The following is a 124114-nucleotide window of genomic DNA, read 5'->3' on the forward strand; positions in this document are numbered from 1 at the left end:
AGCTGCACTAAGCATGTTAACCCATGAACTGTATCTGTCACTTGACTGTGTCAACAATGTGACAGACTTTTCCACTGCTGGCTTCTGTTCTGATTGTCAAATGATGCTGGATTATGTCGAACACACACTTCCAAGGCTCACCTCAATGTTTTGTCATTCATTTGAGCACCGGCTTTTCAGTAAACATTAACATTTTGGACTTTTTTGGTATAATAGTTTTTTATTCTGATTATAGCTCCCTTATCTCCGCTTTATTATGGCAACACTTAAGGCCTCTAAAGGATTATTTGTAATACAGTTTGTGGTCAACTTTGCAGACCACAATAGATGAGACACCCCCAACTACACCAGGAAATAAATGCCCTCCATTTGACTTAAAGCAGTGAAAGAAAATAATAGATCGCTATCTCGCTTACACTGAAGCCGGTGCATTGACGAAGAACAATCAGGGAAATGCCTTCCATGCGATCCACTCGAGATATCCAGCGCTCTGCTGCGGTGCTGAGCTCTCTTGTCACCGAGCAGTTCCTTCTTTGGTGTGATCAGCTGTACAACTGCAGCTGTGATTGCTCTGCGTTTATTCCCACCTTGCTTTTTACTTTGATTTAATGAGAAGAATAACAAGAGAATCATTTTCATATCTTTCTACATAGCTCTCATGATGATTTTTGCCCATAATGTTGCAATCATTTTTTATTGATGCATATAACTTTTCTCCTTTTAAAGAAGTTATTGTCAATATTTTTATGTTAATACATTTATTAATTGACAAAATAAAAACAATGTGAAGGGGAGAATCATCATTGAATCTGCAGCTCACTTTATTGAGCTTTATAGCGAGTTTCAGCTCATAGTTCAGCTGTCAAACCCCAAAACTGTGTATATTTCCTTCTGAAGACCAGAAAAAACAATAAAGATGGTGAATATTAGACTTATATTCTCTCAGGTCAGAAACACAACTCTAAATGAATGCTAATGTTGCTCTGTATCTGCTGAATGTGTAAAAAAGCAGCTGTTTGCCAACAAGTTCATCATATACTGTAAATTCGAAAGGTAATAGGTCAATGTTTGCAACTTCTTTACATTGCTCCATATAAATCTGATCAGATCAACATGCAAATATATAACTCTGAACGCCGAGGTTTACAAATTCTGCCAGGACATTACTTCATCACATCAGTTTTAAAATCCCGAAGTTGTAAGGCTAACTGAATACATGGTTGACGGCTTCAAGTATGTATCTAGCATCTGTCCAATGAAGTCCTTTATGGCTTTTCTAATACATTTTGTCAAATGCTTTACTGCTTAGAGTTAGATGAGGCGATCGACGGACACCAATCTGTCCATTCAGTATGAAGCTACAGCTGAGAAACAGCCATCATGGCTCTGTCCATAGCTAACAAAATCCAACCACCATTACATCTAAATCTCACAACATGTTTGTTTCTTCAAAGCTTCAGTTTTTGTACGGATTAAACAAACAAGATTTAACGTGTTAATCTGTGAATTTAGAGGTGCCGGTAGGTGGATTTGTTCCTTCAGGATAGAGCAAGGCCAGCTGTTTCCGGTGTTTTTGCCAAACTAAGCTAACATAATGACATTTTGTTTGCACTTTAGATATAGCATCATATTTGGGTTAGTAAATATATTGGAACAGACACACTGAACATTTCACAGACTTCGTCATATCATTAAACATGAGTTTTTATGTCTACAGTATAGAAAGCTGTGGGCATCTGTACTTATTTGTAGCCAATAAATGTCACTAAGACAAACGGTCCAGAGAGAGAATCTAATAGACGTTTAATCAACTTGTGTTGTAGCATGCTTTTCTTTGCCAACACATACACAAGGTCTCCTTCCCGTTTGCCCCATCTAGGTTTAAATATATATATATATTTTGTCAAGGACACTTTGTCACTCATCTGGCAGGAAGTTGTGGAATTGCGAGTGCATTCACAAAAGGGAAAAGCGGGCAAAAGCAAAACACTGGCGCCTTTTCAAACTTGATGACCAAGAGGCCCAATCTTTGCTGTCGATGAAGGTCAGCGCTGTGGAGCTGACAGCTTGATAGATGCTCATGTGTCTTTGCGTGAGAAGATTCCATTGGACCTGGACCTGGTCCTAGTCAAGCACGGCAACTGGCATTAGAAGAGTTGTTGATAGAGGACTCAGCTGTGACATCTTTCTCACCATCACAGACAGACTTGTGATGGCAAGATTATTGTACGGTGCATGCAGTGATTAAATAACAATGCCTTTGCAAGAATAACTAACCATTTTTAGTTGTGATTTTCCTTACATATGATGTAATTTACCAATCAGTCCAAATGCGTAATGTCTGATCTGTTTTATCAGATTAACATAGTTATTCTTACTGTAACGGACTCAGGCTGTCTGATGGACAGGGGCACTGGAAATATAAATAGTCTCCAGCGTGTAGAAAGTCTTCTAGCATGTACGGTAGCCTGTATGGCACTGCATCATGTTTTCTCCATTTTAAGGCCACCCTAGAGTGCTATGCATCATATTTTATTGTGTTGTATCTACTGGAAGGGAACCCTAGAATACATTTTATTATGTTTTATCTACTGGAAGGGAACCCTAGAATACATTTTATTATGTTTTATCTACTGGAAGGGAACCCTAGAGTACATTTTATTATGTTTTATCTCCTGGAAGGAAACCCTAGAGTACATTTTATTATGTTTTATCTCCTGGAAGGAAACCCTAGAGTACATTTTATTATGTTTTATCTCCTGGAAGGAAACCCTAGAGTACATTTTATTATGTTTTATCTCCTGGAAGGAAACCCTAGAGTACATTTTATTATGTTTTCCTACTGTAAGGGAACCCTAGAGTACATTTTATTATGTTTTCCTACTGTAAGGGAACCCTAGAGTACATTTTATTATGTTTTATCTACTAGAAGGGCACCCTAGAGTACATTTTATTATGTTTTTTCTACAGAAAGGGAACCCTAGAGGATATTTTATCACATTTTATCTACTGGAAGGGCACCATAGAAAACATTTTATCATCTTTTAGTTTTAAAATATATTGTTATATTTGTTTGCGAAAGCATACTTCCGTGGAAAAAACAACAAATATACAGTGTCTGGTTTGCTCACTTCATGATGGTAAGATGTGAATCCTCAAGCAGTCATTAGTCTTTAGAAAGCCTGCTTATTACACACTAACTCCCTACATATACTGCACCCTGAATGTTCCCCTCCTCTCCATGGAAACCTCGAAGGCGATATTCTCCAATCAGCAGGTATTCAAAATACTTCTGGTATTTCTCTGTCAAGACTATAACAGCATATAGGGAAGGCCTGATCTGTGGCAGCCATCTGGTCTTTACAAGCTTACATTTCAATTCACAACGCAATCCATCTGTTCAGTGCCAACACTCCCATGCTCGGAAAGGTCCATGCAGTCACTCTCCCACTCATTGCCAGGGGAGAAATGAAGAGGGTGTAAATCTTGCCGACATCAGTATGCTCATATTCAGCAGCACAAATAGTAGGCCATTTGTTGAAATGAAGATGTTGATTTTTCAATTGAGTGGCTCCTCAAGATGTTTGTTTGGATCTGCCGAGGTGCCGATTATTGCTTTTTCGGGAAGAGAGACGTTTAATGTCTTCATCCTGTCAAACAAAAGTAGAACAGGAGCCAGCGGTGCGAGTGTGAACATGCAATACGAAAGGGGTCAAGCTATTCTATTCAAAAAGGGCTCAACTTTTTATCTGAATGCACAATCAGTTTTATGTTCATGATCCTACATGTTTAAGGACTGTCATCGGTATCCAGATTAAATCTTTATTATTTATAATAATAATTTTAGTTTTTACACCACACCTTCCCCACAGTTTGGATTGTAGTCACTTTTCTGTACATCATATGTTTGTTTGTTTGGAAACTTAAAAAAATCTTTTGCACAAGAAAGTGTACATTAGAGAAGCTGTGAGAAGGACAGAGTGGTTGCAAATGCAGAACACAACCCCGAACAACAATGATGGCTCTACTTCATCTTGTAGGAAATGTGTACTATAATAATATGCATAACGTGTATTTGTCAAGAATCTGAGGATAAGGAATCCCGGAAATTAGATCTGACCAGAGAACATTTCCTCCTTGTGTATGCATCCTGTGAGAGTCAAAGCCCAAGAGCTCCGGCCAGCAGATATATGAGATCATGTGTTGAGGTGAGAGGAGAGCGGTTTAGAGGCCGAGTTGTTCAGTCTTCCGCAACTATCATGTCGTGGGTAAATCACACTCATTATGCCCTGAGAAGAACCACATGCTGAGATTTAATGATCTAATGAGTCTCTTTTGGGGGCTGTATACAGGGAATACTAAGGAACCGGCATCCCTCCATCAAGACCAATGTTAGGCTATTTTTGGGACCATCTTAAGTATTTAATTCTGAAAACCACACTGAATGCATACAGATGCTTCCAGCCTCAAGCTCACGTTTGTACAAGGGATGAACATTTTTAGATTCCTTAACAGTAGTGACAGCGACTTTTGCATAATCTGCATCTCAAAACACAATGTCTCCTGCTTCTCTTAACATTGTGATTACTTATAATAGCACATTTTGCATCCACATCATTTGCATGGTTCATCAAAATGTATTATATTTTACACCTTCAGTGATGCAATGCTCAGTTGATCACCAAGGTAAAGTTTGACATTTTGGAAAATAAGAAGATTGTTACTCTAAAATATGAGTGACCGATTCATCTTCTCATCTAGCAAAGCTTATACACCCAGATGTTTAATCGCAGTATTCCTTTAATAACTATTATCTTTGTTTTTATAATCTTAAACCCAAACATGTTTAATAGATCATGTTTAATAATCAGGAGTTCTGATCGGCCGATGAAGCAGCTGAGCAATCCGACCAGTATCGACAGTATTTAGGCCACAGCAATCACAAATGGAAGCTGTGAATATTAAAGCCAGTAAAATAACTGTGACATAGATTATGACAAGCAGACAAATTAATAAATGAAATAGTAAAATATTATTTAAAATAATTTTAATATTAGTTTTATAATGCATCATTTAATTTAGCTGTAATTCATTATTTTATTGAGTTTTTTTACTAAGTGATAAAAACTAAACTTTTAAACTGTGAAATTTGATGCATGTACGCATCAAAAAATATGAATGAATAATGAAGCACAACAATAAAATACACAATAATGTTTGAATAACCAGGCAAACATAAGGAAAAAGAGGAATAAACTTAAAAACAATGGAAGATGACGCTGCACTTTACTCTCAACGGCAAGAATAAAGTACTTTATAACTCAACAGTTAAGAATAAAATTAAACCTAAAAATGAAATGAAGTTATAAAATAACCTTTTGATGAAGATAAGTCTTTAAAGTGATTTAAAAGAAAATATGGATTTAGCAGGCCGAGTAGCCTGAGCAGCAAACACTCGGTCCCTTCTCGTCTCTAGGCGTGACCTGGGAACAGTCAGCATGTGTATCTGGCGCAGGTTGGTATCTTGATGCCCTTGGAGATTTTACATAAGTTAAGTTACACGTACCGTCTTCGCTTGTACTCGTAAATGACACAACCTAAAGATCAGTAGTTACTTTAGTGTAAAACAGGACACATGCCAGGCAGCAGGACATTCAATTGAAATATGTTGTTCGGCTAGTTTTGTGAGCAAAGCTCTGTGACGACAAATTGTGATGATATCCATGCTGGCGTAAACACTGTAATAAAAGTAAAAGTGCCCTGCTTTGTCCTGTTGCTTGCACATCAAGCAACAGGTCAGTAGATCTGAGATGCAGATTATGTTCATTGGTCAGTAGGAGCAGGTCGTAAATCTGCGAGACTGTTGGCGATTGCCATTACAACATGCTGTTAAAAATCCATACAGCCACAAGGTCTGCCATTATAGCTTAAAAAGCAAACAATAAATTAGAGTCAGCGGTTGACACTGGCTTTATATCTTAATAAAAGAAGTGCTTTGCTCCTGGTCATCCTCTGCATCAGTGACAGAGGGAGGAAGGCGGGAGTGCAGGGTGCTGGCGCCAGAGGCAGACCGCAGACAGAGAGAGAAGGGCTCTGGTTCAGCTCTCTTCTGGTCCTGTGGGGATCAATGACTACTGCTCGTGTCAGCAGCATGTTGGCCCTCTGCAGCCAGTGGGAGTTTGGTTGACATTACTCACCATAATTGTTCATTACAACCTGTGATCTCACTGAATTATTGATGGCGATCCAGGTGAGATCCACCAGTGTGAAATCCTCTCTCAGGTAAACATGCCAGATAAATAATAGCTGCATGCGAAGTCTTGATGATCAGTCCGCAAAAAGAATGCGATGCAAAACAGCGGACTGTTAATTGAGCGTATAAGTAAAATAGGGGCACAAGAAGAGCGCAGAGCAAATATGGGTAATATCGTGTGTACTCTTACAGCCCAATATACATGTTAAAATACATTTCCTATCTCATCAAACATTTGCAACGCTTTTTTAAAAACCAGCAGTGTTTTCATAATTGTAAACCTCTTCGTCTCTGTAATTGTCACATTGCTCTCTTTTGCCACACTTTGCATTTCCTCATAGATACAATTCAGGGATTGGTCTTAAACGTCACTGGGCCATATTCCTTTCTTGTATTTCATTCCTTTTTCATTGCTACCGACGCAGTAGGCGCCCCCCAGCGTCAGCATGAGAAGCAGCCGGGCTTTCTATAGTCACTGCCATGGTGACGCTAAGGGTCCTGACAAAGCGTCAGTATGTGGTGTGTTGGGATTTGAACGTGTTGTTTATTCCAAACAGTCCCCTGTCAACAAACATCCATCCGTTATCAATACGTCGAACTACTGTCCCTGCTAATCCCCTTATTTCTCCCATATTGATAACATTGATATTATGTAACAGACGACAGGGATTAATATACAGCTTCAAGAACAATGTCAAGCACCACAGCACGCTCAAGAAATGTCCCTTTGACTTAAGAACACCACTTTTTGTTTTGTAGCTTGGTACATTGATAGTTGTTGAGTGCAGAGCAATTGTTTGTGGAACTGAAACCGGTTTGATGAGTTCGACATTCTGAACATCATGTTCAAGATGGTAAGATAGGGTAGTTCTAGGAATCATCCCTATCCTCCAAACTATCGCAAACTGAAGAGACAAGAGATTTCATGTTGTGGCACAATGTGGAATTGACTACAGTTAAGTTGCTCTTTTACTGTTGATTCACACATTTGTATTTAGGAGTGTTTAAATTGTTCCAACCAAATGCTTTTGTGTCCATCCACAGCGGCCATTTTTCACAGCAAACTCTCACCGTCCTGCTCTAGTACTCTAAACTCTAAACATGAGTGAAAAATTTGACACTGGGCAGACATTACCTGGAGTGCCATGCTGGCATGCTCTACTACACAGTATGTCTAAGACACACATATTCCAGAATGTCAAAGTCCAGCACAGTGAGTGACCAGTTTAGGCCTTGCTTAATAAGCAAGGTGTACCACCCCTCTTCTCTGGCTGCATGAAGTCCACCGTATAATAATTAAGACACAAGAAGCCCGTCAATCAGTCTCAAGATGTGTAATTTTTGTAATAAGGATATAAACAGTCCATATTTTGGCTCACAGAACCTGTTTTGACTGGCCTGGATCCTCAGTAACCAAATGTTTCCACAGACTACATGTACGTTTACAAGCACAGTGCTTCTAGCCACCGTGTTTCAAGGCAGGGCATTGTATCTTGCTTTGCACCACACCACCCACATTAAGTGGGCCTCATTATATAGACCAAGTCATTTATTGTATTTTAAGGGTCAGAAGGAAATATCTCTGAATATTTCTTGGAAAATGTTTTTTTCATGCAGCTGTGGTGTATATAACCAAGACCTTTTTACAATTAATCTGAGATTTACCTGATAAAACAGATAAAACAAGCATACACCCACATATTCTGCACTCACTAGCACTAGTACTCACACATCCTTTATTTGACTTTACTTTTATTCATCCTTTGATATCTAACCTTAAGCTGAACTCTCATATCTACACTAAGTTAACCTTAATACTTAAGCTAACCTAGTCCCCTACGACATTCCTCCAATTGCATTCATCCCACAAACACCCACACATAAGCACTTGCATACATTTACAGAAAAGCTCTCTCTCATGGTGGAAAACCTGCTGGGAATGATGAAAAAGAACCTCCATGGAAAGTAGCATATAATCTGAGGTGTGCGTATGGAGAGTGGAAAGTGAACGATCTTAAGGCAAAGATGAACCTTTACACATTACATACATTTAAATTGAAACCCCACAACAGTTTTAAAACATTCCATTGAGTTGAATTCAAATGTCTTTTAACTGAACAATACAAATTAAAAAAATAAGACAAATCTTATTTTTCAGTTGTTGATTTAATTAGATTAATATTCATTTTAATACCATTTAGTACATTTTATTTTAAAAATGAGGTAAATTTACTGTAAGAAACATATTTATTTTGTTAAAAGACACTGTAGCGTTTGAATGTGAGCAAACCTGTGAGTAAGAAACACACACAGCCCTTCTATTCAGAGTTTCACACGACAGTTAGGAGCTAATGCATCAATGGAAACAAACCAACATTAATGTGGCCTGCAACTTATCACATCACATTTCTGATGAGTTGCAGGTGACCGTGTACTGGGGAGTAATGAACAAGACTGTGCGAACAATCTACAATTTGTTGTCAGCTTTGGTCAGACAACATTAGAGAAAGGCAAGCAATAACAAAGAACCTACTGCTATGAGTAAAGGTACAGAAGGCGATGATGCACCGAATTTGGGTTTCATTTTAAAGTATTGAAGGATCTTACGGTGGTTTGGTTACATTCAGGTATATATACTGTAACTACTGCCATAATGTGAAACACTGTGTTGTACACTTTAAAAAGACACTTAAGACTTCAATAACAGACATATTTTAACATACTATTGTTTGTTTATCATATTCTGTTATAATTATTTAATAAGAAGCAATAACTAGAAAATGCATTTCCTGCTGAAAATGCGTTGGAATGCTGAAAGCTGAAATGAATCTCAAAAACATTGCTGAAAATAGATATCCAATTTTAAAAAAATTGCAAAAAGCTTAATAATTCAAAAAGTTGAAAGATTACAAATATGAAGTTATATCACCCCTCTCCTGAAAGAGCTGAACATTTTGATATTCGAACGGTTTCTGTAACTTAAAAGAATTCCAGCGGTAGTGATATTTGTTGTAGTAGTAGTAGAAGTTGTAGTTGTAGTAGAAGTATTATTAGCAGTATAAGTATTAGTAGCATTTGAATAAGTACTAGTTGTAGCAGTGGTGATATTTGTAGTAGCAGTAGTAGTAGAAGTTGTAGTCGAAGTATGAGTAATTAGAAGAAGTAGTAGAAGTAGTAGTATCAGTTGTCGTAGTAATAGCTGTAGTAGTGGTCGTAGTATTTTATATAACAGTAGTAGTAGTATAATTAGTAGTAGTAGTAGTAGTAATGGTAAAGTCAGTTTTTGAAGTAGCAATAGTAGTAGTACTAGTAGCAGTCGTACTAATAGCTGTAGTAGTATTAGTACTGGTAGTGGCAGGAATAGCAGTATTAGCAGTTGTGGTATAGGTAATAATAGTAGCAGTAGTGGTAGTAATAATATTTATGGTAGCAGTAATAGCAGTAGCAGTAGTAGTAATAGTAGCAACAGCAAAAGTTGAATTAGTAACAGTAGTAGCAGTAGTAGTAATACTAGAAATATTAGCAGTAGTAGTAGTTGTCGCAGTATTAGTAAGAGCATTCATTATTTCAACAAAAAAGCCTAATTCTGAGCTAAACGTTTAAATAAAGTTAATCCATGAGGCTTTTATTTTGAAAGGGTGGGACTAGGTGGGGGAGGGAGGGGGAGAGGAGACATAATCATCATAAGACCTGAATGACTGTATGAGAGAGAGACACAGACAGGGAGAGAGAGAGAGAGAGAGAGAGGAAAGAATTAGTGAGAGAGAGAAGAAAGAATTAGTGAGAGAGAGAAAGAGAAGAAAGAATTAGTGAGTGAGTGAGTGAGTGAGAGACTCTGACATCTCTGACAAACTTTCTCATTTGGAGATTGTACTGTTTTATCTTTTACAGCTTACATGACTGTTGTCCTCGTCTCTCCCTCTTGTGTCGCGGTGTGTGTAAATGTCACTCGAATCAGGAAACGTATCAGAATACTCATATCTGATTGGCCGAGCTGCAACACGTAACAGCTGCAACAAATCATGTGTGTGCGGCTTTTATTTTAAAATGGGGTGGGTGGGTGAGTGTGTGGGGGGATCCTCTAAAAGTCTCCAAGACCTGAATGACTGTATGAGAGACACACAGAGAGGGACAGGGACAGGGACAGGCACAGAGAGAGAGAGCGAGAGAGAGAGAGAGAGAGAGAGAGAGAGAGAGAGAAAGAGAGAGAGAGAGAGAAGTGCATGTGTGTCTGTGAGACTGGATGTTTACCAACAATCGCAAACACCTGTGTGCCTGAAGCCATTTCATGGAGATAAAACAGGGAAACACCTCTCAAACAAATCATCAAAACTCCCATAACCGTACCTCCTATTGCTCCGATATTAATAATTGAGAGGAAGGATAACTTCCTTTTAATTTTAATAGTTCAGTATTGTATGACAGATAACAGGTATCTTTATGCATGGCAGTGGTACTAATAGGCCATCACTCATTTTTCGTTTCCACGTTTAAAATGAAAACATCAATTTGAATAGCTTGTGTGCATGATTATCATGCAATTGACAGACAATGTTGATTGGCATTGGTATCAGTTGACAAGGTATGTTTATAATTGGCAGCGGCATGGCCTCCCTACTCACTGTACCTGTTTAAAATGAAAACATGAATATATGAACCTGTGTATTATTTGAATAGCTTAGTACTGAATGCACAATAAAACAAATCATCGGTATGTTTATACACTAGGCCCATTTAATATAAAACACAATTTTATACAATCAGGGGTCCCTGCTCCATCGCTCTATCAGTTTGGGGGTCCTTGGCCTGAAAAACGTTGAAGACCCCTGCTCTAGATGTACCCTTTTGGCATATGATGGCATTATATGGCACTTTGCTCGACTTAACAGCAATGTCTGTTTTCAGAAATCATGATCCGGTTAATCAAGATGATCCACAGAACTTGTGGTGAGCAGTTTTGTGTAGGAACTAATGGAAATATGGCCGATTTCACCTCACATGAAAACAATGTAGATAAATAGCACACAGGTAAGTGGAGAAATATGTATTGTTGATTTTGGGATGAACTGTCCCTTTAACAGTGAACTGTATAGCAACAAGTAACATATTACAACAAGTAAAATACAGGAAAATGCTCCAAAACCCAAAGAATATGAAAAAACTTCAGTTATTACATCAGTTAAATACATTTAAGATAAAGATAGATACGATAGACTTGATTGTCCCGAAGGAAATTTGTCTTGGAAACATACATACAGTGTACAGTGTCTGCTGTTAAAAAACAATACAATACAAATAACATATTGCATACATACATTACATACACAGACACACAGTACCTACAGTACTTACAAAAGACTGCCACCGGCCAACAAATACATTTCACACTGCCCATTGTATAACACACCAGTAGTGTATAGTTAAGATATTAAAATAATAAAAAAAATCGGTGTTCCAGGGTTAAGCTCTTGCTAGCTTGCCATTTAGGGCTTTGATGGACAAGGGGACAAAAGAGTTCTTAAAGCGGTTGAGCTGCACTGGGGGACTCTGAAGCTGGTATTCAGGGTGGAGAATATGAGTGGGGTCTGAAATGATCTTCTGGGCCTGTCTGATGATAGTTTCATCAAAGACGGCCTTCAGCTTCAGACAGCTTCATGTAAAACATTATAACAGTGAAAAGATGTGAAAGGATCTTTACAGTAACTTTACATGTAGTGTTAGTTCCCTCTCCTTTAGATCATGGATGATTTATCGCTCACATTTTTAATCTTTAACATGTGCAGCAGGGGAGTTAGTCTGGCAAGAGATGTTTCTTGAAGACTTCTTAGTCTTGTTTTGCTTTGTAAGTGATTCACTATCAAGGCTTGAATACGTTAAATGCTAAGAGAAACATCACCACCAGGTGTAAAACTTGAGTCTTTGATGCTTCGATAGCTCCACGATCATTTTATACTCTTCACCTCCAGGATGTGGTCCAGTTTTTACGTTTTTGTCCGTGAGTTGTTCCCAGTAATTACTCCAGTTTCCATCACTGTCTGCTCCAAAACCAAACACATGGACCTGGACAAACAAAGGCAAACAATTTTAGGAACAGACAATGTGGTAAAAGCGTTAATAATAAAGCATCCATCATCTTTGTGGACCGAACAATGGATCTTACAGGAGCTGTTGGACATCATGGCGACAACCTGGTGGAGAAGATTCTGACTATTTTAGTTGCTGTACTAAAATTGCTAATTTCCTTAATCTGTTTGTTTCCAAATGTTCGCGCTTTTTTATTCATCGTCATGAGCATCAACTTGTCAATCATTGGTGCGTCGCGACATTCACTCAATTAAAAAATAAACCTACCTCGTCACAAATATGCAGGGCAAGAACCACAGTCATGAAGCCAGTGGATGGATAATAGCCCTTCTTCTGCAGCCACACTACATGAACGTACCTCATGAACGCTGGGTTCAGGATCATCACCTGTTATGAAATCAGACTTAGTATTTAAATATATTATATGACCCATTACCTTTGGAGCCAATAAAGTTTATTGACAAATACATTCAAAAATAATACTCACCAAATCCTTGTTGAACTTAGATTTTCTTGGCACATGTTGAAAAAAAGCATGAAATGTTAAACTCAACACCAAATGATTACTTTTTTTGTCAGTAAAATGATATACCAGGCCTTCACGCAATGGAACTGCTTGTTTGCCTTGCATGAAGGAAACACCACCACTGGTCAGTGTTTGAATTTTATGGAAATGATGCTGCAAGAATTTTCTTGGATGAATGTGAAGAGGCGCAAGTTGTTTTAGCAACTGACGGTCAGTTGTCACAGACACTTCACTCTTATTACCACAAAAGTGGTGGTGGGAATGCAGAGGAATATGCTAGGTTAGTAGCATTCATTATAATGATTCTGCTGCCATGTTTGGACCTGACTTCACCAGGATTGAACGGCAGTTTCAGAGGACGGACCGTAGCAACTCGACCTGAACGGAAATAAAAAACAAGACTCACCTTCCAGAAGGTCCCGTGCTGACGGCATTCGCAAACCAGTCAAAATCCGTTAACTTAAATGGAAACAGCACAGGAATAGTGGTGTTGTCTATATCCACAGCACTCTCTGGATACATGACACGATGAGTTGTTTTGGTCCCAACGTCTGCTTCATAGCCTTTGATTTGACCTCTGTTAATTCTAAATAGTACAAATATATTTCATATGTCACTGTAGTTGTCAGGAAAATTAAGGTGTGAATTTTGACGTTCATGTTTGTCTAGACTCTTTTACCTTATGACAAAGTCCTGGAAATCTATTAGAGGTCCGTAGCGTGATTTCATCAAATTACCAGAATTCCCCACCACAGAACAAGTCCTGCAGCGGTCAGGGCTGGATGCTTCAACATGAGCAGTGGCTGGGACCAACTTAAAAAGCCTTTCCACTGTTTCTCTGTAGGCAGTCAAGGTTTGCCCTTGACCCTGTAGGCTCTGTCAGGAACACCAAACATTACTTACAGTTAGACCACATGAATTGTACCAAATAAAAAAATTGTCAGTCGCTGTCACCACAATGATTGTCAAGTCAAACAGGATTTTTCTTTTATGTGAACAGAAGCAATATAAACGACTTAAAAATATTTTAAGATAATTGTCAATAAAATAATAGGTAAAGCAATTCGTAAAATAATCAACATACACAATCTGAGTATTCTGAAAAGAGACAGGGCGGAACCACTCTGCCTGGAACACTAGACATGCGGTGACACAGTGTCGCAGTAAACAAGGTCCGTAATCTGACGAGCGCCGCACTGACAGAGATCGCATGGTATCGGGATCCGCTATAAGACTCTGCAGGACTGATGAGTCTACAAGTCCTGAGAGGAGCCAGTTTTTCACCTGAAAAGATTAAGATGCTTCAAAGGCTTAAATGGCTTCGTGACTGAATGAACTAATATGCTGAACCTCAAAATAAAAAGGAGGAAAAGGAAAAGTTGTTGAGTAATTGAGTAAAATCCTTCGGGGTAGACTGATCGATGCTTCTCAAGTAGGGAAACTGCACATGTTTGGTAAAATAACTTGACAGTGATTGAAAGCCAAAAGATATTTTTCATATTGTAAAATGCATGAATGTTGTATTTTCTAATTCATTATTTTCATGACGTATAAATCATCCCCCCCTCTGTCCCCTCTGGTGAGCTGCATGGGCACAGAGCCCTCCACATCAAAGGGCTCTTCCACCACTGACACCATGACCCCCCGGTGGTCAGTAGTACTGGAGATCCACAAGGCTGCCTGCTGACTCCTCATTGCTGCTACTAAGCCAGTAGGGACTACAAGGTATAACACAGGTGTGTGCATCCCCAAAACGTACTTTTGTATTAATAACTTGTAGTTATTTAAAAAGGGACAGTACACCCCAACATCTGAAATGCATATTTTTCCTCTTACCTGTAATGCGGTCTATCAATCTACCGTAGATTGTTGTGGTGTGAGTCGCCTTGTTCTGGCCTTCATACATCGCTGTATGTTTTCGAGTTTTTATAGCTCATTGGTGGCTAGGGCCCTGGATCACCTCGTGGAATGGCCGTGACATACTAAATAGAATAATAATTTGATCAAAAAAACCTATGTTTATCGTGCTACGATATGTCAAAATGGCTGCTGTGAAAAGGGCCGATACAGTAGTGGTTGTTGCAGACACAGCTGGCAAAGATCTGCACTCCACTGGATGCATCTTACTGGTTGATAGTTAATTGGATATTATAAAATTGCTCACTGCACATGTGTAGAATGTGCAACCTAGAAAACAATTGAAGTTTTATCAAACGGTAACACGACGAGTATTGTAATTGCTCAGTGGAATCTGCTGGAGGATTGATCGGAATCAAAATAAGATTAATTTATTTGATTTAAGTACATGTAAACAAGGGATTTGACTCTGATGAAGGGAACCCAGGAAGAGTCCTGTTGATAGTCTGTAACATAGTTTACCACTGGATAAAGAAGTCGGCGTATGGATACGAGTCAGACACCTTTCTACTGCTCACATTGAGAGAAGTGGTCTAACTAAGACCAGACTGAGAACTGAAGTTCAGCCACCACAGTAATGGCGACTGTTGAAAGTGATTGTATTTCACTTTCTGATCCTGATTTGAACTGCAGGTTGAGAGGCTGTTATTTTGCAAGGTCACGACTTACCTTCCACCAGTTGAAATTGTCCTCTGAGAGATTGTAGTTTACGGACAAAAATGGTTCATCAAATAACGAATCACCTTCAGATAAACATCGTCCACAAGCACAGGGTCTTTTAGCCAGAAGTGTGAAGTATGGTGAGATGGCTCCCCAAAACAGTCCGATGCTCGTCACAGCCAGCAGGAAACTGAGAACTCTCACGTTTAACTTCATCTTGGATGTGTGACGCTGAATGGGAACTGCTCCAATCTGTAAACAAAGCATGTGGGTGAAATACACAAGAGAAAGTAGTCAGTGGTGGAATGTAACTAAGTAGGATTGATCAATTTGTGATACTTAGTACTTCCATATTATGCTACTTTATACTTCTACTCCACTGAAATATTGTACTTTCTACTTCAGCAACTTTTTCTGAGCGTTCGGCTGTAGTAAATTGAGAAGAAGCTTATTTTCCCTGTCTTTGTCTCTTACTACCGTACGCTTTGTGTCGCCTTGCTCTAACGTTACGTCCGTCAAAGCGATGACAAGCTCATCTATATGCAGCATGAAGCAGACATCCTCTGTTTGATGCTCATGGTGAAAAAAAACTGTAAAACAAATAGACAGCTCAAATCAGCCTCGCTTCGACCAACTACAAAAGTAAATTGCAAATCAAGCATGAATGCATCAGTAATAATAACACATTAATGCAATATATATTAGTAAAACAACTAAATGGCAGCATTATGGGTACTTTTACTTTTTAAACTTTATGTACCTTTTGCTGATAATAGTGCAGCGGATAAACAAACTTATTTTAAATTGTGCATTTTGTGAAAGAAGCATAACATTTCTACCAGCGCATCTTCAGACCATAAAGAATATTTTCAAATGTGGAGGCATTTTGAATTTGACCTTTAATAACATGTAAATTATTGAAATAATAGAAAATGAAATATTGCATGTGTGGAAGAATTTGATTCCTGAAATGTATATGCATGATATCTCTCCTTGTGCTCTGTGTCGTTGTTCTAACCATTTCTTGTAAGTGATTTTTTTAAATACCTGAAGCGTGCAGCAGTTATATGCTCCTCTCACAATGTGTTTGTTTGTGGGCATGCCCCTCCTTGAACACACCTGTGTCCTATCCCTATTGAAGTCATGCGGCGCTGTTTGTGTCCCTCTTTACCCTGAAGAAGATGGTTAATTATTAAATATATATTTTGCATCGTGTCTACGTGTGAGCTATTAAAGTCCAGGGGTCTATAAAGTCGTTAAAATGAACCATTGTCCCACCTGCACATTTAAAGAGGTTAGAGACACAAAGGAGGAGGGAGGAGTAAACCATGCACACGTGTTGACCTATATTTGGTGTAATGAATTGTCATTCTTCAGAAGAATATATATTTGAAAGCACGAAGAATTTCTGAGAGCCTTGTCGCATTATGTTCCATTATAGGCTGCTAGCGACCTGGAGTTATTGTTTTCATTCATATAAATACTTTAATTAATACTGAGAAAGTAACATTTAATGCGCAAGTGTCATCTTTATATGACATATTTGGTATTTCAAAAATAAACAAACGTTGTCAAAAAGACCTAAAGTCTATTAAAAGTTTTGAATTCAGAAAGGCCTATTTGATAAAGAAAATGCGCGCTGTAAGGATAGCACAGGCTATAAAAGGTCCTGCTCCTCAGATATGAGGATATTACGTCACTGTCCTGCCCAAAACATGAGCATCTCATGAGCACACTGACGTTTTCTCGACTTTTTCTAAATAATGTTGGGGTCTACATGTTTAATTTATTTTATTTAACAAGTAGAAGTTACTCAACCAAAAGAAAATAGCATGTAATCATTGTTGGAATGCTGTTAAGCATTCCAACTATTGTTATCCTGTTTCTTTATTGTTGGAATGCTGTTAAGCATTCCAACTATTGTTATCCTGTTTCTTTATTCAACTTCTTCTATTTCTTCGTCGCACCGCTTCTCCTCCTTCATTTTTTAAGCTACAGAAACCGTTCAACTATTAAAATGTTCAGCTCTTTCACCAGAGGTCTGCTATGACTTTTTATATTTCTAACCTTTAAACTTTTTGAATTATTAAGCTTTTTATTTTCAATGGGATCTCTATGGAGAATATTTTCAAATGGCTTCAGGCACACAGGTGTTCGCGATTGAGCCAATTAGTGATGTTATAAACTCACAGACACACGCGCACATACACTACTCTCTCTCTGTGTCTCTCATACAGTCATTCAGGTCTTAGGAATCTTCAGAGGTCTTTCCCCCCTCCTCCACACACACACACACACACACACACACACACACACACACACACACACACACACACACACACACCCCATTTTATGTGCCATTTAATCACACACGTGATTTGTTGCAGCTGTTACGTGTTGCATCTCGGCCAATCAGACATGAGTATTCTGATAAGTTTCCTGATTCGAGTGACATTTACACACACCGCGACACAAGAGGGAGAGACGAGGAAAGACATGGCAGAGCAGGACAACAGTTATGTAAGCTGTAAAAGATAAAACATTGGACAATCTCCAAATGAGAAAGTTTGCCAGAGATATCAGAGTCTCTCTCTCTCACACATTCTTTCTTCTCTCTCTCTCACAAATTCTTTCTTCTCTCTCTCACAAATTCTTTCTTGTCTCTCTCTCTCTCACAAATTCTTTCTTCTCTCTCTCTCACACAAATTCTTTCTTCTCTCTCTCACAAATTCTTTCTTCTCTCTCTCTCACAAATTCTTTCTTCTCTCTCTCTCTCTCTCACAAATTCTTTCTTCTCTCGATCTCACAAATTCTTTCTCTCTCACAAATTCTTTCTTCTCTCTCTCACAAATTCTTTCTTCTCTCTCTCTCCTCACAAATTCTTTCTTCTCTCTCTTGCCTCACAAATTCTTTCTTCTCTCTCTCACAAATTCTTTCTTCTCTCTCTTGCCTCACACATTCTTTCTTCTCTCTCTCTCACAAATTATTTCTTCTCTCTCTCTCTCACAAATTATTTCTTCTCTCTCTCTCTCACAAATTCTTTCTTCTCTCTCTCTCTCTCCTCACAAATTCTTTCTTCTCTCTCTTGCCTCACAAATTCTTTCTTCTCTCTCTCACACAAATTCTTTCTTCTCTCTCTCTCACAAATTCTTTCTTCTCTCTCTCTCACTAATTCTTTCTTCTCTCTCTCACTAATTCTTTCTTCTCTCTCCCTGTCTATGTCTCTCTCTCATACAGTCATTCAGGTCTTAGAGACTTTTAGAGGACCCCCCCCCCCCACACACACACACACACACACCCCATTTCAAAATAAAAGCCCCAAAGAGTGAATTCTAATTGAAATGCTTGTGATGAAGCCAGGCATTTAATAACCTCTGTTTATGTGTGTCAGACATTATGATTATGTCTCCTCTCCCCCACCCAGCACCACCCTTTCAAAATAAAAGCCCCATGGATTAACTGTATTTAAACAAGCTCAAAATTAGGCTTTTTTGTTAAAAAAATGAATGCTCTTACTAATACTGCGACAACTACTACTGCTGCTGCTAATATAGTATTACTACTTCGACTATAACTTTTGCTGTTGCTACTATTACTGCTACTACTGCTACCATCAATATTATTACTACCACTACTGCTATTACTACCACTACTACTATTACTTATACGACAACTGCTACTACTACTGCTATTCATGCTACTAAAAGTAATACTACTACAGCTATTAGTACGACTGCTACTAGTACTAGTACTACTGCTACATCTTCTACTGCCATTACTATTACTACTACTACTACTACTGTGATATTAAATACTACGACCAATACTACAGCTGTTACTATGACTACTGATACTACGTCTTCTACTACTTCTTCTAATTACTAATAATTCTACTTCTAATAATACTTCTACTACAACTTCTACTATGACTACAAATATCACTACTACTAGTACTTATTCAAATGCTACTAATACTTCTACGAATAATACTTATACTAAAACTTATACTACTACAAATATCAGCACTGATGAATTTTTTTAAGCCACAGAAACTGTTCAAATATCAAAATGTTCAGCTCTTTCAGGAGAGGTGTGATATGACTTTTCATATTTGTAATCTTTAAACTCTTTGAATTATTAAGGTTTTTTCCATTTGTTTTTGAATTGGATATCTATTTTCAGCAATGTTTTTGCGATTAATTTCAGTTTTCAGCATTCCAATGCATTTTCTAGTTTAGTTTATCCACACAAAAAAAAACATCTGGCAATAGGGAGCTCAGAGACAGACCACGTGACATCCAGAATCACAAGGATGATGAGTTCAATGTTACCAATCACTGTCACTTTGGTATTTACCATATTAGATTTATTTAATTTGTTGTTATTATGATGTAATAATAAATAAATAAATCCCTCATTAGTCCCGCAGTGGGGAAATGTATTCTCTGCATTTAACCCATCCCTATCCCGGGAGTAGTGCCCGGTGGGACACGTGGCAGCCAAGGATCGAACCGTGGACGAGCCTCTCCTCATGCGCCACGGTCGGTATAACACAGTACTCACCAATTATTTAAATACTTAAATACCATCGTAACCAGTGCGCATTCAGATGAGGTAATGGCCACGTGAATAAAAAACATATGTTAGGAAAGACATGTTAAAAAATATACACTTTATTTGTATAGTTTGTTTATTTGAGGAATAATTATAGCGTCTGGTGATGAGAGAATGTGATCGATTAGCCTAATGGGTGAGCCTCAAGGGTGGAGGAGTCACGTCTCAGTTGGGTTACAGAGAAGCTGATTCGCATTGAAGCACAGCTGTTGTTTTTCAGTATATTGACTCTATTTTTTCCCCAATTGTTAGAGTTTGTTTGCACAAATCTGCACTTTGGGAGCCCGACCCAGTACATTTCCTCCATGTAATGATGAGCGGATGAAGCCGTGTGCATCGTTGAGGCTTTCTCTCTATTTGTGCTGAAAATGGTTTCAAGCTTCATTCTCAGCAGGAACAGTGACATCTGGTGGCTCACAGACATAAAAGCGTCCATTCAAGAGTTGCACCAAAGCACTCGCACAAACAACACCTCCATGTTTCAATCACACGTCTGCAACAAAGGTCTGTAAAAGGCAGCGTGTTCATTTCAATCCAATCATTTACTTGTTCATTTAAAGTAGTGCTGCAGTGAATATATGCATTACTGTTGTATCAATATGTCACAATACAAGGGGGAGTGGTGGGAGCAGTGTTTCTAGACCTAAAGAAAGCCTTCGATACAGTAAATCATTCCATATTAATTACAAAATTGGCCAAATTTAATTTTTCTCCTGACACCCTATGCTGGTTCAAATCCTACCTGGACAATAGAACGCAGTGTGTACAGATCAACGGTGTTTCATCCCCCATCCTCAATTACAGTGTCGGTGTTCCACAGGGCTCTGTGCTAGGTCCTCTTCTTTTCAGCATGTACATTAATGATCTGCCATCAGTATGTGCACGGGTGGATATACAGATGTACGCTGACGACACAGTCATTTTTGTACATGCACCCAACATCAAACAGGCAGCAGACAAACTCACTGAAGAAATGGTCCATGTCACTAAGTGGCTGTCAGACTCTTGCTTACATCTCAATGTGAAAAAAACAGTCTGCATGTTTTTCTCAAAGAGGGTGAATAATATTACAACAGAGCATCCTGTGTACATATCTGGTGAACAGCTTCAGGTGGTCCCTAACTACAAATATCTGGGGATCATTCTTGACTCCACACTCACATACAAAAAACAAGTGAAGCATGTAATGGCAAAGGTCAAGTTTAGTCTACATAATTTCAGATACATACGCAACAACCTCACAACTGAAGCTGCTAAACTGTACTTTCATGCAATGATCCTCCCTCATATCACTTACTGTCTAACCACCTGGTCACACACTCACAACACAACCCTGAAGCCCCTACAGTCCGTCTATAAGCAGGCTATCAAGGTACTTGACATCAAGCCCAGACACTACCACATTTGCAACATCTTGCCCAAATACCATCTTCTGTGTTGGGATAGTCTTGTCAAATTCCATAACAGCTGCTTAACCTTTAAAATTCTTAATGGCCTTGCACCTCCCCCGTTGAGCACTTTCATAACACAAAAGACTAATAGCAGACTAACCAGAGCAACAGCTCGCGGGGACCTAGTAGTCCCAGGCAGGAGAAGCAAGTTTAGCCAGCTATCATACTCTGTCACAGCTTCCGTCACCTGGAACACTCTCCCATCACACATAAGACAGAGCACCACATACAGGTTCTTCACACACAACCTCAAAGCCTGGCTCATTAACAACCAGGTGTGTCAGCACTAACAGTCTCATGCCTGCCATGTCCGTATGTAGCCTGCCTGTCTGTCTGTCTGCCTGTCTGCCTGTCTGTCTGTCTGCCTGCCTGCCTGCTTGTCTGTCATGTTTGATCCTGTGTCTGCAGGATTGTATTGCACAGCTCTGTTTGCTTGTTTTTGTGTTGTTGTCTTTTTAAACAGTTTTTAAATGTTTAAATGTTTTTAGCGGCTTCTAACACCGTGCCCAGGGACAACGGTTGAAAATTAGCTTTTTTAGCTAACACTGTCACATTTACAGTCATGTTTTTATTAATGTGTGCTGTCGATTAATGTGAACTGTCCCTGTACAAATAAAATCTTAGAAAAAAAAAAATAATAATAAATAATACATGTGTTGTTTACTCAGCCTATATATCCCCCTATTGACCTTTGGTGGTGGAGGTAGCCTATAGGCTTTATGTACACTACAGACGCGTGCTGATATGAACGTCAAATATGTCATATTTGTTTCTGTATAAATGTAATATAACAGGCTGAACACACGTGAGCCGTCCTCTTTGTTTACCTTTTATTTTACGTCTCCATGCGTCCACTGGTTACCCCGTATTTAACGTCACATTGCAATGATTTGTGGGTAATTCCCTTAGGCAAAGTCAGCATCCTATGCTAACTAACAGAAAGGGTTCATAAAGGGATCAAAATGTCTCCCAGAGAGCCTCAAACACTCGATGATTTAACAGTGGGACAACCCTAAACCCTCACAGACTTCGCGGCAGTGCGCCTCAAAGTCCGTGAGGTCGTAAGGGTGGAGATTGGGATTGGGCCATTGAGCCAGAGAGCGACAAATTCTGGCGCTGAATGTATGTAACCTGAAGTAAATTGGCACAATAGCTATTGTCATTGTCATTTCAGATACCTGCTGTTCCCCTTCAGCGTTCCTCTTTCATCACATGAATGATTGATCGCTTTCAACTGCTCTGCCTCTGTGTCCTGGGCAGTGGTGTATAAAGTACCCAAAAGCCATACTTGAGTGAAAGTAAAGATACAGCTGGTTCCAACTAATGTTTTAGGACCAAAAGATTGTGCAGGAAAACAACACCTCAGAAAACAAAGACATTTCAAACATTACATTTTCATGATTGAATACCTTTGAAAACTTGCCTTGCCTCGAACGGCGCTGTGTGCATCACAAGAGAGACTGTTGCTGTGGAAAGTGACCAATCAAAGGAGCGGAGACATCAGCCACTGTTTATTCCATCCCGCCGCCAAAGTCTCAAAAGTCAAAGGCAGAGCAGGAAGACTGGAAAACCGGGAACTGGAGGAGCCAAACGGGCAGGTAGAAATGTGAGTGAGTGACTGAGAGGCAGGGCTTTATAAAGTGGCTTCAACAGGTAAAGGGAGTTATGCTGATGAGGAGGGAGTGACCAACAATTATACGAGCACTAGGAGAATTCAGCATACAGAACTGCAGAACAGAATATCTAATGGCCTCTGCTAGTTGCTTACAAATAAAGGAATATTATATTTTTGAGAATAGAGCCTAACAGTAAGGTGGATGCAGTTGTATCAGCCTAATGCACACACTACAGGTGTTTAAAGTCCAGATTGTCATAATTTACAGGCCACAATGTTAAATCCAAGATGTTGCCTGGCATTGCAATTATGTTTAACTGGTCTTTGTATCATTGATACAATGCTACGATTATTTTCATTTTCTAAAGATCTCTGCGGGATCTCTCTCTCTCTCTAGCTCTCGCTCACAAATTCTTTCTTCTCTCTCTCTCACAAATTCTTTCTTCTCTCTCTTGCCTCACACATTCTTTCTTCTCTCTCTCTCACAAATTCTTTCTTCTCTCTCTCTCTCACAAATTCTTTCTTCTCTCTCTCTCTCTCCTCACAAATTCTTTCTTCTCTCTCTTGCCTCACACATTATTTCTTCTCTCTCTCACAAATTCTTTCTTCTCTCTCTCTCTCTCCTCACAAATTCTTTCTTCTCTCTCTTGCCTCACAAATTCTTTCTTCTCTCTCTTGCCTCACACATTCTTTCTTCTCTCTCTCACACAAATTCATTCTTCTCTCTCCTCACAAATTCTTTCTTCTCTCTCTTGCCTCACAAATTCTTTCTTCTCTCTCTCTCACAAATTCTTTCTTCTCTCTCTCTCTCACAAATTCTTTCTTCTCTCTCTCACTAATTCTTTCTTCTCTCTCCCTGTCTATGTCTCTCTCTCATACAGTCATTCAGGTCTTAGAGACTTTTAGAGGACCCCCCCCCCCCCCCCACACACACACACACACCCCATTTCAAAATAAAAGCCCCAAAGAGTGAATTCTAATTGAAATGCTTGTGATGAAGCCAGGCATTTAATAACCTCTGTTTGTGTGTCAAACATGATGATTATGTCTCCTCTCCCCCACCCAGCACCACCCTTTCAAAATAAAAGCCCCATGGATTAACTGTATTTAAACAAGCTCAAAATTAGGCTTTTTTGTTAAAAAAATGAATGATCTTACTAATACTGTGACAACTACTACTGCTGCTACTAATATAGTATTACTACTTCGACTATAACTTTTGCTGTTGCTACTATTACTGCTACTACTGCTACCATCAATATTATTACTACCACTACTGCTATTACTACCACTACTACTATTACTTATACGACCACTGCTACTCCTACTACTGCTATTCATGCTACTAAAAGTAGTAATACTACTACAGCTATTCGTACGACTGCTACTAGTACTACTACTACTGCTACATCTTCGACTGCCATTACTATTACTACCACTACTACTACTGTGATATTAAATACTACGACCAATACTACAGCTGTTACTATGACTACTGATACTACGTCTTCTACTACTTCTTCTAATTACTAATACTTCTACTTCTAATAATACTTCTACTACAACTTCTACTACGACTACAAATAGCACTACTACTCGTACTTATTCAAATGCTACTCATACTTATACTGCGAATAATACTTCTACTACTACTACAACAAATATCACTACTGCTGGAATTCTTTTAAGCTACAGAAACCGTTCGAATATCAAAATGTTCAGCTCTTTCAGGAGAGGGGTGACATAACTTCATATTTGTAATCTTTCAACTTTTTGAATTATTCAGCTTTTTGCAATTTTTAAAAAATTGGATATCTATTTTCAGCAATGTTTTTGAGATTAATTTCAGCTTTCAGCATTCCAACGCATTTTCAGCAGGAAATGCTTTTTCTAGTTTTATGTGAAATGGCTGGTACTGACTTTAGCATCTTTCAGCAAATTGTTAAGGTTTTCTGGCAAGTAGCTTAACTGTTTTGGTTTAGTCTCAATTATCTTGTCAACATTATTGTCAGATGCAGCATTCAAATGATATCATGGAGGGGGAAAGCACTAAAAAGCCAGTGTGTGCTAACAACACGGTTCAAAATGAGCATCTGTTGTGCAAAATGTAACATGAACTCTACCTGTGCTTAATGGGATGAAATGCATGTGCAACAACTTTTTGATGAAGCTGATTTCCATTGGTGCCCAGAGTGACTGCACCTTTAAGACTTTGTTACAGGGCTCAGCCCCTGGCGCCAAGTAAAGCATATTGTAATAAGGCTTAACATGCTGATTGAAGATAAAGCTGAGAAAAAGGAAATGTAGAGGAAGGGGAACTGGGTTATGTAATCTACAGCTGAATGACCCCCCTCATTGAGAAGAACAACATGCTGTAGTATTGTGACTTTATTTTTTTGGATTATGCTTCCTAAAATATAATTATGGTCTGTGTTGTTAATTTGGGATAGTTTCATCATGACTGTATCACTAATTGTTGATCCCAAGCGGCGTTAAAGATAGAAAGACAAGATGCTAGTGGGGGGAAGGCGGCATCTGCCTTCCTTTGTTCCTAAATTCCTGTGCTGCACGCAAGTCCCTTGACATGCTCACCTCCTCAATGCCAGCCAGACTAAGATTAGAAGGACACACCTCAACATTGCTTTAGCCTGTATGTCGACAATAATCTTGAACAGCCAGTTTATGTTTGAATGGCACTGGGGAGATGGAGCAAGCAGAAGGATAGATGTGAATGTCAGAATGTGTGGGTGGAGCAGATAGGTAGGACAGATTTTAGTCTTGAGATTGAGACACAACGGGGGACACAAATGGCATGAAAACACGGGAATGCGGCGTGCGATAGCATCTCTTCAGCCAGCTTCCTTTTGCTTTGGAACATGCTCGCTTTGCTAATGATATATGTAGGCAGTTGACGAGCTTAGACTCGTTCCTCTGACTTTTAAAATAGAACAGTCGGCCCCTGTGTTTGGTTCTTCCTCTGCGCTAAGGCCAGTTGAGTACCAGCTTAAAAATGCAAACAGGACATCTCATTGCTTAGGGGAAACCAATCCACATTATGTGGGAGGAAAAAACAACACGGCTGGAGAAACATGCCTTGTTATCCCAAAGTCATTAGAGATACTGCGTTGCCACAGAGCCAGAATGCATGCTGCCTTTTTCTTTTGTTGAGAAATTGGCATAAAATTCTAAACCTTTGCTTTGTGCACTACATAGAAAGGTATCCAGCACATGAGACACCACACTAAAGCCAGATGATAGCACAGTGTCAGTCACATTTTATATTTTATCTATGTGGATATCCACCTTCTTCTTTTAAAATTTTTATTTGCTGAATAGATTTACAAGGCAGAGTTTGTGCAGCTCATGTCGTTACCTTATTTCCAGTTAGTAAAGCTTGTTTGATGTGTCAACAAGGTCCGCCTAAAGATAGAGAACTGGGGACATGGAACCACTATAACAAAGTGTTTATTACAGTTTAGGACAGAACAGATAACGAATGGAATTGCATGTCATTACGACTTTGATTAGTCCTGTAATTACCATCTTATCAGCAACAGGCTAATGACAGCGTGATCAGGTGGGCAGGACGCTGTGTGCCTGTTGAGAAACACTCAGATATTATGTAGTATACTGGGTAAAACAGAGATAGAAATCCGATCTTTCAAAAATGTTCTTAGGAAATGGTAACTCGTAGCTATTTGATAAATGTGCCCAGAGCTCTGGACTTGAGACTTGAATGAGACTTCAGTCACACAAATGAGGACTTTATTTTAGTCTTTAATTGGACTTGACTGCACTTAGACTTGACGTTTTCCCCTTAAAAAATAAGTTTAAAGATGTAGAGCCCATAAGGGTGTTTATGTAGGTTTGTTCACCATGTGCAACCCTTTTCACAGGCACATAGCAATTTGATCCACTGTTTACATTTAAAAACTCCTTGAAAGACTGCATGACTCATAATATGCTTTAAAAAAGTATTTTTCTTCACACTTTATTTGTCCCAAAAGACTTAAATAGGACATTAATGCTTGTTAATGTAGGGAGCTGTTGGAATTTGACCTTTCTGGCCCATGTTATAGTATGCAGTAAGCAGTGGTGGGCCATCAGGGCCTGCAAGGCCTTCTCTGTTGGCCTAAACAGAAGCACAAAGCTGTCTGTTTTATAATTTTATATTTTTTCTTAAATACACTATATGTATTATAATTTAGAAAAATATTTTTCCCATTATCTTATTTTCTCATTGCACAGCTACTGTCTTCCTCAGTTGCTCTGCTTCCAGTGCAGCTTGTTTTAAGTAGAGCTTTTATACAATCAGATTTCACCTCTGTGTCTCTAGGTAAGAAGAGAGGCCCGAGGCCTGCAGACTCACAAGTGCATCCATGTGCAGCTTAAGTGAATGGGGACGATATTGTTGATTGTCATAGTCTTCAACCAATCAGATATTTAGTTTGACATGTTGGGCGTATTCTTTGACGTGTCAGAGCCTGCTAGCCGGCCTATAGCTACGTCAGCATTACGTGCAGCTCAGTGTCCATGTGCAGCTCTGCCGCGAGGTGCAGAGATTGGTCAGTGGGCGAGCACGTGACTATCGTGAAACGAAACTTAACAGCAGAGGCTTAGTTGGGTAGTGAATCACATCATGTGATGCAGCTCAGCCAATAAAATATGGGCATTCTGACCTGAGTGAGATGTACCACACACCATGACACAGGGGGGGCTGAGACGAGGAAAGACATTGCAGAGCAGTACGTTCAATGTTGGGTTGTGAAAGTAAAATCCTAAGACGATCTCTGTGGGTCGCGGCTTGTCATTAAGGAATGATGGTGGGTCCCACAGCCAGACCAGCTGAGAACCACTGTCCTCCATGAGCACAGAAAACATTATGGTGTCCTGAATTTAAGCTTCTACATTTTCCAAATGCGCCAGCATTATTCAAACGTATTGTAAGCGTCGTTTAATACGAAGACGTACATAGTTACAGCCTTAAAAACGAATAATAGCTGTTGTGCCATCATGTGGTTATAAGGTGGTATTTCAGCTGCAGGACAGCAGTGAAGGCCCAGGTATAAAATGCACGGCCCGCCACTTGCAGTAAGACATTAGTAGTTAATGCACAAGAGCAGTTTGTTTGTGAGTTTCCACCCAACCAACAACTTTCAATCCTTTATGAATGTGTTTCGCTGTCCCTCACTCAGTCAGCTGCAGACATGTCCAGTTCCCATTGCTGTTGCAGCCTGATGTTGGCAGATTAGACCTGGAGTTAGCAGAAGAATTGTCCCCTTATAAACTTATTTTAATGGCACTAAATAGCAGCGCCAGGCCAAATGGGCATTTAATAGCCAAGGGGAAGTTGTTTGCTGAGATATGGAAGCAATTGCCTTCTCTTCTTGTGACTCCTTTTATGCATCTTATGCTTATCAGCCCTGTCAATGGTATCATATTTAAATTATCCATTTCTCTTGTGCTACACATATTGGACTCAAGTAAGACAAAAGAAAGTGTATTCCATGTTTACGCCTCCAGCAGTTTCTCCATTCTGGTGATTTGAGCCTTGTCCTGTTTTTCTCGACTGGCTGTTGTTTTTGTTGCATGCCATGGGAAAAATGTTTTGGTTGTAGAATGGCCTCTAAGGACAGCCCCAAGTTCAATTACCTTAATTAGTGTCACTAAAGAAATGTGAAAAGTGTTTGAATAATACCTAGCGTTGAGATGAATCGCTACTTGGGTCTCGAGAAATTGAATTCATTGCTTTCCTACAGCTGTGTCACTTTAGTTTGGAATAATAGTAATTAAATAATAGTATTAAGACAATTAGCATTTTACTATAGATCTCAGAATAGATTCCTTGGTGTGCAGGTTTATCTTTCACTAGCAGCCTCTGGTTAAATATGAAGCTGAGCGGCAGACAGTGATCACATGCACAGATGTTTTTGCCCATTATTTATTTTGCACTATGCACATGTGTGTTTGCACTAATCTTTGCACGCCTTAGTTTGTTTACGTATCTGATGCGTGAAAAGCCAATTGCACGAACCATTTTGTAATGATGGTTTTCCCCCAGTGTGAGACCTGTCTGTAGGGGCTCCAAAATTAAGGATGCAAGCAGCTAAAATGAAAGGTTTGTTCGTAACCCCTTTTCCAGTTAATGCTCAGTAACTCATCTTGAAATTGTGTGATTTTGCAAAGAAGACCTTTCCACCAAAGGACAGAGGTACATATACTGCCAAGAGTCTGAAGTTTAAATCAAATAAAGTCATCTGATTATCCTGTCTATTGTCATGACCCACTTAGCCTTAATAGAGGGGGTGATAAAGCCTGTTTTTGTGAAAGAGCACCGAGAGAGATGAGTTTGGCTGGAGTTAAGAACCAATAAAAAGTTATTTAAATATGCTTCAGTGATTTCTCATGAATTCCTCATACATTTTTGGAACACCCACTCTTCTTCTTGCATGGAGAGAGTTAATGCAGGCATCTACAGTGAGCCATGGGAACTCAAGAGAGCTTTTCTTTCTCTTTCAGAGTCTCTCAATTGGATTGTATTTGAGTTACCTCAGTCTATATTGGTCTATAAGTCTGCAAGTTAATGCAGGCATGTATTGCAGTAAAGTCAAAGGATTGGTATGGACATTTTTTTAAATTGTATTTCTAAGGTAGATTTCACACAGCAATTAAGCATTTTTATTCCAGCCCTCTCTTGTCTCGATCTGCTGTTTGCGTTCTCTCTCGTTTCAGATCTCTCAAAGAGTGTCAACTTTATCTGAGAGGGAAATCATGCTTGATGCTCCCTTCTTGAGTTAGAGCTTCCTGGGTTGCTGCCTGTTTGGTTGTCTCCAGCATTCCCCTATTCCTCCCCCACTATGATGAATCCCTCATGGAGGGCAGGTCCAGCATTAGGCCAGTTTGATGCTTTAGAGGTAAGCTAAAGTGAGTTGAAACAGGCGGCCGAATGAGTACAACAGGGGCCAACTGTTTGGTGTTTTTGTTTTGTTGGTAACATGTAGTTTTAATTGACACACCTTCTATTGTCTGACTGCATAAGATTGTGACGTCACCTTGAACAGAAGAGGCGACACGCACCCTGATGGCATTTTTCATATTCTTCAACAGGGACACATTTGATCTCACTGTAGATTGCACACTGTCTCCATCCCCGTCTCATCCCCACTGAGCTTTTTTTAACCCTGTATGCGATAAAGACAATTTCCAGTGCCACATGTAGCCGTGTCGAATGAACGGGCTTGGCGTGTGTGTGCTGTGTAAACTTGACCTCCATCTGTGGTTCAGATAGAGCCCAGATGGCAAGATTGCAACTGACCACACTTTGACCCCAAAGCCTTCCAACCAACAGCTTCTCAACTGCAACTGAAAAAAAACATTTCATTGTGCATGAACGCCACATTAAAGGAAAGAGGTTGACTTGTTTTGCATTGCTTATGCATCACTTTTCTCAGCCATCCCGATAAGAGAGTAGATGAGTGATGAGGCTGGCAATCTGTTTCGGCCAGTGAATCCAAGTTCCAGGCAACTCTGAACACTTTGACAGGACATCATAACATATATGTACATGATGAGGATTGATTTAACAAATGTGACTCAATGCCTTGTATACATTGTGCAAACCTTATGATGTCATCTTATCTAGCAACATTTGATTGTTAACTTTAGCTACAGTAGAAGGAGACATTCCATCCTCCATGTCTGAGTGAGCAGAAATAGCAAGTATTTGATCAGGCGACAGATCATACGCTGTGAAACAAAAACAAAAAATGGAAACAGCTGGAGTTGTTAGTGTGTGGTCTGAGTACAAGCATCTCTGTCACTTCAAGCACAGCATAGTGTTTGCCTTCCCTGCATCATCTCCAGGGCTTTAGGGAGTGACCTGGGTCTGTGGGATGGTATGCCGCTTTAGTCAGGCGCCGTTTGTAATTCCAGACACATTACATCAGATGATCCAATTTCTTCAGGCTTTCATTCTAGTTCAGATAAACCTGCATTTCACCTTTCACCCTCTGGCCTTAACCTCCAATCCACCTGCAGCATGTTTGTTTTTGGATTCGAAGGAACAAAATGAGTCCGCACTCGTGAAACTGTGAGCTGATTGGAGATCATGACATACCAGAGCACTGCGTCCTTATCAGGACATGAATTATGCAGCTTAAAAAAATATGATGAAACTCTGATGTTTGTGATTAAGCAGTACAAGGAGTAGCTTGGGCACAGTAGGGGAACAGGTCTGTTTTTAGACTTGTGTAAAACGCTTCACTCTGATAGTGGCTGAAAAGTACAGAGGCTTTTCTGGTGAATTTAGTCTATAATGGCTGAACAAACAGTGTTGCATTTGTGAGGATAGCATTATCAGCAATCCAGGAGATGACACAAGCCTGTTTTTACTGGAGGAGACAACGGGAAATGAGGACTTGGGGTGGTGATGGTGGGAGTGGAGGGGGGGGGGGGGTACATGAGACTATTGTGAACTTGGACATGTCTGGGTTTCTCTACGCCAGCATGATTAACCTCACACACACACTCTCTCACTGAGAGCCATGGCCAATGGGAATTTGTGGGAACTTTGCTCAGACCAATGGAAATCCCCAGTACAATTACATTCTTCAAAGCTAGTTCCCTTGAGACAGAAGGTATAGGTTCTAAATAGGAAAACAAGAGACAGTTGCATAAATCTATATATTTATTCTATATATTTATTTATGATGCCTCTAGGATTTATTTGAGGCCCAGAAATGCAGTTGCTTGTGAATTGGTAAATTTACATTCCAGTCTTGTTCTCATGCCCTCACACTGGGCTCCACATGGCAATTCCCTTTGTCAGTCCCTGCCACAATGTGGCCACAGTTGAATCCAGTTGAAGTTTTCTACACCAGCAGTCGCCGTAAACACGGGACTAATGTTGGGAATTCAAACAAAAACACTTGCTTAGGTTTAGGCACAAATAAGTATGAAAACTAAGTAAAACGTTTACAACGTAACAGAATACACATCACAAACATCAATAACACAACTTCAAAGTAATTATTGAGAAGAATGGGGGAAAACTATTTCTTTCAAATGAATTATTCTTTTAATCACTTTCATGAAGTGGCATATCAGAGAAACACTTTGGACCGGTTACCAATCCTCATATGAATTATTCTTCAGTTGTTTCTAGCTAAACAATATCCACCTAATTTGCATATTTCAGATTTGAAGAAAATAAAACTTACAAATATGAAAAGAACAGGGTTGACATTCACACCCAGATCCTTCTTGCTGTGAGTTAGTAGCAATAAACAACTGTGACAGTTGTTAAAGAACACATTTTGTTTAATCGGCTGTATCAATGACGAGAGATGAGACGTCATGCTCAGGAAACATTGCTGATGCGTATGACAACCCCCTTAATGCCTGCTTCAATTCACACCATCCATCTCATTTTACAGTGACTGATCATTTGTCTTGTGTTTGTCAACCTTTTCCCTCAGCCAAGCATGAAGTAGGCTTTGACTGAGTCTCCTCTCGAAGTAAGTCTGATCTGCACGTACGCAATGAGGGGTTCAGCGTTGGACTTGCATGACCTTTACAGCTCTTAGTACTCCTGCTGGTGCAGGTGAAATGTAATTGCATCATTTAGATTAGCTTGACGGCATCATATTTTGATACGATGCTCTTATAACAGAGCTCGACCCGTGGTGGATTTTTAAAGTTGATATAGTAACGATAGTTTGGAGCAAGAAAAAGCCAATTAATCGACTGATACCTATCGAGAGCTGATAATGTTGCGTAATATTATCGCGAGATAACTTCTGTTGGCAGAATTAATTAAACTGAAAACAGGGCAGATATGACTTGTCAGCTTGCTGTGAAATACACTGTTCCCGAGACCGCAGAGGTTTTCACCACATTTTCTAACCCGATCGCCAGAATAATGCAGTGAAGGTTTTTTCATGAAGGGGAGAATTACTTTATAAAAAAATATATCAAAAGGATCTAAATAATAGATATCTAAAAGGTCGTTAAAGCCAATGTCAGACAGTGCAGTAATTTATAAAACTTTTTCAATTAAATTCAATTTATTTCTTATTTTCAGGAACAAATAGTGTGATTACAATTTGAAATTCAATACCTGCATTACAGTTACTAATACAAGTAAGTATATTTTGGGGTGTTGAGTAGAGATAAATTGAAAACTACAAAGCTGAAGAAGAAAAAGATCATTTGATAGGTTTGGATATCAAAAGATAAATCTCACATAGGAGATTTTTTGAATATTTAATACAACAAAAAAGACTGACTTGATTTTTCAAACCAGCCGTGTACCACATGTACATGTACCTCATATCTATTTTGCTGTTGTAATGGCCTCCAGGGAGCTCGAGGTCAGGACTCCACTGACTACTCATCAGCATGGTACTAAAGCTCACCAGGGGAATGCAGTTTATTGTGCCAAGGGGTACTGTAGGATGAAAGTGGTCCGGATATCTGTTCCCGTCGATGTGGGAAACAAGCTGCTTTATTTTCAGTGGTGGTGTCTAAATACAATGTGAACTTTCCACTTAAGACTTACCACATCTGAGCTTTTAGCATCTGGTATAATCAGCACAGCTGAATATCCAGTGTGTGTGTGTGTGTGTGTGTGTGTGTGTGTGTGTGTGTGTGTGTGTGTGTGTGTGTGTGTGTGTGTGTGTGTGTGTGTTTTCCAATGTATGAAAATATGTATGAAAAATATTTTCTGCTCTGGCATTACTGGAATTAATGTGAACTGATGGTTAGCACCCACATCATTTTATGAGAAAAGTAGGAAAATCAGGAAATTAAAACCAAACAATGTTACATATTTCATCCCCAGGTTCAAACAGCACACATGCATACATCTGTAACTAATGACTGTGAATAATTAAGCCATATATTCGGTTGAATTGTTGTGTTGAATTCTTTATTCATGCAGATATTTAAACATGTATTGATATATGAGAAAGCTGGTAGAGATTGAAATGGCCTTTGCTTTGACAGGTCCCCCACCGGGATGGTGATCTCAGGGTCACCTCTTTAGACGGACAGCAGTTTCTCGCTGTGTTTGCTCAGTAATCCCCTCTGATCAGACCTCGGAAAGCAAAACAAACAGACCATTCAACTCTGGAATATCCTTGATGAAGTTGTATTTTGAGTATTGAAATAGTTAAAACTAGTCACAGATGCAGACATGATGTAGATTGGTTTCCTTAAATTGGTTTCTCTGTGTTGAACTTTTTAAATCAATCTGTGATTCGTGGTTTTAGCTGCAGCAAAGAAATAATACCGATCTAAAGTGTATCGCTTTAGGTTATATTAGGCAGCATGATCATGGTTATTCTAGTTTGCTATGATCAATTTGAGTAGATAATCCTCCTTCACATGACATGGCAGCCAATTTGAAGCTCTTTTACAACAATTTAAATGTACTCTTGCTTCACTCAAGGCTTTGACATCACTTGGTAATTTCCTCATTCCTGAAAACAACCGTCTCTGTTTACTGACACAGGGAAGTATTCTTGCTTAGTGCACCGTGACTACGAATGATTAAAAAAAAAAAAAAACAGGCTAAAATGCTCCCCTCTTCTGTCTGTAAGACACACTCCATCCTTTGCTGGAGAAAAGAGGCACATTCCACAGGAAGTTTATGCATCGCCTCTTCCCTTCATCCCTCACTCTTCCTGCCTGGACTGATCTTCACTGATTACTGATGGCTGGGTGGGCTGATACGAGATGCTAATGAGGAGAGGAGACCCTTATACTTTGGTTTTTCCAAGACAGATAAGTTATGAAACAAATGCTAAAAACACAGCGTTTTGTATAATCAGTGTTAAGATCATGCATAGAAGGGTTCTTTTGACACTCAAAAGTCAGTGAACACAGCATACACTGGGATGAAAGCCCAGATAGGTCACCAGCCAATCCCGAGGCAAACACACTCACATTCATACTGATTTACACATCCAGACTTCATCTCAGGGTCCACAAAATATACTGTTGTAGCAGCTGCCACAAGTTCCATCAGATAGCGTGATTGTTCCAGGCAGGTCGGCTGTTTGTCACCCCGGGCCGTCAACACCATCCACTCCTGGTCAGCACACCCGCTGCCACTGGGCCCAGAAGACGAATCTAAAAGCTGCTACTGCATTGTCTGTGGCTGACAGAATAGCTGCCAGTCACCACAGGCCTGTGAGGAGAAGCACGTCCCAGTGCAAACTCTCTACAATACTTAGAGCAGGTGTCTTTAAACTGTCAGGAGGGACACTTCACTCTCTGCTCTGGTAAACATTACTACACTGTATCTTTACATTTCAAATAGTGAAGATAAATTCAGCACCTTTAATTAAGGATAGCCCAGCCGTTATCATGGTAGCTCAGCTGTGAGTGCTGTCTGCCTCACAACATGATGTCTGCATGGCTGTCTCCCTCCATGCGTGTCAGGTGGATTGATGAGTAAATGATCTGTGTTGATTTTAACACAGTGCTTTCCTGCCTGCTGACCCCTTTATGTCAGCCAGGGCTGAAGCTAGGATTTTAGAAATACTAATGCCACGTTCACAGTAAAACGCAAGATTCCCACGTTAACGCCATCAAGATGGTTGTATGATTACAGAGTTTGATTACAATAAAGCGGACTGACAATGTAACACCATACCCATTGAATTGAGGTTTTAAACAACAGTTATGTTTAACAGTATTTAGCTGATTTTCCTTCTCTGTATATTTTTAATACTACAGCAATTCATTCAGTTTCTGGCACAAAAAATAACTCTGATCTTCACACAAGCACTCAAACTGGTTTGTTTTCTACCCATCACGAGAGCAGCCCTGTCTCACCACTCTATATACTCTGAAGGGAGCACTATGACCTCCATTCATTTTCAGTACACTCTCAATGTCCTGAACCTTGATTATAGCTATGAGACCTGGGCTGAGGCCAAAACTCTCCAGAGTCTTCCAGAGGTGAAGGTGCTCAACACCGTCAAAAGCCTTTTCTTGGTCTCGAAAAATGAGACCCGTTTTAATGCCCAAAGAAATATCGAAAATATCCCGAATCAAGAACACATTGCATGTCCTCCTGTCCTCCCCCACTCACCTGACTTACCTGCTGGACCCCACCTGTGTCCTCCTGTCCTTCCTGACTGTCCTGGCAGGAATTCTGCTTTCAATTTTCTGCATTGTACTACTCCCTTTTTCACTTTTCTACAATGAATTCGGTGCAACATGGGTGGAAAATAGAAAGAGAATAAGCTGGGAAAATGTTGTTAAGTATTCACACTTATGCAGATATGGGGCCCCATGATGCTGGATTGAATATACCGAAATGGACCCTCCCATGAATATATGATATGAACTACAGATGTTGATATCGGTCTGATACTAACTCAAATAGCTGAATCAGGTGACAATTATTTTAATAAATAACAATTCAGCACATTTATATCTATGTTTTAATTTGTTTCAATTAATATTACAGCCTGATGTTGCCTTCCAACTTCTCCAACTTCTCTAATGACATAACTGCAGCTGTACTCGGTTTACACAGGCACCATTAGACTCTGTTACTTGCTGGTATGCATACATAATGCTTTTTTTTTGCCCTGCCTTTTTAATCCAAACACCAAATTGTAATGATGTTTTGGTTCTCAGGGGACCACACAAAATGAGAACAAAGTATGTTTACCTTTAGCTTTTGGGTCAGCAGAGATCTAGCGTATTGTAGATGAACACAGAGGAAAGAATGCATCAGAGCATTAACATTTATCACTAGAGCACGAACAACTCTGCAGCTGAAATAGATTAATGGTTCATTTTTTAAAGTGTGGCTACATTGACTCCAAGGCATTAGCTGTTCGAGAATTAATGTCCTGTACTCTGAAAACAAATAATCAAACATAAATACGTTGTCAAAGAGGGATATGAGATCATATTATTAATCAACAGCCATGTTGCTTAAGCAGCTCCATGATACATTGAGTATGTAAACCACTTACTGTAGGAATGTAAAACACATGCATTTGGTCTTTGATTAATCATCTGAGCTGCAAACACTGGTGGTCAGTAATTTTGGAATGAATAAGAAAAGTGGCTCCTGTGGAATTAGTAAAAAGATTCATAAAGGAACAGGAAAAGTCTTCAATTGAAGCTTGTACAAATCATCATATGACTTCCCAAAAACACAGACAAAGACAAATGCAACCTTTCCTATTCGGATAAGGAATGAATTATGGTAGTATTGTTGTTGAATTAAGCTTTGGAAAGTTGAAAGGTGGACAGTAAACAAAAAAACAGGGTCTAAATCATAATATTTAGTGATGAAACAGTGACCCCTGCAGGAGAAGTTCTCACACTGTCATATGGATGCAGCTAACCACGGCGTCTCATCAGGAAACTCACTCAGAAATTGTGTAAATTTGGTCATTTAAACTATGAATGTAACAACAAATTCAAGACAGAGGTTGAGTTTTTATTCTAACTCAAAGTACTCAACCTTTGAGTTGGAACCAGGCTTGCAGGACTTCTGAAAATAAGTTATATTCTGATTTGATTTGCTATATTTTTATGAAAAGATACTGGAACACCAACAGAGTCGGTGGTGAAACAGACCTGCAAATGACTGGAAAAACTAGATACAGTATATGGAGAGAAGTGTATGCACTACAGATGAGTTTTTGAATGTTGCTGGCCAGATTGTCATCTTTGACACTTCGATGTCTATAGTTGGTTTGAATATTCTTCATATCTCTGTTTACTTGAAGTACTATAAATATTCAAGGGCGGCCGATATGGTTGACACAGCCTGTGTTGAGTTATTGTGTAATGAAAATCAAAGCCAAATAGGATTCCTTTGACTAAAAACTCATGGCTCATTCAAATGGGGTTGCAAATAAACATTCCTAACAGACCGACTGCTGCAAGATTGCAAATAATGATATCAGGTTTGACTTAATATAGGCAAGAAGGAAAGGATTTGTTTAACCGTTTTCCTACAGTCTATGAGAAGAAAATAAAAATGGAAAGAAACAGTAAGACAAGACAAAACAAAGCACCTCACAATGCAGTGCTAACATGTGCTTATTATTCCTGCGGCTCTCATGGCAGCTTTGAGATAATAGCTGATCCGAGCAGCACTGAGCCTGTGGAGTTGTTACTTTTAAAGAAGGAGGGCCCTTTTGTTTGCTTTATATTGGGGACCAGAGCCAAAGGACTAGAGACTAGTGTCGACTGACAGGAAGTCGATGTCCATCTGACCAATCACATCAAGAGAGGTCCAGCAGCACGGATTCCGCAGAGAGGACTCTCCCTATTAGCATACACTCTGTTTGTAGCGTTAGCTCATTAAGGTAGTATACCAGCCTTCATACAGCCTGCCGGAGATCTGTCACTTCTACAACAATACAGACGAGTAAAGCAGCATGTGAACAAAGTAACATTTCGGTTGAATGATATCGGTGGAGATGTGTAATAAGCTGCATTGGACACTAAGGAGCTACCTGGCTGCCAGCCTATCAACTGACAGCTGTCAACGCATCTAGCTGCTTAGCTAGCTAGCTAGGTGAGCTCACGGCTAACCAGTGTTTCTTCGGGCTCATTGCCTGGCTACATTAGCCAGCGCTGCTGTCGGTTCAGAGTGGATAGCGGCGACTTCCGCATGAACGTTACATCTTATTATTTTCTCAACAATATTGGACTCTTCCTGCTGTTCAAACCATGAGTTAGCAAGGAGCGTCAGACCGCAGTGGGTGGAATAGTTTGAGGTCCAGCTCGTTAGCTAGCAGTTAGCTTGACGCTAGCTGACTGCATTCATTCAATTATTTAAAAAGCTGCTAAAGCCTTAACACCAGCACCTCAACGACCGAACGGGACCTGGTTGCATCCACTCTCGAGTGTTATTACTTATACATTTTGGACTTGACCGTGCTTTGGATAACACCGGGGAGGGGAGATGAAGAAATTCTTTGATTCTCGTCGTGAGTTGGTGAGTTCTGGGCCTGGACCCGGAGCCGGCGGAGGAGGCGCTGGTTCCGGTGGCGGTGGCACCTTCATCGGACGGGTCTTCACCATCGGACGATATCAAGTGACCATCGAGGAAACTGTCGCTGAAGGTGAACTATGTGGCTTAATGTTGTGTGGATTACACACGTAACACAAATACGTCTCAGATCCACAATCTGACCTGTACATTGTAGTGAGGATGGACAGTCTAGTAACATTAGTTAAATACATAAGTGGCCCTGTTTTTATTGGGTTATGGCCTAGCGAGAGCGCCAACGTAGTGCCCCCTTAATGCTGATGCTTATGCTACAAGGCTTTAACAGTTACTGTATCAATTGTCACCACCCAAGGCAGCTCTTTTGATGTTCATTTACTTGCCAAGCAGCTTTGCTCCAATCACCTTTATTTTCTTATGTGGCCTGAGCTTGTTTTCTAATGTGTAAGATTTTAAAGCTGAAAGTTAAAACGTGTGTGAGAGAGTGTGTATACAATTGTCGGTTGTTCATATTGTCTTTTCTTTGCATGACTGCACTCTTTACCTGGATGCTGGGAGGAACATTTCATAACTGGATTTTCTCCTGTGTTGTAAAGGACTGATGCCATGCTGAGTCATCAGTCTCGATATTTACAGAGGGAGTGACGGATCACAAATATAGACGTCAAAGGTTTAGAAGGAGAGAAAGATTATCAGGATGTGCAGCCACATAAAACATGACCTACTGACTAGGTGTTACTTTCATAACACATTTCCTTGGGCCTGCACGTATCTATGTTCACACAATCTTGCAGGTTGCTCAGCTGTAGGTGAATCTAAATCAGTGAGTTAAAGGGTGAGACATGTTTTGTTAGAAACTGGTCTTAACCTGAACACCGTTAAACAGGCTTCTTGATGGGGCTAACAGGTTTCCCATGGTCATTTGTCTTTGCAATAACAGTCTGCCGCCATGCTCTGTTAGCTAAGAGTGCCTATTCAATAATAGATGAAAGTAGACTGATTAATTCATCAGTACTATAGATGGGCCCCATCTGTTTGACCACATCGTGGCTTTGTGAAGGGGTTAGACGGCTAACTGCAGTCCTGCCCTGCACTGAGGTGTCGGTGGAAACCTTTCTTGGAATTTGTTTATCCTGCGAGTTAGTTTTCTTATCAGCTCTGTAAAAAGCTTTGGCCTTGTTGCAAACATTTATTTGAGAGAGAGGCACCGTTCAGACTATTGTTACGACTCCTAAACAGTAAATTGGGTAGTCGGTCAAAGTTAATATATTCCCCAGAATTATGACTCTTTCACAAAATGTTAGTTGGGCTGCTTTTCCACGTATCATATTTTTCTTGCTCTGGCCCCCCCCCCCCCCCCCCCAGTGTCACTAGGCCTGTTTATTCAGATGGCTGGTTGTAGTCTGTTCTATTAGATGGCTGCTCCATTTGGAAAATGTGTTTTTATTTTCTCTCTCTATCTACTCCCATTGTTGTCATTGTGGAACTTTGTTGCCTTTAGCTGAAACACTTTTCACAATATACAGACAAAAGCAGTCGGAGGGACACACTGGCTATTGTAGCTTCAGACCGAAAGGTTCGTTTGGGATCGTGTCATTGTTGCGGTTGATATTTTCGACATTTGGGCTTCGGGCAGAATCTGATTTGTTCTCAACTAGTCATCTGAGGATTTTCAAAGACACAGCTTTCTGTCTTTACTATCAACAAGATGTGTTTTCTTGTGTCTATATAGACTTATTGCTTCTAACATTGGCCCTGTTCTGGAGATGTAACATAATGCATTGTATCAAGACAATGTGTCCCAGTTCCTGCTATTGGACTACACAACAGCTTCAGTGAGCCATTCCCTCATTCGTAAACCAAAAGCATCCAGTTTTCTGCTAATTTTGTCTCAAGCAGATGAGACTGCTGCTACTATTTCTTGCTGTCATTGCAGTTTCACGTAACCTTGCAGCGAGCATGTTTGTAAATCATGGTCGTGAGGACATGTGTAGTGGTCTTAAATCTAGACGGTATGTAAATTCCACTACAAACTGATGACGAATTGCGACTGAACATTAGTTTGCTGTGTTTTTCCCCCTGCAGTGCCTAAAGGTGTATTTTTGGTATAATCCTGACGGTCCGTTATGTCAAGAGACGGTGGCCTATTTGTAGCTGTACATCATTCGCTCACACTGCCTTCTTAGATTGTAGGCCGCTGCTAAACATGTTGCTAAAGAAGGCTGCTAATCCTTCTAACTTCTTACAGTCAGCCATCACAGATTAGACTGCGCAGGACAGCAAGGTTCAACTATCAGAACTCTGACACACACACACACACACACACACACACACACACACACACACACACACACACACACACACACACACACTTAAAGCCTGTGTTTCATGTCCTCATGAAGTGTGCTTCCTTCAGGATAGGTACTCGTTTGATATTGTCCTCCTCACCGTAACCCATTTCTCAAGCGCATTGCTACTCTGTGTCTTAATGACACTAATTACTCAGCCTAGTGCTCTCTGACACTAACACTTCTGTTGGTGCAGCTCTGTGTCGCACAGTTTTGCATTTCATTGTGAAATTTCCTGATGATATCAGTAAAAGTCTGTTATTATCATCCATGGTGACCCAGCTCCGCCCTGTCACGGTAGGGAGGGTTATTGTGTTTATTGTACCGTTTGTACTTAATTCATTTCTTTAAAGATACGTCTCACAGTGACGTTGCCTCAAGCACGCCCGCTCAAACGTCGCCCAGACCAGTCACATGGAGTTGCCCTTAGCTTAGTGATGCGAGCTGAATGAGTCAGCCCAGTGCATGCCATTAACAGAAGAGCTGCAGTAACGGCAGCCTTTACAGTGAAAGCTGCTACATGCTGTGTCAACACAACATTTAGAGAGAGGCTGAAAGCAAGCTGAAGCCAGTTCATAGAAGTCTGTGCACATTCCAATGCAGTGCATGTCTACTTAGAAAAAAACATGAGGTATAAGCTTCATGTGTAAATGCTATCACACTTTGACTTGACTCAGGTATGTTTATCCGTATCTGTTGAAATAAATATGTTTTATTCATCGGTGTGGTTGCTGCTGGTTTGAGTTGCTGTAGATGGATACAGCAATCTCGTGCTTTTCCCCATATCTCACTATCACTGCAACCACCGGTGGGGTGACACACATTCTCTCACTTCCTGTATTCTCAGAAAAGATACTTGCTGACAGAGTCACTGACATACAATACTTGTACAGGAGTATTTCTTGGGTACACTGGTGGAGAACTACAGAATATCTGCAGCTGACTGTGACTGTAGTGAAAAGTGAAACTAACCAGTTTTTAACATCACTCGATATCTTTTATGTTGTTAAACCCACCGTGTCAGGCATTGCTGCCCCTACATTTAAAAAGCAATAGAACAGGATATCTTTTACGAATTCTGGATTACTGTTTGTTAAGATGGTATGGTACTGAAATGAAATATGTGTGTGTTTATTCCATTTCTCCTTCTCTGTCTCTCCCATCATTTGCAGGAGGCTTTGCCATAGTTTTTTTGGTACGGACTCATCAAGGCGTACGTTGTGCACTAAAAAGGATGTTTGTCAACAATGAACATGATTTACAAGTCTGCCAACTTGAGATACAGATAATGGTAAGTTAAACAGTCCAGTAACTGACTGCTGAAGGTAGCAAGCACATTACACACTACATTTTAACTACTTTTTGACACTTGCAGGAGACGGTCATGTAAGAGCGGCTTGTGTTATTGGTTGTTAAACGTTACACACAAAGAAATACAGAGTTGACATTCAAATACTTTTGACCCTCATGGTCTGAATGTGAAGAACCCTGAATATTTCAAATTCTTTATCCTTAAAGGAAACACACTAAATGTTTCTGAGAATACTTTTTGACCCCAGAATAGTGACAGTAACAGAGCGGCGCTCATGGGTTGGATTGTAAGCGATGCAATCTAAGCTGCTTTAGTCCTTACTGTAAGTGAAACTCAGCAGTTCCTGCAGCCACACCCTGGTGGCATGACTGCTGCTGGATGCTTATCACCATTACATCCAGACCTTTGGCAGAGAATCAACATTTCTCTACTGTTAGAAACAGACTGAATCATTTTGGCTGTATCTTGTCATTTACTAACCCAAATGTTTTAGGGCTGTTAAATCTATGAACAATGTGTCGCCGTTGTTTATCATTGTTTCTTTCACTGCATTTGTTTACACAGAGGGACCTAGTGGGCAACAAAAACATAGTTGGTTTCCTGGACTCCAGCATAACTGCAGTTGGAGCTGGAGATGTGTGGGAAGTCCTGATCTTAATGGACTTCTGTCGAGGTAAACGGGCCCACCTGCCATGTCTGTCTTTGTTGAGTTCAAAGCTCTTGTTTCCCAGCATCCTGTTCCGTTCAAAGGCAAATATTCATTTGACGGTTGTCGTGGTCAATATAACTTCTGTTTCAGTCAATACATCGCTGAGTGGTCGCGCTATTTGTAGGAAGTTCAAATATTCATCACTGTGTAGTTGTTGAAGCCATCCTATGCGTGTAGTATGCTTTAAGATGGATAAGATTCAATTACATGTTTTATGCAAGCACCAATGGCAATGCAGTGTGTGCACATGTTTTTTTCTTGTTTTTAAATGATCAAGTTTGTTGCACTGTTGAAATCAAAGCAGATGATGCAGTTGCACATTGTCGTCCACTGGCTGTTTCACAGCTTCCTGTAACAAGGAGTTAACGTTGTTGTTTATTAAAGTTGTACGGTATACCATTACCTTGTATACCGTTACCTTGAGTTGGGATCTAAAGGAGCGTGTTTGGGTTATCAGCATTTAAGAAACTGAATTCTTGACATCAATAGAATTATTGATGTATGTAACAATTATTAATGATTATTAATAAAAACGGGGCACCACCCTGCGAACAGGGACCAATAACCAAACGATAAAACTAAGTCTCATAATTAGTAGTCACTCATAATGTCAATAGTCTGCGTATGACTATACATTCAGTGACAGTGAAGGGTTTTAAGTTCGAGCACAGGCCACTACATACAGTCTTATCAAATACATATGCACAAGTAATCACAGACGACTGCTCCTTAAAGTATAACAGAGTTTATTAAATCAAAATAATAAATGATCAGATCAATTAATATTGCAACCAACAAACGTTATCATACAATTTTATATGCCTAAACTAAAGAATGAATAAAATGGATGAGAGTGTATGTCTGTGTGTGTGTGTGTGTGTGTGGGTCTGTGGGTGAAAAGGAGGGAGTCTTACAGCTACGCTAAAGACTACAAAGATGGCGGCATCGAGTGACGCTGGCCAAAGGGGAGGGGCCTTAAGAACTACAGCTAAAAACTACAAAGATGGCGGAGTCGAGGGACCCGGACAAAATGGCAGTTAGGCTGCTGTATGTACTCACGTATGCCTGGGCAGCACGTGATGTGAGGCGCTCGTTTGAACGAGGTTCCCCAGGAGTAGAACTAGGAGCTATGTGTATGTGCGTGTTTCGTGAAAGGAGGAACGAGAAAAAAGGTGGGGGCTCATGGATCAGACTTCTGCGTGCTGTCCGCGTTGTAGTGATAATGGGGGTGTCTGGCGTATCGTACATAACGTGCCGTTGTCGGTAGAACTGCCAGCAGTTATGTACAATAGCCGAGATTCCACACTTCACTCACAGAGCTGATTTAATGAGCAGAGAATACTACACGAAGTGTAGTAAAACCAATGAAAAGAAATCAAATAAATCCAAGCAAACAGTCACAGTTAATACACGAATACAGCGGAGCTTCTCTCGTCCGCGAGGAGTTGCGTAATATCTCGATATCACGCGACAGTAATTTAAACACACAAAACACGGGAATATCAACATATAAATGAATGGCCTGAATTAAACTTAAGTTAATTTAAGCTAAGCTATGCCCAAATGCCAAGAATCTTACTTGTAGATGCTTCGTTGCAACGTTGAAGGGTTCGTGAGCAAAGTTGTCCTTTTTCTTCGAGAGGAAGGGGGGGGGTGCTTCTCAGCGCGGCGTTGAGCTGGCGCTGTTTCGGTCTGTCGTGGCGTGGCTCGGCTGGAGCAAACGCAGACGTGATCTGTCCTCGCGGCAGGGAGGGTGATCTAATTTCGGCTGACGGCGTGGTCCGTGCGTCTTACCGGGAATCGTCGGTGAAGGAGGGAGGCGTTGTCGTCTTTCCTTCGCCGGAATGTGTGCACCAAAAGAAAAAGAAACAAAAAGCGCTGAACTGATCGCTGAAGCAGATTCGTTATCGCGGGCTGTTTCATCCAGCGAAACGGCTTGTCAGGGTTTGAGTAGGGTTGAAGGGCCGTTGCTTCCTCGTGGCCTCGTCGTGCTGGAGGGGGGGGGAGGAGAGGCCGATGTGTCTTCATGCGTCCAGGACGAAGGTCCGGGCGAAGAGAGCGGTTGTGTGCCTCCTAACTCAACCGAGGTCGAAGGGGGAAGGCCTAGAAGTGTGAACTAAAAACAGTTTTATAGAACAGTGACTGAACCACAGGGGTCCTGGGGTCTCTTGGCTCTCGGCCAATGAGATTGCCGCGGTTACCATGGTTATTTGGGGGGGGGGAATTCACACCTGAGTGTGAAATTTCACCCAGAGGAGGCTTGTTCTCATCAAACTACAAGTCAGGATGAGACCTGTGCTTGAAAAAGTGAAGGCCTGATTCCCTTTGTCCACAGCACATGTTTAAGCAATATGGTCAGAGTCAGACCCCAACATCCCCCCTTTGTTCTGAAGAGCGAGGTGTTGGCTTCGGTCTTTAGAGCAAACCAAGGGCTGGCATGTGCATCCATGTGGTGGGGAAACCTGAAGAGGTGAGACAGTCCAAGTGTTCCTGAGACCAAAAGCAGTGGTTAAAACAGGCAGTGTTCATTGTTCATAGAGTTCAAGGTTCATAGTGGTCAAGTTCATGGTGTTCAAGTTCAGAGTTCATTGTTCAGAGTTCATTGGCATCTGGGCAGATGACTAAGGTGGCATCTGGGCAGATGACTTTAACTACTTCTACCTACATCTACTATCATACACAATTCAAATCATAGGTGAGCAAAACATTATTCCAAAATAATTCAATCGCTATTATGATGTTGTGATAATCTAGCATTGTGGCACAGTGTCAAAGAAAGTAACAACCCAAATAAACAAAACAACAAAGAGAGAGAAGGAAAGAATAGAAAGACAAGAAGCAGGTGAGGGGCAAACAGTGGTTACTGGTTCAACTCCTAGACAGGACTGGAGTCCGTCGGCGGAGCAGTCGTAGGTTGGCTACGTGGTGTTACGAATAGGAGGGAATCCAGTTTAGTCTGTCGCTTCTGGATCTATTAGTACATGATATGTGCGTCTATCTCTCTCTGATCGGTAGATTTAGAGCGAGTCCTGTGTCTAAGTTTTAGAATCTATCGATATTGGAGTTGCGTTGCCAAGACTATAGGCCAGAGGTACCTGTGAGGGTTGCATAACAGTAGTGGTAGCAGATTTACAGATTTCGTTAGCACGGCTAGTGTGACTAGCTAGGCTGGTCTCTCGCTGCTCCAGCTGTTGACAGCTGAGCCTTCTCGGATGAGGTCCTGGGTTAAATCTGACTGCTACGGCAGAGGTTATGTCTTCTTTGGTTACTTCTGGTAGAGTCTATAAAGCATGCAAAGGGTTCTCTATGAGAGTGGAGCATCAGTTTACAGTCGCAATGAACGTTTTTCAGGTCATGCAACTGTTCTGGTTGAAGTTGGATGTGTTAGCGGTTAGTGCATGTCTACAGGGTGAGTTGGAGCATGCAGTTAAACGTTAGTAGTCAATAGTAAGCTGCCATTCTGCCGGTTGGTTTCGGCACTGGCGAGATTAGAGTGTACTTCCTGTGAAGTGCATCTCTCTAAGTTTCTGTTGTCAGAGATCCACCCCCCTCGCGCTGTTCAAGTGGCGAGGGCCGATATCCCACGTTACCGCCAGCACTCAGGGAAACGTCGCGAACAGTTTCACTCTGGAGTGTGTCATGGCGGGCTGGTGATATCTCCCTCCCCCCACCCTCCTAATTAGAGATGGAGACAGGTCCGGCGCACAGGTCAAGTTCAGTTACCTACGGCACTGGCGACTTGACAGGCCGGGGAGATGACTCGGCTGAAAGAAGGCGGTGGCTTCGTTGAACAAGCTGGAGGTGGCTCATGCTGACAGAGCAGGAGAAGAAGGCTTAGTTGACGAAAGATCTTACGAGCTAGGGTGCTCGAAAGGCCTCTAAGGTTGTGGCACCCTAGAGGTGTATGCGAAAAGGTGGGGGAACACATGAGGCTCGTTTCTGACCCGGAGTCGGGTAGAGCAAGAGTGTTATGACCCCCCAGTAGGACTGAAGAATATGTATAGATATATACATAACGGGCATTGCCTTTGCGAACAAGGTCGCCCAAGAAGGTTGAAGAACGAGGTGCGAAAATGGGAGTGGTTGTTTCCGGAAGTGTGCTGAGTTCTCTTCCCCCCCCTTACCACGTCGACTTGGCAGCAGGGGGAAAGGTCACTTGGCTGAGTCAGGTGGGCTGCGAGTCAGCGTTACCTGATGGGTTGCCCTTGAGGGCGTCTTTCACCCCCCTGGTTCCGTTGGTCTTTCGACCGCCAGGGTCGTTTGTTCCTCGGGGGTGACCAGGGCTCGCTAGGCCAAGTCCTCTCGTCGTCTTCCGACGCTAGGTCGGAGTCGCTCGACTGTTGGATGCCTAAGACTATGGCGGTGTCTTCGTACCGATTTGTCGGCCGGCCGCGTGTCTCCCATGCAAGTTGCGCGTATTTCCTAATCTCTGGCATGGTGAGGTTACTCGTTCTGCAGTGCATAGTAACATCGTATCTCACGTTGTCGTGGAGATTGTGCAAGAAAAGCGACTTGAAGGCATGGTCTTCTTCTAGACCTGGGGCGTTACGTCCTTGGAAGTACGCAGATCTCAAGCGCCTGAAGTAGTCTCTCGGAGACTCTAGCCTTTCCTGGGAAATGGCAAAGGCGCAGAGGGTGGCAGAAGCTGGGTCGGTGTACAGGGAGTACTCCTCCCTAAGGGCGTGACAAAGGGATGAATAGCGGTCGCGGATGCTCGGTTGGAGCGTTTCCATGAAAGCGTGGACGCTTCGCGCAGTGGTTTTCCACACTAGCTTTAGCTTTTCGCGCGATGAGGGGCGCGATAGGTCGAGGAGGCAGCGATCGATCTCCCTTAGGTAGTCATCGATGCGCGAGTCGTGATTATTGGGATTGAAGCGCTCTACGTCTTTCGCCAGAGGCTCAATCTGTCGAGTACACAGGCCTCCAAGGTTGATGGGGCCTGAGCCATCCGAGTCGTCTAAGTCTCCATACTCGCGATGGTGGTAACGACTATCATCCTCCCTCCCTGAGGGGGATGGGGTCAGTTCTTGTCGCGCGCGTGAACTGCGTGGAGGATTGCGTTCGCCTGAGGTGGTTTTGAAGCCACCTGGGCCGACTAGGACCTGGTGTTTGTCCTCTCTCCTCCTGGTCGGGGATGTCGCTTTCAAGAAATGCAAGGTGGTTCGGGTCTCGGGGAATGAGGGAGCCGAGACCAAGAAATGACTGGGCTGAAAGGCTCGGTAGGGGGTAGCAGTACCTACCGGGGTTGCTGGAACACCTTGAAGCGCTTTCAGTTTGTCATCACTCTCTGATGCTTTAGAGAGTTCTAGGTTGACCTCTCTGAGGTCACTGCGCAGGCTACTATTTTCTGACTGTAGGGCTCTACAGTCACGTGACAACTCCTGAACCTCTGTTCGGAGTGTCCAGATCTCGCGTTGCTGCTCGTCGCTCTGTGCCCGGGTTCGGGCAGCTTGCAGCTGCATTTTCTGATGGTAGATGAGCAGTATTTCGCCGATTACGTCCTGAATCAGGCGCTCTCTGTTACCTGCTGGGTTATTTACATAAGCCACCAGCTGCTCTAATTGCTCGTCGCATAGGACAGCAGTGTATTTTGCAAAGTACTCTCTTTCCTTTGCTGTGAGTCCGAGGACATCAGCCACCGCATCTCGTAATGCGGTGTCTTCTGGAGCTACAGCTCCAGGAATGGGGGATTTCTCGTTGCTCATTCTCTCTAATGAGCACGACTCCCAGTAGTTGTTAATTCCCTAGTGTTAGAACGGAAACTGTTAGTGTTTACAGTTCTCAGTGAAATGTCTAGTTCTGTAACTTAGGATTTCTACTGTTAGGTGTTAATTACTGTTAGTGTTACGGTTCATGCAGGCGCACAGTGAAATGTCTAGCTCTGTGACTTACGTTTCTACTGTTGCTGCTCTGAGGTATCACTACTGCTTTGCAGCCAGAGGTGCGAAAATGCTAATGTGGTTTAGCACTTTGGGCCTGTGACAGCTGTGTGTAACTTATTTGGAGGGATTTAAGAAAACAAGCAAGGTATTACAAATAAACGATCAAATCTACTACACAGCTGGCTGTTAGTTTAAGAAATGAAACGAATAATTAAACCTGGAAACGAAATAAAATTTCGAGAAGGGAATTAAAGATTAAGATTAAAAATCTGGATTTAAAATCAAAAATTTAATTACAATAAGACAAGATTTTGAAGATCAAAGCCTACCTATTTTGGGAAATAAGTTTCAGGAATTTGGATCATTCAAAAGAGGGAAAAAAAATAATTTTTCGAAAAAAAATATTTTTTGGAAAATTAATTATTCAAAAATAATTATGGATTAATGTGCATATATACTGTAACAAAACTGGAATAACGTAGCCCCTCACACGGGGCACCATTAAGTTGGGATCTAAAGGAGCGTGTTTGGGTTATCAGCATTTAAGAAACTGAATTCTTGACATCAATAGAATTATTGATGTATGTAACAATTATTAATGATTATTAATAAAAACGGGGCACCACCCTGCGAACAGGGACCAATAACCAAACGATAAAACTAAGTCTCATAATTAGTAGTCACTCATAATGTCAATAGTCTGCGTATGACTATACATTCAGTGACAGTGAAGGGTTTTAAGTTCGAGCACAGGCCACTACATACAGTCTTATCAAATACATATGCACAAGTAATCACAGACGACTGCTCCTTAAAGTATAACAGAGTTTATTAAATCAAAATAATAAATGATCAGATCAATTAATATTGCAACCAACAAACGTTATCATACAATTTTATATGCCTAAACTAAAGAATGAATAAAATGGATGAGAGTGTATGTCTGTGTGTGTGTGTGTGTGTGTGGGTCTGTGGGTGAAAAGGAGGGAGTCTTACAGCTACGCTAAAGACTACAAAGATGGCGGCATCGAGTGACGCTGGCCAAAGGGGAGGGGCCTTAAGAACTACAGCTAAAAACTACAAAGATGGCGGAGTCGAGGGACCCGGACAAAATGGCAGTTAGGCTGCTGTATGTACTCACGTATGCCTGGGCAGCACGTGATGTGAGGCGCTCGTTTGAACGAGGTTCCCCAGGAGTAGAACTAGGAGCTATGTGTATGTGCGTGTTTCGTGAAAGGAGGAACGAGAAAAAAGGTGGGGGCTCATGGATCAGACTTCTGCGTGCTGTCCGCGTTGTAGTGATAATGGGGGTGTCTGGCGTATCGTACATAACGTGCCGTTGTCGGTAGAACTGCCAGCAGTTATGTACAATAGCCGAGATTCCACACTTCACTCACAGAGCTGATTTAATGAGCAGAGAATACTACACGAAGTGTAGTAAAACCAATGAAAAGAAATCAAATAAATCCAAGCAAACAGTCACAGTTAATACACGAATACAGCGGAGCTTCTCTCGTCCGCGAGGAGTTGCGTAATATCTCGATATCACGCGACAGTAATTTAAACACACAAAACACGGGAATATCAACATATAAATGAATGGCCTGAATTAAACTTAAGTTAATTTAAGCTAAGCTATGCCCAAATGCCAAGAATCTTACTTGTAGATGCTTCGTTGCAACGTTGAAGGGTTCGTGAGCAAAGTTGTCCTTTTTCTTCGAGAGGAAGGGGGGGGGTGCTTCTCAGCGCGGCGTTGAGCTGGCGCTGTTTCGGTCTGTCGTGGCGTGGCTCGGCTGGAGCAAACGCAGACGTGATCTGTCCTCGCGGCAGGGAGGGTGATCTAATTTCGGCTGACGGCGTGGTCCGTGCGTCTTACCGGGAATCGTCGGTGAAGGAGGGAGGCGTTGTCGTCTTTCCTTCGCCGGAATGTGTGCACCAAAAGAAAAAGAAACAAAAAGCGCTGAACTGATCGCTGAAGCAGATTCGTTATCGCGGGCTGTTTCATCCAGCGAAACGGCTTGTCAGGGTTTGAGTAGGGTTGAAGGGCCGTTGCTTCCTCGTGGCCTCGTCGTGCTGGAGGGGGGGGGAGGAGAGGCCGATGTGTCTTCATGCGTCCAGGACGAAGGTCCGGGCGAAGAGAGCGGTTGTGTGCCTCCTAACTCAACCGAGGTCGAAGGGGGAAGGCCTAGAAGTGTGAACTAAAAACAGTTTTATAGAACAGTGACTGAACCACAGGGGTCCTGGGGTCTCTTGGCTCTCGGCCAATGAGATTGCCGCGGTTACCATGGTTATTTGGGGGGGGGGAATTCACACCTGAGTGTGAAATTTCACCCAGAGGAGGCTTGTTCTCATCAAACTACAAGTCAGGATGAGACCTGTGCTTGAAAAAGTGAAGGCCTGATTCCCTTTGTCCACAGCACATGTTTAAGCAATATGGTCAGAGTCAGACCCCAACACTTGCAATCAGCTGAAATTTATAGAGTCTTAGTTGACTTATTTGCTTCATGCAGGAGGGCAGGTGGTTAACTTAATGAACCAGCGGTTGCAGACCGGCTTCACTGAAGCCGAGGTGTTGCAGATCTTTTGTGACACGTGCGAGGCAGTCGCTCGTCTCCACCAGGGCAAGGCTCCAATCGTCCATCGAGATCTCAAGGCAAGTCTAATTATTTCCCAGTATACTGCTGACTGCATAAGGCTAGCTAATTGATGGCCACTCTAATTATTTGGAAGTGATTTATTGTGACATGGTGTTTATGTACTATGCGTTCTGACAGGTCTGATCTCGTTTTTCCTCATGTAGGTGGAAAATATTCTTCTACACGACCGGGGACACTACGTGCTCTGTGATTTTGGAAGTGCCACCGAACGCTTCCAAAACCCTCAGACAGAGGGGGTTGCAGATGTGGAAGAGGAAATCAAAAAGTCAGTTTTCTGGGCCCTTTACACATTCGACCCATTCTCTTATTAAAATTCAGGAGCTCATTGTTCTGTTCTTAAAACCAGGTACACTACTCTGTCGTACCGCGCTCCAGAGATGGTCAACCTCTATGGTGGAACGATTATAACAACAAAGGCAGACATCTGGGTGAGAACGACCGTACCTTTACGCCACACTAGGATGACTGTGTGATCACATCATTCACCAGGATTGTGAAGCGCTAACCTGCTAGAGACAGACGCACATTTACATGAAAAGTGTTTCTCTTGTCTCAACAGGCCATGGGTTGTCTACTCTATAAGCTGTGCTACTTCACGCTTCCTTTTGGGGAGAGCCAAGTGGCAATCTGTGACGGAAGCTTCACTATCCCCGACAACTCCCGCTACTCCCCGGACATGCACTGTCTCATCAGTGAGTAACTGTGTTCCTCAGAATATACACACTGCCCTACTTACAGCATGTGCTTTACACATATGTGCAATTACTGTGAGTTTGAATGTGCATTCTCATATGTTTGAGTCAGAATAAACATCTTTTGTTCGTTGATTTCTTAGGGTACATGCTGGAACCTGACCCAGATAAGAGACCGGACATCTACCAAATATCCCACGTTGCCTTTAAACTGGCGCGACGAGAGTGTCCAGTCCCAAATGAACATGTAAGTCTCCATGACACGAGGAAGGGCAGGGATTTGAGATGAGACGATGCTGTAGTATCATCTCCAATTCCCAATTTCCCAAATAATGTTTGTGTTTTAGGTGTCTCACGTACAGTGGTTTCAGTGGTTTTCTAAGGACAGTAATCGAGGAGATAATGATATTGGAGGGAAGCTAACTGTATAGCTTTTGCCAGTTGGCTGCCCTCTATTCATCATTCCGCTTTCTTATGAATTTACAAAGTAGCTCAGCAATTGGTCTTCTGATTCAGCCAAATTCCTTACCTCACCCGTTTAAGTATTATTAAAGTGCATTCATGGAAGCTGTAAATCAATACTAGAGTGTAGCTGTGAGGCTCAAAATGTTTTATTAATACCTCCCTGATGTGAGAGATTGAAGCTCTTTGGTTTGATTATCCTCGATCAAATATAAAAGTGCAAATCCTCTTACTGTTGTAGAATTCACCGATTCCTGCAAAACTTCCAGAGCCCATCAGAGCCAGTGAAGCAGTGGCCAAAAAGAGTCAAACCAAAGCCAGGTCAGTGAAACGCCAAACATTTGACTTTTCATCGTTATAAGAAACTCCTACATTACTAGTCAACTCTCTCCTTTCCTTCCATCAGGCTCACAGACCCCGCTCCTGCCATGGAAACCTCAATTGCACCTCGCCAACGACCCAAGGCTGGCCAGGCTCACCCCCAGCCGATATCAGGCATTCTTCCCATCCAGCCGGCTCTCACCCCACGCAAGAGACCCAATGTGGCTGCTGGAGCACCACAGGCAATAGGTATGAGTAGCTCTATGAGGCCTCTGTATGTCTGGGTTAAGAACCGTCTATCTAAGTAATAGGGGCCTGCGTTTATGGAGACTGTTACCCTATACACAAAGCGACATCTTGTATTGAACTCAGCTTAATGAACTGCTCAAGAGTTTGACTCTAATGCCCACCAAGGGCTTGTATTCCCAGTGGTTCAAGCAGCCCACTCTTAAAAGGCTTTTAATTGTCTTTTTATGAGGCTTTTGACATTCACACTTTGACGAGGCTTTCCATCTGTGGCCCACTTCCAGAATAGATGGTGGCGCGATGTCACATTAATTACAGTAGCACACTGTCATGTTTTTTTAATATGCACCTCTAACTCACTCACCGGATGGGTCTAAAAGGAGGTCGTGTTTGTGGTTTCAAATATATTATGTGTTGTAATGGAAACAAAAACACGAGAAAATACCAATTACTGTATTTATTGAGCTATGCTAAATGCTTCATGCTAAATAAATGCTTTAATTGATACTTTAGAATAGAGTACTCCCTTATTGTTGTCTTGAGATGAAAGTGGAGATTAGGCCCAAAATATCAGCTTGATTAAATATTATTAAATCCTACTGAAACATCCAGTTTTCTAATTGTTGGGTCCCTTTGATGTTTAAAAAGGCCTAAAATCACAAATACTTGCACACAGTTACACAAACCCAAATCACCTTTCATTTTTACAACATGTCAGCAGTTTGTGCAATTGACCATTTAATCGATCAATTGATTTATAAAACCTATTTAGGAACAGCCTATGTTGACCAAAATACTGCACAGACTGAAGAAACACAAACACCAATGCACACAGCTCATAGGCACAAATAGACAGATAAGCACAAGTAAAAAAAAAAACAGCCACATCAGGAAGAGTTAAATGCAAGAGGTAAAAAGTGTGCTTTGAGTCTGGACTTAAAAGATTCAAAGGAGGGAGCAGATCTGATGGGGGAGGGAGATGCTGTTCCTCAGTCTAGGGGTTGCAACAGCAAATGTCTGCTGACCTGAGGGACCTGGAGGAATGATAAGGGGTTAGGAGGTCTGTGATGAAGGAGTGGAGTAGCCCATTTCGGGCTTTAATTGGATGAAAACAAGAATCTTTGCACAGATTCTACAGGTCACCAGAAATGTGGGAAGGTGTGCATTTTAAAACGATACTCTTGATGTGATAAATGATAGGTCTATTCTTCGTATGTTTCTCCTTTCCAGGTGTTGGCATCAATGTCCCAGCTGCAGCTGCTGTCCAAGCCGCTCAACAGGCTCCTGCTGCACAGGCTGAACCGCAACCAGCCCAGACAGCCAACATGCAGCCACAGGCTACACCGCAGCATCAGCAGCTCCTCATGAAGCAGCAGCAGGCCTCAGCCTTCTTAAGCCCACAGAGCAACCAGCAGGTAGGCATCCTGGCAGAGCGGGAATGGAAATACTTCTTTGTGTTTGAATCTCACACAGCGATACTGAGGGAAAGTGTGTGACAATGACAAAGAAATTAAAATTTTCAAACCAAAAGAAGATAAGATAAGAGGTTTTTGAGATGCACATTATTTACAGGTAGCGTACATGAGTCCTTCCTGGCCTGTGTGTTGACGTGTGTGTACGGGACCATTTGCAAAACAGAGGGTACTTGCCTCGGCTGTGATTGACCACAATAGAGACACAGTTTGGACAGTTTGTTCTGCTCCTCATGCTTCAGTTCACTATCAATGCAATAACACACAATGCGGTACCAGGCACAAAGTGTTGAGCTAGTAATGAACCATCATCGTAAACACAGTTCTGAGGGCCTGCATGTTTGCACGACCATGGTATCTGTAATATTCAGCTCCTATAATTTATTTTTAATGTGTTCATTTAAGTATCCATGAATGGACAGTGTGTGACACCGTTGCTGACTTTTGCCTGAGCCGTCCTGCAACTTGTTTAATATGTTTTCTATTAAAAGTTGTCAGTATCGTTAAAATATTACATGCATAAAGATCTATGCTTTTAGGGACACAAATATGATTTGATGAACTAAAGTTAGAAACCTAAATATCTCTCTGTCTGTCTAATGTGGCATCTTCGTTGTGTACTGTCTGAAAAGTAGATAACAAATCCTTAAAAGTATGTTTTTAAAAGGCTGCTGCACTCTTCAACGAGCAGTAAGTCATGACAAACCGGGCCTTCCTCATTCTTGGCTGTGTGGTATTCTTATGTAGCATCAACTGGTACAGAGCCTCCTCCAGCAGCAGCAACAACGACATAAAGCGTCTCAGGCGTGTACCGCGCTGCAGTCCAAACATAAACCTGTTCCTCCAGTTATTGCCCTGCAACACCAGCAGCATGTAGCCCCCGTCCACGAGACGGCAGCTTCTCATCTGACCCCTATCCCCGAGTCTGCAGTCGGCCCTGCAGCTGACCCAGAGGTTGTGGTAACATCCTACTCCCGTTTCCGTCTGCTGCTCTTTTGAGGTCTGGCAGTTGATTACCAACTCGTTTCCAATCAATCGCATCCAAATTGTATATAGAAATGCTTCCTTTAATGCCGTCTTAGACAGACGTCATTGCTGCAGTTAAATACAGTATAAGTCACGTGAAAACCAAATCATTTCGTGTTGCTTTCCGAACTGCTTCTTTCAACTTTCATAATTCTCTTTTTCATATGTTGATGACCCGACTCAATGTCCTACTGTTAACTCTATTCATCCGGTGTTTCTGTTTCTGTACAATCTCTTACTTGGAATACTTTCCCTTTTTCCGTAACAGATTTTCTCTTTGTTGTGGTTTTCGAGGAATTTTATAATCTCTTTTTTTTCCAGATTTTCATTTCTAGTGGCTCTTGCTTGCTTGGTGTATGTTCGGGGATCTGTTTGTGTTCGGGGATCTGTTTGTGGAGCTGAGATTTTCTCTGTTGGCATCAAGCACATTTTCATCTCATATTTCCTCTTCTGTATCTTTTTCTTTTCCTCGTAGACGGCTGGTCGAGTGATTAACCGAGTCGGCTCATTGACACCCCCCTCGTCGCCAAAGATGGCCCCTAAAAGCGGTCACCGACGCATACTGAGCGATGTCACTCACAGTGCCGTGTTCGGGGTCCCAGTCAGCAAGTCCACCCAGCTTCTCCAGGCAGCCGCAGCTGAGGCGAGCCTCAACAAGTCCAAGTGAGCAGAATTAACTCCCTTCAGTGAGGATGAGCTGTCCTCTCGTGGCACTGAGTGAGCTGAGAAGGGCAATAGACGGTCCATTCATATGACAGAACCCCGAAGGAGGATAAACGAGCCTTTTACATCCCAGAGGATCCAGCTTAAGAAGAATCGCTCGATTCAGTCTTTAAATAACTCGACTCACTCCGTCTCATTTGCATACATCAGTAGGCCAGTGTCCACAGACCTACCACCCATGATCACATTTCACTGAGCACTCCTAACCGTGTTTATGTTTACACAGATCAGCCAGCACGACTCCATCTGGCTCCCCCTGCTCGTCCCAGCAGACTGTGTATCATCCAGGTGATGTTGACGCCCTTTCAGCTCTTGCTGCACCCAACACTCCAAACACTCAGCCAAGCTGGAACCCCTTTGGCGACGATAACTTCTCCAAACTGACCGCAGAGGAGCTCCTGAACAAAGACTTTGCAAAGCTAGCTGAGAGTAAGTGCAACTTCATCGCTTCATACTCGACACCTGCAGCATTGGTAGATAGTTGAGTGATCTAAAATCAACAACTTTTGTTTGCTTGTGCACAGCTGCTGCACCGGGAGAGAAGGTCACGGGTTCCACTGAAAATCTCATTCCAGGGCTCATTGCTTTTCCAGGTAAGTCTTTGCCGAGTTCTTATCACGATGCTGTCACATGGCTTCGCATACTACATCTCCCGGGAGTCATGCAACATTGTTCTATTGGTAGAGGTGGAATTCAACCATTTTACTGGATTGTGACCTCTTTATGTGTCGCTGTCTTGGTCCAGAGTTGTCATGTCTTGTCTATCCTCTAGTCCAACCCCCTCTCTTCTCTGCTGTACATGCTCTCAAATTCCCTTCATTTGTTCTTCTCCATCTTTATTCACTGTGTATAACGTTAAGCTGAAAGATCTGCAGACACCATCAGTGCAGGTCCAGCGTTGTTGACTGTCCCGGACTCTCTTAATACCCTCTCCCTCTCTGACACCACAGGTAACTTTGACACAGAACGAGCCGAGCCTTTTGAATTGCTCAGGCCTTTAGACTCTTCAACAAATATATTCTCAGAGTTTATGAGTCACCGTTTTATTTACGGAAGTAGTTTCCAGGATATCGCACTTCCCCCGAGGTTAGTTAACGAGCGCTGGTTGTGTGGTCTGGATTTGTACGCGGTCCTATCGTGTTGACCTAGCAGGCAGCCTCACAGTGGCTCCTTGTCAGCCTCCATGAATAGAGACCAGAGCTACAGCTCCATCGCATTTGTGCAAATCTGTGCTTTCGACGTTGCCTGGTAACGCGAAGGACAAATTCTCCTTTGTTAATTGGATTGCCTTACTGATGGAGGAGCCAGCTTACCATTGCCACTAAGGACTAGAGAAAGTTACGCTTGCGGTCTTGTTAAAATGATGACCCAGCCCTTTATGTTCCCCTCGGTTTAGCCTTTAACCGTTGTAGAAGTGGTGCCTACTCCTGAGCTGTGTAACCTCCTTTTGTATCGCTGCTGTTTAGCGCCAGAACTGAGAGGATAAAGATGTTGAGGCTATTACATAACCAGGGTGGGGTTAATCTTCTCTAACCAGCCTGAGCCGTATGCATACAAGCAAACACAGTCTGACTTTTGCTGATGGAACAGAGAGTCGTCTCTGAGCAGCATTTCTAACATTACATAATGTTTACCATCGACTTCACTAACTTTAACTGGAATATGTTCAGGTTTGTAAAACGCCTTTCATCAGTTTTGGCCTCTTTCCAATAGTGAAGGGGGCAAACGGTCACATCTGCTGTGGCATTTTCTGAGCCAACACATTCCTTGACCCCCCCCCCCCCCCCCATTTTGCCCCATAGCAGCTTCCTGTAAGTACGAGCTGCAGTGAAACGTCAGTAATTTGTGATTTCATGCATGGACTGCATTTCAGCTTAATTGAGTCAGTGATTGTTTGTATTAATACTATAAATATATGAATGAGTTGGCAGGGTTGGCATGTGGACAGTGACATTTTGGCAGCATAATTCTAACTGTGACGGTAGTTTTGTCCTTTGCATGGGATTTCACTCAACTTGCTGTTCTTTGAGTTAATGACTGTGGTGGGCAGAACTAAATAAACTAACAAATCATACGATAGTTGTATTATTGGTCTTTGGTTTCATGCAAGCAACCTGATCATGTCAATGTAAAATGACCTTAAAGTGTTAACATGACGGTCTTCATGCGGTCATCGTCCCGATCCCTTTATATTTTTCTTGCCTCGTGAACATATTTTGTCCCTAACAATGTACGCCATGTAACCAATTATTATTTGTAAACTGTAATCATCTTCATTGATGCTTGTTAATATAATATTCTCCCTCAGTTTCACATCTCTTAGGTTTATTTGCTCTTTTTTTGTTTGTGTCCTCCCTTGTTGCCATTTTCTCTCGCTTGCCACCTGTCCAATACTTCTCTTTGTCTTTTCTCTCCGGCTCACAGAGAAGCTGATTGAGGGACTGAAGTCCCCTGAACCTTCTCTGCTGCTCCCCGACCTCTTGACCCCGGCCAACCCTTTCAGTAGTGCTGCAGAGAGCTCCGTCAATGGTACGAGCTCCGTTATTGTCCCCTGCATTGCTCTACAATCCCCGGTCTACTCTGCATGCGTCTTCCTTGCCTTCCCTACGAAGGCAATCGTGTTTTCTTTTACAATACTTGCAGTGTCTTTAAACTACTGTCTTTTCCACTTGCTGTCTCCATGTAGTGAAGGCAGAGATGTGTGTGGATTCACTGATTCCTGGTCTGGAAGCCCCCCAGGCCCAGCGACTCTTAAGCCAGCCAGAGCTCATCCCTCCCAGCATGCCAGGTTAGCGTCCTGGACCACAGAATATCTTCACATCGTTCTCTGCAGCATGTACACCAAGGATTCATTGTTCCAGTCGTGGTCATGATCCCTTTGTTACTTGTTGACATCATCTCAACCGCAAACTAATTTATCATTGAGGAGCACCATTGTGGCAGATCACACTGTCCTGGCAACAACACATCAGTTTGGCCTGTCTCTCTTTGAAGATGGCAGCTCACTTCAGTGACTGGAACAGTTGCTTCATTGAGTTTTTTTAGGGTGTTAAGCAATCTCTTCAATGAGAAAATGTAACAGATTTTTCTTTATCAAAGCTAATCTTACTCCTAAAACCTATTCACAGTCTTCTGCAATGATTGATATCAGCTGTGGCAAGCATGTCTGTTTTGGGTTCGTAGCTGCTGAGTGCTGTTAGTGTTGCTCCTGCTCAAGACTTTGCATCTTATTTTTTATGGGATTATTATGATTATATGTTTTCAGAGATTATACGCTGCCTTACTAACAAAAAGCATTTTCCTCTGCATCAACAATCTTGTTTTTACCCTAACCCTTTGCTCCTTTTGGCTTTGCTCCATCCTGTCTCAGACTCTCTCACTGGGGAGGACTCTCTGCTGGGTTGCGATCTTCTATCTCATACTTGTCCTCATGGAAACCAGTCTGTTTCTGCTCTCGCTCCTTCCTCCTCCTCCACCTCCTCCTCCTCCTCCTCCGCTGCTCATCCTGGCTCCGGCTCTGGATCCTGTCTGGAGGAGCTGCTGCCTGGTCAGACAGCTTCTGGTAAGACCTCTTTGCAGCACCCCTCAGCTAGCCTTAATGTCTGCTGAGCTCTCTGGCCCGTGAAACCAATCACAGACTTCAGATCCTTCCAACAACAGGAGGGCCTGTTCAAGTGTGATATGGAAATTGAATTAGGCACACTAAATGACAGCTTCACAGACCCCTTGACTCATTTGTAGACGAGCCAAAAGCCACTTGAAATGCACGGCTTTTAAATACGGTGACTGCCCTGGCTCCATCTATTTTTAATCTACTTGCATCCTACTTTCTTTTTGCTCTTTTCTTTGGCTGAGTTAACTTCTTCCCCCCCCCCCCTCCTCAATCATTCCTTCACTTCCTCTACCTTCACCGCAGACTCTGCTTTCCTCATGTCGTGCGGGGAGAAGGGCAATGAAGACGAGTTTGACCCTATTCCTGTGCTCATCTCCAAAAACTCAAATCAAGGTAAGGTTAACAGAATCCCGAGATGAGCACTCACAACTGCGGAAGCCCAGGCTGTGAGCCAAAAAAGATGAATGCCTTAGACCCTAGTTCAGTTCCATAGCTCCTTCCTGTGACTGCTGATGCGAAGTCTTGTATGGGCGTGCTTGTCACATTAAGGCTTTTTAATCCCATCAAGCTCTCACATTAGTCGTCTTCCTCTCTTTTGTTCCTAATGTTATACTGCCAGTGATTCTCTGCCTTGCAGGTGTTTGGCTCTTTGTAGTTTATCTTGAAAGCCTCCTCATGTTAGACTGGCATTCCCTTACTCTCCCCCTTTAATGATGCAGCTGTATGAAGATTACCCCCAGCTCACTCTCTGCCTGTTTCTCTTTCTGCCCCCGTTCATGCATCTCTCTGCTCTGCCATAATTTTCCCTTCATCAACTCCTCGCTCATGATTTCTCCATACAATCTCTGTTAATATTACTTATTCTTTTGCTTGTTTTTCACAATCTCCTTGGGCTCTCCTTCCATGTCCATCTCTCTCTCTCTCTCTCTCTCTCTCTCTCTCTCTCTCTCTCTCTCTCTCTCTCTCTCTCTCTCTCTTTCTGGCACCTTTCAGGTGGTCACTCGCGCCGCAACAGTGGCAGTTCAGAGTCCAGCATCCCCAACTTGGCCCGATCCCGTCTGCTGGTGGATCAGCTCATCGACCTCTAGAGGGGGTGGGGATGAAGGGGCAGTGTGCAATCCTAACAAAGGGATGAGGGGAGGGCGGGGGATAGAGTTTGGGAAGCCGAGGCACTTAATGTAGCACCTTATGAGTAAAAAACGGGAGTCAGCATAGATTGGTTCAGTGGAACATCTCTTTTTATGTGCCTCCTTGGCCTCAACTCCATCTCTAGTTGCCTGATAAGCTGGCTTCACTTATCTCTGCTGGCCGTTGACATTCCCACACTGGTAAAAACAACTTTTCATTAATGCCCGATCATATCGACCCGCTTCTGTCTTCCTCATGCTTTCCTCACACTCTCATTAATATCCCTCATTGAGCGCACTGTGCCGCGGTGATCGACTTTCATCACGTGCACGCGCTAAACCGCTTGATCATCGTGTTCACTTTGTGTACTTGTTTGGGGTTGAAGCTTTATTTAAACAAAGCCACCTTCAGCCATGCTCATCTGTGTCAGGGGTCTGACTGAAGAGGGAGGAGTCAGAAATGCTGTAGACCTCCAGGATCATGTGATGCATTGAACTAAATTTATCGGCCAATCAAAGACGCGCCCAGAGTGAACTACTGAGAGCTATTTGCATTGATTGAACCAGTTTGTAAACTATGAAGACGCAAAAGTCTTCTCTGGTGGTTTGCTGTCTGCACCATCTCAGCAAATCTGTGCTAAAATTCCAATATCGATCAGTAATCACTATGTATCTAACTATGTATCTAAGCTAACAATGTATTCACAACTGCAGCATCAGTATAACTGTAAATTGCCACTTCTTTCTGGCTTTTTTCTTCTTTTTTTTTGTTGGCAACACGACAACACTTCTTAAAACCAGTTTGTGCATTTTACAATTATTTTCACGAGTAGGGTCATGATAAGGCCGTTATATCTTTGACCCATTGTCAAGATAAGCACAGCAGAAACAAAAGGGAATCCAATGATTTGACCTGCAGCCATGCCAAAGCTCAAGGAAAGATTTTATTATTTTGTGTCGTGTTCATGCGTCGGTCTGCTCTCGGGGTCGGTGAGGATGAGCAGGTGTTTTAGCAGCATAGACGGCGAAGTGCAATGTAGATTCTATTTCATCCTTACTGACCGCCAGAGGCAGTGCTTAACACTGAATGTATTCCGTCTCGCGCATGCGCAGGTCGAATATTTATATCAACAAAGTCACGTGTGACCTCGGATGACCACCGTCATCTATAAGTTCCGGTGTCATCCTGAGCTCAGTCCTTTTTTCTTCTCGCGTCGCAGGTTAGCTACCATGGTAGCTTAAACAAGGATGTGTCTACGATCAAGACATATTAGAGCTCGTCGCTGTAGCCTTGTGACTACCGGTCGGAGTTGCGGTTCTCTCGCCCTCCAAAGGCTGCGACGAGCTGTCCCTCTTCGGAGGGAACGGTGTGTTCGCCGTTCGGACATCGAGCCCCGGACTGGTGGACGCCCCTATCATCGGTCGTCACCAGTCTGATAAGGGTCAGCTAAGTCGTGATGACAGCAATCGGTAAGATCGATTAACGTTGTTTTCTATAACAGTTGTTTGTTCCACGGTTGGCAGAGCGCTTCCGCTCTAGTAATCGAGTGGCGCGCTAACGAGAGCGTAGAATTACGCTGTCGGCCCGCCCTTCACAGTGTTACGGCTATCACAGTTAGCAGAGTGTTCCGGCTCAGGCAAACTTTGTGAGACACTAGTCCGCATTGGCGTTGTGTACATGGAGATTTAATCTTTACATCTGACGTAATTCGCAGTTAGCAGTGTCTTCACTCAGGCTAACTTGGATGCTAGCTGGGACTGCGTCCATCAACTTTGTAAACCTTACGGCTGTCACAGTTAACAGAGCGTCCTCGCTCAGGTTAACTCAGTGGGAAACTAGCTAAACAAAAGCTGATACTGGGACTGCGTCCATCAACTTTGTATCCTTACGGCTGTCACAGTTAACAGAGCTGTCACAGTTAACAGAGCGTCCTCGCTCAGGTTAACTCAGTGGGAGACTAGCTAAACAAAGCTGATACTGGGACTGCGTCCATCAACTTTGTATCCTTACGGCTGTCACAGTTAACAGAGCGTCCTCGCTCAGGTTAACTCAGTGGAAAACTAGCTAAACAAAGCTGATACTGGGGCTGTAGCCATCAACTTTGTATCCTTACAGCTGTCACAGTTAACAGAGCGTCCTCGCTCAGGTTAACTCAGTGGAAAACTAGCTAAACAAAAGCTGATACTGGGACTGCGTCCATCAACTTTGTATCCTTACGGCTGTCACAGTTAACAGAGCGTCCTCGCTCAGGTTAACTCAGTGGAAAACTAGCTAAACAAAGCTGATACTGGGGCTGTAGCCATCAACTTTGTATCCTTACAGCTGTCACAGTTAACAGAGCGTCCTCGCTCAGGTTAACTCAGTGGAAAACTAGCTAAACAAAGCTGATACTGGGGCTGTAGCCATCAACTTTGTATCCTTACGGCTGTCACAGTTAACAGAGCGTCCCCGCTCAGGTGAACTCAGTGGAAAACTAGCTAAACAAAGCTGATACTGGGGCTGTAGCCATCAACTTTGTATCCTTACAGCTGTCACAGTTAACAGAGCGTCCTCGCTCAGGTTAACTCAGTGGGAAACTAGCTAAACAAAAGCTGATACTGGGACTGCGTCCATCAACTTTGTATCCTTACGGCTGTCACAGTTAACAGAGCTGTCACAGTTAACAGAGCGTCCTCGCTCAGGTTAACTCAGTGGGAAACTAGCTAAACAAAGCTGGTACTGGGGCTGTGGCCATCAACTTTGTAGCATTACAACGATCACAGTTAGCGGAATGTGCTCGCTCAGGCTAACTCGGTGAATGCTAGTTATACTGAATCAACATTGAGGTTGTGCCCATTGATGGTTTTTACGCATTACGGCTGTCGAGTTCGCTCCGGCTAACTAGACTAAGCTAATACTCGGTGTGTCCATTGATTGTTGTAAACATTATGGACATATCGGTAGCGGATATCAGTTAGCAGAGTGCCCTCGCTCAGGCTAACTGGTAGCACACCAAGAGTTACAGCACCTGTCCAAGTGGAGAGTGTCCTCGCACTGTAAGGACTGTGGTTTTTTTTTGTCCGTTTTCACAGTAGCAGAGTGCTCTCGCTCAAGCTAACTGGTGGGGCACCAATATCTGCAGCAACTATCCGAGTGAAGAGTGTCCTCGCTCCCCTCTCACTATGAGGACTGTTTTCCTGACCTGTTCCACAGTGGCAGAGTGCTCTCGCTCAAGCTAACTGGTGGGACACCAATATCTGCAGCAGCTGTCTTAGGGAAGAGTGTCCTCGCTCCCCTCTCACTGTAAGGACTGTGTTCTTTTTGTCAGTTTTTCACAGTAGCAGAGTGCTCTCGCTCAAGCTAACTGGTGGGACACCAATATCTGCAGCAACTAGCTTAGTGAAGAGTGTCCTCGCTCCCCTCTCACTATAAGGACTTGCCTGGCCTGTTTCCACAGTGGCAGAGTGCTCTCGCTCAAGCTAACTGGTGGGACACCAATATCTGCAGCAATTAGTTTAGTGAAGAGTGTCCTCGCCCCTCTCACTATAAGGACTTTGCCTGACCTGTTTCCACAGTGGCAGAGTGCTCTCGCTCAAGCTAACTGGTGGGACACCAATATCGGCAGCAACTATCTTAGTGAAGAGTGGCCTCGCTCCCCTCTCACTGTACGGACTGTGTTCTGTTTTGTCCGTTTTTACGGTAACAGAGTGCTCTCGCTCAAGCTAACTGGGGGGACACTAATATCTGCAGCAACTATCTTAGTGAAGAGAGTGGGCTTAGAGAGTGCCCTCGCCCCTCTCACTATAAGGACTTTGCCTGACCTGTTTCCACAGTTGCAGAGTGCTCTCGCTCAGGCTAACTGGTGGGTCACCAATATCCGCAGCGGCTGGCTAAGGGACGAGTGTCCGAAGGATCACTCGCCACTGACTGCCCCCTGCCTGTTCTCTTAACATTCAGCAGAGCGCTCCCGCTCGGACTGATTTGGAATTCCGCATAAACTAGTGGGACAAGGGTTCCACCAGAATCGCGGCCATGTTAAACTCTCCCGGCTGTAGGACCTGTATAGCTCCTCTTCAGCCGGAGGACGGCCCTGACCTCTTGCCCTAGCAGGGAGAACCCAGGCAGGACCTGCGGCATCACGCCTTGAGCAGTAAGGTCTGCTAGGCTGGCCGAAGTGGAACACCTGATGCGGGAGGGCTACCTCTCCCTGTCAGGGCAGCTGAATCCAGACCAACCTACCCTGGTCATTTGTATGGCGCTTGCACGCCGGGCATACACAGCAGCTGGAACATCCACCTGTGAGTGCCTTCTTCAGGCACCTTCCCGCCCTCACCACCTTTTCTGTTCCTCCCTCCGAGGAATATCTGAGGGAGTTGCGTGCATGGTGGAGACACCAGGGCTCTCTCCCGCCTTACATCAGACCATGCAGGAGGTGGCAAATCTGGCCTTGCACGTATGCCAGCCAGTTAGACGACTATGGCGTCCATCAGTTTCCCCTGAGGAGACTCTGAGGCCCGATGCCAGGTGCCCTCGACCCAATGTCGGGTCAAAGATGACCTGCTATCCAGGGCTTAGGACACAGCAGCGCTGTGCACCGTATCGACAACTCCCTCTCCCACCTCATGCTTTCCCTCGCAGATTCTCTGCAGCGGGCTACTTCGACGCTTCTGCTCAGTGATGCTTCATTGCAGGCGTTTGCGCTCATATCGAGGGAACGTGGATGTATGATGTCCACCCTGGTTCAGACTCGCCGCCAGGTTTGGCTGGCGCAGTCACCCCTATCTGAGACATGTAGGAGGACCCTCCATACTGTCCCAGTGGAGCCTGGTGAGCTGTTCGAGTCAGCTGCTGTACAGGCGCTTCAGCGGACTGTTAGAGCTAGCCAGACCTGGCAGCAGTTCTCTGGTCTTTGCAGGGACATGCCTGCACCCCCAGACCTAGGGGTCCCACTTTTGGCCCACAAGGCCGTTTCTCAGCCTCCAGCTTACCCTAGTAGCGCAACAGGCCTCGGCGTCCTGCTGAGAGGCCGGACCGCTACCTATACAACCCTACTTACGTCCCCGTCCCCCCCGGCAGGGGTGCCAGGAGATGTCTCCAGGCCGGCTGTCAGGGTTCTTTCTCCCATCAGCGGATTTCCAAGGGAGAGTGGTTCACGTCTATCGACGCCTGTTCCCATGGTGCATCACCACAACTTTCAGTCCTGGGTGCTTCCATTCGGACTCTCCCATCTCCCCATGGGTGTCCACAGTGTGTTACTGCTGTCCTTTCCCCCTGCAATCGCAGGGCGTGAACATACTGCCGTACTTAGACTGGCTGACCTAGGCGCCGTCCCGGCTTCAGGCGCCACAGGACACTGCTCGCCTTCTCTCACGTGGCCCGGTAGGCCTCAAGGTGAACATGGAGAGGAGCTACCTGAGCCCTTCTCAGAGCATAACCTTCATTAGGGTGGCCCTATGAGGGCCTGTCTGTCGCCCCAGTGCGGATGGCTGAACAGCCTTCACTTGGATGCCAAGTGGCACAGATACAGGGCAATAATATTATCGAAACAGTGTCTATTCATCTATTCACTATCCCCATGGAGGGAGTGCATATCTGGCGAACAGTGTCCCAGGAACCGAGCCCCAGGGGCTCGGTTCCATTCCACCAGGAGATTGTCACAACAGTTACCTGCCTCTCAAGGCGGGTGCAGGGTGACAGAACGGGACAGCCTGGGGGCAGTTGTCTGCTGAAAGACCGCAGGTCCAGGTTCTAGAGCTAGCGCTCGAGCACTTTCTTCCATGTTGAAGGGAAAGCATGTGCTTGTCCGGTGGACAGCACCTCTGCTGTGATTTCCCATGAACTATCGATGGGGCACCAGATCTGCAGAAGTTGCTACGGGGATCACCGTGGCCTTCTGACTTGGGAGGCCCCTCGCCTGACCAGCCTGTGGGCAATGTACCCACCAGGAGAATGGAACAAGGTTGTGGTTTTCCTGTTCCGTTACAAGCCTCCACCGGGAGAGTGGCGGCTGCATCCAGACGTGTCGACCCACTGCCCCCACTGGGTCTCCCTGACGGAGAGGACCAGCCCTCTGGGTCAAGATGCCCTGGCTCACACGTGGCCAGAGGATCTTCTTTATGCCTTTCCACCAGTCCCTCTGCTTTTGCTATAAGCTTGTCAGAGTTCTTCCCCGACAGGAGGGATCTCCTGTCACAACTAGAGGGTCGGATTTGGCGTTCCAATCCCTGCCGCCTTCAATTAGGGGTCACGGGAGGGCCCGACCGGATGCTGAGTGGCTGCATAGAACCAGTCTGACGGACTATTCTGAATGCCAGTGCGCGGTCTACCTGCCTGCAGTACAAGAAACAGGTGGAAGCTGTTCTCCGACTAGTGTGCGGCTCAGAACAAGGTCCCAGTACAGCGCCCCGTGCCTGCTGTACTGAGTTTCTACAGTCTCTCCTGGATAAGGGCCGGTCTCCCCTGCATGGGACCTACCCTTGGTACTGGACAGCTTATGCTTGTCCTTTTGAACCCCTGCCACAGGCGGAGCCTAGATGGCTATCAGCAAGACGGTTTTCTCCTTGCTGTCAATTCAGCTCAATGTGGGGGCGAGCTGCATGCCCTATCAGTGGAAGAATCATGTCTGAGGTGGAACTCAGATGGCTTGGGTGTCACTTTCTGGCCTAAGGCAGTGTTTCTCCCAAGGGGGTGGATACGTTCACATATAAACCGGCCTATCCAGCTGGCAAAGTTGACCCCCCCCTCCCCCATCGGGAGAGGAGAGGTCAAGGCTGCTGTGCCCAGTGTGGGCCCTCAGAGCTTATATGGAAGCCACCGCCTGCATAGTCAGTTATGGTGAGCCTAAGAAGGGCTGTGCTCCTTTTTAAAAAAAAAAAAAAGGAAAAACGGCACCTGTCCCACTGGATAGTGGAGGCCATTGCCGATACATACAAGGCGAGCGGCTGCGCTCGGCCATCCGGGGTGAAGGGTCACTACCAAGAGTGTCTCCACACCGAGGGCAAGCCTGAGTGGTGTACCTGTGGGGGATACATGTGCGGCGGCCTCATGGGCATCACCGAGCACATTCACCAAACACTACAGAGTTAACGTTGCCGACCCTCACCCACTGGGGAGGGTTCTTGGCCAATTTTCTCTGCCGGAGCTATAAGGGGTAGTTACTGTGCTTCCTCGTGACTCTTTTGGTATAAGTCATCCAGTGTTAAGCACTGCCTCTGGCGGTCAGTAAGGATGAAATAGAACGAAAGTTACGAACGTAACTACGGTTCTATGAATCCTGGATGACCGCCAGAGTTCTTGGTCACTCGGAATCCCGTGAACTCGCGAGAAGATTCCATAGGACTGAGCTCAGGATGACACCGGAACTTATAGATGACGGTGGTCATCCGAGGTCACACGTGACTTTGTTGATATAAATATTCGACCTGCGCATGCGCGAGACGGAATACATTCAGTGTTAAGCACTGCCTCTGGCGGTCATCCAGGATTCATAGAACCGTAGTTACGTTCGTAACTTTCGTTTCATTGAGTTATTTGCGTCGGTACTGTGCTAACAAATAAGCTTCATATGAAGATCTCCCTCTATCTCGTCTATCCACTCTATTCCCGCCACATACGTTGAGTTCATTTGGCCAATGTGTCATTCATTTCAGCCAGAGGAGAAATTCAGAAACAAAATCCTTTATATGTACATAAAATCACTGTTCATCTTTGCTCTTGTCAGCACTGGTAAAAGTAGAATTTCTTCTTTTAGAGTGTAATATTTCAAGGCATTTCATCTATCATGGTATGAATAAATGTGGCTGTTATTTATGGCGCTTTAGAATGAATGTATGATCAGAGTACCATTATGAAATATGTACAATTTACAAGGATATATATATAGATCAAAAAAAATATTTGTATATGAAGCTGTATTTAAGAGTGCAAAGATGTTGACCCTCTGTTTTCTCTCCATTCATGTCAAGCAGTCGGCTCGTGCTTTTGTTTTAGAAGTCATCGATACAAATGTACTCTTTACACCGCTCCACAGCAGACCTGTACATAATACTGGTACTCGTAAGTTACTGTATATTACTGGGAGAGACTTTATCTCACTGACAGCAACACAGAGCTAATGACGGCGCTAACGTCCCGATATCTCTGTAGCGCCTCTGATGACCGGTCTGTTATTTGGCTGATGAGCTTAAGAAAGACGTGTGTGTGACTTGGCAAACAGATGTACAAGTTGTTTGACATCTGATCACAATCACTACAACTGACTTTGCAAGTAATATCTTTCATTTTAGCTTTTCTCCAGCCAAGGAAGGTCCATTGCGTAGTCTTAAGTCTCTTTGTAGAGCCCATATCACCTTTAGATAGGTATAGTTCTCCCGGTATGTGTGTGTGTGTGTGTGCGCGTGCGTACATACATATGTGTGTGTACACACACACGCACGCGCACACACACACACACTTGAGGTTTGGGTCCTAAATAGTTTTCTCCTGCCCCAGTATTACATATTGTAAAGTTTAGTCGTAGACGTCAACAATACTGTTAGAATTGGCATGGGTAAATAAATACAACTATGATTTTTGTCTTTCCATCGAATGTTTTCCAGTTAAGTCGTTTGCATTTTTGTGGCTAATCTATGCAATCCTACAATACCGCTTCATGTTCTTATCAGACACCACAGTGCTGTACCCTGTAGAGTTCTCTCCTCCGCCGTAGAGTTTGACTTGTGTTGCTGTGTGGAAACCGATGTGCTGGTTGGGTTGATTATGGTGTCGGGTAAAGAAATTACTTTGATTATATCAAAAATGTTTGACATGATTTGGCAGATGTCCATATGTCAAAGCAGGACCGTTGCGGAGTGTGGACTTCTATTTTTATGAATTAAGGTTCAGAATGAGAAACGATGAATAAAACCCATTATTGTGAATGTAAAGTAAGTGTCATATTATTTTTACTCTGAATAGCAAAGTAGCACGCTGGTGTTATTGACAGTCTGAGGATTGATTGTAGTTTTAATTAGCAGAAACATTTTTTTTTTCCTTCTGGGAAGCAAATGAGATTGTAGATACTCTGCTCTAACTTGATGGTACCCACTCAGGCCTTTTCAGATTTCAGCATTTAACCGTTGTTTGCACCTCTTAGTAAACGCATCATCAGATTTAAAGGACTATTCCAGTGTTTTGTAGGCTTTGTGTCCTCTTGCTCTTCCATGGCACCCCGTCAAATCTTAGTTGTTCTACGCCTGCATTTTAAAATCACATCTCCGTTCACTGCTGTTGTGAATCCAGGCCAGACACTCTGATAAATGGCTTTATGGTTCCTGGTACGTGTTCCTCTTTGTTAGACGTTACCATAGATGGACTGCAGGGCCTTGATGGCTGTTATTCCACGATGTTATTCAATGATTAGCAGTCTCACTGTTAGTTGTTGTTTGAGTCGTCAGCTGTGACCAGTGATCTGTAGATAACTTTTCAATTTGATTTACTCCGGTTCAAATCATGTAGACAAAGTGTTCAACATGTGAAATGGGCCATGGACAGTTTTAAAAAAACAACAACAAGACGAGTGATGAAGGAAATTACCCAAGACCTGAAACAAATCAAAAACTCTCTTTTAATGGCTGCAACTAACATCTGCCCAAGAGCTGCCAGTTAACAGCTGCTGTCGACACTGCTGAGGTAAGACTGTCTGCTCATCTGTGCAAACCTGTCTGTGCCTGATTCCCTCTTCTGATGCTGTGAACACTATCCTTGTTTCCACAGACCTATTGGCTCCCTCTGAGCTCCCTCTACCTCAACACAATCAATTCTAACTAAAAGCCAAACCGCTGCTTCCCCTAACACGAGGCACTGTTTTTGAAGGTTGAGGCTATACTGCAGCTGTGCTGGAACTAATTTGTGGAAACAAGGTTATTTGATGTTGTCATGGTAGAGCTGGCCAGTGTTGTCTGTCGGATGTGACCTGTTCAGAGTAGACTGTCTGTATTTGTCGTAGTCCTGTGCTGGTTTCTCACTGTCGTCGTTATTATTGATTCTTCAGAGGTTACAGGTGACCCATCCGTCGTATAGTATGTTGTTTGATAGTGTGGTAGATTAATGAGCAGCTGGAACTGGACCAGGTGGTAAAGTTTGTTGCTACTGACAATATTTATACTTTCTAATGTTTTTTTTTTTTTTTGTTCACCTCTGATATGTTTTTCTCTATCTCTGCTCTCTAATTCAGATGTTCAAGGGCAGAGTAATGGCTACTCTGTGCTTGGAGAGGGACAGGAGACCGAACCTCCAGAGGGAGATTCTCAAGCAAACGAGGGATGTGTGCACTCCAGCGACGAAGAAGAGGAGGAAGAAGAAGCCCATAGAGAAGAGCAGCAGGATGAGGGAGCCATTGAGAGTCATGCAGCAGCACATGACTGCAGCGGCTCCAGACCTCTGCTGCTGGACTCTGAGGATGAAGAAGAGCAAGGAGCGGACTCAGCCCTCCACTCATCACCGCACTCCAGCGCAGGACCAACACAACCATCGACTACCGTCCACCAACCTACTCCAGGCACCTTTGCTCACAATCACTCCCAGCATGTACACGAGCCAGCCAAAGGGGCGGATGTCGCCGCAGATGTTTTCTCAAAAGCCCCCTTTCGGAGTGCGCAAGAAGAAGCAGCCGATGTCTTTGCCAACGCTCCGTTCCCACGCGCCCCCCTTGCAGCGCCGCAGCCGTTTGATGTTTTCTCTCAGGCTCCCTTCGGGAAAAGAAAGGAGGCTCTCGGAGCTCAGCACTCGTATCCTCATGCCGCTGGAGTTCATGCTGCAACCCCTGATCAAGGTGTGTTGGGAGAAGTCGCCCAACAACCTTTCCGCCCACAGGCTCTGGCCAAATATTCCCGACACTTTGAGGGACCTGTGGCCGAGCAGCCCGTAGCAGCTCATCGAGTAGTGTCTAACGTGAGCAAGCAAGCTGCTGTGGCATCCGTCCCTGTGGGACCTCTTCACTCGTGGACCTCAGACGTGAGCGCCGTAGACCCCTTCGTCTCTGCACCCTTTCACCTCAAGGCACCACAAGAAAAGCCCTGAACGCACACGCTCGGCGGTCAGGGCAGTGGGTATCGGGCACTCATCACTGAATTATGCAAACTACAGCAGGCACACTGCATGCTGTCACCAGCGCTGCAGCTGGACTGCAGGCCTGCATGGATCTCATTCATGGCTCCAGTTAGTGATAGTGCGAGGTCATCTTTACACTTGAATGCTAAAATGCTCTGAGTACAAAACAAACAAACTGACATCATTCCCTGACTCCTAGTTTATTTTTCCTGCCGCATCCTTTTATCTTTTGCATTGTCCTTATCCTTTTGGTACGTACATCTACACAAAGACAACACGGTGGTCAAGCATTTGATTGTTTTATTGCCTACCTCAGTTACTTTTCGTGTCGGCTCTAAAACACCAAACATTGAGGGAGTTTGATTTCCTGTATATTTGAGCGTTACTGTGAAACGATGAGCTGATGACGCCTCATTCCTCCATTGTGTTAGTTCTCAGCTTCAATCACAAGATCATAACTTCACAGACGCTTTTGAGGAGGAAAAGACTCTGTAAAGATGTTTCAGAGGAATTTATTTGTAATCACATCAAGCCAGACATTCGCAAACAACCTTACAATCATGCCTTTCAAAGTCAATCGTTTTGGGCTCTCGGTCTCTAAGCGTGACAGATGCTGAATACTGATGCATAGACATTTTTTAGGGTAATATTTGTTGATATAACATGTTTTCATTGTGTTTGTGGTCCATGTCCTGTCTGAAAATGGAATATCAGTGTTCATTCAATGTAACGTACGAACTGTGTTTAAATGTTAGGCATGGAAAATGCATTATAGTAGCTCTTGTGTTAGATAAATGTGGAACACTTTCTTTGTCTCTACTTTACAAGATGATATCTCTGAAGCCTTACACTTTTACAGTTCGTCCCTCTGACCACATCAGAATAATTCACCTTTGCCTTTTGTGCCCTCCTTTCAAAACTGCTGCATTTACTTCATTTGATTGCACACACACACATTCAGCACCAAATACTTGTGTACAACTTCTTTTTGCTGTCTGCTGTATGCTAAAGCACCAAGACTTTCAGTCAACCCTAACGCATCTCTATAATAAGTCTCTGTAAACTCCAAGTGTGTACTAACTGTGTCTAACGTTTAGGAACAAACCGATGCTTTCCTGCAGTCACACAAATATCTACAGCACGTATGCATCGCAGTTCCAGTCAGGGATTGTAATAGTATCTTGTAAGCGAGATCTTGAATGGTGACTGATTGATGACATTCCTTTTTGACAATTCCATCACCATTTGGGAATATGTTGTCTTTGTGCTCGGTCTCTTTGGTTCCCATCATGGCACTTTTTAAGAGGGGGGATCCAACCGGTTTCAGCCCAAAGTTTAATTCATGTATTTCTTCTGTTCTGTTGCAATTTAAAATCCTCTGCTTTCTTTTCAAAATGTACAATCTTTTTTATAAATGGTCACTTTTCTCACCCAACTTGTATACATTAAGGTTGCACATAGTCGCTGACACAGTCGGGGTTCCCTAAGAATGTGTTTTGATTGTAACGGCTGTATAATGTATTTCAATCAGTGTGTCGGAAATCTTTGGACGATTCAACAACTGATGATACTGTTGGACAAAAAAAGCACTCAAAATACTTGTTATGCTGCACAGCCTGCCTTTGAAAACTATGTTGTAAGTCATAAAAAAAAACTATTAAATGAATGTAAATCAAATCTTTGCAGTTTTTTGGGTTATTTATCATCTTAAAAACATGTATGTCGGCAAAAATAAGTACAAATACTTAAGTACTGTGCTTTAGTACAGTTTGAGGCACTTTTAATTTGAGTATTTCTATTATTCCACATTTCAATGTTTAACGTTGTACTTTTATCCCATTTATCGTCCTCTGGAGATCTCAATTTGTACATACAAAGCATCTACTTGACCAACAATAAGATTATAATGTTTACATATTGATGCAATCAACAATAATAATCCAATATTATTTTGTAACACGCACTGACCCGGAACCATATCATACTTTTTAAGTACATTTGGCTGGTAATACTATTGTGCTTTTAGTTTGAAATATAGGTATTCTGCCACTTATAAACGCGCTGTGAAGGTTACTCTCCAATAGTGTCGATTCATGACATAATTAACGAGATATGAGTATTATTACTTACATGTATTACAAAGAAAATTAACTTTTTTTTAGCGTTTAGCGGTGTGAAATCGGTGTTATTTCACTAGAGGGCGGTAACACACAGACACACCGGATGTCTACCTCCATTAAATGTCGAGAAGAAGAGCGAAAGCAGTACTTTGGGTCTCATTTTCACAAAAACGACATTGTTTTTCAAAGTATGCGGTAAGAATAAGTGATTGTCATCACGGAACGTGTAATAAAAATGTTTGCAGTTGCGCAGATATGAAAACTGCCTAAGGTAAACGTTTATCTCGTTTCTGTTACGAAAGCACGCGCCTTTTCTAGCTAGCTAGCTAGCTTCTCGCATGTTTTTATTACTAACCTCAGTATCCGAATGGACTTCTACGTGTCTGCGTGACGTGAACAGGTAACCTGCGGTGCCCCGTTCCTGAGCACGATGGCTGCTCAGAGAGTGCTCCCTCAAAGCAAAGAGTCGCTGCTGCAGAACTACAACAAGAGACTGAAAGATGACATCAGGTCCATTCTGGACAACTTGACGGAGATTATCAAAACAGCAAAGGTACAAAGATGCAGAGCCCCTTCTGTTTTAAGTTTATCACTTCTGAAATATCACAACGTCGCTGCAGCATCACTCACTATTTCCTGTCCTTTGCCCTCCAAACATTTGTGACATTCTCTCCAGATAGAGGACGAGACGCAGGTTTCCCGAGCAACCCAAGCAGAGCAGGACCATTATGAGATGCACGTGAGAGCAGCCAACATTGTGAGTATTGCACATGCAACTGCTCAGTTGTTTTTATTTTTATTTACTTGTTAGTATTTTGTTTAGTAGGGAGAGGAAAGATGAAAGACTGCACAGGAAAAGTCAGTTCATTCTGCTTAACTTTTAGTCCAAAATGTAACATTATCGTGTTACTTAAAATACATCGCATTAAATAGTATTGTATAAAATGTACAATTGGCATATATAAGCATTATGCTTCTGCCTGGGCCTTTTCAGTCATACTGTTTATGCGTATTTTGTGTGATGACTGAATATAAATACTTATTGATTGTGTTGTTGTATCAGGTACGAGCTGGCGAGTCCCTGATGAAGCTGGTCTCCGATCTCAAGCAGTTCCTGATTCTGAACGACTTTCCCTCGGTGAACGACGCCATCAGCCTCCAGAACCAGCAGCTCCGCTCGCTGCAGGAGGAGTGCGACAAGAAGCTCACCTCGCTCCGTGACGAGATCGCCATCGACCTGTATGAGCTAGAGGAAGAATATTACTCCTCCAGGTACAAGTAGGCTCATACTTGTCCCCATCCCACCGCCCCTCTCTTGTCCCATGCCCCGCACCATGTACTGTCTCACATCCACCATTCACTGCTGAACCCGAGGAAGGGTTCAGTTCTTCCCGCATCTAAACCCGACACTTGTTGGCTTGAATTTATCTCATCGTCATACCCAGACAGTACCATTCATCAACACCGATCATTGCTGTGGAGAACATCTCACTCAGTGACTTTATTGATTAGTAAGTGCCTTGAGTTCTTTCTGCTCTGTGACGTTCGTCATGATTGGACAAAGTTGAGAGGACTTTAGCATTAAAGGGGAATACAACTGAATATTAGTCATGTAAATGTATCCAGCTGCTGAACAATCACAGTTCAACATGTACGTTTGAGAATTTAATGCAGTTTACTTATGCAGTTTGAAAGCCAGAGGGCTTGAATGGTGACGGGATGAATTTCATCATTTAGAAAAGAAAGTTTGGGCATTAATTTACTGCTGGGTTTATTTCTAAACTGATCAGACTTTCTGTTGTTCTGCAGCGTCCAAGACGCTTTAGTGATGTTTTAAATAATAGTGTTTGTCAGGCACATCGCATGGTTTAGTGGAATGTACGAAACGAGGCCTTTTCTCATAGTTCATTCACTACTAAAATCATTTTAATTGAAGTTACAACCAGAGTTAAAGAAATTAAAGCACTGGGTGTTTTATTCATGGATGAATTGTTGGATGTTTGTTAAAAGGAGTTTTGCAAAACAATGCTTCGTAGGGAATCTACTTCAGACGAATTACACATTGAAAGAACTAAAACTTTATCTATATATATGTAATATTCAAATCATAAATGTAAAGGTGATGTACGGTACTGTGGCTGAATGCTTGGTTTAGACTATAAAATTCGACACGACTCTTGCAGTTATTTATTCGAAGTCAAATCTGAAAGTTTCTCAAGTAGACTTTTTTTTTTTTTTTTTTGTAAAAGCAGTTGGGTAATCATGTTTTTAATGATTCCGTCCTTCAGACCACAAGTGACTCGAGCTGTAACACTGCAGGCGACATTGGTTAACACACGTGTGGTTGCACCTGTACACCAGTTTGTCCCAGAACCAGAATGATTTAAGAAATAAAGTAGACAAAACACTGTAGTAGTGCGTCCTGTTTTCTGTGACAAAGTGCTCACAAGTGTCTCTCAGTCCTGTTTGGAGCATGCTGGGTGTGGGCCTTCCTTCCTCACTGCACTCACTCTGCTTTCTCCTCCATCAGCAACTAATCACATTGTTTTGCTGAACATAAAATCAACAGTTGATAAGGAACCCCTCTAACTACAGTATCTGATTTAATATACCGCTGTTTTAGGTGTTGTTCCAGTTTCCAGTGCTTCTTGCATAACCTCCATGCTTCTATCGTACGTGTGCTCGTCTTATGTGGATGAATGTGCTTATTCTGACCTGCCGCTCTCGTCTGCTCCTCTCTTTCTGTGCTGCGCTGATTCTTTGCCTCCTTCTGGTTTCCGCTCTGCAAAGCTACAGTCAGTGGGACAGCACTGACCTGCCACTGTACGAGGCCTACCGCCGACGAGACAGTTGGGCCTCGCCCGGCAGCAGCTGCAGCTCTACCCAGGGTGACCGGGAGGACGTGGAGGGACCTCCTTCACAGGAGACGAACCCCCAACACCACCTCAACGGACACGGGACGTCCTCTTTCGAGAAGCCGTGAGGAGAAACGAGGACTCTGATAAAGCGCCTGTTCTCACTTTGTACTTCAGTGGTTTGGCTGATTTAGTTTCTGTTACACATTGTGAGTTAGTATCTGATCAGGTCTGCCACTGTAATGTCAGACTTAAAGTAGACTTTGGCGTTGAAGATTTCTTTTGCATAAACGGGTAGTATAGCAAGAGTGAAATACAGGAACTACTAAACAAATACCTGGAAAAAGTCAGAATCCAAATGATTGCCTGTGAAACGCATCAGATGTAACATTCCCCTCATTTTACATGACTTTCAGAATGAACTTATGAATCTGCATTCATAGATTTACTGTATATTTAAGCCAAAAATGCTTAAACTTATTTTTTTTAATTAGTGTACCTCTGCAGCAGTGGATTGCCAGTATACATTCGTTTCTATTTTTAAGTTGGAGTATGTTCTGACATTTAGTTTGTAATGTTTTATACGTTTTGTTTTTTACTTTTCAAACACTAGTCACATTAAAGGACAACTTAAATATTGTCGTTTTACATGTTTTTATTATTTTGAAAGCCCTTCAAACACAAGTATACAACTAAAAGGAATAGGAAGAAAACTGTTTACAATTCATAGCAGGAATACCACTGAATTTACCACTTAGTTTTCCTTGGCTATCAGACAATCCTGAGCCATTTAGGCCATGTGATTTCCTTTGTGGAGTTCTCCTTAAACATGACACATCACAAAGCAAATGTACTGTTTACAGTTAACCACAAGAAGTTGTTTACAATATTTACAAAGCACTACACTGGCTTGGGTTTGGTTTGAAAAAAACAGTTCATCAAATTATCTTCATGGCTCATCTGGGGTCTTCAATCTTAATAAAGATGGATCTCAAGTTGAGTAAATTATTCTTGGAAAACAAACGACCATCCAGCTCCTCAATATCGGCGATTCATCTTCTTGAACTTCTCGTAATGGTAGTCATCTGTGGCCTTTTCGTTGTTTGGACGTTTGCGGAAGTTGGCTGGTGACAAAACTGGAGTAACAGAAGAGGGTATAAATCAGATTATACGTTTCAGAAGAGCAGTGAGCAAATGTCGTACTATTTGTATAACCAATGATCCAAATGAAGTCGCTAATGCCTGAGAGTTTATCAAAATAAGTACAATTATATATGCTCCTGTTTTAGTGTGCTTACACCGACTATAGCAGTCTACTGTTACTGAGCTGGTATACAAGAAGGACCAGTGCACAGCTGTGAACAGTCTCTTACCCTCTGGACCCGGTTTCTCAGTGTCTCCCACACGCAGCGGCCTTGCTTTGGGCTCTTCTCGGGGTCTGTGGTGCCTCTGTGGTGCGTTCACATCCTCACGATAGACTGAAAAAAATCGATTTACATAGTTAACCAACATTTCACCTCATTACCCTTCTGGTGTGCTCTCACTATTTGAAACCCAATGTTTATATATTGACAGGACTCACAGCGGTTGTGTTGGACGTAGTTGACGGCGATGTTGGTGGGTACAAATGATGTGCCTTGGTCTTTTTTCTTGTTCCTTTGTTCCGCCAGAAGCTTGGCCTTTGCGTCCTCCGTCTGGATAATGTTCTTTATCTTTGCACTGGGAGAGAAACCACAGAAGCAGGCTGTCAGTAACAGAGTTGTAAGCTAGTCACTGCCGTGTGACCAAATATTAATAATCCACAGGATCACTTTGAGAATCTCCGATACGTACTCGATGCCGAGATCGACTTCAGGGATCCCACTCAGCATCTGATTGGACAACATCTCCTCAGTCTTCTTGGCGGAGTTGACTCGGATGCTCTCAGGCAGCTCATACAGGTGGTCCTCTGCATTTTTCACCTTAACTTTCTGTTCCTCGGCTTCCACCACCCCCTTCTTCTTTCTCAGCTCTGTCTCAATATATTTCATCCTGTGAGGGTAGATTCATGAAAGAAATTAGATTTTAAAATATTTCCATGAAGCCCTTTGTTCACAACTGTGAGTGAGTATCCATAACTGTGTCCTAAATGCTGTGGATGTCAATCTTTTGTAATTTTAGAAATCTAAAATGTAGATATGCTCATGCAAACAAATGAAGAAATAGGTGGTGATTGGGATGAACCTTTCACCTAACTGAATGGCAAAGAGAGTGAGGCGGTGTCTGTATGTCACAAATGAAGAAAAATAAAAAGACGTACATGTCCGCATCCTCATCTCTTCTGTTGGTTTCAGCAGAAAAGGAAGTGCCCAGGTTCAGGTCCGTCTCCTCCTCTATCCTGCATGTGGAACAGAGATCATCTGGAGTCAAATCAGCATCAGATGTGATGACACACATGTTGCAATAACATACTAGAGCAAATGCAATATGTTAATCACCCTGCGACAAAATTATTGAAACAGTATGTGCTTTACTTACACGTCTCTATTCCTTTCCATGGCTTTCTTCAAGTCTATAACTCCTCCGGTCTTCAGTTTGAAAGGGTCATTCTAGAAGAGAAGTTGTATTTTAACAACGATGAATGAAACAAATAGCCAAATAAACACACACGGTTTCTAAACAAATACAAATTATAAACAGGTCACTCACATCAGTTTCAGCATCTGGTGGCAGTTTCTCCCCAACCAACAGGGCGGCCACACTAAACAAAAAGGAAATATCCATTTACATCTCTGTTTCGTAAGTCTATTGAAACATGTTCATAGCTTGAGAAACAGCGTTACACGGTTTAACATGCACGTTACCTGACTCCAGTCTGTCGTTTCCGCAAACTCTGTAGCTCCTTCGCTTCTTCAACTTTTGATCTAAACGACAAAGAAATACACGTAACTTATAAATGGCATAAAACAAAACAATAAAATACAAAGACACAAAGTCCGTTGATACACAGGAAGTTACTGTTTTTAACGAATGTAGCTGTTGGCTACCTTAGCTAACATGACGTTGATCTAACGTTAGCTAGTGTTTTGTTCTCGTTGTGTCTTACCTGACTTCTCTAGTCGTTTCATCCTCCTCCACATCTGACGAGTTCCTTCTACGTCTGAAGTTTTTGCCAGGCGGCATATTTAATGCAGTTTAACGTTATTTCGAAAAAACTGCGCTTGACAATAGCAGATGGTCGGATTTTGAGGGGTGAAGTGAAGCAAACGCACAATAACACACGTCACTTCCGCTACTTCCGGTTTTTTAAGTAACCAAAACAAACATGGCGACTTACAGGCAGGTCGCCAGGTTGTTGGGTGTTTCAGCGAGGCTTTCACGTTCGTAAGTTAAACGGTCTGTCATGTGTGAGGTATCGATGTCCTCTCATTTTACTTTTTTAATGCTTGTACTGATGCATCGACCTCTCAAGTAGCGTTACAAGAGGTCGACCGACGTTAACTGTTAGCGCTAGCTAGCTAGCTAAATTACAGAGTGACGCACAAGGATTATTAGTTATTATAGCAGCATGGTGTAATGAACGTGTATTTTACTGGTTTAACTCGTAACACCTGAGTCACACAGACATCAAAGTGTTTTGACAATGTTCAATTAATGCCATACTATAAACTATTATCGAACTAACATTAAACAACTAGCCTACACCTTGAAGTCAAATTCTAGTTGTGGCCTTTCTCAGTAGTTGGATCACTAGGATCTACAGCCTTGAGTCCAGGTGTGCATCTGCTTAACGTCTGTGAGGAAATAACAAGCTGCCACTAGTACTCGAGCGGATTGAGATATTGTCACTGACAGAACTCTTAAGTGTACCTTTGATTTTATATTTGAAGTTGTTTTGTTAGAAAATAAACCAGATTACATGTCAAAATTCTCCCTCCAATTATTTTTAGAAGTGGATTTTTCGTAGTTACTTTGCTAATACGTATGCAGCGTCTTCTATCTGATGCACAGCAGTGTTGGAATGGCTGGCTGTATACCAAATGTATAATACCATATAGATATCTAGTTCAGGGCTGACACATAGAAGCAGACAATCATTCATACTCGCATTCACACAATCGGACAATTCAGAGTCACCAATTAACCTAACCTTCATGTTTTTAGAGAAGAAATGTTCGACACCAGAACTTTCTTTGAGGCGACTAACAAATCACTGCAACACTTTGCCACACAAATAAGATGATAGATATGCCATAGTGTATATCTGGATGTATTTTAATGCCAGTAACTACAACATTCTGCATTTTGCCAGATAAAGGTGCTTTAGAATGCTAATTTATATAATTCAGTCAAAACACAGACTTGTATTGTGACTTCTCCTTGTCAATTGTTTTTCAATTTTTTTTTTTATTATACTATATTGATCCCTTTAAGGGGGAAATTTGTCTCTGCATTTGACCCATCCCTGTATATAGGGAGCCAATGAAAAAAGGTTTTACACAACTGATTCCTCTTTGAATCTGTTACTCCCTCCCATGTGGTGGTGAGGAAATGAAAAAGGCTTGCATGCACAGTGCATATTCAGTTTTTAGCAGCATACATTTGTTGCTGAAGTGTGATTTTTGCTGTAGTAACCTTTGGAATCTCTCTTTTGTGGTCTGCAGTCTCACAGTCAGTGGCTATCAGAGTGCCGGTTTACACTGGCCTTCACATAACACAGCAGTCAGATGGCCACAAAACCCCCATTGGGTTGTTCCTGGTTTGTATCCCTGCAGCATCCTTGTAGCCGTCTAACTAGGAAAACACTATATATGACTAATGTTACATTCTTGTCTTCATGTTTTGTCTCTTTCCAGGAAGGACAATGTTTGTGCAGACCCAGGACACACCAAATCCAAACAGCCTAAAGTTTCTGCCTGGTTGCACAGTTCTTGAATCAGGGACTATGAATTTTGCCAACCCTCGTGATGCTCACACCTCAGCCTTAGCCAGGTATATGACTTCTTAAATATAAGGTTACTGAATGGAGAGTAATTCATTGATTTCACAGCAGGCATTTTGATAAACAGTAGCAGGAAAAACACAGCTTTAAATGATAGCATTGATGTTTGCTGTGTTCCCGGCATCTCACTCTGAAATTGAATGCAGCCTCTATATTTAATAGTTGCGTTTGTGTTTGGTAAGATTTTTTTCACCTGCCATACCAGTTGCATTAGAACCAAAGCAACATCTGCACTCACAAAATAAGAAACAGCAAAGACTTCTGTGTGCTGCTCAGGTTGTCCTTGATTCCAATGCCTTTAAATGTGTGAAGCAGTGCACGCTTAGATTCTGTTTCTGCGGTTGCTTGTTTGAGTGTTTGCATCTAATTGAGCTTAAAAGCATTCTTTGTTCTCTTACTGTATGTGCTGTCGTAAATAATATCTTAGATTAGAAGTGTGAACTTCACAGCTGTTTAAAAGTTTGGAGTCGCCCGTTATATTGATGTTTTTCTTCTTTTACTTCAATCACTTTTTTGTGGACCTGACACTGAAACAGGTACTTGTACTTGTTCCCAATCTGCACGGATTTTGATGTTAAGCTTCCAGTTTCTTTTACCAGTGACTGGTAATTCTATTCTTATGTATCTGTTGTTCAGAGAGATCTTTGTCTCTTTCTGCACTTTCAAATGTCAGTCTGGTTGAACCATTGGACAGCATTTTGTTCTCCATGTTTTTTGCAAACCGTACCTACAAAATAACATCCATTTGTAAAGAGGACGGTCTGCAACCTAAAACCATGAATGACATTTCAAAAAGTGTAATAGACATGGTGCAGAATAATGTTGTCATGATACTGAGATTTTAACTTCGATACAATGCCTTGAAAAAAATCTAAATTCAATACACAGGGAAAAATTGTGAAAACATTGAGGGCATACCATTTTAAATTTGTATTAAAAGGTAAATATCAGTGTGTGTGTGTGTGTCAACTTGTTGGAGAGAAGAGAGAGCAGAAAGCGCAGCTGGTATCTGTATCGATTCTACAGAAAATGGGTATTGAAACCGTTTCAAATATTCAGTATGCAACACGAGTGCATTGATAATTCTTTTCTGTTTTTAAGCACAATATTTATGATTGGTTTGATCAGTATAGCTGTGTTTTAAGTGTCAAATAACCCTGTGTTTCATTCCAAATGTAAAAAAAAAGGTTCAGTAAAGTTCTGTGTTGTCTTCAGACAGCTATTTAGGATTGAGGGAGTCAAGAGTGTCTTCCTGGGCCCAGACTTTATCACCATATCACGGGTAAAACCAGGTCACGTTTACACGAACCTCATAGTGAAGCACATTATATTGCCATTGTTTGGAACAGCTTCTTTCCTTTCTGTCTCCGTTTAGTCTGATGAAAACATGGAATGGAAAGTTATCAAGCCCGATGTGTTTGCTGCCATTATGGACTTTTTCGCTTCTGGACTTCCCGTGGTCAATGAGGACAGCACACCGAGTGCAGATACAGGTACAGATTTCAACCAGCTGTGCGAGGAAAACACTAGACAGACAGAATTGTTTGGGCAAACTGTTTCTGAATGCCAAGAAATCTTCACTTGTTTTTTCAGCACCAGCAGATGATGACGATGAAGTAGTCGCTATGATCAAAGAACTGCTGGATACTCGAATAAGGTGTGACATCTAATATTGTATCAGCATCTGTTTCACGTTACCACGGCGTTCTGTCCTTTCTCCACACGTATCGATGTTCTTCCCCAGGCCAACAGTGCAGGAAGACGGAGGGGATATTGTGTATCGGGGGTTCGAGGACGGCGTTGTAAAACTGAAGCTGCAGGGCTCCTGCACCAGCTGTCCCAGTTCCATTGTTACTTTGAAGAGTGGAATCCAAAACATGCTGCAGTTTTACGTCCCCGAAGTTGAATCGGTGGAAGAGGTTTGTCCTGTATTTAACATTCTAGATACATATTAGAACAGCCGAGACTTTAAAAACAAATGTTTTATGTTGTAATTTTGTAAGTTGTATAAGCACTGTAATTTGTTTTATTACCTTTTATACATTTATAATAGCAAATGCCTTGTCATTACTCATAATTGTAGCTGTTGTCAACAACGTAGGAAGGAGTTATGCCATTTCTAGATTTTATTTTTTTATTTGATATATTTTTAAACTATTTATTTTACTTGGAGTGAAGAGAAGTTAAAATAGGAGTGATGTATTCAAACCTTTTGGTTTTCGTTAATACTCGCTGGAGTTTATTTAATGCCTGCCTTGTCAGTCAGTTAGAGTAATCTAGTCTACTGGAAATGTCTGCATGAACCATCTTTTCAGAATCTGACTGTGACAGGAAGAATCCAACTTCAGTTTTATTTCTAAGATGATAAAAGGCAGTCTTGGAAATATTAGATGTGTGCTTCTGGAAGTTAAGATCAGCATTATGCGGTGGGAAAAGTCAGTGCTACTTTAAAGTGTTAACTGAACTTGTTGTTTTTTTCCCCCCCACAGGTGAAGGACGACGAGGAGGCTGCTCAAGTTTGAACTGCACTGAAACCACATTTACACATTCCTCCCTCCCCTGGCCACCTCCTTTACTGCAAGCCATAGTTGCAATAAAATGAGCTTGTGTATAGCATAGCTGTCATCATCATTCATCCAGATGACGTCTTTGATTTGATGGCAACTTTCTGCAAAAGGGGGACTGAAGAGCCCAGAAATAAGAACTGATGACTGGAGCTGCAATACATATTATTTATGATTTCACATTGTTACAACTTTTGAATCAGTCACTAGTCAAAACAGGCTTAACATGTGTATGTATATAAATAAAGATTGTTGAAATATTGTATGACTGTCCTGGCTCCTTTTTTTATTTTATTCTAATCGAACATTATCACATTATCACATAACATGACATTCGAAAAGCTGTGTGGCTGGAGGCCTTAAGACAGGAGACCTATAGTAGTATTTTTATAATCCTGGCTATGGCCTTGTCATGCACCGAGGTTAGTTAATAAGCATGATGACAAATGATTAGTCCATTAATCTAAACGTTAATCGACAATTAGTTATAGTGTTGCATAGATTTTACATTTATTTGCAGTTGGCAGGGAGCACAGGCCTGTCATTGCTTAGTAATGTTGACTTTGGGTTGTGCTGAATAGCCGCATGCACAGCTGGCTGTCCTATCCACGGAGCTGCATCCTGATGCCACGTCAGGACTGCTGCCTGCGTCGAACCTGTAAAGTGAGAGGCGCGACGTGACTCGACCAATCAGAATACGCCGTGGAAGACTGTTGCTGCTTGCTCTGAGTCAGTGAAAACAGAGGCGAGGTCTACGTTACATCTGACAGGCTACCCGAGCAGCTGTAGACATGTGTGGTGAGTACTGAATACATTTTACATGTATGTTCATTTGGAAGTACCAGTAGCTTATTCCACATCTACCAGAACAGCAGTCTGAAGTACAGCTAGCATCGTTAGGCTAAAGCAAGGAGCTGGCGTTAGTCAGTTGAAGTTAGCTAGGGGTGGCTAACCTGAGTTAGCTAGCATGACCTGGTGCTGCTGATGCTGTTAGCTAGCCAATTATAAAGCAACCACTGTTTTATGTTTCTCCGTAACGTTAACGTTCCTTCTTTATGTGTGTTTTAAGTTAACAGTGTTAAGCACTGTTCGCACATCTAGGAGTAATGGTAATGATTCTTCCTGCTGACGCAGCTTCCGTGGTGTGTGGGGACCATCGTGTAACTTTCTACCTTCCACTAAGTCACTCTGTGATTACACTTATCAGAACAGATAGACTGACGTTAGTTGGTATTCTCAGGATATAAAAAGAAATGCTTCTCTATTAATATTTTAAAAAAGCACGGGTTCGTTTTACTCTTGTTAAACTTATTTCTAAAGCAACGTTTGGTGTGATTTATTGTGCTTGCCTGCTACCACACTTTTCCTTGGCGATGTTCTCCTCCCAGCATTCCCTCAAACCCTTCTCTTCTGAATGAATGCGCTGTTGAACAGAGCATGTATCTGTTATTAATGCTTAGCTGTTTAACAGGGCTGTATTTCATGCCTCCCTTTGGCTAATTAAGGTGACACTGCTGTCATTGTCAGTAATTCGCTGGAGAAAGTGTGGAATGCATATCTGTGCAGGGAAGACTGCTGATTATTGCTGAAATATGTCATTGAAATGCTTAAGTTTTGATGGTTGTAGCATAATAGTGTTTAAGTCAGTTTTGTAATTCAGATTTACAGACTGCAAACATCTTAAAATCATATGTCATAGTTGTATAAGTATCTGGGACAAAAACGTTTTTGACTTTTAGTCTAGTAAATAGTAGAGGCTGACATCCCTTGGTAATGCTTATCCCACTTCGTCACATCTTAAGGAATCACATTATATTATCGTTGGTTTCAACCTTTACATCTTCATTCTCATATTGGTGTAAATATTATCATGCATCGACTTCAGATGGAATTATACTGAGATTGTATGACTGTCATGTTTTGGTTTTACAAAATGCATTTGTACAGATAAACAATTCCAAGAATGATGTAATGACGGTAGACCACAGATTGTTTTCTGTGATTTTGCACAGATTTGTATGCAATCAAAATATGCGTAACATTGTAATATACTTTTTTTTTTATTCTTGAAAGGCTTTTCAGTCAGTCTTTGCTTTCAGCTGCACTTCTAAGAATACCTTTTTAAAGGAAGACGTAATTAACAAAGGTCTATTTTATAGGGCAGAACTTCTTCATATAGAAACGCAGCTCTGACGTAAAGATTTAGTTCCTTCTTCCCAGGAATCTTTGCCTATCTCAACTACCATGTGCCAAGGACTCGCCGTGAGATCCTTGAGATCCTCCTCAAAGGTCTGCACCGTCTGGAGTACAGAGGCTACGACTCAGCTGGTGAGAGAGATGGAATAGGCTCTTATCAACAACACACACCTTTTTTTGTTTTATCTGGCCTATTTCCTTGACTGTCTCTTCATTGTCTGCCTGCAGGACAGTTATTCCGATAATGCCACCAATTTGCTGATGGTGGCTGCAGCATTACATTAATGCTGCATTAGAATTGTCTTTCAGTCACACTTGATGTGTTTATTTTTTAATTCGGAACACAAAGCAAGTCTTTGTGAATAATTGAACAGCCATTATCCTGTTGCTGGGTTAGACTTACTGCCCCACTAATGGAGTTAATTCACTATGAAGTCTTAAAGGTTGTTTTTTTTTCTCCTCGTATTGTAGCAGCGTGTTATGTTGAAATTCTGTTCTGGCATTAAACAGGACGTAATAGCACCATAATATATATTTATTTAAGGACTTGTGATCACTGTAATTCTCATGCAAGTTTTGTTATTGAATTGTCTTTTGTTAGGTGTGGGAATAGATGGTGGCAATGGCAAGGACTGGGAGTTGAATGCAAAGTCCATTCAACTGATCAAGCAACGTGGAAAAGTGAAGGCTCTTGATGAGGAGATCAACAGTAAGCCAAGTGCCATGAATCAACCATTGAGAAATGATTCCTTGTGGATTTGTCATTTTGTGTACTGTGGGATACTGAATATTGGTGTTGGCCCTTTAGAGCAGCAAGATATCAACATGGATGTGGAGTTTGATGTTCATCTCGGCATCGCTCACACCCGCTGGGCTACCCACGGTGCACCAAGCCCAGTCAACAGCCATCCACATCGCTCTGACAAGAGCAATGGTCAGTTGTGTTTAGAGATGCAAAGCTAACACACGGCTCACTTTTCTGACCTGGTTGCAGGTATCTTGATATCTTAAAGTTTCTCATCATCTTTCTGGTCTGCAGAGTTCATTGTCATTCACAATGGCATTATCACCAACTACAAAGACCTGAGGAAGTTCTTGGTGAGCAAATATTTATCATAAACTACAGTATTCCAAACACTTCTTCATCACGCTGACAGGAGAAAGGAATAACTCTCTTTCCGTCTCCGCAGGAGAGCAAAGGCTACGACTTTGAATCAGAGACCGACACAGAGACCATCGCCAAGCTGGTGAAGTACATGTTTGACAACCGGGAGAACAATGACATCAGTTTCGCTACGCTGGTGGAACAGGTGACTCAGCTGCTGGTAAGGACCTGCTCATGCACACTAATGCTCCTGAAGTGCTCAGCAGATAAAAGAGCCTGATGAGTTTGTTCTTCCACCTGCCAGGAGGGATCGTTTGCCCTGGTCTTCAAAAGTGTCCACTACCCTGGGGAGGCGGTTGGCACAAGGTACACTCTTACTGATGCTGCCAAACTGTCGTTGGCCATTGTTGTTAAGTATTGTTGATTGATAGAGATGTTGCTGTGCAGGAGGGGAAGTCCCCTGCTGATGGGAGTGCGGAGTGATCACAAGCTGTCCTCGGATCATATTCCTGTGCTCTACCGCTCCAGTAAGTTAAACCTTCAGTCTGATTCCGTCCATGTTTGATGCAAAAGTGTGACTGAGGTCAGTTTTTCTTTTTTTCCCTCAGCCAGTAAAGACAAGAAGGGCTGCAGCGCCCTACCCAGGATGGACCAGGACACCTGCTTGTTCCCTGTGGATGAGAAAGCCGTGGAGTACTACTTTGCCTCTGATGCAAGGTGAGCTGATACCTGTGTCTCTGCATCCAAAGACTTTCCATGCTCCCCAGTTCCATGTGTCTCACCTGCATCTGTGCAGTGTAAGGGCTGCCCCCTGAAAGTCGATGACTCGAATCATCCGTTGGTGATCCCTCCGTCGACTTGTCGAGTCGTCATTTTATTTCAGAGGCTAGATCTATGAAGAAATTCTCTTGTGTTTATGTTTAAATTGTTTACATTTGTTGTAAAGATGAGAGTTGTGACGACTTGAACAGAAAAGTTACATCCACAAAGCATGGTAAACATGACTGGGTCTGGCGGGTTGCAGACATCGCATCAGACCTGCACAGAGGACAGTCCACCCCAGTTGACAGTCGCTCCGGGAGAAGGTGGCCCCGTTCCTTCCTGCACAGTGACAAGTCACAATGAGCACGAAGTCAGCGAGGTCCGGGCGAAGGGTGCTGTAAAGCTCTTTGTGGTCTGTCTCTCTCGTCTCTACAGCGCAGTGATTGAGCACACAAACAGGGTGATCTTCCTGGAGGACGATGATGTGGCTGCCGTGGTGGAAGGCCGGCTGTCCATCCACAGGATAAAGCGCACGGCAGGAGACTATCCAGCTCGCGTCATCCAAACCCTGCAGATGGAGCTGCAGCAGATCATGAAGGGTGAGTGGCAGGTCGGCCTCTGATCGATTCATTTTCTCTCCATCATATGTTTCCCCTACACACATTTGCAAATTAGTCATTGTTGAACTGCCTTGTAATTTTGTCCCGAACCCTGTTATTACTGTGTACGTCTTAATGGGAGACAGCCCTGAGGCCGTCCTTGTTATCATCCAGCTAGTTACAACCCTTCTGGATCCGTTGCTCCACCAGGGAAGCCACTGTCATTAAAAGGACGACTGAGTTACAGGTTTATTAGCCTCACCGTCCCTCTCTGAGCCAAAGGTGATAAATATTGCAGTCAGTATGTAGTAGAGCAGTGAAACACTTTTGGCTTTGTAGTCTCGCACACATAGGATTTAAAATCAAACAGAGTCACAAGCTTTCAGTCTAAATGTCAGCTTTAGTTTGAGAATATTTAAATTTACATCAGATGAACGGTGTAGGGATTGAAGAACTTTTCAGATAGATACATGATTCTATTATTATTACACTATTTTTGATATTGACCTGCTGAGACCAACAGTCCAAAAACTATTTTTTTTGTTACTATTGTACAACAAAAAGGACCAGCAAATGCTCATATGCCAGAAGCTGGAACCAGCAAACAGCAAATTGTTGCAGCTCTAACGGGGACTAAAATCTATTGATAAAATTAAAATAGTTTGCTGTGATGTTGTTAAATTGGGGAACTTTAATTAAAAAGGGAGTCATGCCTTGCACTGTTCATCCTCTATGGATGTGAACGCTCTTAAAGCTGAAGGACACAATAAAGAATGTGAACTTTCGTATTTCTCAGTCGTCCAGCAGAGGGCAGATGTAAGCTGATATTGGCTGGGTAAATTTATTTGCTCTCGACATTCCTTTGCGGTCCTGTCATTACTCAGCCTCTCTCTTCTGTTTCAGTTTCTGCTGAATAACCTCATTTGCATGACCTAAATTGCTGAAAAACGCTCGCATGTTTTGCTGTCAGTTTATTTTTAATGTAAAAACACTCATCTCCCTGATGTCCCGTGTTTGTTTTCTTCATGTAAGGAATGACTTGTACTGTGGCTCTGAATATGTTAATATAGCAACAAAAAGAAAGTAACTCCCTACATTTCCAGGAAAGCCTCATTTATTAGTAAAAACATTGTAAAGATCTTTTTGCTTCTCCAGGAGCGTGTGGTTTGTTTTCATGCACTTAATGTCACTTCATAAAAAGTCCATCACCGTGTTCTTAAGAGGCATTTACGTTAGTGTTGTAAATGGTCCCCTGACTTCTGATCCTCCCTCCACAGGCAACTTCAGCTCCTTCATGCAGAAGGAGATCTTTGAGCAGCCGGAGTCTGTGGTCAATACAATGAGGGGGAGAATCAACTTCGACGACAACATAGGTCAGTCTTCTCAGTGGCCACTGATGTAATAAAACATCTATAAACGCACTGTTTTCTTCTCAAATGCGTGCATGAACACATTGATCATTGTCACTTTTTTTTTTTATGAGTCATAAACTAATGGAGCAGAATGATGAGTTCTCTGTTTTGCTTTTCAGTGATACTAGGTGGACTGAAGGACCACATCAAAGAGATCCAGAGGTGCCGGCGACTCATCCTTATTGCCTGTGGAACCAGCTACCATGCAGGAGTAGCGGTGAGTAGCCACCTCACCAAATGGACATAATGGAAACATGTCTGTCTTGCCATCCATATTGAATCCATCAGACCAGTAGGTCATGACTGTATTGTGGACACAGGTGTGAGTTTCTCTGCTCTGAGCTCCACTGGCTTGTTTTAACACAATGATGCTGAACAGTGCTCTGTTGCTTTCCCAGACCCGCCAGGTGCTGGAGGAGCTGACCGAGCTGCCTGTCATGGTGGAGCTGTCCAGTGACTTCCTGGACAGGAACACTCCCGTCTTCAGAGACGACGTCTGCTTCTTCATTAGCCAATCAGGTGGGGTGGCCGGTGCTATTTTTCCACTTTCCATCCCTGGGTGCCACTCTGGTGTTTGCCAATTCATCTCTTTTTATCTTCATCTTGAGTTTGGTCTCTGCAAAGTCAAACTTGTGCTGTACTGTTCTGCTGTAGTCTTCTGAATGGGTGTATGTTTGATTTGTGTGATGTGTATTTATTCCTTTTTTCAAAGTGTGTTTGATATTTTTTAGTGTTTTTTTTTCTGTTTAAGCTGTTTTGAATCAGTCCCATGTGCTGCAAAACCCATTTCCTAACAAACTAATAAATCAGCAATATTTTACTGTCGGAACTGTTCGATTTCATGAACTATGTTTTCCTATTGCTGACAATTTTCCAGGGGAGACGGCTGACAGCCTCATGGCGCTGCGCTACTGTAAGGAGAGAGGAGCTCTGACTGTGGGCATCACCAACACAGTGGGAAGCTCCATCTCCAGGGAGACCGACTGCGGAGTCCACATCAATGCCGGGCCGGAGATCGGAGTAGCCAGCACCAAGGTGAGCCTGTTTCTTATGGATACCAGCAAGCTGCGTTATCTGGGAAATGTCTACACAGTATCTACAAACTACAAGCTTTCTTCAGATAAAGGGTTAGTTTGCACACTGAACTTATTGCTCAGTAGAGGAAAAACAATGTGTCTATTTTCTCTGGTCACAAGCACCTGCCAATGATAACTGTCACATTTTAGGTGTACCTCACGTCAAATCCCACCATAAATATTTGCATTGATAGATGGCACCTGGGTAAGAGGAAACATACTTATGTTTTGGGTGAACTGACCTTTTTATATTCCCAGTTTGAAGAAACTGTACACCAATTTGTTGCGTCATCTCAGAAATTAACTCGACGCCCACTGAATGAAACCCAGATGAGTCTGGCCCTGCGTCCTAGAAGCTGACGTTTTCTTCCACTCTGAACCCTTTGGGAGTTGACAAAGCCTGATCTTGTCTTCTCGACTCATGTAAAGCTTGGATCTTTGGTTTTTCTTCCTGTCCCCCCCCACTCCCTTCTCAAAACCAAAAGGTTTTGCCAGTTTGGACTCCGAGTAGTTGAGCCCCAGCTAGTGAAGAGTGTGTAGCAGGTCCCTCCCCGACCCAGCCCTTGGGCTTGGCTCAGGTACTCTTGTGCTGCCCCAGAGCACGTCTCAGAGACGCCATCATTTACTGCTTGGCTGGCTGGGCCACACACCCAACGCAACCAAATGCTGCAACCCTGCTCATCAAATCTATGGAGAACACGTATCGCACTCCATTGCTAAGTGTCTCCAAATTCATCTATTTGGCATCTACTTTCTTTATATCGTGCTAATTTGAATTGTTTTGTTCACTGGAAAAAGGGAAAAAGCTATTTTCCAATTCTGTTCATCATATTCAAAATGTATGTAATAAGTGGAGACAAAATATTTTGATGCTATCAAAAGGCAAATCCTTCAGGCAGGTCAACTGACTAAATAGTATTTTTTTCGAATGATGTAGCAGTATCTTTTGAAGAATTTTCAGGGTTACAACATGTGTTTTCTAGTCCACAACTGTGTCTGTTTGAGAGAATTGTTTCATCTGTATTCAAGGGTGGTCATCTTAGCAAACTTTAAAAGTTGGTAAAGAACCCCACAGTTTACTATGTGAATTACATATGTTGCCACATCTGACCCGCCCGCACAGACTGTCAGAGTTCTGAGGGACTGTGGTTAGCGTGTTGTCGGGGGGGAGAAACAGTGTCATGGTTTTACGGTTGTTTTCTTTGCTTTCCTGAGTCTGGTGGGTGCTGAGAAATGACTTTGCTTCACTCGAGCACTGATTAAATCTTCCAATTGGGCATGGAAGGCCTCCAAACGTGCTCGGAGATGAAGGAACAGAGAGGGAGTGGGCGGTGATGACGGCAGGCATACGGTCTCTGAACTGCTGGGGCTTTGAGCAGTGACGTTTGCAGAACGATCACAGGCTGTGCTCTCTGAACGATGTTATGTTATCACGAAGTTCTCCAGGATGAGCAGCACTAGCTTGAGTGAGCTCAACTGCATGCATTTTAGTGCTGCTTCGCGAGAAACTAAAATCCACCTCCTTCGTTTCTCATCTGGTGCAGATTATATGCTGGAGACGAGAAGCACAGACTCCAAGAACTCTACTAAAAAAAGAGGCTTAAATCAGGATCTGGTTGCTGCTCTTTGTTTTCAATATATTCTATGTATGTATGCATACATATCAGGTCAGCAAGGCTGCAATGTCCAGTGGTAGTTGTGGCCGTTCTACGTTCATGCACGGATCATCAGAGTTATAATATAATGCTAACCGTAATAACGCATGCAATCTGTTTTTCTGTGCTCTGCAGGCCTACACCAGCCAGTTTGTGGCCCTCATCATGTTTGCACTGTTGATGTGCGATGACAGGATTTCCGTACAGCCCAGACGCAGAGAGATAATCCAGGGCCTGAGGGTGCTTCCAGGTAAATCAAGCCCAAAGTATTCTGGTTCAGAAAAATTAATTCTGATCACATGTGAGATTACAATGTAAAGGGGTGGATAACCAATGATCAAGTACACTTAAAGCCTGTTTTATTTGTGTTGTTTGGAAGAGGAAGCTAAGTGATGAGAGTGGGATCAGAAGAAGAGAGCGCTGTAGGCTCTTGCGTGCTTCTCTAGATCTAATTCATACGATGGAATGTCCTGACTGGTAAACTAATGAGGAATGCCATGCTGCCGCTCCCAGCATTGAGTCTGAGACCATATTCCAGCATGTGACAGTGTCATGGTCACACAGTATTTTATTTCAGATTTTGCATGATAGTTTTAGTTTTTTGCTTCTTCTTTGCTATTTTTCAAAAGAATCCTTCTTCCCATCTGTTTTTCTGTTAGATCTGATTAAGGAGGTCCTCAGTTTGGATGACGAGATCCAGAGTTTGGCAACGGAGCTGTACGAACAGAAGAGTGTCCTGATCATGGGCAGAGGCTACCATTATGCGACCTGCCTGGAAGGAGCACTGGTGAGCAAATACAACCTTCTTTTCCACCAGCTTCGTTTTTACTTCAGAGGTGCACTCTGTCTTTCTGTTTTTGAAATGTAAACCATCATGACTACATCGTCAGCATAGCTTTTCTTAACCCATGGAGTTTTTTTTTTCTTTTCTCATCCTGTGTAGAAAATCAAGGAAATCACATACATGCATTCAGAAGGCATCCTGGCTGGAGAGCTGAAACATGGTCCCCTGGCTCTGGTGGATAAACTCATGCCAGTCATCATGATCATCATGAGAGACAACACCTACACCAAATGTCAGAACGCCCTGCAGCAAATTGTTGCCCGCCAGGTAAGACCGCCGTACGGCCTCCCGAAAAAATATGAATGTTGTGATATTTAGGAAATGGTCTTAAATATCCTGTTGCAGTGGTGAACTGAAGTGATTGACCCCGCAGATTTGTAACTCTGTCTCTAAATTGCTCATGAAACATTATGTTGTGGAAACTGACTCAGTTAATTCATTTGAGCTCTGATTTTACAAGTAAGTTTGTTGTTTTTTGTGGCATTATTGTGAATCAGAGCCTTTGAAAAAGTCTTAAATTTCATGTTTGCATTTTTAAACTCCCTGAACGCTTGATGATTTTCACAGTCTTGTCTGTGCCACACCTCTGATCCTTCATCTCATTAAATACAAGGCAGGGCTCTTTCCAGCGTGACATCACTGCTGTCAGTAATCTGTGGCAGATGTGGGTTTAAGAGGTGTGAAAATCAACTGAGAGAGGTTCCAGGTTTGGGACCAAATTGACAGATGATTTGCTTTGTTTGATTTATAGGGCCGCCCCATCGTGATCTGTGACAAAGATGATTACGAGACCGCTAAGAACTCCAGCCGCACCATCAAAGTGCCTCACTGTGTGGACTGCCTGCAGGGCGTCCTGAGCGTCATCCCGCTGCAGCTGCTTTCCTTCCACCTGGCTGTCCTCCGAGGTTACGATGTAAGTACTGTCCCTTCAGGCTCGGCGCTAACTGATGATCGCAACCGTTTTACCAGATGAGATTTATTAGCTCACCTGTCACTGAAGACTAAAAAATGCTCTGAAATATCAGTTTCTGAACTCTCGCATCTCCACCATTTGCATCTGCAGTCATCATTGTAACTAAAAGCTTTCGGTATCGGTAGTTTGTCAGTGTTTACATATCTGGTCACTGTGGGAAATAGTCACAATAATAATAAGAGTACAAGTTGAGAACAATGGACCTCATGCAAGAGCATTTCCCTATCATCTGAATTTTCTCTTACTTTCTTTCATAAGGTGGACTTGTAAGAGTGTGGCACGCAGAGGTCGTGTTAACCAAATATTTTCCATCATTGACGGGAGTTTTTTTTAATAATGATGTAAAAATCGGAAGTAATTTTGACGGACTGGAGGCTTTAGAGCGTCTGTGATCACTACATACAGATACACAATCTATAAGCTCGTTCTGTATATTACCGATTACAAAAAAACACACGTACAGTATCGAGAGCGCTACCGCCACCTGTGTGTCAGTCAAAAACAAATCTAAGAAATGTAAACAAATTATATTACAAGACAGATGTAATCATTTCCAAACAAACTAAAATGGTGTATAAACACCGGATCTTTTATCATCACTCACGCAGAACAGACAGCTAGCAGAACGTGACCAGATGTTCACTGAATTTGACAAAAAGTGTATTTGATTAGAATCACAGACTCCGCCTTTCTTTTTTTGTGTGGTTTAAACAAAACTGCAGTGTGCACATCTTTGGCCTCCGTCTTATCATCATAAAAGTATTAAAGGGACGGGTAATAATAGATTATGACGGAAGTTTTACAACCGTTTCCGTCAAAATGATGAGTAGCAAGGATTTGGGAATCGTTAGTCTGCCAAGCTGCCGTATCACTGCTGGTTGTTATGATTTAGCTAAATCGTACTTGATAGTTTGACCGTAGCATTCAGTCAACAGTAGAAAATCCTCATTACTTGTTGTCCATATATATTGCTGTTTATTTAGTAAATGACCTCCCTCTGTTTAAATACAGGTGGACTGTCCAAGAAACCTGGCCAAGTCTGTGACCGTAGAGTGAACCGCACCAATCATCGCAGAACAACAAAAGCCTGGCGGACGCACATTCAAACGCGTACAGATGGCAAGGGAGCGTCTGTCTGCAGAAACCAAGAGAAACCAATGTCCCGTTCATATATCTTGCATCATGGCTCTTTGTAATGCAATCTTTTACTCAACAGTTGTGTATCTCACTGTTTCATTGTGTCTGTATCTCACGTTCACTTTTTCCCAGAAACCTTTGGCATCATTGTCGTATTATTGTTAGAGAAGCAGTTTTGTCTGAGGTGGCGAGGTCTGGGCTGGCAGTGACCGGTCCTCAGCAAGCTCTGGGTTTGTGAAGCTAACAACTGACACTGGGAGCATCTTGGAGCTGCTGTTTAAGCCGTTGAATGACAGAAGTTGTGTTTTAAAGACCTTACTGACTCTTTTTTTTCCTTTAGTGCAATGATTTGTAGTTTAGTTTGGATATTTTTTCTTTGGCAGCTAATCATTTGAAGTGTCTTTACTCGGCATTTGAAGTAAACGACCGTCTTAAATCATTCCAAGTCACAGGTCATCGCTTCTTAATTGTAGCGCAGTTTGCCGGTGTTGACTCAGTTTCTCTCTTTGACTTTCTTCTGAGGACACAGCTGTCTGAAGTCTTTGTGTGTAGGCTATAGAAGCTTGTTCTGGTCTATAAACCTAGTGTTTTGTATTTTAAACTTGGCTCAGTTAGAGAATCGGCCTCGTTTACTAAGCCACATATAGGGTGTGAGATTGTTTGTTACGTACACTAGTTTTGCTTTGACAATTATCTGTACATTATACTGGTACTTAACTATCTGTGCACAGTTTAGTTCGTATGCTGACCTTACTGCTAATCGCAGGTTTACATTTGAACTATAAACTGAAATAATTCAAGTGAGATGAAGTTACTAACCTGAAGTAAAAGTTGCACCCAGTTCCCAACCCACACCTTGCCAGCACAACTACTGCAATATCGGGACCATTTGTAGGTTCTTTCTTTTGTTACATTTAACGGCCTTTTCTTTTTCATTATATTGAAGGTACTCTTTGATTTGAAATGTTACTGTCATTTGAAATATACTGTCAAACCAAAAATCTCTACAATGACTTTGGCAGTTGTAAACCAAAACATATATATTTATATGTTCATCCTATATAGTGTACTGATGCTGGTAGCTTGTGTTGTATGAAGGCCTAAAAAGGGGCATAGACAGTTGTATGTCTATTCTACTATTGATGAATCTATTAATTGATTAAGCAGATTTAGATTTGTTTTGATTGGAGGCATAAACAAAGGATGCTGCACTGAATCCTAGCAACCTCTGTTGGGTTACTGTTGAGTGGGGTACTGTACAGTATATTAGTGGAACTGATGCAATAAAGTGTCGCGTAACTTCCCTTTTTATTGTCCGAGCTCATTTGGTGAGAAGGTACAGTTCAGGCAGGGGCGGACTGGCCATCGGGGATACCGGGGGAATCCCCACTAGGCCGACGGGGTTTGGGCCGGTCCAATACCGGACCACCTCCATCATCAACCGGCCCTCTGCAGCCATGTCATGTCTCACCTCCTGTCTTGGGGAGATAAAGGCGTGGATGAGCAACAACTTTCTCCAGTTAAACGGTAGCAAAACCGAAGCCCTCCTTGTTGGCACTCCACACCAGGTTCAGTCATCCTCCATAACTCATCGCACCTTCGACGGTCAGGTCATCCTCCTCGCCTCCACAGTCACTAATCTGGGAGTTAGGTTTGACCCACACCTGTCCTTTAATGACCATATAAAACACCTGTGCAAAACCTCGTTTTATCATCTCAAAAACATCTCCAAGCTCCGCCCCACTTTAACCCTGTCAGATGCAGAGAAGCTCGTCCACGCCTTTATCTCCTCAAGACTGGACTACTGCAACGCACTATTCACTGGGATCACTGCCAAGAACATCCAGAAGCTGCAATACATCCAAAACAGCGCTGCCAGGATCCTGATGAGAGTCCGGAAGTATGAGCACATAACACCCATTCTGCACTCTCTACACTGGCTCCCTGTCTCATTCCGGATTGACTACAAAGTCCTACTACTCACACATAAATGCATAAATGGACACGCACCTCCCTACCTACAAGACCTCATCACTCCCCAAATCTCCACCCGCACCCTCAGATCATCAAACAGCTCGCTCCTCCGGGTCCCCAGCACCAAGCGCCGCACCATGGGCGACCGGGCCTTTGGCTCGGCAGCTCCACGCCTGTGGAACAGTCTCCCTGACCATCTAAGGGCAACACAGACACTGGTCTCTTTTAAGACTGGCCTAAAAACCTTTTTATTCAGGAAAGCCTTTCTGACCTAAGTCACTGTCAGTTATTTCTTTTGTTTGTTCATTCACTTATTTTTTTTTTATGTTTTAACTATACTTTTTACTATGTACTGGCTCTGTGGCACTCTGAGATAAAAAAAAAAAAAATGAAAAGTGCGTTACAAATAAAATACATTGTTATGATTATTATTAAGAGTTTGGACTTCCACGCTTCAGGCGACACATCCTGCCAGCAACGAGGGGTTTTCTTTCATTTCATTTTTCCAACTTGTGTGTTTCGTTTGTTGTAAACTCTAATTAAAGGTAACCTGAATATAGTTAGATTGTATCGTTTCCTGTTAAAGGGAATTATTACGGTAACCCTCAAGTTACTGAAGGGAAATAGAAAACAGCCCTACCTAGAACATGTGCACCAGCGCCACTGCGTAGAACCATCTGATACTATCCCAGAGTTCAGCATATTCATCTAGCAAACGATAGCCAGTATCATTTTATTCAATGTGTCCATCAGGCAAATTGGTGGATCCAAATGTTACAAAAAAAACATGATGCAATTTCTTTGTAATCCAAAATAATGTTAAGTGTATGGGTATTTTTCCAAGTAGGCCACTGACTGGTCTTGACTGACTTTTTTCCCTCAGTCCGCCCCTGAGTTCAGGGCGTGCATGCACAAATCCAGAAATAGACAGTTGGCCAAAGATTGTGCTTGATCATCAAATGTCACATTTTATTTCATTAGAATAAAACCGGGTAGTAGAAATCCAGTAACAGACTTAACGATGTTAAAAATATAATTTCTGGTCAGTTGTATGTACATTGTATTAAAAGAGTCCAAATTCACGAAACATTCAGGGTCTGCTTATTAGTGACGACGGATCCCCGACGGCTCCAAGTACTTGTACAGCGTAACCGGTCACCGTCTGTAAGGTGGACAGCAGTAGTCTGATGCATCCACTCAAAGTCATAATGGTGGAGACGGTGATTCTGAAGTTGCTGCACCATCTTGACAGGGTAAAGATGGTGCAGGGGCGGCAGAGTGCAGACACGGCGTGCAGCGCTGACAGCCACCTCACAGGTCTTCCTCCTCCAAAGCGCAAAGGCGAGGCGCTGCTGTTTCTGAAGGTCTCTGATGAAGCGCAGGTGAAGCAGTTTGGGTGTCGACGTTGGTCCGGTCCCTCTCGTGAGAAGAGCACACCTGCCAGCGTGAGCCTGAGGATTGCATTGAGCCGCAGCATGGTTGAAAGGTAAAAAGCTATACTCTTGGTGAAACCAAGTGCAATTCTCAGAAGGATTTCATTGCACTGACTAACCACAACAATGGCTTCAAGTGCAGCAACGGAGTAACTGCTGAAGATAGCCACAGCTCTGAGCCAATACAGCCTCCATGCTCCAATCACAAGGAGTTTTGTGGGCAGTCTTGCATCGAGAGTAAGCGTCATCTGTAGCAGTTCAGGTAACGTGCTGCAGTCAAGTCCTTCACCTGCATGTACAGACACGCCACAGCTGCTTTATGGTGTCTGAGCAATCAGCTGACACACCTGGTATTTATTAGATGTTAGCTGCATTCCAAATTGCATACTTTTTTTTGTTTTACTTTTAATACAAAAAAATCCTGCCTGCTGCTGATGATGGTTTAAAGTTAAAGTGAAAGCTTGAAACTGCAATAATGTCTCTCTCCTTTTGATGCATATTTAGAAATGGATAAGTACGTGAAGTTCAGTTTGATTACTGACTGATATCAGTGAATACATGTGTTGTTTTTTTTATAATCTATTCTAGCACGCAGGCCGACTGTAGGCCAGACACTAGTGAATGTTGGTTGAACACAAAGCTGGCGTCACGTATGGTGCAGCCAAATTCTGAAGAAAAAACTGTTCAAACTGTCAGTTGCAAATTAAGGTTTAGGATTTATCTCTGATTTTAACGTATAACAGAAACCAAATTCTTCCTAAAAACAGAACAGAACACCAAGGACTGTTGTTGGATTTTTATCATATGTCTGTGCAATAGTGATAATCTGTGATGTAATGTTTGTGTAGTATATTTTAGACATCTGTGCAGTAATTCTTAAGATAGAGTGCAAACAAAAGCCTGCAACAGACTCGATGACATCTTGCATTTAGTTTGTGCGACAAGAAACATTTACTGAAAACAGCCCGAGTTAAAAAAGAAATGTCCCTGCATGCTGTCAACCTTAAATGTTAAGTCACTTGTCCATTGTCTGTCCCCAAATTATGTCACAGACGATTAGCAGCAGGACACCTTTCCTGCAGCCTGTCCACATTTCCTGAGGATTAGATGGTGTCTAATATTTTCCGAGATAGCTCACTCCATTCGTGCATGTGACATAATGCAACATATGAACATCTGGGATTAGTTCGCCATGCTTTGCATATTCTTTTATCTTTTTTTCTATCACAGGGAGGTGCTCTGTGCTCTTTACAAATAACCAGTGTGTGAACCTGGTGATCCCAGTGGCAATTTCAACCGTCTAACTTATTGTGAAATAAAAGAAAATAGAATTAAAAGTGTAATAAGTGTTACAGAATATTGTGATATCTTATCTGAAGGATGAAAAGTGGCTGTTATCACATTGTCGAGAAGTAAATCACGCTGGTTTACTGGTCAGTAATTGTATTTGAAGAACAATACATGAAGACAAATTTAAAAAAAACTCCTATTCAATACACTTTGATTGTTTACTTTCATTTTGAATGAAACCAACAAAGGTGTGTACATGCTGTACTGTATTGGTGGAAAGTTACATCATACGGTCTTTTCAGTTTTGTCATGACATTTACATAAGACTCTCAGAGTGAAAGACGAGCTTGCAATCTGCACTGCATTCTGCTGAGACTCCTCTGATCACCGTCAAGGAACCGCTTCATATTAACCTTAAATTCCATATACTGAACTGTACAATGACCCATGAAACAGCATGCTTTTGTTACCTCCCATACTTTGAGAAACTGGAGGCACCTTGTGCAAAAAAAGCCAGATCATTTAGTTTAAGTTGATTAAACAGGCTGTCACGAATAGTCTCTTTCTTTTTGACACACACTCCCAGATATCTGAACACACATGGTTATATCAAAATGATGATTTACATAACACCCTTTTGCTAGAGGCCGTGGGTGGATGAGCAAGACGATGTGCAAAGCTTTTCCCTGACTGACATAATTCCGTACACATATTGACAGACATAGCGTATGCCGTGATTTCGGTCATCTTGGTCAGGTCAGTTATAGTAATAGGGCATAAAAAAACATTGTCTACTCTGATGTGCACAAAGATTAGGCCAGCTGTGACTCACATGAAGCCGGTTAATATGGCACTCAAGACAAAAGTTGCAAGAACAAGTTCACATATGTTGCATAGCTGTTTCAATACGCTTAGTGTATATGTGTTCATCAGCAATTACTGTTGTTTTTTAACCTCAAAAATGGAAAATGTGGTAAGTACAAAATGCATTTATGTTGTATAAAACAAGGTAGAAATGTTACAAAAAGTCAAACACTTGCATGCAATTGCCCAACATTCAAGAATACAAAAACTGGGATTTTCAGATTCTTCTAAATCATCCTGAAGCTGTTTGTGGAACATTTGCAACATGAGTCTTTTATCTCTTTTCTGGAAATGTAACACAGGCACATATTTTAGTGTCTCGATCATTTTGAACGTGACTGTGCTCCTTGAGAAGAGGCATGAGTTCAAGCCGTTCAGGATTCGTCTAATCTTGCGTACGCGTGGAAGTGACCACAGGGCCTGACGCAGCTCTGAGGACCAAGGAGGAAAATAATTTAGAGCCGGCCTGCATGATCTCATTTGTAGGGAATGTTGGTGTAATTCAAGCATCCGAGCAATTGCACTGTTGGGCTAAATGTGTACAAAAGTCACAGTAGACAAATAGCTGAAAACAAGTCCTCACTGGTCCACTTCACAAGGCAGAAAGACCACAGCCCACTGAGTGTGGCACAAGGCACTCGCAGGTCCTCGCAGGCACAATCAAGGATGGTCATGTGCTGATCGTTGGTGGGACTCTGGGTTGCCTTTTAAATTCTGTTAAACTCTCTCCCGTCTGCTCCCGGAGCTCTACAGGCCAGGGCGAGGTGGTGGGCGGGCAGGTGGAGGGGCTCGCCCCGCAGGAGGTCCCTGTGGAAGAGGAGGCAGGGAACCAGTCGGGGAGGCAGAGGGTGGAGGGGTGGGAGGGAGCACCGGAGGGTCAGGTATCTGCAGGGTGGTCGGAGGAAGAGCCCGGGTGGGAGGTGGCGTGTAAGGGGGAGGTGAAATGGGAGGAGTGGTGGCGGTGGAAGGAGGTGGTGGAGGCAGTAGTGGAAGGGTGGGGGAGGAGAACGTTGGAGATGATGGAGGGCTGCTTGGGGGAGGGGGGAGGGTGCCCTGCGGTGGAGGTGGAGTCCTGCTGGGAGGGTTGTAGATGGGAGATGAGTGATGGTTGTAGTGTGGGTAATGAGGAGAGGGAGACTTTATGCGGGTGAAGTTCATGCATCTGCCCTGAAATTTCAAAACAGACCTGATGTTAGAGCATATAGATAAAGAACCTTGCCATTCCTATTGTCTACACACACCTACGTGACTGCGTTTTAATATCAACAAACCTATAAATGCTGTAATTTTCAATCACAAGTTAATTATTTGTATGCTCTACTCAGCCGGACAAAATAACCTGCCACCACACCTCCCTTGTCCAAACCAAAGTGAGGTCATGCAAGAGAGACGATCATATTTCAGAAACAAGCTCCACCCTGAGAGCAGCTGCACTGAGGGGATCGGGGAGTTGCGGTGGACTGATGACAAGCGGGGCGAAGTTACCTCTGAGACAAAAACAGAGAGAATGTTACTTACTTACTTACATACAGCAAGGATGGGAAAAAAACTATATTTTTGTATTTAGTCATACAAAGTGCAGTTTTAGTGCAGTGAATATCATGGATTTCAAAATAATACATCACCCTTAAAATTACCTTGGGTTCTAGCGGATGCGCAACCATGAAACGGTAGTGGCGGAAGTGTATTAAAAAGGGCAAGAATTTGGGCAAGAATGCAAATGTGTTTAGCATACGACAAGATAAACGGGATTGATACTGCACGAGTTTGTAAACCAATGTTTTGATACAGCTTTGACGATGAACTGTATATAAGAAGCATTACACCGCCCTGAATTTAATTCAATGCATCCAGGATTTACTCTTGTTTACGACCGATTGTTTTCAAGAATTCAAGGCAACACGTGGTGAGTAATTGATCCACAAATGGTCATTTTAACGGTGAAGTATTCCTATGACGTCTCTCTTGCACTCCTGCACTGAATCATAGTTGCAGCCGACCTAAAAATCAGCCAATAGAAAACACATCTGTGACATAGTGTTTAAAGAGTGATGTTGAGTTTTTATCCCGATGTGTTGTGCCCTGTATGATTCCTTTACTCATTACAAAAATCCCCAGGTCATAAATAAATGACACGTTACGACACCCTGACTTGGGTTTCTCTCAAGGAGGCAGTAGGATCCACAGGCCTCCTCCATCCCACCACTGCATTCATTCAGGGGAAGTCATAAAAACAAGGCTTTGACAAGAGACAACCACAACACGCGTGTTTACTGCAAATCATCAAGGGTTCTAGAGCCGAGCTGTTTTTCCCAGTGCACTAATGAAGAGCTTTATAGTGTGGAGGACTCACTCGTACACTTCTATTACAGAGGGTGGTGTGTAAGCTGCACTTACTGTTCTTGGGGGTGGGGGGGGAGCAAAGGATGTGACCCTCTGAATGTTATTCTGTTGTTTGACTGAGAGTGCAAGATTGGTTCACCAGCTGATCAGTTTGCTTTAGGCCCCAGGTGTAGCTTCCTGTGCTCCTCTGCTTAAACTGAGCTTAGTGCTAGACTGCCAGTGCACTTCCTCCCACTGCACTGCATGTTACCTGGAAGCTGGCCTTGCTGACTGATTGGCAAATAGACAAGGGTTCATTAGATCACTCTGAAAAGAGGCCAAAGCTTAAGTCATAGCCAATTATTTCTTGTAATAATGTCACCAAACCAGAACCACAATTTCTGCTTGTTGTAGCCAGTTCATTACACATTATATAAACTTGACTGCCATGTGCCAAAGCATGCCATGCTGTCTTACAGTGGATTAGATCATAAAATGAATAGGGAACATGATTCCTAAAATGAGCATGGAAACACACCCCTGTCCTTTAACGTGCAGAAAGAAATCAGGACACTGAACTGCTCTACTTGCTTGTAGGTGTGTACGTGTTTTAGCACTGTTGCTAATTTTCTATCAGTCAGATGAGTCGTTAGCTGGTCCATAAAATGGTTTAAAATTAAGCCTTAAAAAGCCGTACTTCTTAAAAACACATACTATTGTATGGCATTCTGTGAGCTTGTTATCACAAAATATTTTGTAAGTAGATGATGCTTGCATTGAGTGAAATATTCCTATTTTAATAGCTACACCAACATATCAGATGGAAATATTCAACAACATTTATTGCATAATTTAATACACTATTCTACACTGTCAGTGTGACATACTGAAGTTGGTATCTTCTAGTTTCAGGTTTCAAATAATATAAATCTGGGGCTCCAGCCGAAAATGTTTGTCAAAAGCCTCAAATCGTTTCGGTTTTAGAAATAGCTTCAACTTCGTGTAATTTACATGGAGCAAAAGCTCTATTAAAGGGGAAATATTTATATTCATGTCTGCCCTAACATTGTCTTGGGGGGCTGTTTTATGCTACAACTACTATCACCACCATGCTATTCCCTAAAACAAAAAAAATCAAATTTAATTCAGTAAATGTTCTGTTCTTCTGTTGTTCAAGTCGCAGAAAAGGAAAATAGCACAATGTCAGTTTTTTCCAAATATGGTGAAGCCCCCAATGTTTACAACGTCTGGCTCCTCTGCTGCGGTGGAGTGAATGTAAACGTTTCTGAAGATCTTTTCTTCATCATCAACTTTGAGGGTAATAATTGCTCTTTGATCAACATTTCTTACTCAATGAAAAGTGAAGCATTCCATAATCTATTGCGGGGAGGGATTATAACAGACAGACTTCCCTCACACTCATTTTGTCAACACTTGTAGATCCCACAGTCTCAGACTACATGTCAGCTGCCAACTGCAGAGGTCATCACGCTGTTAACCACAACCCCCCCCCCCCTCCCGTTACAGCTGAGGAATTACATTTGCTTTTTTTTTAATAATGGCTTCCTCAGACGTCTTTACAATTCACTGTGCACTGTGGCCAGACGCTGCAGTCTAAATCCCAACGCAACACAAGTTTTCCCATGAGCCTCTCTGCTGTGCACACTTCATTGTTCACAGCTGGTGCATTTTTTCAACATTTTCAGACACAAAAGAATGGCCTCCTTTGCCAAATGCTAATGCGTAGCCAAAACCTTACATCAGGCAGTGAAGTTTAGGCTGATGAATGGTTTCATGCCTGTGGGGCTTTTAAGTAATCCTTACCTTGTCACCTGGATGAGGTCTCATTACAGACACACGGTCGTAGCCTTTTCTTAAAAGTACCCACAATGCATCCAGTTTGCTCTATGGAAACAGAGAGGAAATCAAACTGTTAAACCATTTAATTCGTCTCAAAATGACCTTTATTCTTAAAATCAAGTTTCTGTTATTGACTCTTTCGTTTTTTCTCCTGGCCACTCATAAGCACAGATCTCGAGCTCGAGTATTATCCGACTCCTCCAGCCACTTCACAGTGACAAACTGAAATGTTTTCAGTTAACTGACTCTTCATAGCTTTTAAACTCAGCAAATACTTTGAGGATAAGGGCAGAATTTGCAGCTGTTTTTCCTCACAAAACTGCTGGCTGTGCAGCTCTGCTCCCTGGAGGTCAGTCCAACAGAAGTCTGGTTTCTATTAGCAATCCCCCGCTGACTGCATGCTTCGGAGCGACTCCTTTAACCCCATGCTGGCTTTGGAGGAAGGGACTGTGTACCAGTAGTCACCTAAGCATTATTACCTTAACACATCTCATGCTACTTTCACTACGGCATTTTAATAATGCTATTACTTACACATCCTCAGCCAGATTAACATGAGGTCATTTTTAAAAGATGTTGTACTTGCAGTTCACATGCATACAAAACATTTATCCCAGAGAGCTCCAAAACCATGAATACTTTAATAATTGAATGTAAGCTGAGCTATATTCATACACTTCTTCAAACAAATATCTTACAAATCCTTTACAATTATTTTTAATGTTTAGCAGTTGAAACTAATTGTTTCTATATGTTTGCCAGTTTTAGTTGTTGACTTGAAAGAGCATCTGCAGACCAGACAGTTTTCCTCCCGGCTGGTACTTTACCTTGATGGGTGAGTACCACTTGCGTGGCCGTGAGGGTTTGTGCATGCCGTTGTTGAGAATGCGTGTGGGGGCCTCCACATAGTCCTGTTCAGGCATCTTCACTTTGGCATTTTTGGCCTTTTCCAGCTTTGCTCCTTCTTCGGTGGAGCCTTTCTCACCCCAGCGGACCTGATGACAGAGTATGGAGAGTCAGAGATGTACGACGGTGCCACACACACACTGCAGACGGTCAGCAGTGTATAATTGTGAATCTGTCTGACTTGAAGTACATCAGTGAGATGTGTAATTAAAGTGAATTTGATTGAAAGTACTAGTGTCTGAAAGTGGGGTCGTCATAAATCAATCAAAATTCATTTTTAACAACTCCAATGTGTAAACTTGTAACATCTCATCAGATTTCTTTTAAGTCCCTTATCTGTGTTCGTTAACACAACAGATGGTTTATGGATCTAACCTCCATCCTTTTGATTCCTCCAACTCCTCTTCCTCCGTAGTAGGAGGCGTCTACAGTCGGCCATTTCTTCTTAGGGCCTTCAAAGTCTTCATCATCCTATGGGAGAGTGACAGGAAGTAGGTTTTTTTGTGTAATGTATTAATAAACCATTTAACAAGCTAATCTTTTACTGTTTTTACATGAATGTGCACACCGCTGCCTGGTACAAATGCCCTCTCACTGGTCACCATTAAAATCTCTCCAAAAGCAGCCCTTATTTTTGTCCCCTCTGTACTCGTTGTCAGATCAAAGGAATTACAAAGCCCACCGCCATAATGAAGGCTAAAAGTTGTATGTGAAGCCATGATTGTCATGTTAAACGTAATTTTCAGCTTAATTGGTGCAAATAAATGCAGCCTGACGTGTCCCACAGTCGCATTGTAGGTTGCTGTTATTTCTTGGGCAGTTAAAATGTATTTTATTAACAATAATTTGTTGATCAAATTCATGTGAAATGATGTCATCTGTCAGTTTAATTTCACTAAATATTCCATGAAGGTCCAAAAAGCTCCAGAGGAAGGGATGTGGTCAGGATTTCACTGTTATTTGAAGAGGGCGTTAACTCACATTGGATTAATTACTAAATGAGTGAAATCAGAGTTTTATACCAAGAAGGGAGTGAATGGCGTCGCATTGTCATTGAGGTTTAAGACACACAACCGAACACTGGCAGCGGTCTCAATCTAAAAAAGATTGCTTTTCTTTGGAGTCATAAGAAACAGATTGAGTGGAGACGGTGCAGCTCATACCGAACTCTCCTCCAGAGCTGGTGGTGGGGGTTCATGGATGATCTGTGGAGGGGGGGAAAAATGCATGAGAGGAGAAGGAGGGAAGGTTTTGTTTTTTGTCGGAAGACCACAAATTTCACAAACGCATGTATCAAAATGGATTTTCATACAGTCTGCATGTCACTGCAATGTGCAACAGGATGGTTACACAACAACATGCAACTGAGGATTTTTTTTTTTTCCTCCAAGTCTCTACTACTTAACAAGAGCGAAGCACTGACCTACAAATCTGCTGTCCATATTTTTGGGCATGAGATTGTTGATTGGGAGAAGGGAAGAGTAACAGGCTCTCATGATTATTGTATTATTTGATCTTATTTTAGTTTCATGCCTTGCACTATCCCCTCCATATCTTTTCCTGTCGCAATATGGGCTGTCAGTGTGTGTTTTCACAAGTGCAATAGGCCTTAATTAAGACAGTTTCTTCTACATTAACTGCACTTGGCAAATTAAGCGGTTCTGATTCTTATTTGTGATTTTCCTCAATGCTTCTCCAAATCCTGCAACACAAAACGTTTCCCCATGGTAACCTCTCATCGCTTTCCTAAACAGACTTGCTGCACGGACTTGAATTTGTAACTTAATGGACTAGAACAGAAAAAAAGTAAAGGGAGGGACAGCCATGTTGTTAAAGCTGACATCGCTCTCTGGCAGTTCTCAACTTTCCTGTTTCCAGAGCTGGAAACATTGGACTGGATTCTGAAGAGACACGATATACACACTCTTCATTTGAAAGGAGAAATACTGTTTTTGACAGCAAGTGGCTGGTTGAAGGAGAGTTTACTGAAATGTTGTGATGCTGGCAGGATGACAACTGTCTAAATAATGTCACAGGCATGTTTTTTGTCTGTCATAAAAATACTTCTCATGACACTTTTTATTTATGGTGAGTTATCTTGCTTCTCAAAATCTCATAGTAACAGAATATCAAACCAAAACAGTTTATTTGAGTCTTTCTTTCCACACCACTAGCTGGAAATTCAAATTTAGGTCTGCCAGTGAATATACTGAAAAACTATGAAGAGGTGAGACTCGGAGGTCACCTACTGTGACCTATAAAAACATTATTTAAACAGCAGCATAATTACTAAAACACACGTTCACCCGGTGGCCTTGACCTTTCTGGCTGTTGCCTAAATCTAGTTGTAAGATTTCAAACGCCCTTATTGACTCATAGCCTCTAACCTTCTCACCATGGGAATGTTGTTTAGGTTAATGCGAAGCCTTTGTTAGCCAGACAAAAGAGACCTGGAAAATACATTCATCTCCGTTTTATTGTTCACGAGCACTATCACTTCATTCTGAAAGTGTTTGAAGCCATCGGCAATTTGAAAAGAGTAGACCAGAAGCTCTCTGTCAAGCAGCATGTGTGCATGTTATTATTGCACTAGTTTAAGTTTTAAGAAAGCTCACCACAGTGCAGCAGAGAGGCCAGAACCACCAGAGGAGAGCCAAGACCAGGAGCAGCATCAGGATGAGCAGAGCTATGGCCAGGATGGTCCCATCAGACTGTGACAGAGACGGACACGTCAACACAGACTCTGAAAATGTAGAGCACTACAAGTATGGAAACCACTTCTCTCGGCTTTTGTTTTTATCTTCAATGGAATCTGCTGATGCTGAAAAACTTTATTTATTCATCATCCTAAATTTGTATTATACTGTTTTGCTTTGGGTTTACGAGTTTGTTGTCCAGTCTGGTTGTTAGCAGTGGCGGACTTGGGCTGTCTGAGGGGCAGGGGTGAAAAATATTAAAAGGGCACCAGCTGCACTGGAAGGCCCGCCAGTTTTTTTTTTTTTTACAGTTGTAATGCGCCATTACCCAAATGAATTAGGTTTCAAAGCCAAATGCTGGTACTTTATATTGTACTTACACAGCCCACAGTGGAAATGGTAACTGAACTGGAGATGAAGCTGAGACCTTCATTCATACTGACATAAAGGTTTGCTGCCCTGGAAAGGAAAAAGAAAAATGTCTCGGCTGTCATTTATGCCGTGCCGTAGAAAAACAGTAGATGGTGTCATATGAAACCCCACATTTATTTGAATACATTACAGGACTTACATCCCCTCCTCTTGAAGTACTGGTGCAGGGCAGAGAAGATATGTATCTTCAACAATCAAAGGCTTAACCACTAGAGAAGAAGATGGAAAGGAGTCATGAAAATGAAGAATCAGCCAAACATTCCAGTTTCAACAGTCGGTAGTTTTCATTCACATATATAGATCCTGAACCGGTTTTACCCATAAATCATGACCTGAATCACCCTTCAGATCATGTCATTGTTTAGCCCGCTTACAGTGTTAGTTTATTGACTGGATAATGCCACATGACTTCATTGTAATTCAATATGTATGCTCATGTTAACAGAAGTTAAATGATGTCACGTCTTTCACTGTGACTTGGTAAACAAACTGACTTGAGTGTTTTTCAAGACAAAAGCTTTGTTGTCTACTGTTTGAAGACATCTGCATGACTCTCAGAAACATCCAAAACAGCTTTTGTTTTTCAGGCAAATCTAAATCATCTCCTTGTCCAGCTGGCTTTTGGGAAAGCTGCTCCAACAAACATCATCACCCAAGCCTGTCTGTTTATCCTGGCAGGCAGAGAGCATACCCCAGAACTGCGGAAATCAACACAAGCAGCCGGGTCACGACTGCTCTTCTCTAGAAACACCATGCAGGAGGGGGAGGGAGGGGAGGGGAGGGGAGGGGGGCGATCAACGCTGCCAAAAAACGGCTCACAAACTGGGCCAGATATGATCCCATTCAAAGATTCATCTCTGCGCCCACATTGTACTCAGAATGGCCATACACTATGTTCAATGACGAAAAGGCCCGAGAGCCTTCTAAAGGACACATTATAACAAAGTCCAGTAAAAAGCTGAGGGGGCCTGAGTCTGCAGATTTTCTCTGCATAAATCAATTGAGGATAAAGAGGCTCCCAGAGCCCATTTCATGATGTTTTATTGGACCGTTTACTCCCCAAGTCAACAGAGAGGTCATATTTTACGATGAGGTGCAGACAAGACAAGTGCCTATAGACATCAACCTTAACCATGAGGCTAATTGGAATTACTGTTTAAGATGGTGGCAGATGTACAATATCTGAGAGATTATTCACTGGGACGGACTCCAGATAAGCTCACCCAGGCCTAATTATTTACATTTAAAGTTTACCCCTGATGTGAAGAAAACAAGTTCCAGAGGATTGCGTATGAACAATCTAGAGAAGTGAATGAATCTGGAGGAGGATTGCACAAGCACAATGGGATTGACATAAGGAGATGATTTCACTCAAATTGTTTCCATGTCCGCTGCAGTCGGAAAGAAGTCGGATGTTGTGTCGTGCAGAAGTAATTATGATTCAGAGGAATTGTTAATGTGTCATTAATACTGACACAACTTTACTGTGTTTACAAAAAATGAGATTTAAAGAGCAAGACGCTTGTGCTGAATGTTGATGGCGTCACCAAAATAATCATTATTTAAGAGAAAGAAATAGTCCCTCTGGTTAGCTAGTAACTACTACATGTGGGCTAGCATGATATATTAAAAATGACAGACAAGATCTGAGTATATGGAAGACAATGAACTCCAGTTGACTAAAGACATTGAGATGCACTGACACGCCATCAGGTTAAACACATGTGTTCACCACTTCTCTCTGAGAGGAGCAGACATTTTGTCTGCACTTCATTACTGGTACTTTGCAATTAGACCAGCACCTTCTGCAGCTACTGTGGCATGCCTGGTAGGAAGTGGTTTTATTACAGTAAACCACCAATAAAAGAGCATGGGGAAACTGGCTGTATCCATAAGGCCTTTTCCCCCTTCTACATAGTGTGTGGTTCTCCTGTATCTCCTGTTTCTGGTTTCTTTCCAAGCTGTAAAATTGTGTTTATAACAACAAAAAAGACACAATAACACCAGCATGGCTGTTTGTTTGATCACAGCGGATTCAAGCTGTGCGATTGACTTTGTATTCGACTTTTGAGAAGCTCAGTTAAGTGTAATTTAGATGAATTTTACAATTTCCCAGCAAACTCACATTTATTCCACGTTTTCCCAGTTAAAACACTCATGTGGGTTGAAAAAGTGCATGTAGGGAATCAGACTGTTGTTTCAACACTGTTCAGCTATGTTTCACTCACTCTTAGTGAGGGTGTCGTTGATGCGGAAGCTGCACAGGACCTTATCGACGCTGCGAGCGTGGAGGAATCCATTTCCTCTCACCACCACTTGGAAGGACTCTGAGCGAGGAGAGGAGACACACAAATGACACCCCAAGATGACAGTTCATCAGTTCAAGATATTTCCAATCAGACACTCCAGTACCAATGCTGTACCAAAGTCCATCTTCCTTGTCTTACCTCCTGCACAGATACTAGAGGGCTCTGCCGCCAGGATCTCGATACAGGACTTCTTCAGGATCTGAGGAAATGAGGATAATGGAGCATTTATAAAGGTGCAAGACACGTGATTGGCAGGATTTCAATATCCTCTTAACGGCTCTCAACATGGCAAACTATGGCAAACGTGCTGACAGAGCCAACAGCTCAGTCCCGGGTATGTCAACAAAGCAAGTAGCTGGGATAACAACACGCACAGAGGGAGAGTTACTTCATTGGCTGTTCAGGTAAACTATACTATATGTTTACATAGCAGTTCTTTGCTGCTGTAACAATGCTCTGAATGCTGTATATTGCTCATTAAACACCACGACAATCTGTTTTGGACTATCTACTCAGTCACAGCAGTGACTTTTATGTGCCTATTAGTTAAGCTTATGTCGCTGGGGTCTCTGGCCATGATGTTTCCATCTCCTCTTGTTTTTGTTGTGCAAAATGTATTTGTGCTCGCTGCTCTCCAGGATCATACCAAGTATAATCCTGGAGATGAACAACACTGATTCATGACCCTCTGCTCCGCCACGCACATGATCACATGACAATCCTCAGCAACAGCTTTGAGTTTGCTGTTAATCTGCTCCAGATGACAGTTGCCTGGCCTTTAACTCTGCTCAACAAACCTTGTTTCCCAGTAACAACAGCCCTACGGGTCAAACTGCTTTTGGCTTCTAGAGCTAGCAAATACAAAAATTGAAGTCAACACCAGTGAGGTGGGTCTTAAGAGAAGCAGCACACACTTTGATCGTGTTTGGCCAGACGTCATGAACAAAGACAGGAATGTCCCTCCATGGATGGAGTAATTTATCCTGCTTTGAATCTGTTTTTGTCTTGTTTCCTGTTTGCTCTTTGAGCAACGTGTTGATAGATTAAAGACGAAGTGAGATTATGGAGAGATTATGAAGTACATTAAAGCAAGATGATTTCCTTTGGACGACGAACTTTACGTGTCAACCGTCTAGTTGGCAAGTGCTGTTAGAACAAGTTTGTGGGCCGACCTGAAGTACTCACCGAGTCGATGACCCCTTGCAAGGCCTCAAATCCATCGTTTACTGGGAAAACGTGGTCCTTACTATCAGCTATATTTGCCAGCTGGAGAGGAGACAAGTCATTACAATCAAAAGCGACTGACAACTGCACACTTAGTCGTTCAAGACACGTGATTTGTTAAGTTTACAGCAGAACTGATTACAGGAGTAGCTCATATGAACACAATCAACAATATCACCAAATTTCCTTTTTTTAGAGGGCAAATTAAACAATTTTCACTCTACATAATAAATGTAAAAGAAATAAATCTTCTTGACTCACACTGTGATCATTAGGCTATAAAATATGTGAATCATTTGATGTATGTCCAATGTCCTTATCAGAACTAAACATTTACTGCAGTCCTGCATCCTGAGGGCTCATTTGCTGTGTTTTTATAGTTATATTAAATAGTTTTTACTGATATCAAAGTAATGCAAAGCACTTCTAAGTACTCAAAAACAATGGTTTCAATATTTTCAAATTAAAAGCTTGAACTCTTTCGTTCCATTTCACTGGCTGAAGCTTAGACATCATGAAACATAAAGGTACAGACTAAGACAAACAAAAGAACAACAACCTGTGTCTCATTGAAGTCCTTCACCCCCACACAGTAAACAGAGGCACCCAGACTTCTGGAGCGGTTGGCCTGTCAAGTGTGCACAGATTCACAGCAAAAACAGGAAGAAGCTCAGCAACTGGGTTTAATTACACCTCTGCATTGCATAACATCATCCAAAACAAAGTAAAAAACAAGGCTTGTGTTTGTCGAGGTTTCACTACAAGTTGAGGAACACCGTGTTCCCGATGAATAATATTATTCAGACGTCATATATTGATAGAAATGTCACACAGACGCCTGAATGCCAAACAGAACACATGAGCCAAATACTTTACAAGTGTTGATGCCTGTGGCTGACTCTGAATGACCGTCAAGTGGATCATTTCCAGCTACTGGAATCGTAAACCTCCCTCCATCCCTGCTGTCAACATGTCTGAGGGCACTCAAAGCTGATTTAATCCATAGGCCTTCACACACCTTTACCTGTTGTATATAAATGGTATGAGGAGCCAATAAATCATTAGATAGACAACTGTGTGCAGCTGTGAGGAGAACGACTGGGCTCTGACCTATAAATCTGCCAGACATGCTCTGACCCCATTTGCCAGACTAAAGTAGGAAGATCAAAGTGGTGCTGTATAGGGTGTCAGTGTTTGATCTGATCCAACACATTCTCAGTCACTGTTACACCTGGTTATGATTTGTGAGACCCATTTAATCTCTCGTTATCTCGCTCACCTCTCTCTCAGCGTAGTAGAAAAGATCCTCGTGCAGCTCACCATCCGTCAGAGCTATGATAACACTGGCGCTGCGATAACCTGCAGACAGAAATTATTTGTTCACCCCTGCTGCAATTTCACATCCTTATCTTATCCTCTGTTGCAAATAACCATGCAGAAGTATTAAGATTACTGCCATATTGTAGGAATGCAAAATCTAATCGCTTTACTGATAGCATCCAAATCTATTATCAGTTAAATCCCTCTTACTGATAAATGAACACACTCCACTCAAAATCCTTCATTAGGTTAGTAACCTTGAGCTGTGAGCAGGTTGTTCAATTTAATTAGTTTGGAAGCCTGAAGCCATCCTTTTTTTTAATGGAAAGACAAAAACGTTTCACTCAATGCAGCAGAACATTTTTATTGTTCTTTGTATTTATAATCATCTCACAACCCCTCAGATGTCTCTTGCGACCCTCTTGGGCGGCCTCCTGGTTGGGAACAGCTGACTTAGTATAACCATAGTATAATATTATATCATAAAATAAATACCCACTGAAATAGACAATTGATTGCTTATTAATTCATCATACCATCAAAAAGTCCTGTTTTATCCTAATTTACTTAAAGCAGTTTAAGCCTGTCTAAGTAAAGAAAAGTCATACACACCATCAGTGTTTCCATAGTATATCTGCTCGCTGGCCTGTGAACAAAGAAACGCTGGTTTGAAACAGGAGACTATTTATCTGGCAGCATGCAGTACATAAGAAACTCCTCCACGAGCTAACACAATGCAACTCTCTGCACTGTGTGGTGTTTGTGCTGGAGCCAGCTCAGAGATAAAGATGCCAGTTTGGAGTTGGACATGCAGAGGCCTCTCACCCTCAGGATGCCCTCATGCATGAAGGTGTCCCCCCCTGGAAGAACCCTGTAGAGCTCCTCCAGACCTTTACGAATGCGTTCCCTGAGCAGATAAAACAGAAGAGGACGAAGCATTGTTGATAATCTAATCTAATTGAAAATGTGTCAGTTTTTGTCAGATTCATTTGTGAACATATTCTTTTGAATTAAACCAGACACTTCAAGGCACGGTAACAGAATAATAGTTTCCATAAGGGCAGCATTTGCGGAAATATACCAGCAATGTGTAACCAATGAATGAATTGAAACAGTGTTGGTTTGTATTGGCTCGAGATAGACATGCACATCGACAGGAAATTAGCCCTGTGAAGAATACGAGACGATAAGAGGGAAGCAGCGAAACAGTGAAAATGTTTTGTGACAGTGCTGTGAAAAGATGAGACTTGTATACTGCCCACAATGTGTCCAAAACCACATGATGAAGTACGGTAGTCCAGACTGATGACACTACAGACAGATCACAGTGAAGGAAAGTATCTGTCTGGAATCTTCTTGGTCTTAAAGTTATGAGCGATCATAACTCTGCTGCCTGTGTCCAAATCCGGCATTTCAATAGTTCCTCTGAGCTGCATGATGAAAACAGCAAAGGATTAAAAGTGGTTTTGAGGGGATCTGCACCCACCTGTCTTCTGTCAGGCTCATTAAGATCCTTCCCTCGGTGGAGAACACAATGAAGGACATCCGCAACTGTGGACTGGAAGAAGGAGAACAGAGAAATATACTTGGCTAGATCAGGGATCATTTCTATGTTTTCCCACACTTGACACAATTATATTGTTTTTTTTACCTTGTGAATTTATGAGCTAGATGTTCAACGAAGTTGTAGATTTCTGTCCAGTGATTCTGCACACTCCCAGATCTGAGAAGAGAAAAGAGAAATGTATGTGACGATGTCTTTTTCAACCAATGCTGGGCATTTAAGTTGCTCGACCCTTTTTTTGTTCTACTGTTTGAGTGATCAAATGAACCGTAGACCCTGGACGGATTATGAGACAATGGGCCCCACAGACATTTAAAAAGTCTGCCATGCCTCTTACATAGGAGCAAAATGATTCATCCCTCTGAAGAGTTTTTGTGTCTCTTTGTAGGCATTTTGTGTCTCTGTGTAGACATGGGTGTCTCTGTCGTCGTCTTGTGTCTCCTTATGGTCATTTTGTCTCTTTGTAGCACTTTTGCATCTCTTTATGGCATTTTGCCATCTCTTTGTAGTAATTTAGTATCTTCTTGTGATCATCTGTGTCTCTTTGTCATTCTTTTTGTGTCCCCATGTAGAAGACTTGTTGTCATATTGTATGTCTTTGCAGTCGTTTTGTGTCTCTGTGGTCCGTTTGTGTTGCTTTACAATCGTTTTGTGTTTCTTTGTAATTGTTTTGCGTCTCTTTGCAGTTTTGCATCTCTTTGTAGTAGTTTTGATTTTGAAGTAGTGATTTTGCATCTCTTTGCAGTCATCACCCCCTGACCCCCTGACCCCTTGGGCCTGTGCCCGGTAGGTCGGTAATCCATCTGTGGTGTAGACTTCTAAAGGGAAAAGGAGAATAGAAAGAGCCTGCATGACTAAATGCTTTGGGCAGCACTGCTGGTTTCCTCTGAGGAGTAGCAATGATGTCGTGCTCCTCAGATTACTGTTAACATCTTTATAATGCACCTGCAATTACATCAGTGTTATTGGCGTCAGATGAAAGTACCCTCATTAAGCCTTCATGCAACCAGCTCTGTGATCACAACCAGGTCGGTGTGGATGTCAATCATCTTGCACTCTATTCCCTCTTTGCTAATGAACTTCAAACTGACCTGCTGCTATTCACATTTTTAGACAATGTTTTTATTGGCTTGTATAGCAACGGCTACAAAGTCCTCTGCTGGGAACAAAAGATAAAGGGATCCACGAATGAGGTGGAGAGAAGTTTCTCAGTATTGTTATCATCTAATTTAGTTATCTGGAGACATCAGTGTACAGTTGTATCTGTTAAACAAATAACAGCTCGTGAGCTTGCATGTTACAGTGTTGATGCTTAACAAAATGTCTTTCATTTAAACTGTGTTTTTATAACCTCACACCCACATGCAACATTTCTCAAAACACCTATGTTTCCACTGTTACCATGACACAAGTCTCCGCACAAACAGCCCAGCCAACAGGCCAAAATATTGGAACATCTAGATGTGATGGAGAAAGAGCAGTGCAGAGACGAAGAGGAGAGAAGAGACGAGGGCAGACATTGCAAGAGCACAGTGAGAGCAGGTAGAGGACATCAGTGCTAAAAGGTAGCGGAGCAAGCTAAGATCCTGAATGGAGAGAAAAGACAGAGAAAAGAAAAGCTAATGCAGTGAATTGATGCCCGGCAATACACGCTGTAAGGTCACACATATAATGTAAGTCTGTGTTGTTAAAACATGGCTCATGCTATCAATTACTCTCTATTGCACTCGATTGACTAATTTCCCCCCAGAGACACAGCAGGACCTGGAAGCGACACTAACATGTAATGTAGGACAACTGGAGGCAGAGCTACAGAGAGAGGGAGATGGCAGACTGCGATCCTCCAGTCCCATCATCCAGATAAGAAAAAGAATCAGTTGGAGGATACATTTTTGGTTGACCTAGTTAGCAAACATTTTGGCTTGTGGTACAAAAAAAGAAATGAAATAAAAATAAGTCGTTTGAAGCCAGGTTTGCAAAATACAAAGGTCAAAAGCACTCTGTTACGGTCCAAAAGCAACATCTTGGGTAAGTTAACGGTCAGTGCCAGTGGAGCTGTGTGCATATTTATCTACTGAATTAAGTGCTTTCTCTTCGAGTCCCAGTCAGGAATACTCGGGTGAACACTGTTCATTTACAACATTGGTCCCCCTTTGAAAACATTTACTGTTTTCACTTGACTGGCTTCGTTGATGAGATTGCTCAATAATTTAAGTTTTACCAACAAATGCATCATGTATATACCGCTCAGCTGCAAAAACGCTGCGAAATTAAAGGAAGCATGATCTCATCAAGATGTTAAACGCTCAGTGTGGTAGTTTTGATCAGGTGTTTATGATGCATGGCTGAAAGGAAACACAGAGATCCCCATAAATAGGTGAGATAAACATGGAAACTATTTCTAAATCAAGACCAACTTTGCAGGGAGGCCAAACATCCTGTACATGAGATACACAGACTATGATGGAACTCCAAGAAGATGAGGAGATATAATGATGCACTTACTGGCAAGCCAGGCTGGATAAAAAGTGCCCACGTGGTATATGTTATGTTAGTGAGGATGAACATAAAACAAGCACAGTGCTTGCAGTCTGTGCAGCCTGCAACTGACTGATGAATGGGGGAAACATCTATCTAACACACCACTTACTATCTGTAGATACATGCCAAGCTAAACTGCAGATCGAGGCCTGTCAGAGCAACGCATCATCAATCAATCCATACATTTTTTTTCTGCATGACAGGACACCAGAGGTCTTAACAACAACAGCAATGGTGATGACATCATGAAAACCATTTTGGCAGACCAGATGGAGAAGCACAGAAACAAAATAAAATAATGCACATGTACTTTATGCATTATTATGCTTCCATGAGGTGTGTTCAATTCAAGTCAAGCTCAGCTAATGGTGATGAATATTTATTTTTTTATGATTAAAAAAATAAGAAATTGCTCTTATTCAACCCACTATATCAACTAATGTTCCTCATATACTTTAACATGAATGGCGTTCACTTGTTAACAGAAGCCATCCTATTCATCCATCCCCTCTTTTGTGACTCAGGTTATGTGTGTTAGATAACTCACTTGTCCAAAACAAAGTAGAGATCAAAGCCTCCGAAGCATGATGACGATTCAGCAGCAGTAAGAGCAACCAGCGCAGCGCCAAACACCACTGGAAACCAGGAGCTTCTACTCCAGCACAAAGTCATTATTCAAGCTGAAGAAAATTGCAGAACGTCCATCAAGAAAAAGCTGCAAAGTTAATCCTCCGAGCAGATTCTTATTTCCACATGATTGTTCCCATATAAAAAAAACAATAATCCAAAGGAGAGCAGTGAGTGTATCTTATAGAGGTTGAAGTGGAGGGGAGAGAGAAAGCATGAGTGTTGTGGGTCTCACTGTTGTTGGGACCCTCTCATCACTGAATCCGACACGGCATGCACAAAGATGAGGAGAGCTCCACAACCTTCCACGCTCGCTGCTTTTTGTTAATGACAAGACCATGCAACAGAGAGATCCTCAGACCCTGTATGTCTAACTCTGAGAGACTCTGCAATACTCTCTTTGCATTTTTAAGTCTCTCTCCCTCTCTCTCTCCCTCGCTCTCCCCCGCTCTCTGTGTAGAGGAAGAATGGGATGAAGAAAATTCATTGAATACATCAGAATCTGCTGGCTCGTCCTGCCACCTGGTGGCTGCTTTTCAACCACTAGATACATATACACTTGGTGAACCAGAATACCGTGAACCTACAATACATTAAATACTACCTTTGTGAAGCCCACAATGTTTTAGAGAAACTGTGTCAAAGAGGTGTTGACTCATCTCTTGATGTGGTGTTGTGATGGATTGCATTACTCTGCTTTTAATGAAGGGCTCAGTCTTTTTATCAGTGGCCAAATTGGGATTTGGCCAGTGTGTCTGCAGGGACCTTTGGCATTAAATAAGGCGAAAAGGTGATCATTTTACTGGAAGAGGTCACTGTCTGTATTTGCTGAATACAAACTTGTTTGAGGAAAGTTAGTTCTTCTGCTTTTACATGACTTTGAAAATGTCAAATTATTTTGGTGCCACTCGACATTCTGGCAGACACATGACCTTTCGTGACATTTCATACTCCGTCTGACTTTCCTTTCTCATTATTTTTGAAACAAAGTTCATTTCGTGTTTGCTTTACTTTACTACATTTTGAAACATCTGCTAAACTCTTATTAGCTCTGGACTTCCACTGCTGTTAACCAGCACATCTTTAAACAAACTGTAAATGGAAACACACAGGTTCCCCACACCTTTAATTGTAAAAACGTAGGTGATCCCCTAACTTTTCATCATGCTATCAGGTCAAATTCTCAATGTGTCCAATGCTTTTATGGAGGATGCAAATTAGCAAATGTTAGCGAGCTAGCATGCTGAACTATGGTGAGCATGGTGAACATTGTACTGCTAAACATCAGCATGTTTGTCCTTTAATTATCAGAATCTTGCCATTCTGGCAGAGCATTAAGCCAAAAGCAAGCACACTGTGCCTCAGTACTGCCTCACAGTGCCGCTAGTGTGGAGCTGCATAGATTTACATGCTGACTTCTTTTTTTTTCAGTGTGACACCATGAAACTGTTTTTGATGACATTCTAGCTTGTGTTCGATGTTGAACACTTTTACACCGATGCATTTAGTCTGTCTGATCTGCATCATCTCGATTTTTTTCAAACTTTCCCCACAAAGCTGTGTTTGTGACTTGTGTAACAACGACAGCATGACTATTAAGCTAAATTAAGTTCTCTATATAAACAGTAATTTCTGGCTTAATTAGTGTGCAAACACAAATATAGGACAGATTCTAATCAAGTTAGGGGGTGCTCCCAAATTTTATAAAGATGGGGGAATCAGAAGAGACAAACTTAAAACTTAATGGACAAAATCGAAGCAGCAAAGGCCTGGATATTTTGACTTTGGGTCTTGAGTATGAGTCAAGCGCAAAACACTGGACCCTACATTGTTTAAAATCAGTCAATAATGTAGAAATGTGTGATTTATTTATTCATTTGAAATTTTATTTTCAGCAGTATTTTATTTTCAAGTTCTGGCAGCTGTGCGTCCTTCTTGGTCGTGTGTTTCAACACACAAAACAAGTTTCCTGGTGAGAAGCCAGTGAGGGATCACATCTGCATGCTGTACTTCAGACCTTCAGACCACTCCATCACTTCCCTACTGCTCCAAGAATTGGACAGAGTATGTTTGGGTTGTCTTTCCTGTGCACTACGAATTGACAAATCTGCGGGTCAAAAACTGACACACAGTTGTCAGCGAAGCGCGTCGGGGTTGAAAACCTGCAAATTCACAGCAAACAGTAGAATATGTAAGTCTAGTTTTGATTGAATTTGTACCCCTTTAATACCTTAAATGTTGAGCTCTGTGTACTCACCCATCGCAACACCCACTGCAGGTACAGTCCATACATATACTGTTTCTCCAAGTAGATCCTATTGCATGCCATGTCTTATCCGTATCGTCCTGACAATAGGTCATGCCTATGGGTGCAAGAAAAGAGTGGTAAATATCTTTCAAAACATATGTGTATATGTATTTACCACAAATATACTGTATGTGGGTGTTTTTCTTTCCTTTTACCTGCTGGCACGAGTTTGTGGTAGCATGCAGCTATTGACAGTGACACCAGAGCACTTAGCAGCAAAGCCAGAGCCAAATATTTCTTCATGGAAAAATTGCAAACAAACAGCACAGTTTTAACATTTGATCTCAACATTCCAGTCAGATATGTATAGAGTGGTGCAGGAATGAACACTAAAATCTGCACTTCAGGCTTTTTGTTTGATGCCTGAAATAAGGTCTGCGGTTAACACAAGCTTAAGCAATTACATTTTTTTGTTCTACGATATAAAAATAATACATCAGTAAATATCCCTCTCGTGAATTTTTAAGCTTTTACATTTAAAAAACAGTTGCTAATATGTGGCTAAATGAGACTATAAATGTCATCAAACGACTAGTCCCTTCTCGACAGCCTCGTTGTGTTTATACTCGTGCTCATTTGTCGGTGGTGCAGTTTGTTCAAAAGCCGATAGCTTTTTACTTCTGGCAATTGCATTCACGCTTCAAAAATCATAAAAGTGGTGTTCATTTGTGAAAATGATCTTGGTGAACAAAATGTAAAAGTATCATGTGTTTGCCCATAAACTTGCCCATGAAAAAACAGAGCAACGCTAGTGAAACAATGTATCTTTATACATCCATGATCATAAATATCTCTAAAACACAAACGAATCATGTTGTAAAGTCTTGCCATTTTGACGATGTCATATAATCGTCAAAACTCATTCTTAGACACTTTATTCAGTAACAAACCTCACATTTAACAACTCTCTTCCCCTCCATGATTTACATTACTTTATCTCTTCAAACACAAAAATAGCTGCAACAAACAATTTCACAATTTAATTATTTTAAACTCACCATCGTGGCAGTTAAATGTGTCCGGCTTGTAGTGTGTGAAGAGATTAAGATGTAGGCAACTGCACTTTGAATGAAGGGCTCCGTCTTTTAAACAGTGTGTCTGCAGGGACCTTTGGACGTAAATAAGGGGCATGGGAGGAAGGGGCTGTTTACTGAAAGATGTCACTATAGCCCCACTACAGAGGTCACTACTGCTGTTCAAGATTTTTTTTTCTCAGGTTGATTTTAAGATTTGACACACATAAACATAGTTTGGATTCTAGTCATGTATTACTCTTATTAGTAATTATTAATAGTTATTTTGACATTATTGTTATTATTATTAATGATTTCATTGTCATTATCATTGTATCCACTGCTGCTGTTATTATTAGAAGTAATCATTTCTTCTCGGG

The 124114-nt window shown here is 42.2% G+C and overlaps 7 protein-coding genes across 13 annotated transcripts; 4 read left to right on the forward strand and 3 right to left on the reverse strand.

The window, feature by feature from the left end:
• Positions 1 to 10965: 10965 nt before the first annotated feature.
• Positions 10966 to 15656, reverse strand: LOC306779025 (CMP-N-acetylneuraminate-beta-galactosamide-alpha-2,3-sialyltransferase 1-like; the record flags this gene model as incomplete). Its single annotated transcript, XM_079270765.1, has 6 exons — positions 10966 to 12313; positions 12605 to 12724; positions 12825 to 12849; positions 13270 to 13449; positions 13543 to 13739; positions 15450 to 15656. 6 exons carry the CDS (start codon positions 15654 to 15656, stop codon positions 12146 to 12148), a joined length of 897 nt encoding a protein of 298 aa, XP_079126891.1. The 3' UTR covers positions 10966 to 12145.
• A 22908-nt stretch (positions 15657 to 38564) lies between these two features.
• aak1a (AP2 associated kinase 1a) lies at positions 38565 to 74409 on the forward strand (the record flags this gene model as incomplete). Of its 4 annotated transcripts, none has more annotated exons than XM_079270615.1 (19): positions 38565 to 39229; positions 42635 to 42753; positions 43339 to 43447; positions 51876 to 52018; positions 52166 to 52287; positions 52369 to 52450; positions 52582 to 52714; positions 52858 to 52961; positions 53418 to 53497; positions 53583 to 53746; positions 54974 to 55158; positions 56717 to 56904; positions 57191 to 57393; positions 57489 to 57557; positions 59389 to 59493; positions 59651 to 59752; positions 60335 to 60526; positions 60881 to 60970; positions 71898 to 74409. In XM_079270615.1, exons 1-19 carry the CDS (start codon positions 39070 to 39072, stop codon positions 72740 to 72742), a joined length of 3195 nt encoding a protein of 1064 aa, XP_079126741.1. In that variant the 5' UTR covers positions 38565 to 39069. The 4 variants fall into 4 exon arrangements, with proteins under 4 accessions (XP_079126741.1, XP_079126744.1, XP_079126742.1 ...); XM_079270618.1 differs by lacking the exon at positions 71898 to 74409 and adding an exon at positions 61571 to 61665; XM_079270616.1 differs by lacking the exon at positions 60881 to 60970.
• Positions 74410 to 75017: 608 nt separating this feature from the next.
• med22 (mediator complex subunit 22) lies at positions 75018 to 78244 on the forward strand. 4 transcript variants are annotated; one of them, XM_079270911.1, is made up of 5 exons: positions 75018 to 75087; positions 75293 to 75445; positions 75569 to 75649; positions 75956 to 76164; positions 77683 to 78244. In XM_079270911.1, the coding sequence occupies exons 2-5, from the start codon at positions 75323 to 75325 to the stop codon at positions 77873 to 77875; spliced, it is 606 nt and encodes a 201-aa protein (XP_079127037.1). In that variant the 5' UTR covers positions 75018 to 75087; positions 75293 to 75322; the 3' UTR covers positions 77876 to 78244. The 4 variants fall into 4 exon arrangements, with proteins under 4 accessions (XP_079127037.1, XP_079127040.1, XP_079127038.1 ...); XM_079270913.1 differs by having other exon boundaries at positions 75029 to 75163; XM_079270914.1 differs by lacking the exon at positions 77683 to 78244 and having other exon boundaries at positions 75956 to 77294.
• Positions 78245 to 78392: 148 nt separating this feature from the next.
• cUnh9orf78 (chromosome Un C9orf78 homolog) lies at positions 78393 to 80968 on the reverse strand. The gene is made up of 9 exons (XM_079269665.1): positions 80833 to 80968; positions 80591 to 80650; positions 80436 to 80487; positions 80265 to 80335; positions 80047 to 80124; positions 79581 to 79778; positions 79330 to 79466; positions 79121 to 79225; positions 78393 to 78883 (listed from the first exon to the last, which is right to left on the reverse strand). The coding sequence occupies exons 1-9, from the start codon at positions 80907 to 80909 to the stop codon at positions 78786 to 78788; spliced, it is 876 nt and encodes a 291-aa protein (XP_079125791.1). The 5' UTR covers positions 80910 to 80968; the 3' UTR covers positions 78393 to 78785.
• Positions 80969 to 81019: 51 nt separating this feature from the next.
• nfu1 (NFU1 iron-sulfur cluster scaffold homolog) lies at positions 81020 to 85541 on the forward strand. Its single transcript, XM_079271128.1, has 8 exons — positions 81020 to 81110; positions 82391 to 82485; positions 82583 to 82718; positions 83944 to 84010; positions 84104 to 84221; positions 84322 to 84385; positions 84473 to 84647; positions 85218 to 85541. The coding sequence occupies exons 1-8, from the start codon at positions 81052 to 81054 to the stop codon at positions 85248 to 85250; spliced, it is 747 nt and encodes a 248-aa protein (XP_079127254.1). The 5' UTR covers positions 81020 to 81051; the 3' UTR covers positions 85251 to 85541.
• A 456-nt stretch (positions 85542 to 85997) lies between these two features.
• Positions 85998 to 99299, forward strand: gfpt1 (glutamine--fructose-6-phosphate transaminase 1). The gene is made up of 19 exons (XM_079270828.1): positions 85998 to 86090; positions 87513 to 87620; positions 88090 to 88197; positions 88297 to 88422; positions 88528 to 88586; positions 88679 to 88813; positions 88898 to 88959; positions 89041 to 89120; positions 89202 to 89310; positions 89791 to 89954; positions 91232 to 91327; positions 91486 to 91583; positions 91765 to 91885; positions 92244 to 92401; positions 94233 to 94347; positions 94757 to 94884; positions 95041 to 95208; positions 95693 to 95854; positions 96926 to 99299. The coding sequence occupies exons 1-19, from the start codon at positions 86084 to 86086 to the stop codon at positions 96968 to 96970; spliced, it is 2049 nt and encodes a 682-aa protein (XP_079126954.1). The 5' UTR covers positions 85998 to 86083; the 3' UTR covers positions 96971 to 99299.
• A 2591-nt stretch (positions 99300 to 101890) lies between these two features.
• antxr1a (ANTXR cell adhesion molecule 1a) lies at positions 101891 to 120704 on the reverse strand. The gene is made up of 18 exons (XM_079269956.1): positions 120334 to 120704; positions 117333 to 117404; positions 117168 to 117239; positions 116507 to 116588; positions 116294 to 116327; positions 115641 to 115720; positions 114921 to 114989; positions 114323 to 114403; positions 113276 to 113336; positions 113057 to 113155; positions 110968 to 111037; positions 110777 to 110855; positions 110316 to 110411; positions 108864 to 108905; positions 108076 to 108171; positions 107622 to 107789; positions 106759 to 106839; positions 101891 to 103779 (listed from the first exon to the last, which is right to left on the reverse strand). Exons 1-18 carry the CDS (start codon positions 120456 to 120458, stop codon positions 103360 to 103362), a joined length of 1827 nt encoding a protein of 608 aa, XP_079126082.1. The 5' UTR covers positions 120459 to 120704; the 3' UTR covers positions 101891 to 103359.
• Positions 120705 to 124114: the final 3410 nt, after the last annotated feature.

Source organism: Melanostigma gelatinosum (genome assembly GCF_949748355.1).
Source record: "Melanostigma gelatinosum genome assembly, chromosome: 6".
Taxonomy (NCBI): domain Eukaryota; kingdom Metazoa; phylum Chordata; class Actinopteri; order Perciformes; family Zoarcidae; genus Melanostigma; species Melanostigma gelatinosum.

Excerpts from the sequence above, each read along its gene's own strand:
- med22 (XM_079270911.1), top strand. The coding sequence starts at position 75,323 with ATGGCTGCTCAGAGAGTGCTCCCTCAAAGCAAAGAGTCGCTGCTGCAG. Across the intron at positions 75,446-75,568 it reads AGATTATCAAAACAGCAAAG|ATAGAGGACGAGACGCAGGT; the intron begins GTACAAAGATGC and ends CATTCTCTCCAG. Across the intron at positions 76,165-77,682 it reads GAAGAATATTACTCCTCCAG|CTACAGTCAGTGGGACAGCA; the intron begins GTACAAGTAGGC and ends CGCTCTGCAAAG.
- cUnh9orf78 (XM_079269665.1), bottom strand. The coding sequence starts at position 80,909 with ATGCCGCCTGGCAAAAACTTCAGACGTAGAAGGAACTCGTCAGATGTG. Across the intron at positions 80,336-80,435 it reads CACCAGATGCTGAAACTGAT|AATGACCCTTTCAAACTGAA; the intron begins GTGAGTGACCTG and ends CTTCTCTTCTAG. Across the intron at positions 79,467-79,580 it reads GAAGTCGATCTCGGCATCGA|TGCAAAGATAAAGAACATTA; the intron begins GTACGTATCGGA and ends TTTCTCTCCCAG.
- nfu1 (XM_079271128.1), top strand. The coding sequence starts at position 81,052 with ATGGCGACTTACAGGCAGGTCGCCAGGTTGTTGGGTGTTTCAGCGAGG. Across the intron at positions 84,222-84,321 it reads CACACCGAGTGCAGATACAG|CACCAGCAGATGATGACGAT; the intron begins GTACAGATTTCA and ends TTGTTTTTTCAG. Across the intron at positions 84,648-85,217 it reads AAGTTGAATCGGTGGAAGAG|GTGAAGGACGACGAGGAGGC; the intron begins GTTTGTCCTGTA and ends TCCCCCCCACAG.
- gfpt1 (XM_079270828.1), top strand. Across the intron at positions 92,402-94,232 it reads TCGGAGTAGCCAGCACCAAG|GCCTACACCAGCCAGTTTGT; the intron begins GTGAGCCTGTTT and ends TGTGCTCTGCAG. Across the intron at positions 94,348-94,756 it reads GGGCCTGAGGGTGCTTCCAG|ATCTGATTAAGGAGGTCCTC; the intron begins GTAAATCAAGCC and ends TTTTTCTGTTAG.
- antxr1a (XM_079269956.1), bottom strand. The coding sequence starts at position 120,458 with ATGACTTTGTGCTGGAGTAGAAGCTCCTGGTTTCCAGTGGTGTTTGGC. Across the intron at positions 116,328-116,506 it reads TGCATGAGGGCATCCTGAGG|GCCAGCGAGCAGATATACTA; the intron begins GTGAGAGGCCTC and ends CTTTGTTCACAG. Across the intron at positions 103,780-106,758 it reads GACCTCATCCAGGTGACAAG|GGCAGATGCATGAACTTCAC; the intron begins GTAAGGATTACT and ends TTGAAATTTCAG.